Raw genomic sequence first — 138563 nt, forward strand, 5'->3', positions numbered from 1 at the left:
GTACATTAGATTGAATAATATATGTGATGGGAATGTATATAGTACCTAACCCCAATTATCTTTCTCTTCCAAAAGTAAAGTAACCGATTGTTAGCCAGGGAATACCTTTTGCAGAGATTTAAGCAAATGTATTGCTTTGCAAGCCTTTAAATGTGACTGGGGAGACGTGGGTTTGGTCAGAGAGGCAGAACGGCTGTGTGAGGGGATAATGGATTTATTACAGGCATTCTGTCTCACACAATTGGGGCAGGAGTCCAGGAACTGAAGGTCTGGAAGGAGGTGTTGGAGACTTAGATCAAAGGTCACAAACTAGTTTCTCTGAGAATTCTAGAAGCCAAGTAGGGCTTGGAGCCCACTGCAAGTGGGCCCATGAAGGGGGTCTTCAGGATTTACTGTTTCTGTGAAGCCAGCTACTACTTTGTGAGCCCCCCACCAAGCAATTGGTGGTGGGCCTGGGCTCTGTCGGTCAAGAAGAAGAGCTGGTAAAGAGTGGAGAGGGACAGAAACTTCTAGAAACTAGCCTTTCCATGTCACTGTATCTGATTGTCAGAAGGTAACAGCCACTGCCTTGCTCTGTCTCCCAGGTCTCCTAGAAAGTCCTCTCTGTGCTAATTTTAAACTGGAACCACAAAGGAACCGGGACACTTGGTTCAGCTCCCACCTTAACCAGCACACATGTAAGTTCTTATAACTAATTTTACAGATGAAAAAACTAAGGGCCATATAGGTAAATCGCCTATACTCACATTACTACCTGGAAGCAGAGGCAAGCTCAGAATTCAGGTCAGAGGGGTCATCTTCTACTCCACTATCATGTCTCTCATCTTTTGTAGTAGTTAAACACTCCAAAGGATTTCAAGAAAATAGGAGAAAAAATTCATGCATCACTTCTGAGTTCCTTTCCTAGGTTAAAGGTCTCTGAGTAGCCTGTGTACCATCACGAGGCCTAAATCAGTCTATCTTGCCCAGACTGTCTCTGGGCACCTGGGTTACTGGGGCTCTTTGATAAGAAGTTATGGCTATGACCACCAGACCTCAAAATCATTAAGTAATGAGATATGAGCTATTAGGCATGTGATGGATCATCTTATTTGGGGTGTAGGATTATGTGAGAACTTGCCCAAAGAGCACTGTTGTTTATCGCAGAGAACATCAATACATACTCTCCAAAGTGATGGGAATACCAGACCACCTGACTTGTCTCTTGAGAAACCTGTATGCAGGTCAGAAAGTAACAGTTAGAACTGGACATGAAACAACAGACTGGTTCCAAATAGGAAAAGGAGTACATCAACACTGTATATTGTCACCCTGCTTATTTAACTTCTATGCAGAGTACATCACGAGAAATGCTGGGCTGGAGGAAGCACAAGCTGGAATCAAGATTGCCGGGAGAAATATCAATAACCTCAGATATGCAGATGACACCACCCTTATGGCAGATAGTGAAGAGGAACTCAAAAGCCTCTTGATAAAAGTGAAAGAGGAGAGTGAAAAAGTTGGCTTAAAGCTCAACAATCAGAAAACTAATCATGGCATCTGGTCCCATCACTTCATGGGAAATAGATGGGGAAAAGTGGAAACAGTGTCAGACTTTATTTTGGGGGGCTCCAAAATCACTGCAGATAGTGATTGCAGCCATGAAATTAAAAGATGCTAACTCCTTGGAAGGAAAGTTATGACCAACCTAGATAGCATATTGAAAAGCAGAGCCATTACTTTGCCAACAAAGGTCCGTCTAGTCAAGGCTATGGTTTTTCCAGTGGTCATGTATGGATGTGAGAGTTGGACTGTGAAGAAAGCTGAGTGCCGAAGAATTGATGCTTTTGAACTGTGGTGTTGGAGAAGACTCTTGAGAGTCCCTTGGACTGCAAGGAGATCCAACCAGTCCATTTTAAACGAGATCAGTCCTGGGTGTTCTTTGGAAGGAATGATGCTAAAGCTGAAACTCCAATACTTTGGCCACCTCATGCGAAGAGCTGACTCATTGGAAAAGACCCTGATGCTGGGAGGGATTAGGGGCAGGAGGAGAAGGGGATGACAGAGGATGAGATGGCTGGATGGCATCACCGACTCAATGGACGTGAGTTTGAGTGAACTCTGGGAGTTGGTGATGGACAGGGAGGCCTGGTGTGCTGTGATTCATGGGGTGGCAAAGAGTCAGACATGACTGAGCGACTGAACTGAACTGACCTAATACTTGGGTTTCCCTGATAGCTCATTTGGTAAAGAATCCACTTGCAATGCAGGAGACCCCAGTTGGATTCCTGGGTTGGGAAGATCCCCTGGAGAAGGGATACCCACTTCAGTATTCTTGGGCTTCGCTTGTGGCTCAGCTGGTAAAGAGTCTGCCTGAAATGCAGGAGACCTGGGTTCGATCCCTGGGTTGGGAAGATTTCCCTGGAGAAGGGAAAAGCTACCCATTCCAGTATTCTGGCCTGGAGAATTCCATGGACTAGTCCATGGGGTCACAAAGAGTCGGACATGACTGAGCGACTTTCACTTTCAACTAATACTTAGATACATGATGGATATAAATTCAGTTACAAGTAAACATCTTAGGTTTAACCATTGTGGTGTGCGTTCAGTCAACATGTAAAAATAAACTCTTACGTACAGTCTTCCTGTTTTCTTCCTTAACGTGGTGCTATACAAGTGATGGGAGTCTATGTGCTTTCTCTCTGAGTGTAAAGAGGTGTACTTGTTGGCCTAGTGCTCCTGGAAAGCATGAAGCTCCACCAGCTTGTGTGAACCAAAATCCAGGAATCAACTCTGCGATTAACTGATTTTTGAACAGAACACATCTTCAAGTTGTTGGCTTTTGCAACCTATATGTTTAATAACTGCCGTGTCACTTGTCTCACTCATCATCTTTGTTGTGACCTTCTCATGATTAGGATCCAGGGGCAGTAGATTTCCATCGTCTCTTCCTCTGCTCACCAGACCCCATTCCAAAGGACTGGAGCTCTTCAGAAATTCTGCAGGGACCAGTTTCTAGTGCAAACAAAAGCACACATGTGCAGAGCAAAGCCAACTCACACTTTTCAGCCTGCTGCTCTGAGCGCCTCCACCCCAGACAACTGCTGTACCGCAGACCCCATCAAATATGTGCTCTTGTGGACAGATGGAAAACCCATTAGGAAGTACAGCCAACTCTGTGTTCCCACATTTCCGGGAGAGAAACCACATTCGGTGCAGGAGCAGTGCAAAATCACTAGGGTCAGTGCCTTTAAATCAACTGAACATCTCATCTCTTCCAAGATATTACACAAGCAAAGCTCATATGGTTATTAGCCAGAGGCTCTGCCCTACAGGAAAGTACATGGGCTAGGGCTAGACCAAAGACCCAAGCCCACTTTGTATTTTTTTCTACAGCTCTAATTTTTCTTATCTGGGAAATTATTATACAAATGACTTGTTTTTTAAAAATAGTAACAAATAGATATTACAAAGCAACTTAGCAGAACAATTATAGGTGAATACGGTGGCAGAGGGAAGTACAATTATAAGGCTTAAGCTGTCTTATGGCTTCCCTTGTAGCTCAGTTGGTAAAGAATCCACCTGCAATGCAGGAGACCCCGGTTCAATTCCTGGGTCAGGAAAATCCTCTGGAGAAGGGATAGGCTACACACTCCAGTATTCTTGGCCTTCCCCTGTGGCTCAGCTGGTAAAGAATCCACCTGCAATGTGGGAGACCTGGGTTCCATCCCTGGGTTGGAAGATCCCTTGAAGAAGGGAAAGGATGCCCACTCCAGTATTCTGGCCTGGAGAATTCAATGGACTATATAACAGGGTCACAAAGAGTTGGACATGACTGAGCAACTTTCACTTTCTTTTCAAGCCATCTTATGAGGGATTATTAGTTAGCCATACTTTTTGTAAGTTAATTCAGCATGTCTTATTTTGGGGTGGTGTGAGCCAGAAAAAAGTTCATAACTTTCTCTTGACTTTTTTCCTGGGATCACAGATGGCAGGGTCAAGAGCTTCCTCATGAAGAAGAGAAGCACTTCCTACTCCATATCCCACCTGAGCCCACATGGGCCCCTCCCTCAGCCTGCCTGGTGGACCACCGTCCACCCACGGCAGGAGGAGAGAGGACCAGAAATCATCTGGAGACGTCATTGCTGCCGTGGCGTGCTTTGCTTTCGTTCTGCCTTTTAGGATCATTTTGGCCATTATTTCCCCACTGAGGCTTGTAACCTATTTGGTTTTCCACAAATTAAGATCCCTCAGCTCTTCTTAAATTGACCCTGAGGGGGAACTTAAGGTAATTTTTTATCTACATGTTTCACACAAAATTTGCTTCCCGATTGTCCACATGGGGATGTGTGCAAGCTGGACACTCACCAGTGGCTTTGGCGAGTCCATCAGCTCTTCAGACAAAGCCCACACATGCTTCCCTCCATGGGTCCCAACGGGGCTCAGATTTCAGGGCCCAACCACCACTGGATCAGCTCTGACCTTTTCCCCCATAATTATTTTTGTGAAAATTTCAGACTCAAGTGTGTTTGCCTGTGGGCAAAGTGCCAGTGATTTTAGGACTATGAATAGCGGTAGAAACATATGTACTTCTCGACATGGAGAGAAGTGATGTTGATGACTGTAAATCCATAGATTAAAGCATATGCTGATTTCCAAAGCCACACCACACCCCTTAGGAGTTACTTGAATGAATTTCGCAATTGCCTACCTGCATTACTCACGCCCCGGAGGATATCTTCCGATGTCTTGCTGGGGCGGATGGCTGTGCTGTTGGGAAGGTCCTACCTCAGCATCACACCTGGAGGGTGAAGACCTCACGCCAAGCAGTGATGGGGTCTCACTGGCCATCTTCTCTCGGAGCCTGCAGCTGGGAAGGTCACTCTGGCCGTTGGAAGTCAGGCTTTTTAACCCAATAATGAAGTAGCTTTGATCCAGAAGTGATTCAAACCCCCAATTCCTTCCAGATAAAGGAAGGCCCAGTAACCCCCATAGGAGCTAATTAATTAATAGCTCCTTCTTATCTTGCATAACTGCTGAGGAAGTTTGTTTCCCACTGTCTCAGTTCATTTATTCTTCACAGTATGTACTATGGAATGCACTTCATCACTTGTATTTTTCTTCTCATATTTTGATATTGATGGTGATCTCAATGTCTTGGGGGAAAAAACGATTAAATTCAATGCTTCTGTTTTTGCCATCATCAAACAGGGGTAAATTGCTCTACTTATACTAAGGGATGCTGCAGTCCTGTAGGTATAGATGCTGGTCCCTCTTATCTTCTAATCACTCCCTTAACCTCAGACTTCGCTAGCACAGAGCAGGGTTGCTTATCCTTCCCTGGACACTGCACTTGCTCTCCCACCAGAATCAATGCTTCTTTCTACCTGCGTGCCCCTATCTCTGCCTCTGCTTGACTCTACTCTTTCTTCAAAGTCCCTCTTCACCTCAGGCCTTCTTGACCACCCCCCGCAACTTCCTATGTCACAGAGGACCACACTACACATTGGACACCTACTCGCATGCTGTCTTGGATTATTTGCAACTATGTATCATTAAAGGGTTAACATTCAACTATTTTTGATCTACAACACAGCAGTTAAATATGGTTCCATCTAATATATACATTTACTCACCCCAAATACAAATTCTCTTTGCATTTCTAAGGTCTTCAATAAATCCTTACACAGTGTAGGCATTTGCTATTAAAAAGAAATAGACTTTGACTATTCTTAAATTGGCAAAATAGAGAATAAGCTTCTGTTTTAATTGGAAAATGTATCTTAGCCCATTAATACACTCACCATGGGTGATCTGGGATGATTCCACCTTGCAAAAATGTCCCACCATCGCCTAAAATGTAAAAATGAAACTTCACGGCCCTAGGAATTATGGTTAGAGACAGTGCTTTATAAATATAATAGGGCTTTAATAGATTCTACACTTCAAAAAATCATTCACAGAACTTTTTCACCAACAAATTGTACACTCACTAGAATATATTCCTATTTATTATAGAATTAGTTACACAACACAGTTAGAAAAGAACATTAGAATATCACACTTTATCTGATTACATTGATTCCTCTGTCCCTCTCCCTTATTGCAATATTAATTCTGTGTATAATTCTATTCGTTATCACGATGAACTGAAACTGGATAAGGAAAAATCTAGTGAAAAAGTATACATCATTTTAAAGCTAAGATATTTGATATTGAGTGAAGGGTCCCCTTGGTTTCCAAAATAAAAATATCCAAAATAGCGTCATGACTGTTGAACTGAACTCAGTATACTAAGGACAGAACGCATCTACAACTGTGGAGAAACAGCACCGGGCAGCTTATTACTTTGAGTACATCCATATTGGTAGGCTCAGAGTTACATAAGAAAACAAATTGGTGTTTCATCACCTCCTTGTTCTGATGCTTTGGACGGATCAGTGAAGTCCAGATTTCTTTTTCAATGATTCCATTTCTTAGAGCCACAGCTGATGAGTCATGTCTTCAGATCTTAACCCCAAATGCATTTGTAGTGTTTTAGATTAGGTCTTTCAGTCACGCAATATCAGAACATATAAAAGGCTTCATGAAGCCAGGACAATATATATTTTAGGGGAAGAAAAAAGAAGGAGGTTTGTACTAATTGATTCAGATTCGCCATTTGTCATTTATAAGTCATTAAAAACAAACTGTATATCTTGAGATAAACAGAGTTCTGAAGTAGTCTTGATGAATATGGTCCATCCAGGAAAAAAATGGGAAGGCTCACATTTCTTCCATTGGTGGTAGGAAGCCCACTTTCAACTTCCAAGCCCTTTCATGGTCAAGATCACCTTTAAGACCATTTTAAGAAGTTAGATTTTGTCTTCAAAGATCTTCCTTTATGGTCCCAAAACCACAGTCAACTTCAGCTATCTTAATCTTGCTTTTTCTTGGCAGAAAACTAGAATAGTCTTTCTGTTACAAAGTAAACAGAGAGGTCAGAAATACATATGAGAGGAAGTAATTTCCATAACAACAATAATAGTTAAAAAGCCAAAGATTAATATTAAAAAGGCAACAGAAAGCTTGTATCTGTTTAGCAATGATTGTTTTAAATGGCTTTACCCTGGATTTCCCTGGTGGTAGAGTGGATAGGAATTCATTTGCCAATGCAGCGGATACCTGTTCGACCCCTGATCCAGGAAGATTCCACCGTGTCCCAGAGCACCGAAGCTCCTGAACCACAATTACTGAGCTTGTGTTCTCCAGCTGGCGCCCAGCGGAAACTACTGAGGCCCACGCGCCTAGAGCCTGTACTCCGCAACAAGAGAAGCCACCACACCGAGAAGCCCCTGCACCGCAACGAAGAGTAGCCCCCCTCACCACAACCAGAGAAAGCCCCCGTGCATCAATGAAGACACTGCGCAACCAAGTAAATAAATAATTTTTTAAAATGGTTTTATCCTGTAGCAGCTGTGTTTCAGGGGTAGGTATACATCAATGGCACCCCACTCCAGTACTCTTGCCTGGAAAATCCCATGGACGGGGGAGCCTGGTAGGCTGCAGTCCATGGGGTCGCTAAGACTCGGACACGACTGAGTGACTTCACTTTCTCTTTTCACTTTCATGAATTGGAGAAGGAAATGGCAACCCACTCCAGTGTTCTTGCCTGGAGAATCCCAGGGACGGGGGAGCCTGGTGGGCTGCCGTCTATGGGGTCGCACAGAGTCGGACACGACTCAAGCGACTTAGCAGCAGCAGCAGCAGCATACATCTGTTACTGCTGAGGGTGCCCCCTACTGGTATGAAGAGGCATGTCCAGAGCACCTTTGCAGGCACTGGGGTGTCTCCAGGTAACACTTGAACCCTGCCTCTCTTGTCTTTTTCTCATCTCTTAAAGACATATGACTTTCTGTTTTTACCTTCACCAAAATCTTCAGTGCACATCCCTCACAAAGTTTTACAAAAAAGTATTATAGACATTTTAACATACTTTAAGAGGTTACGGTTGCTGCAGACCTTCAGTGAGTGAATAGTCGACTTTCAGTGTTTATAAAATCTCTAAGACAGAGTCACAGAGACTGGGTTTTGGCCCTGGTGAAATAAATGTATGGCAGCTAACCAGACAGAGCAGCTAAACTTTTTTTTTTTCCTATGAGGAATTTGTCTTGATAGAGAGGCCTCATGGCAGAGTAGTTAAAGGAACAACAGCAACAAAATTTTATTTGTTAAATAACAAAGAGTGTTTGGGCATGGATACTAACTCCGTCATTTACCAGCTGGGTGACCTTGGGCAAGTTACTTAACCTTTCTTCTGTTTTCAGTTCCCTTGGCTGCAAACCAAGGATAATAATAATATCTGGCTTGCTGTGAGTTATATGTGGAAAGCAATTATAACAGGGCCTAGCTCAGGATAAGCTCTCTATAAAGGTTGGCTAAACTAAGTTGGAATTCAATACAGTTGGGCACCAGGCTCCCTTCCAACCTGCTGGCCCTGCTGAGAGCATCACAGAGGTTCACCTCCTTTAGCATTGCTGTTCATCCATGCTGACTGGCATCTCTGTCATTCTAGGACAGTGGCTCTCGAACTCAAATGTGCATCAGACTCATTTGGAGGGCTTGCCCAATATGATTGCTGGGCCCCAGCCCCAGAGCTTCTGGTTCAATACGGTTGGGGCCTGAGAATTTAGATTTCTAGTAAGTTCCCAAGGGATGCTGACCCTGACGGTCTAGGGACCCCACTCTGAGAACCACTCTTTTAGAGTAATGGTTTCAATCCTGGCTGTACTTTAGATCATCTGGGCAGCTAAAAAATCCCACTGCCAGGCCCCTCAGAAAAATTTGTTAATAAATCAGAATCTTTGAGAATGGGGCTCAGCCATCATGTTTCTTGAGCTCTTCAGGTGATAACATTATACAGCCAAGTTTGAGAACCACAGCTCTATGCCATACTATGCTGCTGACATGGATGAATTTAAGTGATGAAGTTATCTTAAAGATAAAGAAGAAATCTGGTGCAGTGTTTCCCATTGGCATTCTTGCTATAAATGCTGATCTACTGGATTCATCTTTTGGGGTGGGAATTTGAATTTTAATAAGCACCCCAAGCATCCCTTATACACATCCAGTTTTTTGATCTGCCTGAAGACACATAGCCAGTAATTGGTGGAGTTCTCACTGTCTGTCTCTGATGTAAGCAGCCAGAAATGCTGTTATTATGTAAGAGAGAGAAGTCTGCTTTTAGTCTGTGTTTAAAATTTTTCTCTGAGCTTATCCACTCAAGGAAGGACTGTATATATTTATAAATACTGTACTTACATACTAACTACCTTTATATACACAGCAGGCTCTGTGACAGGAGCTGAACCAATAATGAATCCCATTCAGTACTACTTAGAGGCCACCTTTATTTCATTCACCCCCACTAAGATCCGAACCTCGAAAGGAAGAGTTAGTTAAGGACACAGCTGTGGAATCAGACTGCCTGCTTCCTTCTACCACTGATAACTGTGCAACCTGGAGCAAGTCACCTAACCTCTCTGTGTCCCATTTTCCTCAAATGATTTGAGGAATGGTGATACAGTACCAATGATACAGGATCATGGTGAGGATAAATGTGTTAATCCACAGAAAAGTACTTTGAATGGTGTCTGGCCATTAGTATTTATTAATGCTTTCTATTATGATATTTACTGCTATTGTTATCTGCACAGCAGACCTAAATGCTTGAAAAAGCAGTTTATCAACTTAAAGGCTGTTTTATACAGAATACACTGCAGAAAGTCTATGAAACCAAAACATACAAACTAGAAAGAACATTTTCAAAAAAAAAAAACTGCACGGAGTAGAGAAGAAAATCACTAGAGTTTTGTGTTCTTCTTGGAACTTTTGTATATATAAATTCAGGAAAGCATTTCTCCTAGCCCAACTGGGTTCTACAGTAAAAACACTATGTTTCTGTGATGGTCGTCCAATTGGACCAGTCTGCATGGAGGAGCTTCTGAGAAAGAGAATTCTGGCTTAATCTTAAAAGTAGAATGACTTTGGTTACTTAAAAGGGGAAAAACAGGCAGATTTATCAAAATTATAATATACCCATTACATAATTTTACTCACAGACCTGGTTTTGTTGAATGTGGTATTTTTTACTTTTGCCTTGTTCTGGAACTTCAATCTGCTAAATAGATTAGTGAAATGTCAGTCAGCACAGCCAGAGAAGCGAGCACACAAATAATCTATTTAACCAGCACATTTCTCCTTCCACAATAATCCTCTTAATGGTCCCGAAGGCTGCCAGTCAGCAGGACACCTGCTCGTCATCTGCACAGTCCCCCTTCGTTTGCAAGTACCTCAGCGTTTCAGAAATTGAGTCCCCGAAAGTGAAGTGAAGCTTAATGTTTAACGTTCGTGGCTGCCTATGGATTTTGTGATTTAACACAGCTTTTAAAAGGACTTCACACAAAACGAACTCCTAAATCCAGAAATAATCCACAGAGCTCCAATCCATATGCTGAACCAAAGCCAAATGGGGCTCTGATTAATCAAAAGGCATCATTAATCAAGAGAAGAATCAAACTGAAGTTTAAGGCACTTGAATATACCTCATGCACATAAAGTAACCTTAATATAACAGTCAGGGGCCCAGCAGAAAGCAGATGGCTTACTCCCGAGGTAACTGAAGGAGTTTTCTACAAGGAACTGCTTAATGGAGGTGAGGGAAGGATTAAAGTGCACCAGTGAATGGTTGTAGCGAGTGGCGAGGAGCTGGGGTGGGTGTGGGTTCTCACCACTTCTGGGTCTGAAGGGGTGAGGGGAGCAGCTGGTACTGGAACCAGAGTGGCCGAAGCAGCAGGTAGGAGAGGTCGCTTCAGGAGCTGTGGCACTCAGTCGAGGACTGGGCCAACCGCAGAGACCCGGCAGGGACGGAGTCGGAGAAATAAATACCCTGGTCTCCACTTCCTCCCACCTCACTGGGTTTCCCCATGGGTGACCCCAGCTGGAAGCTGGAGGTCAGAGGGTAAGATCATAGCACACCAAGGTCAGCCTCCTAGCCAGGGTTTAGGGGAAAGGACTCTTAGACTTTTCTTATATTGGGTTGGCCAAAAAGGTCATTCAGGTTTTTCCAAGCATACTGAAAAACCTGAAAGAATTTTTTAGCCAGCCCAACAGAAAAAGAAAAGAACTACTATTAAAGAACTATGCTTTCAGTGTGTATCTCAGCTTATCACTCTCTCATCCTAAATGTCTCTTTACTAATTGCTTTTCTTTTCCAACAAATAAACTCCTTGACTCTGGATTCTCAGTTTCTAGCCACTATATATGGTAAATATAGGCATTGGTAAATGATAGAATGAGGGGGTGAATTAACTAAGTTGCTTGTTATTCATGAGATCATGTCCCCTATATAAAGCAGGACATTACAAAATAAGTGGGCTAAATAACATGGTACTGCACAAGAGGATTAATTTTTAACTATGATTAACTTAATTTTTCTGTAAAATATATCACTTTGAAGGATACATAGGACTTCCTTTGGGTTAGTATTCTCAATAGAGATGTCCATATATTTGCAGCCTATCTCAATAGTTTTAAAAAATCATTATTAGCGTTTTGATAAATGAGAAAGTAATGTTCCGAGGCCTTGTGTTTTGTTATTTTATCATTTTACAGCATTACATGATAGTCTGTAAGTAGTCTTGTGCAGTGAAATACAGAAGTTGGGGGAAACTTCTTGGAATTTTTCTCTCTCCTAGTCTCCTTCCCCTCCTTCTCCCTATGTAAAAATAAAACTCACTAGAATTGTTCAGCAATTTCTGATATAGTTTGGTTCCTTGACTTATTTCAGTAGGCTTTTTATATTTTATATACCAGGGTGATAAAATTGGGAGGGGGGAGTTAATCCTTTTTTCATAATGCAGGATTCCTGCACACTCTCTCTCAACAGAGAGTTTCTGTTGATAGCATAACTCTTCATTCCTTCCCCTCTGGCTCTCTGAAATCGTCCTCCTGCTATGCTCGGACCATTCTTGTGACGGCTGTAACGTCAGTACCTTTTCTGTTTTCTGAACTGGACAAGCTGTGCAGAGGCTGCGATCCTGGGACATCAGATAGCACTGGCCTTGGTGTTTCCCCTTCTCATCACATAACAGGAACACACTTCAAAGCACCCAATGGCCTTTTACACTGTCTGATCTCGCCCCAAATGAAAGAGAAGTGCAGAGAGAAATATATATGGTTATGGTAACTGGGGAGAGGAGGGGAGGTATGAGGCAAGCTGGAGTCAGAAGGCCACCTTGTTCTTTGCCATTTTTCAGAAGACCAGTTTAGAGATTCAGACCCACTGTTAAGTAAGCCTAAGGAAAAGTTATACCAACTAGTAAAAACAAACTAGGTATAGACTATTTTAAAAATAGTTTTTCAATTCAGAAAATATTTACTGGCATATTTCTGATAACTCTCATGTATTCAGATTATGGTTCAATATATAAATAATGGTAATTATAATGATGATAATACACTTTCAGAAGCTCCTTAGGAATGAAAGTGAAAATCACTCAGTTCTGTCCGACTCTTTGCAACCCCATGGACTATACAGTTCATAGAAGTCTCCAGGCCAGAATACTGGAGTGTGTAGTCTTTCCCTTCTCCATGGGATCTTCCCAATCCAGGAATTGAACCAGGGTCTCCTGCATTGCAGGCGATTCTTTACCAACTGAGCTATCAGGGAAGCCCTTATATCCTGTATGCAGGGAATACACGTACTACATAAAATCCACCTGCTTTCTTTTCTTGGTGTCTTTTAGATTTCTTTACATAGCAGAGATTGCTGTTAGCCTACTCCATTATTCATTCTGTTGTTTCTTAGTAGTAACACCCACATTTATTTGGAAAGACAACATACTCTGCAAAAAGACTACATTTACCAGACTTCCTTACAGCTGGGTGGGGGCCTGTGATATGACTAACTCTTGGACAATGAGCTATAAGTAGAAATTCTATGTGAGACTTCTGAGACGCCTCATTAAAGAAAAAGGGTGAGTACTTCTGCATACTTTCCTTATACTTGTTATCTGGAATGTGCATGTAATGGCTGGATCTCCAGCAGTCATCCTGGGCATGAGGTAAAAGCCACACACTGAAGTTGGCAGAGCAGAAAGATCTCTGGTGACACCATGAACTCACTATCACAGCCCCATTCTGCCTACTTCTGGGCTTTTAGATGAGATAGAAACAGACTTTTATCTTGTCCAAAACAAGATTTTGTCTTGTTTTGTTTTTTGTCATTGGCAGTCAAAACTACTCCTAACTAATATAGTTTATTTTCAAATAAAATAATCCTTTAATTTTGTTCTAGTTAAAAGTAGCAACTATTTTAAAAAATCAATTTAGGTTTTTGTATAAGAGCACAGCTCTAAGAATAATGTTACACATTTTTCTCCTTTCTGGTTTTTCAATTAATACTGTCTTAAGAATTTAACACTTTTTTGGCTGCATGTTTACATTTTTCTTTAGTGCATTCATTTGACTTCAAATCTTAATCATCTCTTCCTAAGTGGTTCAAGTCTTAACCTTTGAAACCATTGCCTAAAGCTAACTAAGCTAATTAACTCTAAGTTAGCACTAAATTTCTTCTTTCACTTCTTCCTTCTTACCAGGATAAAACAGTACTATTTAATCTCTCAAGGGACCATCTGCTTTATTTATGGGGTTCAGTTGGCTACAGTTTTCTCAGCTTTTCTTTCCCTCCCCAGATTCTTCACAATTATAAAATCTTAGAATTTATTCTGCCTTGTAAATTTTGGTCTATGAGACTTCTATAAGTGATAGGTGTCAATTCAGGCTTTGCCTAGAAAATGAGTTTTGCCTAGAAAATGAGTAAATGTCACAGTCTGACATTTATATGGTTACTTTAAGCTCCATAAAATGACTTGGTCTTATCAACTGTACTTTGCGAGGAGATCCAAAGTTCAGAGAGATGATCTGTCTTTTCTATCTCCTTTCCAGGGTCCCATTCTACCCAAGGGTTTGTATTAATAGATGAAAGTCCAGACTAAAATGTGGACTATTCTTACAACATTCTCTTGAAATGTGAACTATTCCAACACCATTAATTTTCAGAGGAAAAATCTTAACTTCTTTCTAAGAACCAACATAGGGAAAGAAATAAAGAGTTTGTGAAAATAAAACTTGATGAGTATTTGGATAAGGCAATACAAGTTTTATTGACTACCATGCTGATTTTGCTATCAGTCACCAGGATAAATTATAGATTTTAATTTGCATGCAAATCTATGGAATATGATGTTGTGGTTGTTTTTCTTGAAAACTTTAAATAGATTACTACCTCCTCCTACTGTAGAGAAAACTCTTTTAGATATTCATTGTACAAGTATTTCCTGCATCAAGTAGCTTACACTTTATCAAACCACATTTGAGAGCATGTCTCCCTTTTAATGGGGCTACATTAATTGCTTTTCTCTGTATATACACATACATATATAAAATGATACATGATATATTTATGTTTATACATATTTATCATATACATATGTTTAAATTGAGGCCTAAACAGGTCCATCCTTCTTAGGAGGTTAGATTTTACTATGCTTTTAAAAAAAAAGCATCCTTGATTGTTTTATTGGTGTGATTTGCTATTCTCTAGTATATTTTAAAGTGTTCAAATACCAAGGGGCAGTGAATTTTATCTTCCCTGGGAAAATATTTTGAGTTCTAGAAGAAAGAAAAGTAAGTATAAAATGCAACATTTTTCTGAGGAAAAAAGCTGCAAAGTCAAGTAAACATCAGTGTTAAACTAAAGGTATAATCCGCCCTCTTATAATACACTAAAATTAAAACATTAGGAAAAGTTTTCAAATATTTTCTGTTGTATTTTTAAAGCCCAGGGTGTTATCCTATAAGAGAATTATGTTTATAAATGTCATTTTAAAAAATCAAAGTGTACTGTCTTACTTGGGACAAGCTTGTATCCTGATGGTGACAAGGCAAGTAGAAAGTTTAGAATCTCAGGACTCTCTTTACAGCCCCAGCACCAACACTTACAGTGAGTAACTAGGCCTTTATTGAAGAGATGGAGACAAGACAAATAAATTTTACACTGAGGAAAAAGTATAGCCTTGAGAGCTTCTTTTACTTGATGGCTTCTCCCAACTGCTAAAGGCATTTTAATTTGGTACAGTGGAGGTATCAGGAGGCTGTGAGTTCTACCTAGAGACAAAACTTCAGAGCTTATTTAAGCTCTTACCTGCCGTGCTGATTCTGTCCATGTGGTTGCTTTTATGGTAAATCTGAAATCTTCCATTTGGGAGAAGGCAGAAATACAAGGATACGGAGTAGAGGGTTAGCGAGTTCTCAGCAATCCAAGGACAACTGACTTCTCCCTGGGAAATTGGCTTGAATTCTGAAGATTAAGCTCCCAGAGAGCTGAGAAGCTCACTTCTGGGCAGTTGGGTTCGTCCCTGGATTTGAAAGACCCTGACGCTGGGAAAGATTGAAAGTGGGAGGAGAAGGGGACGACAGAGGATGAGATGGTTGGATGGCATCACTCATTTGATGGACATGAGATTGAGCAAGCTCTGGGAGTTGGTGATGGACAGGGAAGCCTGGTGAGCTGCAGTCCATGGGGTCGCAAAGAGTCAGACACGAGTGAGCGACTGAACTGAACTGAACTGGAAGACCAGACTCGCTGTGTCCGGGGAAATTCATCAGTGTAGTTTAGTGCCAGCTGACGGTGGAAACAAACTGAAACACAGACACAGACAACAGCACTTACCATTTCTGGATTCTCTGCAGCTTGCTTTACCATCTTTTCTGAGATCATCTTTTTCAAGCAGCTACTCAGCAAAAAAGCCTAAGGAACCCAGAAATAAAGAACTCTCTCAGTTAAAGACTTCATTCTCTCCCTTCCCTCTTCATACTGAGAAGCAGGTTTTGTGCCCTGTCTTCCAAAAGTATGCTTTTAAGAATTTAGAGTTCTTTGACTTTCATTAATTTCATAAGATGTAACCAGCAAGTAACCATAAAGTTTCTCAATTACAGGGATATACTTGCAGTAAATTTTTTAAAAGATAGATTAAAAATGACCAGGATCTCATTACTAATCTTTTTCATAACTGCCCCCTTACATCCCATTTTTTTCCATTACTTTGTAAACAGCTCATGTTTTATGAGCAACAAATAATAAAAACCGCTTCTACTCACAATCAAATCAAATATTGATGGTCAATCTTCTATTTAACTGTATATGTAATGATTGAGAGACCTATAAGTAGGCATACATATTAACTTGTTTGAAAGGCTATATTAGCACCTTATGGCTCTTGCTGAACTGAAGATAAAATTAGTCATTTTTCTTTCTTTTTTAATTTTCCTGGTATTTTTAGTCATTCACTGTCGGGACTGACCATTGCCCCTAACACCACCTGTGGCTTATCAACGGCTCATCACTGCTAGTGGCAAGACACACGTCATGCACATCTTGCTGCACAAAAGCTGGGGCTTTCCTTTCTCTAGGAACTTTACCCTATGTGCCAAACTTAAGGTTCCCTTGTGATTTTCCCTTTTGCTCCTTTCCCACAGATTCTTTTATTCCCCCCTCTTTTTTCTGCTCTCGACTCTTGGACTGTTCATTTCTCATTCGGCCCCACTGAGGTTTCAGACAACAGAAGCTCAAAGCTTGAGGCTAGAGAACTTTAGTATAAATTGTGCTCGAGGATGGTCCCTGAACTTGGGGGTGAGGGGATGACAGAGAGGAGGAGAGGGGAGGGAGGGAAAGCTCGGGTTATGGCAGTCGATGCAGAGAGCTTTTGGAGGACAGGACATAGAAAGTGGAACTAGAGGGCGAAGGGGCCACGTAGAGGTGGTGTGTCAAGGTTTTACAGAGATGGGTTGCATTTTATTTACACGGAGAGAAAAGAGGGGAAAGAAAGGGCTGCCACCAATAAGGAAAAGAGTCACGGATGTGGGGTTTACACACAGACACAAAGCTTGCCTTCCTGCTTTGCTAAGAATGAACCCTGTTTATCTGTGCATATATGTTACCCATGAAACATCAAGGTATGAAACAGGTAAATGATAGCAAACCCTGAGCCGATGCAGCTAGGAGGGGTGTTTAATGGTGTCCCACAAGGTGTAGACCGATTCCATACGCCTATACAACGTACTGAAGCCCAGGTGCCTACAGTCTGTGCTCAGCAACAAGAGAAGCTGCCGCAGTGAGAAGCCAGAGCACCGCAACGAAGAACAGCCTCTGCTCCCTGCAATAAGAGAAAGCCCAAGTGCAGCAACAGAGACCCACCACAACCAAAAAATAAAATATAAGTAAATCAATAAATCTTATTATATATATGAAGACTAAGCTTCCGTTTAAAGGGCCCAGGAAAGAGTCAGGCCAAGCCCTCTTTTTGTATTTGCAAGGCACACAAACCTCATTTCTGCCTTTTGCAGAAGTAGCCCTTGGGTGCACATCGATAAATCCATACTCCAAAGGAAATAAGACCTTACTAGGACTCTTTTCAAAGGATGTTTATTGCACCTGTCCTTAGTGGCTTAAACTCATTCGTACAGACTAGATTAAAAGACCGTAATAAAATTTAACTACTGCACTTAGCATTCGGAGGGAAGGGGGTGGTTTTGCTGCCAAAATCTCTCTGTATGTTTCCAAGTGACTGCAGATTTTGCCTCAGCAAACCATCCTACCACTTCCCTAAGGATGTTTTATATTTAAAGTGAACCTGGGGGACCATTTCTTTAACCTGGGATTTTGATTTAGTACTTTGTTTTTCAGAGGACATGGATATCTATTATCTCTTGATCAGAACTGTACTAGTGGAGAGTTAAAACTGAGCTTTGGTTGCCTAAAACTGGAATGCTGCATGGAACACAGAACTGACTGTGATCACCAGGCACAGTGGTAAAGAATTCATCTGCCATTGCAGGAGACGTGGGTTCAATCCCTGGGTCAGGAAGATACCCTGGAGGAGGGCATGGCAACCTGTTCCAGTATTTTTACCTGGAAAATCCCATGGACAGAGGAGTCCGAGCAAGTGAGCCTGAGCACGCACATCAAGTACTCAAGTTGACTATAATGTTGATGCAAAGATTACTTTGCTATTTTGGTTTTGTTTTAGGACACTTGCAGTTTTGACTCCAAATTGAAATAGTTTAAGTTAGCTAAGTAAAAAGAATTTCCAATTGGATTTGGCATATTGAAAATTAGATTTTTAATGGATTTTTTATTTAAAGTAGTTCCCATTTACTTCAGATTTAACTATTGCTACCCAAAAGCCAGTGTCCCTCCTTCCCTAGTAACAGAACCCTGATTTGGGAATGACAAAGTACCCAGCTCATGCTTATGCTAAGTTGATTATGAATCCTGTTCCACCCTGATAAATGCTTGATTCCCAGATTCCCTTGAAGCCAGACTCCCTTGAAGCTAGGAGTGCTCATGTGACCCAGTTCTGGCCAGTAAGACAAAATGGAAAGTCTACTGGGGGGGGATGTGGGGGGGTTGATTCTGGGGTATGACTTTTGCTTTTATCTACTTGGAAAAGGCCAAAAGAATTATAGGGATGCCAACATCTTCCTCTAGTATTCTTACTAAGTGAGATGATAAAAAATTTGTATTGTATAAGCCAGGGGTTGGCAAACAAATCTTGCCCCATCCACTTGTGTTTATAAATAAAGTTTTATTGGAACACAGCTATACCCATTTGTTTATATATTGTCTGCGGCTTCTTTTGTGCTACAGAAATAGAGTTAAGTAGTTGCAACAGAGACCATATGAGCCTAAAAACCTAAAATGTTTACCATGGTTGATTCCTTGAGAAGTTAACTAATCCATGGTCTAAGTTACTGATAGTTGAGTCTTCTGTTACTTGGTAAATAAATTTGTTTCTAATTTATTTGAAAGCTTTGGTGACGAGTAAAACAAAACAAGTCTGAGAGCTGGCTCACTGGAAAATACCCCGATGCTGGGAAAGACTGAAGGCAAAAGGAGAAGAGGGCAGTAGAGGAAGAGTTGGTTGGATAGCATCACCGACTCAGTGGACACGAGTTTGAGCAAACTCTGGGAGATAGTGAAGTACAGGGAAGACTGGCATGCTGCAGTCTACGGGGCCACAAAGAGTAGGACCTGACGTAGCAACTGAACAACCACAAAATAAAACAAAACCAAAACAAATGGTATTACAGGCCTAAAAGTGCATGTGTGGCATACCCTAATACTCTGCTCCACTCGGGTTAGGGCAAGGTGCTTTGTCCACCCCAGCATGCAAGACAGCATTTAGCACTGAAGGTTTTCCTGCTCTGCCCTGAGAACCTACCTGTCTGGTGTAAAAAACAAACCACCGCCAGTGACTATCCTCGCAATACTGAAATCTGAGCTCTAAGTTCTGGTTGAGAGTTTGCTGTGGCCCATCCGTATCCAGCAGAGTCCCCTACAAAGGAAAAGATATTACTTGACATTCAGCAGGAATTTAAATGGCTATTATGTGCTGCACAAAATATCAAAACAAGTGAGAATATCCCTATTCCCAAGATGCCATCAGTGTTTTGGGGAGCCATGAATGTACAATAAATCATCATAGTTTGATATAAGTATTATAAGGGAAGCAAACACAGGTTATGGAAGTGAACAGGATGGACATCTAATCCAGACTAGGAGGTAAAGGAAGTTCTGGTGGGGTGGGAGTGGAGGGAGAGTGTTATCTGAGCAGCAGAAGAAATTATCCAAGTTTGTTGCGTGTTTTTTTGAGGGGGGGGGGTGTGGTGGTAACAAGTGTTTCCCAGTAGAAGACAAAATAAGCGCAGATGCACTGAGGCACGAGGGAGCTGGGCACCCTGGAGTGTGGCTGAACATTTTTCGTGACAGATAGGGCACTGAGAGAGGAAGGGCAGGGCCAGAGCCTGGAAGCCTGGTAGGAAGCACCTGTGATTTTTGCTTTACAGCATCGATCACTTTTTCTTCTGGTACTAGAGTTTCAAATTCCCTTGGGAAAAACTTTTCACTGTGGCTCTCAAGCTAGGACAGTCAGGAAATGCTGCCCTCCTGGAGGGTGGCACGTGCCCCAAGCTCAAGCCAACTGGATAGATACTCTGGGTCTCTCATTTGATTCTAGGGCAGAGGATCCAAAGAGCAGGTCCTGATAAAGAATCCCTGTTTTCTAGAAATCTTGAGCTCCTCTGGTTCCTGGTTATCCTGAGCCTCTATTTCAGTCTTTTTTTTTTTTTTTTTTTCCACCCTTTCCTTTAAATCAGTGCATTATCTCATACCCCTCTAATAAATCCTTTTTTTTTCCCCCCACTAGAGCCAGAAGTATCGGTTTCTACTATTTGCTACCAAAAGAGCCCTGGCTGTTACAGGTTTTACAAGCTAAGCAAAGGAGTCTGAACTTTATCTTAAGGGCAACAGGCCATTTTGTTAAAAGATTTTAAAAGCTGAATAATAACACAAATTTGTATTTTAGAACTATGGGTCTGGCAGCATCAATGTAAAAAACTGAACTGAGAAACAGCTGTTTTCAGACATAGAACAGCAGAGAAAGCAGAACTGTCAACCCTGAGAAGCAGAAAACAAGTAAGGTGAGCCCTGTAGTTACCCAGTTTACTGCCCGGAGGAGTTTCCAAGATTCAGTACACGGAGGGAAACCCAGAGTCCAGAGGTCTTGTTAAGTTGGTAAGAAAGAGACCAAAATCTGTGAAGTGATGGTTAGAATTTATGGGATAGAAGACTAAAGACAAAGGTTTCAAATCTCTTGGCTAAATAATGATTTGTGCATGCGTGGGAGATGCACAAATTTGCATCTGGGAAGTCTGGGGAAAGAACCACTGAAAAGCAGCAGGTTGAACGATTCCAAAAGCTCTTAAACCAGCCTGGAAATAGTTTCTATCAACCTGAGTAGAGATAGCGTAATAAACAAGACATGGAGAACTCTAAGAACAGTAGCTATTAAGTAAAGTACTAAATTAGTCCTCCAGACTTCTCTTGATCTGCCTTAAGAAAGTTTAAAAGCAAGTCTCAAAAAAATAAAACTAATTCCAAGTAATTTAATTGTGTGACAGAACAAAATTCAATCTTCTTTAAAGGAATACAATAAAATCCAGCATTCAACAATGTAAAATTCACAGTGTTTGGCATACCATAATAAATTACCTGGTGTGCAAAGTATGAGATAAGCGTACTCTGCAAATAGGAGAAAAATCAATCAATAGAAATGTCAGAGCTGATGGAATTAGTAGACCATAATATAAAAACAGTTATTTTAAATATGCTCCACACACTCAAAAATTTAGAAAAAATAGCATGATAAGGAGAGAAATGGAAGATATAGAAGAGACCTTAATGGCCTTCTAGAGATGAAAAATAAAGTATAATAGTAGAAATAAAATTATAACGAATGGGAAAACACATTATATGCTACAGAAGGTTGATAACCTTGAAATCATGACAACAGAAACTACCCAAAATTAAGCACAGAGAGAAAAAAGACTGAAATAAAACCACAATGAGATACTATTTAACATCCATTAGAATGGCCATATTAAAAAAAAAAAGATAATAACAAGTATAGGCAAGGATATGGGGAAGTTGGAATCCTCTTATGCTACTGGTGGGGATATAAAATGGAGAAGACACTGTAAATGACAGTCTGGACTTTCCTCAAAAAGTTAACCATAAAAGTTAACCACTATAGTAGAATTACCAGCAATTCCACTCCTCGGTATATAACCAAGAGAAACGAAAACCTATGTCCACATAAAAAAACATATGCACAAATGTTCATAGTAGCATAATTTAAAACAGTCAAAAGGTAGAAACAACCATCAATGTACAAGTGGATATATCTGTACAATGGAATATTATTTGACCATAAAAAGGAATAAATACAGATATATGCTATAACAAGAATGAACCCTGGAAACATAATGTTAAGTAAAAACATCAGTATGTTTTTTTTTTTAGTTGTTCAACCTGCTTTTGGAATTGTTCAACCTGCTGCTTTTCAGTGGTTCTTTCCCCAGACTTCCCAGATGCAGATTTGTCCATTGCCCACACATGCACAAATCATTATTTAGCCAAAAGATTTGAAAGATGCTCTCTGGAGCTCTTGCTCTATGTAAAACCCTTGTCTTTAGTCTTTTATCCCATAAATTCTAACCACCACTTCACAGATTTTTATCTCTTTCTCCTCAACTTAGCAAGACCTCTGGTCTCTGTTTGGGTTTCCCTCTCAAAAAAAAACAAACAAACATTCACAAGCACCATGTATGATTCCATTAATATGCTAAGTTCAGAACAGGCAAATCTATAGAGGCAGAAAGTAAAGTAGTGGTTTCCTAGGCCTGGTGACAAGGAAGTAACAAGTAAAGGGTATGGAGCTTCTTTTTGAGGTATTCTAAAATTGGCTGTGGTGATGGTTACACAACTCTGAATATACTGAGCTACTGAGTTGTACACTTTATATTGTGTGGAATGTGAATAATATCTTGATAAAGCTGTTGCAGAAGAAGAGAATGATGATGTGGTATTGGTAGAGGGATCTATGCCTCCCTCTGTGTGTCTACACAAAGATCGATGGAACAGAACTAGACCCACACAAATGTGCCCAACTGATTTTTTTTTTCCAACTGAGTTTTTACAAAGGTATGACAGCAATTCAACTGAAGAAAGATAGTCTTTGCAATAAATGGTCCTGGAGCAATTGTACTTCCATAAGCGAAAAACGGAACTTGGGCAAAGAATTTAGACTTGACACCAAAAACACAATAAAGAAAAACAACTTCATCACAATTAAAGTCTTTCGCTCTGCAAAAGACCCTGTGAAGAGAATGAAAAACTACAAAGTGAGAGAAAATACTAGCAAGCCACATATCCAAAAAAGGACTAATATCTAGAATGTACGTGCTCTCAGAACTCAATAGTAAACAAAAAATCCAATTGGAAAATGGAAGAAATTATGAAGACATATCACCTAAGAAGATACCCAGATGGTAAATAAGCACATGAAAAGATGTTCAACATCGTTAGCCATGAGGGAAAGGCAAATTAAAATCATAATTGAATACCAATACACACTTGTCAGGATGACTAAATAAAAAATAATGACAATACCAAATGCTGATGAGAAAGTAGAGAGACTGGCTTGCTCATACATTGCTGGTGGGAATGTATAATAAATTGGCTCAGCTCCCTTGAAAACAATTTGGCAGTTTCTTAAAAAATTAAACACGCAACTTCCAGCAACTACACTCCTAGGCATTTATCCCAGAGAAATGAAAACTTGTGCTCAGACAAAAACCTATGAATCAATATTTATAGAAGCTTTATTCATAATAGCTAATAACTGGAAACAACCAGATACCTTTCTTTGGGTGAGTGTTTTAAAAAATTGTGGCTGTTCTATACCATGGAACATTGCTCAGCTGCCAAAAGACACAAACTACTGAAATATACACACCAAGCTGAATGAGTTTCCAAAGAATTATGCTGAGTAAAAAAAATTCCCAAAGACTACATACTGTGTGGAGATCCAACCAGTCCATTCTGAAGGAGATCAGCCCTGGGATTTCTTTGGAAGGAATGATGCTAAAGCTGAAACTCCAGTACTTTGGCCATCTCATGCGAAGAGTTGGCTCATTGGAAAAGACTGATGCTGGGAGGGATTGGGGGCAGGAGGAGAAGGGGACGACAGAGGATGAAATGGCTGGATGGCATCACTGACTCGATGGACGTGAGTCTGAGTGAACTCCAGGAGTTGGTGATGGACAGGGAGGCCTGGCATGCTGCGATTCATGGGGTGGCAAAGAGTCAGACACGACTGAGCGACTGAACTGAACTGAACTGAACATTCTTTTATTTTTTAAGGTAACAAATTCCTTGCTTTTATTTTATGTTTACCTCCTAAACACAGTCAATTCTTGTTGTTCACACTAGCTATGTTCTATAGTTACCACAAACACTGCATTAGTGAGTTCTGATACACAGTCCAAGGGGAAATATAGGGTTAGGTCACAATATCTTCATCAACTGACTGGTGCATAACCTTGTTTTATGTGTGTGAGTGTTTGTTTTTTCTAACTGAGGTTATAATTGACGTGCAAAAAAACTGCACATATTTAATGTACACAATTTGAAGAGTTTGGACATATGCATGTATCCATGAAATGATCACCACAATCAAGTCATAAATAATCCATTACTTCCAAAAGCTTTATAAAATATTCTTGAAATGACACAATATGAAAATGGCAAACAGGTTAGGGTTGCCAGGGGTTCAAGAGGGATGAGAGTGGGAGTAAGTGGATGCAGCTATAAAAAGCTAACATGAAGGATCCTTGTGATGATGGAAATGTCTCAACTTTTCATCGTATCAACGTCAGCAGCATGGGTGGTGATAATGTACTCTAGTTTCGAAAGATGTAATAATTGAAGAAAAGTGGGTAAAGTGTATGCAAAATCTCTGTACCATTTCTTTTGACTACATATGAATCTATAATTATATCAAAATTAAAAGTTTACCTTTTAATTAAAAATAATTAACTATTGAAAGCAAAAATAATTATAATACAGTATGAGGTTTATAATATATGTAGGAATAATGTATGGCAACAAATACCACAAAGGACAGAAGGGGCAAGCCGAGGTTCAACTGTTGTAAAGTTTTTAAACTTTTTGTGAAATGATGTAATACTCAAAAGTAGACTGTAATAAGTTAAAAAGATGTATATTAAAGACTCAAGTAACCATAAATTTAAAAGGCGTGGATAAAAAAACAATGGAACAAATGAATGTCTAAATAATAAAATAATCTATAGAAGACAAGAAGGAAAAAACTGACAAAATTTAAAGAAATGGACAAATCTACAATTATATTTGAAGATTCTAACACTCCTCACAATAGCTGATAGAACAAGTAGAGAGAAATGTGTACGGATAGAGGAGACTTGAACGTCATTAACTACTTGACGAATTGATATTTATAGGGTTAGAGTTAGGGCAACATACGCATTGTCAACAGTGGCAGCATATACATTCTTCTCGAGTGCACACCGAACATTTCAAGATATACCAAACGTTGGCCACAAAACAAGTTCCCATAGTTTAAAGGGACTGAAATCATATGATGTGTTTTATTCTTCTGACCCCAAGAGGGTAAGAGTGGGGCAGTGAGAAGGGTTAGGAGGCTGTGGGATTTCATCCAGGCAGCAAATGTTGAGATCAAGACATGAGGGCAGAGAGAAAAGGAGAATCTTGAAGGACAGCAGTGCCATAGGGTGATGCAAAGAGCTGACTCACTGGAGAAGACCCTGATGCTGGAGAAGATTGAAGGCAAAAGGAGAAGGGGCCGGCAGAGGATGAGATGGTTGGATAGCATCATCGACTCAGTGGACATGAATGAGAGCAAACTCCAGGAGACAGTGAAGGACAGGGAAGCCTGGTGTGCTGCAGTCCATGGGGTTGCAAAGAGTCGGACACGACTTAGTGACTGAACACCACCACCACCACCCGTGTCATAGAACAGATAGGTCTGTCTGCATCAGCAATTAAAAATGTAAGATAAGATAAAAGTTAGGGGTAATTTCAAGATTGCTGATTTGGCAACTAGGGGTAGTGGTGGAAATCCTATTTATCAAGACAGGGAACACAGGAGGAAGAACCCTAGGTTGGGCATATGGGAAAGGATGAGTCTGGTTTGGGGAAAGGTTGACCTTGAGGTGTCTGAATCACTTGGCGAAGATGTCAAGAATGTGGTAGGAAATACTGGACCTTTGACAGTCATCTGGGAAACTGACTTTAGGAGATAAGTAGAGGAGAGATTCTAGAAATGGAACCCCAGGAAACACCAGCATTTCAGGAGTGGTCACAGGGAGAGGCAGCCCACAAAATTAGAGGAGGAAGCAGGGGCAGTTGTGAAAAGGAAGACATGATTGATGTATCAAATGCTGCAGACAGGCCTGTCTCTCTGCCCTCACAGTACTGAGCCAGCTAAAAAAATCCCCATGGGTTTCATGGATTTAGTAGCTGGATGTCATGGTTGCTTTAGTAGGGTTTGTTCTCTACTAGTTAATCTCCATTTCCTGTGTAAATGGGATAATGCCTCTTAGCTCACTGGGTTATATTTAAGAACTTAATTAAGAAATGCTAATTACTTTTTATAAATATTGACCTTTGTTTTCCTCTTAATGAAAAAAAAAAAAAGAATTAAATAGCATATGTGTCATTGCCTAGCATAGCTGGTACAAAGTAAGCACTCAGTAAGTCTGGTCAGAAAGCTCTCTCTTAGAAGGACATGGCAATGCAGGTGTGATGCCAGAGATCCTTACGAGTAGCTCTGCTGGACTATTTACAATAGCTAGGACATGGAAGCAACCTAGATGTCCATTGGCAGATGAATGGATAAGAAAGTTGTGTTACATATACACAATGAAATATCACTCAGCTATAAATAAAAAAAGAACACATTTGAGTCAGTTCTAATGAGGTGGATGAAACCAGAGCTTATTATACACAGTGAAGTAAGTCAGAAAGAGAAAGACAAATACTGTATATTAATGCATATTTGTGGAATTTAGAAAGACGGTAACGACAATCCTACAGGCAGGAGAGCAAAAGAGACACAGGTGTAAAGAACAGAATTTTGGACTCTGTGGGAGAAGGCGAGGGTGGGATGATCTGAAAGAGTAGCATTGAAACATGTATATTACCATATGTAAAACACGTGACCAGTGCAAGCTTGATGCATGAAGCAGGGCACCCAAAGCTAGTGCTCTGGAACAACCTAGAGGGATAGGGTGGGGAGGGAGGTGGGAGGGGGGTTCAGGATGGGGGGACACATGTATACCCGTGGCTGATTAGTGTTGATGTATGGCAAAAAACATCACAATATTGTAAAGTATCCCCAATTAAAATAAATTAATTAATTTTTTTAATAAAAATTAAAAAAAAAGAATAGCTCTGCTGGGCAGCATCCAGTTCCCAAGCATAGAGATCTTGTTGGTACTGAGCACGTATTAAGTGTTCAGTAAATGGTAGCTGTTATTTCTACATGTTGTTACTACTTTAGATACCCTTCAAGCAGTAGAGAAGTCTGCTGTTGCAAGGTGAGAAGAGGAGGGTCTCTACAGCAAGAGTGAGGAACTTGTACCAGATAACAGGTAGGTTTTATTAGTAGGTGATGCTTTGTGCGTGCTCAGTGGTGTCCGACTCTCTGCAACCCCATGGACTGTGGCCCACCAGGCTTCTCTGTTCATGGGATTTTATGATGCTTACTGTGGCTTAGATGCCAGTCCACTCAAGGTACTGATTCAAATGGCAAACCTGTCTCCCTGATACCAACACTGTCATCCAAACACACTAGGATTTTTAAAATCATGGATGAAGGCTTTAAATGGTGGGAAAGGCAAGGTGCCAAGATACTCACAAGGAAAGTGACCTGCCAGCACTTCACTCTGTCCATCTGGAAAATGACGTCCTGGGTCTGGTTATCAGGCAGGGTTATGCAGCAGCTGATCTCATTATTGCCGATGGAAAGAAGGGCCTGGCAGCCGGGTTCTGGGTGGTCACAGGTGCAGGGTTCCAGCTGCACGTATCCATAGTGCCGGACCTCCCGGGCGAGCTCCAAAAACTGCTCCAAAGCGGGGTGGGGATGGAGGAAGCAAAAGACTGCTTGAAGCGGATGAAAAATCTCATGTCAGAAGCTACTGCCATTCTAACACAACACCTGGAATGGAGTCACAGTGAAAGCGCCTTTTTCTTCCGGATGACGCAGATGAAGACCACGCCTTGTGTGCTGACAGGGCTGCCCGAGTTCCTGGCATGTGCCTCCTTGTTGACCATCATGTCCCTGCTCTTTTTACAGGGTTCAGACATAGTGGAAATAAAATATTCAGTGTGTGAACGATGAAGGAAGAAAAGAGTAGGATGTCATCGAATGAGTAGTTATGATTCTCTCAGTAGATTAGAGCAGCAGAATAAACAAAAAGTGAATGTTTAAGATGCTGTGTTTAACAAGAAAAACAACTAAGCTGAGATCAAATTTTTACAGGCTGCTTTATATGCTGGTGGTATTCACTGTCAGAGACAAAGGTGTTGGAAATGGCAATGAAGTGAGGGCAAGAGTGAGTCTGCTAAGTCGAGTTTCACAGCCCCAAAGTGCCAATGGAATGTTGGTGATGTTTAAGGTTTAGCTTTTCCCTCTGCTTCTGTTGTTACTGAAGAACAGAGGACAGCTGCAGGTCACACCTGTGGTCCTGGCATCCTGTCCTGCTAATGTCTATTGAGGACCTTTTGACAAAGTGATCATTGGCGACTGCCTTCAAGTAACCTGCTATCAGTTCAGTGACCTCCACTTTGTTCTTCCAGCCTACACCATGGTCTGATCTGACGCGGTGGAAGATGTGTGTTCAGAGAAGGTAGTTGACACCTCACCACATGGTTAAATCAGAAATAAGGCCACTCAGCAACAACCTGGCTCTTTCCCAATCCTTTCCTGAAGCAAGGTAACTTACACCTCCCTTTGAGGGCTACGTGAACGCTCTTTGATAAAGGGAAACGCCGTGAGGGACGGGCGACTCTTGGTACCAGGTGGCGGAAGGATTCCAGGCTCCTGTCCCTCCTAGCCACGTGTCGGACCAGCTCATTGCACTGAGGCCCATGCATTCAACTTAGGAGGTGCGTTCAGCTGCCAGACCTCCCTTTGGGTCAGTGGGAGACATCAGAAATGACAGGAGGTGGGTAGATGTTACCTGTGTGGTGGGGACAGGGGCTGAGTAATCCTGCCACTAAGCATTTAGAGTAGTTTCATGGCTCTTGCTACAAAACTTCTTTTGTATTATATGGTATAAATCCTTAATTGTTTATTTTACTCTTTGGTAACACAAAAAATTTGTAATAAACTGTAATACACTCTTGGCTGCAGTGCTCTAAAAGAGGTGAAAGTGTTTTTCATTAAAAGTTAAGCTCCATTTCTCTAGGAAGTTGGTGATCAATAAGTAACTTGCTCAAAATGCTAGCTGGCACCTGCCATTCAAAATGAGGTGGGCGGGGAGTACTGATATTACTGCCTGTGTGAAAAGTAGAGGACAGAAATCTAAAAGGATTATCTACTTGAAAATGAGTTTTGTTTTCTTATTGGACACATCACACAACTTGCAGGATCTAAGTTCCCCAACCAGGGGTTGAACCCAGGCCATGGCAGTGAAAGTGCCAAGTCCTAACCATGGACCCACCATGGAATTTCTGAAATTTGTTCTTTTAAGAAGTACCTGAACAAGATAATTTAACACGTAGAACTGCAGAAGGTATATGAGCATTTGGCAAACTTACCTGCAGAGCCGTGTAGTAAATATCTTCAATTCTGTGGGCATATGAGCACTGTTGCCAGTACCCACCTCTAATGCTCTAGCACAAAATCCCCACTTGACAATACATACATGAGTGAGTGTGGCTATGTGCCAATAAAGCTTTATTTACACAAACAGTGGCCCAGGGACCATAGTTCAGTCTCTCTCTGATTTAGATCAAATGACTGCTCCTTTAAGTTAGTTTCACTCATTTTCAATTCCAAGTTTTCTTGTACATGTACATAAAGTAAACCAAAAGTTGTTAATGTGTTGACTCCATTAGCAGGAGAACTTTTACAAACACTTAAATAACATTGGTTTTAATAACAGTATTCTTAGATGCTTCAAGAGAAAAATCATTTGTTAACTTGAATAATGGTTCCGTTTTTTCCAAGTGAAAAAAAAAAACAAAACACCTTACCCATACCCTGTCCTGAAGCAGTACATGTGAGTCTGACAAATAAGACATATTTTAACAAAATAAATGGCCTCTCCTTAATTGTGTTATCTTTTTTATTCTTTATATTTAGCCATCTACTAAAGCATTGACTTCAAACAAAATGCAAAGAAAATTTAGAGGACTAAATTCATGCACTCAAAGTGAGAGTTTTTAAAGAGCACTATTAAAATAGTATGGTAAAATGATGTAAAACATTCAACCATAGAAAATATACTTTGTTCTATGGCAAAAACACAAATTTTGTTAGAGCATAGCAGCATGGTTAAAAACAACGTTCTTACTAAACTAAGAAGTTTATAGATCAGAAATGTCCTTAGAATTGGGAACTGTGTGCAAAGCAATAGCAACATGATATTCATCAAAATAAAAGCTGTAAGTATAAAAATTTGCAAACACTCAGAGAAACTGAACTCCAAAATTTCTGAGACAAAGCTGTAATGGAACACCAATGGGAAAGTGGGAAAGTGTTAGTCGCTCAGTCATGTCAGATTCTTTGCAACCCTGTGGACTGTAGCCCTCCAGGCTCCTCTGTCCATGGGAATCTCCAGGCAAGAATACTGGGATGGGTTTCCATTCCTTTCTCGAGGGAATCTTCCCAACCTAGGGAAGATTCTTTACCATCTGAGCCACCTGGGAAGATTTCTCAGTATGCTGCTGCTGCTGCTAAGTTGCTTCAGTCGTGTCCGACTCTGTGCGACCCCATAGACGGCAGCCCACCAGGCTCCTCTGTCCCTGGGATTCTCCAGGCAAGAATAGAATACTGGAGTGGGTTGCCATTTCCTTCTCCAAATTCTCAGTATACCAAGGGGGAAAATACTAAATCATGGCAGTATATGCTTTTTCCCTTTTTTTTTTTTTCTTTTTTTTTTTTTTGCAACTCATCAATAAAATTCTAAAAATATGGTGACTTTGAAGGATGGCTTTCTATATCAACCTAAGTATAAATGAGTTACCTAAATTTTATTTGCATTTTCTTCAAAATCAGTGCTTTGGTGAGGAGCATTGGTAAAGTATAAAGGTTTTTTTAAAAAAGATAATACAATGAAGCAAAGACCATTTCTTCTGTTAAAATATAACTTTTCAGACTCATATATTTCTTGGGGGTATGTCCGTTGGTACTGTACCATCTTTATGGAAGTTTTAAAAATGAACATTTAGAAATAATGTGAAGAATAATAGAACATGGATTCAAGACAGATGATGTTGGCTGCTGTGTTCAGGGACCTTCAGCCAGGAACCATACCAGGTGTTGGGAACACAGAGTATGTATTATATAAATTAGATAGACTCAGTCCTGGGCCTCGTGGTGCTTGCTGCCACAGTGATTTATAGAAGCAAATCCTGGAAACAATCTGACTTCCAATAATAGGAAATTGGTTAGCTAAATGATAACATAATCATAAAATGGAATACTCTGCATCATTAAAAATAATGTTGAGGGTCTATATTAATTAACTTGGCAAAGGACGCACACTATATTGTATTTTTAGAATCTTTAAACAATAAGACTTTATTAATTTTATAATAAGAAAAATCAATGAAGGTATTCTCATTTTTAAGCCCCATTTTTAGTGCTTGATGGGTTTATAAATTACAGAAATAGCTGAATTCCAATATGTTTCTCTAACTCCCTTCCAAGAGATTTCTCTTGGTGCAATATTTCATTCACCTTTGTTTGGTTGTCTTCTTTCTGGAGAGCCTCTAATTTCTGCCTCTGCACCTCTGTGGGTTTGGCCCATTGTTTTTCAATGTCCTGTATTGCCTTAAAACAATATAAGTTGTAAAATTAGCAAACTTAACAGAAATGAATTAACCTAACAAAAATATACTCGTGTATGAAACCCAAGTGGGCATATATAAGGATTTAGCAGGTTATAAAGGTTACATTTAAAATTAATTGGGTGTGGGTACAATGGTTTGGGTACAACTGGTAGCACTTGGAAAAGAAAATAAAATTTTCTCTTTCCCCACACCACCCAATCAAATAAACACAGATAGGTTAAAGATTCAAATGTAAAAACCATAAAAGAACCAGAAGAAAGTAAAAGTGAGTATTTTTATCTTATCAATAGGAAATACCTTTCTAAGCTACAAAGACAAATAACATACAGTGAATATATAATTACATAAAAATAATAAGCCTCCAAGAATAAAACTAAGAAGAAAATGGCAAACCAAGGCAAAACTGCATCATATGTGGCAAAGAGTTAATCTTATTTACGTAAAGCAATAGTAAAAATATAAATACCTCTAATAGGAAAATGAAGAAATGCTATGTATCAGCAATTAATAAAAAGGAATTCCAAATGACAAATACAGATTGAACCTCACTAGTAATCAAAGAATCTGTTTGCCTCTCAACTTGGTGAAGATCCATTAGTTCAGTTCAGTCACTCAGTCGTGTCCTACTCTTTGTGACCCCATGGACTGCAGCTCACCAGACTTCCCTGTCCATCACCAACTCCCGGAGCTTACTCAAACTCATGTCCATTGAATTGGTGATACCATCCAACCATCTCATCCTCTGTCGGCCCCTTCTCCTCCCACCTTCAATCTTTCCCAGCATCAGGGTCTTTTCCAATGAGTCAATTCTTTGCATCAGGTGGCCAAAGTATTGGAGTTTCAGCTTCAGCATCAGTCCTTCCAATGAATATTCAGGACTGATTTCCTTTAGGATGGACTGGTTGGATCTCTTTGCAGTCCAAGGGACTCTCAAGAGTCTTCTCCAACAACACAGTTCAAAAGCATCAATTCTTCGGCACTCAATTTTCTTTATAGTCCAACTCTCACATTCATACATGACTACTGGAAAGACCATAGCTTTGACTAGATGGGCCTTTGTTGGCAAAGTAATGTCTCTGCTTTTGAATATGCTCTCTAATTTGATCATAACTTTTCTTCCAAGGAGTAAGTGTCTTCTAATTTCATGACTGCAATTACCATCTGCAGTGATTTTGGAGCCCAAGAAAATAAAGTCTCTCACTGTTTCCATTGTTTCCCCATCTATTTGCCATGAAGTGATGTGACCAGATGCCATGATCTTAGTTTTCTGAATGCTGAGTTTTAAGCCAACTTTTTCATTCTCCTCTTTCACTTTCATCAAAAGGCTCTTTAGTTCTTCTTCACCTTCTGCCATAAGGGTGGAGTCATCTGCATATCTGAGGTTATTGATATTTCTCCTGGCAATCTTGATTCCAGCATGTGCTTCATCCAGTCCAGTGTTTCTCATGATGTACTCTTCAAATAAGTTGAATAAACAGGGTGACAGTAAACAGCCTTGACGTACTCCTTTTCCTATTTGGAACCAGTCTGTTGTTCCATGTCTAGTTCTAACTGTTGCTTCTTGACCTGCATACAGTTTTCTCAGGAGGCAGGTCAGGAGGTCTGGTATTCCCATCTCTTTAAGAGTTTTCCACAGTTTGTTGTGATCCACACAGTCAAAGGCTTTGGCATAGTCAATAAAGCAGAAGTAGATGTTTTTCTGGAACTCTCTTGCTTTTTCTATGATCCAGAAAATGTTGGAAATTTGATCTCTGGTTCCTCTGCCTTTTCTAAAACCAGCGAACATCTGGAAGTTCATGTTTTACATACTGTTGATGTCTGGCTTGGAGAATTTTGAGCATTACTTTGGTAGCATGTGAGATGAGTGCAATTATGCAATAATTAGAGCATTCTTTGGCTCAAAGAATGGTGTGATCAGATAACCACGATGGTATGATCTCTCACCTAGAACCAGACATCCTGGAATGTGGAGTCAAGTGGGTCTTAGGAAGCATCACTATGAACAAAGCTAGTGGAGGTGATGGAATTCCAGTTGATTTATTTCAAATCCTAAAAGATGATGCTGTGAAAGTGCTGCACTCAATATACCAGCAAATTTGGAAAACCCAGCAATGGCCACAGGACTGGAAAAACGTCAATTTTCATTCCAATCCCCAAAGAAAGGCAATGCCAAAGAATGGCAATGTGAAGACAAATATATATATAACATTCAGAGTTGGCAAGGGGTTGAAGAAATAGGAAGCTCATATAGATCTGATGCAATTTAACCTGGTACAACTTTATGGAGATAGTTTGGTATTTAAATCTAAAAGCATCTACAGGAATGATAAACACAGATAAAGAAAAATGTATTAATAAGGCTATTACTCAGATCAGATCAGATCAGATCAGTCGCTCAGTCGTGTCCGACTCTTTGTGACCCCATGAATCGCAGCACGCCAAACCTCCCTGTCCATCACCAGCTCCCGGAGTTCACTCAGGCTATTACTACTACCACTTTTAATATTGAAAAATTTTCAACTATAAATTGTGGCAAACATATGTATAATGCTTACTGTGTGTCAGGCAATGTTCTAATTGCTCTAAAACAAAAATCAACCCCAGCCCCTCCCCTCTCTGGTAGCTACTACTTTGTTCTCGGTATCTACTTGTTTGCTTCTGTTTGGTTTGGTTTGTTCATTAATTTTATTATACTATTTATTTATTATTTAATTTATATTTTGATGAAATCATACAGCATTTGTCTTTCTCCATCTAACTTATTTTAGCAAAATACCCTCAAGGTCCATTGGCGTTGTCACAAATGGCACAATTTCATCTTTTTCATGGCTGAGTAGTCTTCCACCCAAGGAATGCTTGAGGCCACCAGTAGATGAAAGAGACAAGGAACAGAAACCCCCCTAGCACCTTCAGAGGGAACATGGCCCTGCCAATACCTTGATTTCAGACTTCTGACCTATGGAACTGTAAGAAAATAAATTTTTATTATTTTAGAGCTCCTCCCCTATAAAGAAAAAGGTCAATCCTCACAGCACCTTATGAAGTAGGTACTATTAATAAATGCGCCAATATAGGTGACAGAGTTTAGGTACAATCAAATAATAGGTTATGCTACTATTTAAAATTATATAAAATATTTAACAACATGGGAAAAGTCTATGAGGCATTGGTACATGAAAACATGTCAAGTTACAAAATAAGGGCATAGTAATCAGGTCCTGATTTTTATAAAACAAAAAAACAAATATAAACCAAGCCCCAAAGACCTTGTATATACACTTAGCAGTCAAGAAAAATGGATGTGCACATGAGTGCAATGAATTAATAGTCTATGAAGTAAAAACACTGAAAAAGTTAAGAGTTTATATGTATGGTTGATATAAGATTTGGGATGATGTTTACTTTTGTTTTTGAGTCCTTCCATATCTGCACATTTTTATAAAATGAAAACAAATTTTATAACTGAAAAACAATGAGAAGTGAATACACTATTAGGCCCTGTTGGCTGGGCTTTGAGCAACTGCCACCAGCAAATGTTCTCAAACTCTGACTCCCTGACGGGCTGCTCAGTCCCCTGTCCTAATCTGCACTGCAGGTTCAAGCCGAACAACACTGGTCTCCATGCCAGAACTCACTGAAGACAGACGCCCCCTGGATTTCCTGAAGCCCTCAGCAGCTCTTCCTGTGCTCTTCCCCTCTTCTCCTGGCATGCAGCCTCCCCTTCCCCTTTATCCTTCCTGGCCCCAGGACAGGCTCTGAGATCAGCTTTCCATCTCATCAGCTGCCTGTGCTATGCTGACCGTGTGTGCTGTGCTACGTCGCTTAAGTTGTGTCCAGCTCTTTGCGACCTTGTGGTCTGTAGCCTCCCAGTCTCCTCTGTCCATGGGCTTCTCCAGGCGAGAATACTGGAGTGGGTTACCATGCCCTCCTCCAGGGGATCTTCCCGAGCCAGGGATCAGATCTACATCTCTTATGTCTCCTGCATTGGCAGGTGGGTTCTTTATCACTAGCTGACATCATGCTTTATTTAATGGAGTTTTCCACTGGCCCTCAAACTGCTAACCCTTCTAGAGAAGAACCAGAGTCCTTACCCCAGTGTATCTTGTGCAACGTCTTACATACAGCAAACCCACAAACAATTCTTTGCTATCAGGTACTTTATGCCTTAGTATATGATAGTCTGAATATAGCATGAATATACTGAATATAGTATATGAATATAATATAGTATATGATAGTATATACCTTAGTCTGAATGTACGTCTATATGTTATGTCCCTCGTATCACTGAGGGACAGGGTATGCCTTAGCTCCAAGAGGAGAAAGAAAAGCTGAATACATTTTGATATTACTATTGAAGTTGGGGAAAAGGAGATGGATTTAAAGAGGAGAAGAAAAATAACTACTATTTGTTGAGACCTTTTTAAGATAAGTTTTCTCATTGACTTTTTCCAAATGGTTCTGTGGGTTAGGAACATTTACCCCCATTTTAGAGATGGATAAAATCAAGATCCAGAGATGTTATAACTTTCAAGACAATCCAGTAAGTAAGCGGCAACGGTTGGATTAAAACTCGGATCTGACTACTCTACCAAGCCCTCCTCCTATTGCCCGAGACACTGAATTTTGACCACATAGGCAGCTACACACCGCAAGACTTTCTCCTTATTGTCAACTGTTCTCAAAACTGAACTTAGATACCATACCTAAGCTAAGAATGGAATTAGCATGGGTGTGAAGAAAGGAACACCTTTTCTTTCCTGAATTCACTTGATCTTAGAGCCCTGTAAGGACTGTTAGAACCTGGCAACGATGTCAGAGAGAAACCTGACTAAATATACAAGGTAAACAGCATTCGTGGTGGTAAGTAGGTAAGTACTAACTAAAGATACATCATTCATCATTAGAGGACCTGGGACTCTCAAATGTAGAGCTTTAAATATCCAACAGGAGAGGTAAGATAAATGTTTTTGTTTTACTACCCTTGAAAACCTTTGACCCTGATTATGATTTCACAAGTCATCACTCAAATATATTATATACATGCCTCACTCCGGATAGTGAGAGAGTCAAGTTTAGATAAATGTCTCTACTCAGTTATATGGTTCCCCAAAGACTGGCTGACGGAGACTCATGTGGAACCTAATTTTTAAAATTGCGTGAAATCACATAAGTCACGGTTTTCATGAGCTTCAATCACACACACTCTAGTGCTCTCTGCAGAGTCTACAGCAGTGAGACATGGAGAGCGTGTGCCTTTTTAAACAAGGCAGCAGCCACTCAGCTCCGGGTGGCTGAGGCAGAACAGATCAAGGCTAGGGAGCACGTTGGGTCATGGGGGTATTAGGAGGGTAGTGGGCAGCCCACACTCCCCTCAGCACACCACACGCCCTGATGCAGGGCTTGACCTGCCTAGCGGAAGGGGCACCTTTTTCTAATTTGCACAAATTGTAACCAGGCCAGTGGTGGCCCTGCTGAAATGTAGGCCCAGACTGGAAAGAGCCTTCGGTATTTTTCAGAAAATCCAGAAACTTCTATTTTTATAGGCAATCTTCCACTTTGTTTGTGGTTTAGATGCTCTGTCGTATCCAACTCTTGCGATCCCATGGACTATAGCCAGCCAGGCTCCTCTGTCCATGGGATTCTCCAGGCAAGAATACTGGAATGGGTTGCCATTTCCTTCTCGAGGGGATCTTCCCAACCCAGGAATTGAACCAGGTCTCCTGCATTACAGGCAGATTCTTTACCAACTGAGCTACGAGGGAAGCCCCCACTTTGTTTAATGTCACTCAAAGTTTTGAAAAGAAGGAAGTAAACACCTTGTGGGAATCCACTTGGCTCCTGGGACATCGCTAGACACACTAGCTTTAAAAAAATTGAGAGTATTTCTTAATGGTTAATTATGATGGCACCATTATTTATCAGAGGAACTCCCCAGACTTCTTCCATTCACTTTTTAAAAGGATGGTTGCTTCTCACTCATTCATGTCTCCTAAGCGCCCAGGACACAGTCTGTGCCCTTGGCCATTCAGAGTCTAATTAGAGAGACGCAGATGTGAACCCGCATTCACAACACTGGGTGGGAGTGCCACGATGGAGGGCAGAACAAAATGCCAAGGGGGCAGAGAGGGAGGGGACAGAGAGGACTTCCCAAAGGAGGCAGCAGTTGTGGTTCCCTCCCTCCTGCTGGCCTTGGGCCCCCTTTCCATTTCTCAGGAGCTTCACTCGAATTTGAGAAATGATAAAGGCAGAGGTTGTTATGACATCAGCTATATAGTTTCTTGAAAACTTTGCCAGGCAAAGAGCTAAGGTTTGAATACCAGTCTGTTAAAGCTGGAAGAACACTTAGAGACTGTTAGTTCAGTCTCGTCACTTCACAGGGAGACATTGTAGTTCCAGTTCCAGAAGGAATAAGTGACCAGTCCAAGGTCACCCAGAGGAGAGAGCCACTGACAGAGCAGGGACAGAAGGCATTTTTGAAACTACCGTTCAGTGTGCTTTTCAAGAAACCATCTTTTCCCAAGCCATAAGAAGAGGAAACACCATCAGTTTCTCTCTGGTTTACAACTCCTTAATGAAGATTGATAAACATCATATGATTCTGCTGTTGCTGCTAAGTATGATGCTAGTAGTTCCTAATTCTTGTTACCCTGTATCCCTGGAAACCATCCCACAGAAACAATACTAGAATTAGGTGATGCATTGGCAAACAAACCGGGCATAACTAACAAGGTATTGTAACAGCAAGGATACCGTGGTGCTAAGCCTCAGGGAACATTTAAAATGGTAAATTACATTCCAACTCATGTAACAGGGGTAAAAGTACATTGAACATGATTATGCATGGGTCAAAGCAGGACGTGAAATGAGCTGAAAACTATATTCTAGCCATAAAAGCACAATAGTGAACATTAAACATTTAATAAGTGATATTTTGATTTGCCTTCTTAGAGTTTCATGGAAATTGTTTACTAGATGGTCTTAGTCTCTTAAAAGTCACCTAAGGAGAAATGGGTGTGAAGGTTGCGACTCCTTAAGTGACATTCTGGCTGCTGGGTCCGCTGTGACTGCTCAGTCACACACCCAGCTTCTCTGCCCTGTGCCGAAAAAGCCAAGGTCCCTGCATGGGGCTGGTGGTCTACTGGGGGAGATCTCTACACAAATGATGCTCTATTTTGTCAAACTGAAAACTCCTGATTTTATGATACCATGATCTTGTGTGACACTAAGAAAAAAGACTGCCAAATAAATTATGACACAGAACCACGAGGCAGTTCTGTGCAGCGTATCCCTCCCAGCGGGTAATTGCTTTCATTTCTTCTGAGGCATCTGGCGATTTCTCTTGCCTGCAGAGGCACTGCTCAGCCTGTGCTAGGCAGCCCTTTAGCTTAATCTTAGTATAAAACACAGCAGTTTCCTCTCTGTGTGAACATAAAGCATTTGGTTGTCACTTTGCAAGAAAATGTGAAACATGGAACTGTGGTCATGTCTTCAAAGATGAACATTTGCTTTCCTGGTACAAAAGGGAACCCTGCCACCCTGCCTTTGCCTCTCTGCGTAAGCAGTAACTCCCCTTCCATCCAGAATCATACTTTCTGAAGTGATTTTAAATGACAATTAGACTCAACACATATATCAACAACACACCTAATCCTACTAAAGGGAACCGCTCTTCATCAGTTGTTACATAACAAACCACTCCAAAAATAAAGACTTGCTAAAAATAATCTAATTAAAGCAATTGAATTGCTGAAAACAAGACCAAAAGTCACCTAAGGAAGTATGTGTTTTTCCTCTTCTATGCTCTTTAGCAAACCAGAGCATCAAAATCCATCCTTTTACCTTTTTTTGCTATAACCAAACTACTGCAGGAGGTTCTTTTAATGTTTTCTTGTCTCCTGAAAGAAAGTGAAACTGTCACTTATTTGTGTCCAACTCTTTGTGACCCCCATGGACTGTGGCCCTCCAAGCTCTTCTGTCCGTGGGATTCTCCAGGCAAGACTACTGGAGTGGGTTATCATTCCCTCCCCCAGGGGATCTTCCTGACCCAGGGATCGAACCCTTGTCTCTTTTGTCTCCTGCACTGGCAGGCGGGTTCTTTACCACTAGCCCATCTGGGAAGCCCTCCTTGTGTCCTAGCAAACCTCATTAAAAGCAATGTCTGGGACTTCCCTGGTGGTCCAGTGGATAAGAATCCACCTGCCAGTGCAGGGGACACATGTTCCGTCCCTGATTCGGGAAGATTCCTAATGCCGACAGGCAACTAAGCCCATGCATCACAACTACTGAGCCCACGCTCTAGAGCCTGCGATCTGAGACTGCTGAGCACACGAACTGTAACCACTGAAGCCCCAACTACTGTTGCCTAGGGCCGGTGCTCTGCAACAAGAAAAGCCACTACAACGAGAAGTCCACGCACCACAACTACAGAGTAACTCTGCTGCTGCTGCTGCTAAGTCGCTTCAGTTGTGTCCGACTCTGTGCGACCCCATAGACAGCAGCCCACCAGGCTCTGCCGTCCCTGGGATTCTCCAGGCAAGAACACTGGAGTGGGTTGCCATTTCCTTCTCCATTGGGTGAAAGTGAAAAGTGAAAGTGAAGTCGCTCAGTTGCGTCGGACTCATAGCGACTCCATGGACTGCAGCCCACCAGGCTCCTCCATCCATGGGATTTTCTAGGCAAGAGTACTGGAGTGGCTTGCCATTGCCTTCTCCGAGAGAGTAACTCTGCTTGCCACAATTAAGAGAAAGCCTGCACGCAGCAATGAAGATTCAGCAACCAAGAACAAATAAATAAATAAAAGTTAAAATTAAAAAAGGATTATACCTGTTTTTTTTTTTTTTTAAAGTAACATCTGAAACTTCTCCCCTCTCTTCAATTCTGCCTTAGCTTATGAAAAGCTACAGAGTACAGCAGTTTAGAACCACGCTACATAAAAGCCACCTGCAAATGTGTTTTTAAATCCCTTTTCCTAATCTTCCATGTCTAAGCCTACTCAATCCTTTGTCATCAAACTTTATTTCTTCTTCTTAAAAACAAAGATGGCCAGGATGGAGGGGACACATGTATACCTATGGCCGATTCACACTGATGTATGACAAAAACCATCACAATACTGTAAGGCAATTAACCTCCAATTAAAACAAATAAATAAACTTAATTTAAAAAATGTAGATAGCACCAACTGCCTGACAGAGTTACTATGAGGCTTAAATGAAAATGTATTTCATACAATTAGTACAATGTAGGATCCCCCAAAAGGCTTAAGGTTAAGGTCATGTCAGGAATAGTTCTAGTTTCTGGAGATAATAGCAGTAAACAAATAAATCCCCAATATCATGGAGAAATCATTCTAGCAGGGAGAGACAGAGTAACTCAAAATTTTTATATAGTGAAATGGGAGAAATGCTAAGGAGAAAATAAAACAAGTGTCAGGATGTGGGATTTATTCTGAGGTGGGATTTATTTATTTATTAAATAATAAATAATTTATTTATTATTCAAACCTTGGGAGGGTTTGAATAGGCCAGGAATTCGACCCACCATTCTGGGCTTGAGAATAAACTGTTGGGTAATTGCAAGGAAATCCTTAAAAGAAGCTTCCAAACTTCCCTCCAGAACTGTCTAAACCATGCCTGGGAAAGGATGGGCCTCCAAAGATGCAGCCCCGTGAAGCTGAACAGTGGCAGGGAGCTGAGGAAGAAGTGGGAGCTGAGGTGGGGGGCTGAGGTGGGCGGCTGAGGTGCTGAGGTGGGGGGGCTAAGATGAGGGGACTGAGGTGGGGGCTGAGGTGGGCGGCTGAGGTGAGGGGGCTGAAGTGGGGGGCTGAGGTGGGGGTGCTGAGGTGGGTGGCTGAGGTGCTGAGGTGGGGGGGCTAAGATGAGGGGACTGAGGTGGGGGGCTGAGCTGGGTGGCTGGGGGGCTGAGGTGGGCAGTTTAGGTGCTGAGGTAGGGGGGCTGAGGTGAGGGGGCTGAGGTGGGGGTGGCCAGTGATACATCACAGGGGCAGCATCTGCTGACCTCCAGACAGAGAAGCAGAACCTTCACCGCATGAATCGGAAAAAGAAAGGAGGCCAAACTCTAAACGTGCTTCTCTGTGCATTGAGGGGCAGGGGTAAGGCAAGACCAAGTACATCATTTGCAGGACTTAGTACAAAATGAAAATGTGGTCCTTTTATAAAACTTTAAGAATTTTAAGATGTGACAGCAGAGAGTGAGACAAACCTGGGGCCCCTCTGAGCGCGGAGGGAAGGGGCAGTGCAGCCTCACAGGCCACTTCCTACGAAGCTGGCCCTGGAGACAGGTACGCTACTTGTTGGTTTAGGAAAAAAAGATTATGCTAAAGTGAGATTTAGGGACCATGTGTGACTTTAAATTGGCTTCCCCGGTGGTTCAAATGGTAAAGAATCCACCTACAATGTAGGAGACCTGGGTTTGATCCCTGAGTTGGGAAGATCACCTGGAGAAGAGAAAGGCTACCCACTCCAGTAGTCCTGCCTGGAGAATCCCATGGACAGAGGAGCCTAATGGGTTACAGTCCATGGGGTCGCAAAGAGTCAGACACGACTGAGTGCCTTTCACTTTCAGTTTTTCTGTGACTTTAGATTAGCAGGGCTGTCCTTTCCTGGCTATTAAATTAGCCTAGATGATGGAGTGTCAGCTGCCAGTGTGGAGAGATGGTTAGAATGGAGGTAGAATTCTTTTCCCTCAAACCCTACTTCTCTTAAAATATTTGTTTATTTACTGTGATTAAAATATGCATAACATTTTAACCATCTAGAGGTGTACAATTCACTGGCACTAAAAACACTGACAGTGTTATATAACCACCACCTCTGTTTATACCTAAAGCTTTTTCATTATCCCGAGCAAAACATCTATCCCCATTAAACAATAACTCCCCCCACCCCAGCCCCTGGTAACCTTTGTTCCAGCTTCAGTTTATAGGGATTTGCCTCTAGCAGCAGCAGCAGGTGTCGCCATAGAATTCTGAACTGCCACACACATGTTCTCTGTTTCAAACTCAAAAGGCCTACAATATCCGGTGTTCTGATAGCCCTTGGTTCCCCTCACCTGCATGTAGATCAGATCTACAGCCGTTCTGCAGTCCATCAGCCTGGCATCCAGGGATGGGTCCAGGTACCTGCATGATTCAGGAGTGTTCAGTTAATTTATGACACAGTTGACGGGCATATCTGGGTGGGCATGCTCTCTCAATTGGTGGTCCTATATGCCTTGAACCAAGGCCCCTTTTCCAGCACGGCCACAGTCTTCTGCCTGCTTAGTCTTCCGGTGACCTCTGACCTTTTCTGTTTCCCATTGTCTTTATGCTGCTGCTGCTGCTGCTGCTAATTCGCTTCAGTCGTGTCCGACTCTGTGCGACCCCATAGACGGCAGCCCACCAGGCTCCCCCGTCCCTGGGATTCTCCAGGCAAGAACGCTGGAGTGGGTTGCCAGTTCCTTCTCCAATGCATGAAAGTGAAAAGTCAAAGTGAAGTTGCTCAGTCGTGTCTGACTCCTAGCAACCCCCTGGACTGCAGCCTTCCAGGCTCCTCCATCCATGGGATTTTCCAGGCAAGAGTACTGGAGTGGGGTGTCATTGCCTTCTCCAACATCTGCTTATTTAACCAATATTTATTGAGCAACTATTATATTCCAAATCCTGAAACACATCAGTAGACAGAGCAAAGTCCATGCTCAACTTATATTTTATTTGAGGGGAAAACGAGAGAGGTATGCACTAAATGGGTAGACAAATGAGACCATTTAAATAGCTGGTAAATTAAAGCAAGAAAACAAGACCCAGAATAATAAGGTGCTCAAATAATGTTGATACATACTCAGTTCTGCTCAATGTTTCATTATCTCTGTTCTTGGTGAATTATAAAAGTCAGCCATAATATATTTACACTCACTTATTCTTGACAATAAACAGAATGAACAACAACAAAATTAAGGTTGATTTCATCTGAATAAAAATAACCCAACCCTGGAGATACAAGGATTTTGCAGCTGTTACAACAGAAGCCTGTGAAAACATACTGCCTGATTCTTAGGATTTGACTCATATTTAAGCCTATTTTGTGCCCTCTGTGAGTAGACATGCACAAAAAACAAGGCTTTAAGGAAATGGTCCACATCCCATTTACATCAAGGCCCAAGTCTCAACGCCCCCTTCCCACCTGCAATTCCCTGCATAGCCATCTGCCCTGTACCCACATCCATATCACTGTCCTATGCCCCGGCCACCTCACCTCTTGCCTGAGCTGCTCAGGTGACCTTCTCACCAGACATTCCGCCTCAGTTGTGTCCCTCAGTCCCACACCCCACATTCGAACTGGAGTAGTTTTTCCCAAGGAACCTTTCAGATGTTTATAGTCCCAGGGGTTGGAGCACTTATCCTGTTGACTCCCAAGGCCCTTCACAGGAGATCCCACTTTCATTTCCAGTGCTCTCTCTGACCTCTCTCCCCTGGCCCATACTCTATACATTCCAACCTTATCTTCTCTCTTCTCCCTCCATTCAAAAGACCACTCCCCTTACCTGCCTTCTTCCTGGACTTATCAGCCTCTCCCACAAGCCTCACCCTCATGTCTCCTCTTCTGGTCCCTACTCCCCAAGGCTGTATTAGCAACCCATCCCCTGGGCTTCCTCAGCTCCCTGAATTTACCCTGATCTCTGCTCTGATCAAGCTGATATTACACCAGGTATGAAGATCCCTGAGCCCAGGGGCTGGGCCCTTTTCAGACCTCTTGCCCCTCTGGACCTTGGCAAAGGGACTTGCAAATAGCAGAGCTTCATGTTTGTCTAGCAGATCCAGGATTGCCAGGATGAAGTGAAGTTACACGTACTATGTGAGTGCAGTAGCCAGCCAAGACCAGACCGAAACCGTCAGGAGAGGGTACGCCAGGGTTGGTCTATCACCAGTCTGAAGGCAGAGTAAGCAGAATCACGGAGCTCAGCAGAGGAGGGGGAGGAGATGATGGGATTGTCATAGACCAGGAAAAGGATGAAAATACAGATGCTCGAAGATCAACTTCATTCTAGCGGCTGGGGAGAAGCAACTGAAGCGTTCCTATGTATATTCCATTTAGCTATTTCACCCCTGCACCCCAGGCACCCTATGTGGCAGAGATAACAACTGTTACACCAGAGATGTAGAGTCCCCAGACTCACCCCAGACCGGAGCTCTGAGAGGCCAGGGCAGGCCACCCTCTGGTCTAGAAGGAACTATATCATCTTTGGAAAGAAGCGTCAGGGAATTGACAGAAAAATCCCTAAAACTCGACTTGTTCTCACCGCCAGGCCTCACCTGCTGGGGATTCCACAGCGAGTGGTAGTTGACCTAGCCTCTCTGCTCCCACCTAGTGAGGGCTCCCTCAGGACAGAGGGCCAGGACCTGCAGGATCCTACCCCCAGACTCTCCCCTTCCAGTAACCTCGTCCTCAGCTCTAAGAGCTGAAGTAGGCCCTCCTTTCCTCTCGGTCCCCACGAGCAAAGGCAATCTGCCTGGATCTGAAATGCAGGCTGATGTTGGGGTAGACATTTTATCTTGTACTTATGATCTAGAGTTTATCTATTTGATGTAGACACAGGCAAAGCCCAATTTCTAATTCAAGTTTAAGATGAGGGACAGAATCCTCATCTCTTAGAGAGTTTGTGGACAAAACAGTCTAATCCAGAGGGTTTGTTTTTTAATTACGATTTTCATCATGATTATTATCACTATAACAATAAAAAACATGACCAAAATTTATTGAGCACATAGGATTACTTCATTTAATTCTCACTATAATTCTGAGATAGACTCTATCATTAATATTCTCATTTTACAGATAAAGAAATTGAGGCTTAGAGAGCTTCAATAACATGGCTAGAATTATTGAGTTAAACCCTGAGACGCACATATTCAGATCCCAGGAACAACTGTGCTTAGCCACCTGTTACTCACTAAAATCTCAGACAAAACTGCAACCTTTTTGCCTTCTCAGGGCTCTCTGCCACATATTTCAACTATTTCTCAGAATACTTTCGAATAGCAGTACATGAACTTCTAGCCTTGCTGGGAATCCCTTTCCAAAATTTGAAGCCACAGCCTGGAGCTCTAACAAGGCACCACAAGGTCAAGATTATTACTATTCCTGGATTTCAAATGCCTTTCTTTACAGCTTCTGTGTTCAGATTACAGAATAACTGGGCCAGGAGAGAGTAAACCAAAGAAGCAATCCAATACAGCCACAGTGATATATACTGGGAAATACAGACTAATCCGCCCCGCATGCCAATGGAGCGTGTCCTGCTTCTCATTGTTATTTTGTCACTTGTTCTCCATAGGATCCCTTGTGTCTGGGGGAAATAAAAGTGTTTTCTGCAAAAATACAGTAGATTTTTCCCCCCTGGATTTCATCTTCTCAATCTAGGAAAATATGTCTGGCTCTGGTAAATAAGCATGTATAATTGGAATCCATTAGGAAGGTAAGCTGAATACATAGAGTTCAAGTTCACTGCAAATTAGCTGAGTCCACTCTTTGCCTTCAGAAAATACCACAGTTCAACAGATAAATCAGACTTGCTTGTAATCATCAATAAACTCCTTCAATTAAGTAGTCAGTCATATATTCCAAAGCAAACCCTGCAATTCCTTGCCATTACCTGCTTCAGTCCCCAGACCCCCTGCTACTGCTAAGTCACTTCAGTCCCCAGACCCCCTGCTACTGCTAAGTCACTTCAGTCATGTCTGACTCTGTGCAACCCCATAGACGGCAGCCCACCAGGCTCCCCTGTCCCTGGGATTCTCCAGGCAAGAACACTGGAGTGGGTTGCCATTTCCTTCTCCAATGCATGAAAGTGAAAAGTGAAAGCGAAGTTGCTCAGTCGTGTCTGACTCGTAGCGACCCCATGGACTGCAGCCTACCAGGCTCCTCCATCCATGGGATTTTCCAGGCAAGAGTACTGGAGTGGGGTGCCATTGCCTTCTCCGCCAGTCCCCCTACCCCCAGCCTAATCTTCATGGTTGCCATCCTTAAGATAATATCCCTCAGGTTTTTAATCTGAGTCATCCTCAACAGCCTATTCTTTAGGACAAATGTTCTGGTTCATTTCCTCGCCTCGCCCTCCTTTGCTGCTTTCCTCTTGACCTTCCCCAAGGCCCTGAGCTCTGTCCAGCTGTTAGACCATAAGCCAGATGTGGTGATATTCAGACAAGTTCTTATTAACAAAGCTAAGATATTCCGAAACACTCTGTCATAATAAATGCTTACTCACCACTTCCTGAGTCCAACCTTGCAGTTTTCCACTTCAGAACTTCGAAGGCTAACACATGGGAGTTCAAAGTCTGCCAATTTTTTCATGACTAGAGAAAGAAGAAAGAGTCTTCCTGGTTGAAATACACACATATTCACACAGTGTTTACATACAGTGCCTTAAAGTGATAAAATAGAGCATTAATATTGGAAGGAATAAAATCACATTAATAATATTCTCTTGCATTTGTATACAATTTTTAACTTTCTAAAATTCATTCAAAAAATGAGTAGCCTTTGATCCTCATAAAAAACCAGTGCCTTGGGCTTCCCTGGTGGCTCAGTGGTTAAGAATCTGCCTGCCAGTGCAGGACACACGGGTTCAAATCCTGGTCCAGGAAGATCCCACATGCTGCAAACAAAGCAACTAAGCCTGTGTGCTACAACTATTGAGCCTGTGCTCGAGAGCCTGGGAACTGCAACTACTGAGCCCTCCCGCCACAGCTACTGAAGCCCACATGCCCTGGAGCCTGTGCTCAGCGACAAGAGAAGCCACCGCAATAAGCCCATACATCACAACTACAGGGTAGCCTCCGCTCGCTGCAACTAAAGAAAAGCCCGTGCAGCAACAAAGATTCAGTGCAGCTAACGAACAAATTTTTTAAAAAAACTTCACAGGTATTAAAAAAAAAAAAAAAAAAAGGACCAGTGCTTTGAGTAGGGGACATTTTCATTGTGATATGGATGAAGAAACTGAGGTCCACAGAGATCCAATGCCTTCACCAGCACACCACAGCTCCTGGTGGCCAAGTTAAGAGGTTTTCCTAACTTCCACCTCCAAATCACCTCCCCAAAGCACCTGAGAACATATATAAACTGCTCAGAGGTAACATACCATTTCACAACAACAACAACAACTTGTAATTTCTAAAAACGCACTGCAGAGAAAAGCGAAACGTATGGGAAAAGACCCTGATGCTGGGAAAGATTGAAGACAGGAGGAGGGGATGACAGAGGATGAGAGGGTTGGATGGTATCACCGACGCAATGGACGTGAGTTTGAGTAACTCTGGGAGTTGCTGATGGACAGGGAAGCCTGGTGTGCTGCAGTCCATGGGGTCGCAAAGAATCCGACAAGACTGAGCACCTGAACTGACTGAACTGACTGATATGAAACATAATGTCATCGGTCACTATCTCACTGCAAGTATAGTTTTTTAAAGGATCTAAGAACTGAATTATACCATCCACACTTTAAAGCAAATATTCCTTAACAAGGAGACATGATGGTCTGATGGGATCTGCTGATGCCCAGAGTCCCGCACTCCAGCACAAGGGGGCTGTGGCATGGCTGGCGGCCAGCAGCCAGGGCAGAGATGAAGGTGCGCCTAGACAGCAGGACTGGAGTCAAGAGCCCCCAGAGGAAGTGTAGTTACTGGAAAGAACTGACGTCTTGCTCCTGACTGCACACCCTCTCTGGAGCTTCTCACCCCAGCTCACCCCCAGGTCCAAGGCATAGTGAAAGTGAAAGTGTTAGTCCCTTAGACATGTCCAGCTCTCTGCAACCCCATGGACTGGAGCCCATCAGACTCCTCTGTCCATGGGATTCTCCAGGCAAGAATACTGGAGTGGGTTGCCATTGCCTTCTCCAGGGGATCTTCCCAACCCAGGAATCGAACCCAAGTCTCCTGCATTGCAGGCAGATTCTTTACCATCTGAGCCACCAGGGAAGCCCAAAGGCACAACCTCAACCCCCCAAAACAGATGTCCAGTCCAGGAGCCAAGAGTCATAGTAGGGACCACACACTGGGGAGTTCCCCTTGAGGGGAGTGTAACCTGCCCCTCAGTGGCAATCCTTCGTCTCCTGGCTGAGCACTTGCCCACACCAGCCCATACCATCTCAGGCTGCCTGCACCTCCTTCCGTCCTTCTTACCAGACAGCCTGCCTTCTTTGCAAAACTGAATGAGAAATAGGCTGAAGTATCCCAGCAGCTCCTGACACAGTCCAATGTTGTGTGACACCACCTTTAACCAAAGACAAGAAAAAGGGAAAAGTTAGGAGCGGCCACCTGTAAATGCCAATAAAAAAGAGCTTTAAGGGTGCAGTAGACACTAAGAGAACTCTTTCCCGAATCTAAAAATGGTTCATACTCATTTTAGAAAATTTAGAAATTAAAAAAAAAATTACAGTAAAGAAAATAAAAATCGGTCCCCCTGCAATGGACATGAACTGGTCCCAGCTGAGACTGGTTTGTCCCATCTCACATGCGGGCGCGTCTTCCCAGATGGTTTTGGTCTTTATTGTCCCCTGGGGGCAGTAGCCATTTACCACGATCATTGGTCCAACTTGCCTGCCCCAGGGGATGGATTACCAGATCCTGGGAAAAGGGATGTTCCCCACCACTTGGCTGGCATACGAAAGTATACAGGATAATGTCCACCTGTGATACCCCAGGCTTCCTTCTCTCTGCTGTCTGCTGTGATGGTCAAGTCTAATTCATGTGGCTTTTGCTCAGTGAAACCTCAGATCCTGGGCACAGGCTGCCTTCATTTCATATTCCTCTTTGACCTTTACCTCAAACAGCTTTCATTTCAACACAGATGATTTCATTCGAGGCCGTAACCTTGTAACATTTCACGTCCATTCACCCTCCCTCAGCAGGAACGTTCCTGTTCCATTGGCCCTTTCCCTCTCCACTTAGCCAGCCCACCCCTCTTCAAGGCAGGGTTCCTGGGTGATTTCTTTGCACACCTAGTCTGAATTCGCTGGACCACCTCTGCAACATGTGAGAGTCCACCTATACAGCTCTGTGCATGAGCTGACCTTTTAACCAGGGCTCCAAGTTCTCAAGGTGGCAGTTGTATAAATGCTAGACTCAAAGTGGTACTTTTCCTGTCTGAGGTGTGTAAATTACCTTGAGAGACAGTCTAAAGAGGTGGATGGTATGAGTGAGTGTTCTTAATATAGCTCTGAAAATAAAGATGAGCTTGGGAACTTTTCACATCTTTTACTCAATGTTTATCCCCATTTTCCTTCTTTCTACCTTACTCTTTTCCCTAGGCCCTTGCAAAAATAAGCAAACAAACAAAAAGTCCAAACCAAACCACAGGGCACCTCTGTGTGTGGGGCTGAGTGAGCACCAGTAGTAATAGATTGCAAAGTCATCCTTTCCCAAAGTAAATATGACCCACATCCGCTCAAATTAGATTCCTCTCTTCTCTGACTCATTCAGTGAAAACAGGAAGCTTACATGCCAAGGAAGATAGTGGAGTGAGAAGAAAGAGAACAGAGATGCTTTCTACAATTTATAAAGACATAGATAAACACCTTCTTTCAAGAGGAGAAATCAGCACAAAAAGAGACACTATAGTATTTCCTTCTTAGCAAACATTAATGATGCTTCAAAACTCAAATACCACTAGTACAACTACATTAACACAAATGCATACAAAATTAAAAAAGAGATTTTACTTTGTTGCTGGTCCTTAAAAGAACCCAGCAGGATAGCTGGAGAAGTGAAATGAGAGTGGTGACGTGAGAGTGGTAACAAGTACGCTTGAAAAGATACAGACAATACTTTTTAATTACAAAATGCAAATTAAATTTTATACCAGCTATTGAACTTCCCTGGAAGAGAATTCACATCAGTGCCTGGCCAAGTATTTGCTTTTGGACTTCTCTGGTGGCTCAGATGGTAAAGAATCTGCCTGCAATGTGGGAGACCTGGGTTCGATCCCTGGGTTGGGAAGATCCCCTGGAGGAGAGTGTGGCAACCCACTCCAGTATTCTTGCCTGGAGAATCGCCTGGCAGGCTCTCTGTCTGTGAGGTCGCAAAGAGCCAGACATGACCGAGTGACTAAGCACAACACAGCACAAGCGTTTGATTTACCTTTTAGGGAAACTCCTTTACTTTGTTTTACTTCCAGTGCCAAGGATGTCCATGTCGTGGGTTTGAATTTCTTACCGGCCAATGTGATGGAAGAAGGGAAGTTCATTTTTCTGAGGTTAAAGTACCTCATTCAACTTATGCTATTAGTTACAAAGGGAAACTGGCCAAAACAGGTGGCATCGTGGAACCCTAGGCTTACTCCCTGTGTGTGTGCTTAGTCGCTCAGTCGTGTCTGACTCTTGCAGCCCCGTGGACTGTAGCGTGCCAGGCTCCTCTGTCCATGGGATTCTCCGGGCAAGAATACTGGAGTGGGTAGCCATTTCCTTCTCCAGGGGATCTTCCCCACCCAGGAACTGAACCCAGGTCTCTGGCATTGCAGACAGACTCTTTACCATCTGAGCTACAAGGGGAAGCCCTCCAGACTTACTGCCCTACTCAATATTTATTCAGCACTCCCTCTAATATCAGTACCAATACCAATATTGATGAAGAACGATAACCACCACTGCTGATGGATCACAAGCTATTCCTATAATTACTTAGACATCAATTCAAAAAATTAAATAACTTACCCAGACTCAAACAGCTAGGATGGGGCAGCTCTGTAATTTGAACCTGGGACTTGACCTAACCCCAGAAGATAGGAGACCCCATATTCCCAGCAGCAGCCGACTTCAGCTACAGTTTTGTCTAATTTGGCCAGTGAGCCCAGTGTGTGGAAAACATGTCAATAATGGTGTCTTCAGGAGGGTGGCTGCTCTCCAGGTCTCTATAGGTCCAACCATTTGCAAATTAGCTTGCACCCTGCAGCTGCATCCCTGTCTTGGGTGCCTGGCCCCCGAAGTCTCTGAGTTTGTGTTCCTTACACCAACTATTACTATCTTCTTCTGTTGTGTCTTTCTCCCACTTTGTTAGTCCTGGGAGGGCAATTTAGGGACCTGTGATTTGTGTTCTGGGGTCTCTCGGTATAAAACCCCTCAAGTATTAAGCATCAAGAGCCCTTGATGCATTTTAGAAAGATCATTCTATAAATCAGTACAGATTAGCCAGACTGGAAGCAGGGAAACTAGTTTGGGGGGCTGCTAGGGGCATGCAGATGGAAAGGAGCAAACAGGGAGGTTGAATGAATAGCAGAGAGATGGGATGTAGTGGAAGTAGGATTTGGGGGGCTAAGGAGGAGGTGGAGGAGGAACCATAGTAACTTCTCAATGAATGGCTTCAGCAGCTAGGTGGCTGCTGATACCATGCAAACGGGTCACAATCCCGCAGCCAAGAAAAGGCTGTATGTGGTGACTTCAGTTAGGAAGAAAGTTATAAAATTATCATTCTTGAGCAGAGCAAGACCTAGAGAAGGGGTATTTCCTAATCTGATGGTGCAAACAAAAGGGCGCAGGTGAGCTCAAATCTCCAGGCTGGGAAGGGGAGCCAGGATGCAACAGGAAGCGCCCAGGGTCTCAGGGCGAGGCAGGCTCAAGGGCTGGGAGCCCAGCAGGGAGCACGTCCTGCACCGGCTCAGAAGCCAGCCGAGACCAGGACCCCAGCACAGGGAATTCCCGTCCTTGGAAAGGTCCTAGAAACTTTCTGACCCCCTCCTGTTCATAGCTTCTTATTCTCCATTGAATGTTTCTCTGGAAGGTTAGAATTGGTGAAAGCATTGCAAATGCAACTGGAGGATATAAAATGGAAAATCCCACAAGTGTGCCCTCAAGAAGACAAGCCCTAAGGACGGAGAGGCTGATTTCTCATAAATGCCTGATTCACAGAAAACTGATAATATTGGAATTATTTTTAAATGCTAGGGAGCTGGTCCAGGGTTGCCTCACATCAACCTTGGGAAATTTTGCTCATGGTTTCCAGAGACCCAAACAAGATATGACCCAGGTCAGGCTGGTCTCATGAAATAAGTGGAATGGAGCTTTGTTTGTGTGACTGGACTGGTTTTGTCTGCTCAGGGAATTTTCAAATCCGGTCTCTGTTTGTTTTGGTTTCAGCAGTCTAACTGAACTCTCCCCTCTTTACGTTCCCAGCCTGAAAATACAGTCTCTTCCAAGCCCTCAGCGGACACGCCAGCAACCTCTCCGGTTTGTATGTGCCCAATTGCCAATTCCTCTGCTATTTCCTGATTACATGCATCTTCTTGACAATTTTGAGATGCCTGATCTTACCTTCCTATTTAAGTTGACAAGCTAAAACTCTCCACAGGAGAGGGACCTGGGAGCCAACCCAGGAGTCCTCTCCACAGCCCAGTTGAGGGAGGAGAGGCCACAGGGGCCAGGCTAGTTACGGCTGCATCTGGAGAAGGAAGAATACTTTCTGGGTCCCATCCTCTGGGTCCTTAGAGAACTGACTGGGACACAGGTCTGGCCCTGTGGACCCATGATTAGACACGCTGGGCATTGTTTTCAGGGGCTTTCCCTGTGTCAGAGAAGGGAGCAGTCTTTCTGCATTGACAACCCCACTGTCATTCTTTGCCAGAACCTGACATCAGCCCCCATGGATAGACTCATCTGGGCTCCATCCTCCATCCTCCTCCCAACCATGGACATCCCATAATAAAGGACTTTGAGTTTTTGCAGGAGGCACATCCCTGGCTGAGTTCCAGGGAACCAACACCAGCCCATGGGCGGTGGGGAAAACCGAAGAGATCCCAGAGAATGGCTGTAGCTGAGATTCCTCCATCAGTCGCTCAGATAATTTCCCCATCAGTCTCTTATCTCTACAAACGAGTCATCCAGAATAAAATGACAGGTAGGAAGCTTCTAGAAGGTAACTGTATCCTAGTCCCTGCCTTCAAACAGAATGATTCCTAAATTCAGGTCTGGGGCTGGAACTTAGATTGAATTTACCTCCAGGACTCTTTCGGCAGTATCTGATGTTAGAATTTCGATTTTAATGCTCCTTCCATCGGGCAGAAATATATCCAGAGACACTTTCTCGGTGGCCATGCTGAATGTGTCCTGTAAGCAAAAGGAACACAATAAGCTTCGGCGCCCTTCTGTGGGGGCAGTGGGCTCCCACTCCAGGCCCTCAGGGCACACAGTGTCCAAAGCACATTAAAGCCGAATGCAGAGACTGAGGGGATCGGTTTAAGGGGGTAAGGTGGGAGTGAAGAGGGGGTGGAGAGGAGTCCAGGCAAAGCATTGACATGCAACTTGAATAATTTCCAGATAAACAAGGCATCCATTCTCAGAAAAAAGCTTTTGATAAAAGTCATCCACGTGACTCTTGGTCATCCCAGATTTTAACTCTCATTTTGAATATTTCCAGGCATCCATATAAGTTTGTGATAGGTGGTAATTTAAGCTCCTGCTAAACAAAACTCTGAAGTTGCAAATCATGAGGCCCGTGTGGGGAAGCAAGTCTCCATCGGGTTGAATGGCACCAGCTGAGGGCCCACACCCCAGCTCAGTGCAGCCGTGCCTGCACACACGCATTCCAGCCTTCTTCAGGGGACCTGTGTGTGCCAGAGGTGACTGGGAATCCAGGGACCTGTGAACCTCTCGGATAGAGTGTTCTAGAAGGTCAGAGACATGCCAGTGACATGGGAAGCCCATCAGAGCTGAGGGAAGCGTGAGGCTGAGGTTGGTGCTCAGCGAGAGGGACCCCAGGCAGGGCAGGGACAAGGGTCAGTGGCTGACCATGCAGGCCTCCCAGCGCAGCTGTGTCTGGGGGTGGCTGTTCTCAGCACCTCCCAAACCGGTTCCTGTCAGTTCACAGAATTGCTTCCTCTCTGGGAGGCTGATCCTGGTCACAGCCCTTCTCATCCCAGGTTCCACAATGGACTCATGCAGCCATTGTGTGCAATGCGTTCACTTCCCTCCTAGGCATTTAGAATGGCATCGGTGATGTGACATCTGTGGGAGAACTGAGAAAAGAGCCACTCAAATCATCTTCTGTGTTCTGAGCCTACTATATAAGCCGGAATATTAGTAGTTAGCAATACAGTGGGTGGGGATGGAGGTGGGACGGGGAAGGCAAGAGGAGGTACCTCTTTTGAGTGACCAGAAAATTTCCAGCCAGGTCACCTCCTTCCTGGAATCAGTTTGGGGAAAGGAAGATCCAAATGACCGATCAGCAGATTGTTGGGGATCATGGGGTTGGGGCTCAGGTCAGCTGACCACTGAGACCCCTTCCCCTCAACAGGTAGCCCCTTCCCTTCCTTAGTCTTCCTGACCATCCCCTGCAGTTCACAGACATAGCGGATTAGGCACCAGGCTTTGTAGGGAACAGGGAAATCTTGTGACCCCAAGGACTGTAGCCTGTCAGGCTCCTCTGTCCATAGGATTTCCCAGGCGAGAATACTGGAGCAGGTTGTCATTTCCTTCTCCAGAGGATCTTGCCAACCCAGGGACTGAACCCGTCTCTTATGTCTCCTGCACGGGCAGGTGGGTTCTTCATCAGCGGAGCTGCCAGGGAGGCCCAATCACCCTGCCAGGCACCTCAAAAGGCCCATCACTTTAGTGACTGGCTCATTTTTTCCTAATTTTATTATCCAAGGGCAAGCCTTGAATAATGGTTAAATTTTAACTACCCCCACCCTGAGTCCACCTACTTACAATGACTCAATGGCTTTGATTCTGAACCTGAGTACTTTAGAAGAGAAAGACTGCTGTTTTCCAAATTCTAAGGGTTGGTCCACAAAACAGTATATGTTTGTGAATGTGTTTTATTTATATATACAGTCAGCATGCAGAGATAGCATCTTATTTATGAGTAAATATAATATCTGTGTATTTATTACATATAAACCTATTGTTAGATCACAATGTTGATAACTGTGCTCTGTGCTGCTTCACATATAGTAGCTAATGCAATTCTCATACAATTCCATGAAGAATATACACTTATTAAGCCCCCTTTTTAGAGATACTTAAACCCTTATATTCACTGCAGCACTACCTACAATAGCCAAGACATGGAAGCAACCTACATGTTCATCAACAGATGAATGGATAAAGATATGGTGCATACATATAATGCAACACTACTCAGCCTTTTATGGAATGAAATATGCCATTTGCAGCAACATAGAAGAACCTGGAGATTATAAAAAGAGACATAAATCACACAGAGAAAGACAAATACTATAGGATATCACTTACATGTGGAATCTAAAACACAACACAAATGACCATGTCTGTGAAACAGAAACAGACTCACAGACATGTGGTTGCCAAGGGAGAGGGTAGCAGAGAGAAGGTGGAAGGAAGGATTAGGAGTTGGGGACTAGCGGTAAATGGAGAATGGATAAACAGCAATGTCCTACTGTACAGCACAAGGAAGTATACTCAATATTCTGTGATAAACCACAATGGAGAAGAATATGAAAAAGATATATATATATATGTATAACTAAGTCACTTTGCTATCTAGTCTACTTCAGTCATTCAGTCATGTTCCACTCCTTGCAACCCCCTGGACTGCAGCACGCCAGGCTTCCCTGTCCATCACCAGCTCCCGGAGCTTGCTCAAACTCATGTCCATCGAGTCAGTGATACCATCCAACCATCTCATCCTCTGTCAGCCCCTTCTCTTCCTGCCTTCAATCTTTCTCAGCATCACGGTCTTTTCCAATGGGTCAGTTCTTCACATCAGTATTGGAGTTTCAGCTTCAGCATCAGTCCTTCCAATGAATATTCAGGACTAATTTCTTTTAGGATGGACTGGTTGCATCTCCTGGCAGTCCAAGGGACTCTCAAGAGTCTTCTTCAACACCACAGTTCAAAAGCATCAATTCTTCGGTGCTCAGCTTTCTCTACAGTCCAACTCTCACATCCATACATGACCACAGGAAAAACCATAGCTTTCACTAGGTGGACCATTGTTGGCAAAGTAATGTCTCTGCTTTTTAATATGCTGTCTAGGTTGGTCATAGCTTTTCTTCCAAAGAGCAAGCATCTTTTAATTTCATGGCTGCAGTCACCATCTGCAGTGATTTTGGAGCCCAAGAAAATAAAGTCTGTCACTATTTCCTTTGTTTCCCCACCTATTTGCATGAAGTGATGGGACCAGATGCCTTGATCTTAGTTTTCTTAATGTTGAGTTTTAAGCCAGCTTTTTCACACTCCTCTCACTTTCATCAAGAGGCTCTGTAGTTCCTCTTTGCTTTCTGCCATAAGGGTGGTGTCATCTGCATATCTGAGGTTATCGATATTTCTCCCGGCAATCTTGATTCCAGCTTGTACTTCATCCAGCCCAGGATTTTTCATGATGTACTCTGCATATAAGTTAAATAAGCAGGGTGACAATATACAGCCTTGACATACTCCTTTCCCAATTTGGAAACAGTCTGTTGTTCCATGTCTGGTTCTAACTGTTGCTTCTTGACCTGCATACAGATTCCTCAGGAGGCAGGTCAGGTGGTCTGGTATTCCCACCTCTTTAAGTATTTTTTACAGTTTGTTGTGATCCACACAGTCAAAGTCTTTGGCATAGTCAATAAAGTAGAAGTAGATGTTTTTCTGGAACTCTCTTGCTTTTTCCATGATCCAACAGATGTTGGCAATTTGATCTCTGGTTTCTCTGCCTTTTCTAAATCCAGCTTGAACATCTGGAAGTTCACAGTTCACATACTGTTGAAGCCTGGCTTGGAGAATTTTGAGCATTACTTTGCTAGTGTGTGAGATGAGTGCAATTGTACAGTAATTTGGACATTTTTTGGCATTGCCTTTCTTTGGGATTGGAATGAAAACAACTGACCTTTTCCAGTCCTGTGGCCCCTGCTGAGTTTTCCAAATTTGCTGGCATATTGAGTGCAGCATTTTCACAGCATCATCTTTCAGGATTTGAAATAGCTCAACTGGAATTCCATCACCTCCACTAGCTTTGTTCGTAGTGATGCTTTCTAAGGCCCACTTGGCTTCACATTGCAGGATGTCTGGCTCTAGGTCAGTGATCACACCATCGTGGTTATCTGGGTCATGAAGATCTTTTTTGTATAGTTCTTCTGTGTATTCTTGCCACCTCTTCTTAATATCTTCTGCTTCTGTTAGGTCCATACCATTTCTGTCCTTTATTGTGCCCATCTTTGCATAAAATGTTCCCTTTTTTGGCCTTGAGAACCCCATGAACAGTATGAAAAGGCAAAAGATATGACACTGAAAGATGAACTCCCCAGGTCGGTAGGTGCCCAATATGCTACTGGAGAAGAGTGGAGAAATAACTCAGAAAGAATGAAGAGACGGAGCCCAAGCAAAAACAAAGCCCAGTTGTGGATGTGACTGATGATGAAAGTAAAGTCTGATGCTATAAAAGCAATATTGCATAGGAACCTGGGATGTTAGGTCCATGAATCAAGGCAAATTGGAATTGGTCAAATAGGAGATGGCAAGAGTGAACATTGACATTTTAGGAATCAGTGAACTAAAATGGACTGGAATGGGTGAATTTAATTCAGATGACCATTATATCTACTACTGTAGGCAAGAATCCCTTAGAAGAAATGGACTAGTCCTTATCAGAGAAGGCAATGGCACCCCACTCCAGTACTCTTGCCTGGAAAATCCCATGGACAGAGGAGCCTGGGAGGCTGCAGTCCATGGGGTCACTGAGGGTCGGACACGACTGAGCGACTTCACTTTCACTTTTCACTTTCATGCATTAAAGAAGGAAATGGCAACCCACTCCAGTGTTCTTGCCCGGAGAATCCCAGGGATGGTGGAGCCTGGTGGGCTGCAGTCTATGGGGTCGCACAGAGTCGGACACGACTGAAGTGACTTAGCAGCAGCAGCCCTCATAGTCAACAAAAGAGTCCAAAATGCAGTACTTGGGTGCAATCTCAAAAACCACGGAATGATCTCTGTATAACAGGCAAGTTTGGCCTTGGAGTACAAAATGAAGCAGGGCAAACGCTAACAGTTTTGCCAAGAGAATGCACTGGTCATAGCAAACACCCTCTTCCAACAACACAAGAGATGACTCTACACGTGGACATCACCAGATGGTCAATACTGAAATCACATTGATTATATTCTTTGCAGCCAAAGATGGAGAAGCTCTATACAGTCAGCAAAAACAAGACCAGGAGCTGACTGTGGCTCAGATCATGAACTCCGTATTGCCAAATTCAGACTTAAATTGGAGAAAGTAGGGAAAAGCACTAGACCATTCAGGTACAACCTAAATAAAATCTCTTACGATTATACAGTGGAAGTGACAAATAGATTCAAGGGATTAGATCTGATAGACAGAGTGCCTGAAGAACTATGGACGGACGTTCATGACATTGTACAAAAGGCAGTGATCAAGACCATCTCCAAGAAAAAGAAATGCAAAAAGGCAAAATGGTTGTCTGAGGAGGGCTTACAAATAGCTGAGAAAAGAAGAGAAGTGAAAGGCAAAGGAGAAAAAGAAAGATATACCCATATGAATGCAGAGTTCCAAAGAATAGCAAGGAGAGATAAGAAAGCCTTCCTCAGTGATCAATGCAAAGAAATAGAGGAAAACAATGGAAAGGGAAAGACTAGAGATCTCTTCAAGAAAATTAGAGATACCAAGGGAACATTTCATGCGAAGATGGGCACTTTGATATGCAACAGAAATTAATACAAAGCTGTCAATCAGCTATAATTCAATAAAATAAAAATTTTAAGCCCCCTTTTCTCAGATGTAGTAAAAGTTCACAAAGGTTAAGTAACTCCCCTCTAGAACATACTGCCATTTGGTAGCAGAGGCAGGACTCAAGGCCAGCTCTGCATGATCCAGGGCCTGGGCTCAAATGGGGTGGACTTTTCTCCTGGCTGGCCCAGGAAGGTTGCTCCTGCATTGCTCTGGAGTGAATATTTGTGTCTCTGGTGCCCCACACCCCCATTCATATGGAGCCCTAACCTCTAGTGTGATGCTGTTACAGATGGGGCCTTTAGGAAGTGACTAGGGTTAAGCGCAGAGAAGGCAATGGCACCCCACTCCAGTACGCTTGCCTGGAGAATCCCATGGACAGAGGAGCCTGGTAGGCTCAAGTCCATGGGGTCAGTACGAGTCGGACATGACTGAGCGACTTCACTTTCACTTTCATACATTGGAGAAGGAAATGGCAACCCACTCCAGTATTCTTGCCTGGAGAATCCCAGGGACGGGGGAGCCTGGTGGGCTGCCGTCTATGGGATTGCACAGTTGGACACAACTGAAGCGACTTAGCAGCAACAGCAGCAGGGTTAAGTGAGATCCTGTCCTCATGATGGGATTAGTGTTCTTGTAAGAAGAGACACCAGAGAGCTTGCTCTCTGCACATGTGCACAAAGAAGAAATTTATTTCTCACAGTTTTTGGAATTTCAGTTCTTTAAGCTACCGGTTACAGCAGCCTGAGCAGACAAATATAAGCATAACAATTATTGCTCTCCTTTCTAAGTGTCTAAGGGGACTTCCCTGGTGGCCCAGTGGTTAAGAATCTGCCTGCCAGTGCAGGGGACATAGACTTGATCCCCAGTCTGGGAAGATTCCACATGCCTCACGGCAAGCCCATGTGCCAGGAGCCAGCGTGAGGAACTCCGCCTGTGGCAAAGGTCATGAGGAAGGAGGCTCGGCATACGCAAAGGCGCGATCGAGCCTCAGGAGTCCCCCTGGAAATTCTTGAGCATCTACCTCCAAAACCAGAATCTGCCTACTTTACTGCTTTGTGCTCTCACCTACACCTCTGACTTTACGGGGGGTGTCCCCCACTACCTCTCTTGGAGAAGAAGTTAACTTACAGCTCCAGTTAGTAATAATTCCTGGGCGTGACAGGAGTGTTTCAACCTACAAACTCCTCTGAAGGTTCTCTAGCCTGCCTGACAGGCTTGTCCGGCCACATGTGATTGTTCACAGCCCCCCAACCATGAGAGGCACGAGATGCTTTAAACCTTCTAAAAACAGATTCTTTTGAAAAGTTAGGGAATTATTAGTGTAGTATAGTGGGCTGATTAGAAATTGTATTGGTGAAGGGTTTTCATTTGTTGAGTCAATGTTTGCTGCTAAGTCTCCACATCCCCTGCTCTTATACACATTAATGAATATATAGAAGAAATAAGTATTAACCTTTGATATTAATCACGTTAGACCTTAGGCTAAGCAAATTCTTTTCTTAATTAAAACCCACTACACCCTCACCCTATAGGAATGTAACTTTATTTGGTGCCTTCGGAAGGTGGCGTCTGTTTTAAGAATAATCACCCCTGGAGAAATAAGGGTTCTGGTTGACTGACCGCTGTCACAAGGAGAGGGTCATAAATTGTTAGCAGGCCCCTGGCCAGAAGATGATGTAACACTCCTAAGACCTTCGTATACATTTGTATGAAGCACCTGATTTTGATAAAAGTCAGGACTGCTGACCCCGCGTGACTTTTGTATTACATCTCTGTGTATAAAAGTGGACCCTGGAAAATAAAGAATGGGATCAGTTCCTAGAAAGACTGGTCTCCCCATGTCGTTCTTTTTCTCACCTTCTGGCTGAATTCCCATCTGGAACGTGGAGGCTCGTCAAGCCTACTAATTATGCCTGGGCTTCTAAGATCTGACCGGGAGGCCTTAGTGTCTCCTCTCCTTCGGGAGAATGGAAGGACACCTGCGGCCTACGTAGGTGATGCAAATTTCTTGTCTTGAAGTTTTATTGGCTTTCCACGTACACCAAGTTATTCAGCCTCTTTTCTCCACTGAATTTTCCTACTGAGCTATCCCTATTTAACCACTCTTTATATCTTTAATTAACGCTTAATTGATCTATTGTTTCCTGATCGCCAAAGCCGTCTCCCCTTCGAATTCCCTGGATCCACCGGGGCTGGACCCCGGCACCCATGCAGTGCAATTACTGAGCCTGTGCTCTAGAGCCAGAGAACCTCAACTACTGAAGCCCGCATGCCTAGATCCCGTGCTCTGCAACAAGAGAAACCACTGTAATGAGAAGCCCACACATTGTAACTAGGGCTGCAACTAGAGAAAGCCCATGTGCAGCAACGAAGACCCAGGGCAGCCAAAAATACACAACTAAATATTGAAAAATAAAAGATCATCATAGTTTTTTTTTTTTTTTTTTTTTTTTTTAGTGTCTAAGTTTGGATAAATTGGGCTTCCCTGGTAGCTCAGCTGGTAAAGAATCTGCCTGCAGTGCAGGAGACCCTGGTTCGATTCCTGGGTCGGGAAGATCCACTGGAGAAGGGATAGGCTATCTACTCCAGAATTCTGGCCTGGAGAATTCCATGGACTGTACAGTCCATGGGGTCACAAGAGTCAGACACGACTGAGCAACTTTCACTTCATTTCACTTGGATAAATGATGTGACCAACATGTCACCACTGGAATACCTGCATAAGGTGCCATGTCATGTTGCCCCTCCACAGACAACAAGTGTCCATCTGCCTGAGTGAATTTGCACACTTATCAATCACCACGTTGGTCACTTTTCAAACAGTCCTGTGGCTTCCCTTTCTCAATACTGGCCTCCACATCAGCAAATGCTGACCCAACCATCTGCCAGGTTTTCCCTTTAAGTGTCCAGCGCTGGGACAACCCAGCTCCCGGGAAGCTTTGAGAATCACTCCAAGCCCTTCCTCAGCAGGTCAGGGCCACTGGTTTCCCTCCTCCCCAGGACACGCCCTGAGCTCCTCACATACAACCTCAGCCACATTTTCTTCACTTCTAACTTCGCAGGGGAATTCTGACTGATTTCCCAAGTTCCCCTGCAGTCATGATAACTGCTAACAGTGGGGCCTCTGAGACCCCATATTTAGCTGAGTAGTCAAGGGTCAGGGGCTTCTCCAGAGCAACTGTTGCAAATAGTCCCTTTCCAGGTACACACCTCTGCTTAGGGCTTGGGTTCTTAAAGGTATTTGGCCTAGACTCACAAACATCAGGTGGGTCAGACGGTAAAGCATCTGCCTGCAATGCGGGGGACCTGGGTTCAATTCCTGGGTCAGGAAGATCCCTGGAGAAGGAAATGGCAATCCACTCCAGCACTCTTGCCTGGAAAATCCCATGGATGGAGAAGCCTGATAGGCGACAGTCCATGGGGTTGCAAAGAATCGGACACGACTGAGTGACTTCACTTTCACTTTCAAACATCTCTTACCTCAGAGGAAAAACACTCTTAAAATGAATGGAAAGATGCCATTGTCTTTTGATATGGTTAAGGGAAAGCCTACCATTAATCTGTTACTTCAGTGCAACTCTCGACTCAAACTATGCTGCAGACCAATGAGATATCTAAATTATATAAACAGTTAAAATGAAATAAATGCATGCCCATATTAAATTCTTCTGCAAAAGAAAAGTGAGGAAGTAGATTGTATTGGTAGAATGGGTCAGATCATAGATGGCCCTAAAATCAGACACTTGAGGGTTTTATTAAAAACCTGGTTCTGGATCAGGGACATGGAAGGGTGGAAATGGAGTTAGGGAAAGATGTGTCTGGCACTGTAAGTGAAAATGAACTAGAGGGAAGACTGAAGGATATGGGAGACTTGAGAGAAGTGGGTGGTGGTCATTCATGCAAAAGGTACCAAGGGACTGGGCTAGACTGTGGGATTGAGAAATGCATGATCCACAGAGCAGACTGCCTGGTCCCAAGCCTCGTTCTGCCCTCACTGCGTGGGACCCTGTGGAAATCTGGACAGGCGACTCCCCTCTGTGCTCTGCATTCCTTCAGCTCTAAAGTGAGGATGGCAGCTCCGGGAGGGCACCCCCTGCAAACACTCAAGCGGCAGCTTTCTTGGTTCATTCTTGTTAGCACAGGAATGAGGAGGTCATTACATACCTTTGATTTGACTTAGTGGCAACAGGTGAGAAATAAAGGGGTCCAGAAAAGATTCAGGAAGATGTTTTCCACACTCATATCCAATCAAGTGCCGAGTCTTGTATATTCACATCTTAGACAATCTCTTCAATCCATCTACTTCTTTTCATCTTCACCACCTGCCCTTGAGTCCCACCTGATACGTTCTCCCCTCCTTGACGCCTGCCATGGCCTCCTCACTGGTTACTTTGCTTCCATTCTTGCTCCCCTTGCAAGACACTCTCCACACAGTAGCCAGAGAATACTTTTTTTTCATGCAAAGCTGAAAATGTACTCCTCTAGCTTAAAACTCGCTAATGCCCTTACACTGTTCAAGGGACACTAAAAGAAAAGCACTGTTTTTCTCCACTCCACTCACATCAACACTTCTGACACTAATTATCTGGAGTTAGCACACACCACACAGATTAAGGACCCAGTCCCACAGGACGGCCCCTCCCCAACTTCAGAAGCCAACTGCGAGTCCAGGCCTCCCATACTTATGATCAACTCACTATAAATCTGGGATTCCCATGACCCGTTACTGGAGTTTGATGATTTCCTAGAATAGCTCATAGAACTCAGGAAAGCTCTTTTCTTACTATAACCCATTTATTACTAAGGATACAACTCAGGAAGAGCTAAACAGAAGGGATGCGGCACCTCTACATGTTCGTCCACACAGAAGCTCTCCAAACCCCACAGTTCAGGGATTTCTATGGAGGTTTCAGCATGTAGGCATGACCAATGATTAACTCAGTCCCCAGCCCCTCTACCAAACCCGGAGGCCAGCGGGTGGGACTCAAAGTTGCAACCCTCCAATCATATGTTTAAAAACAACTAAGCATCTTTTTTTTTTTCTTTTAAATGATATCATTTTAAAATGACATCATTTTTAACTCTAGGAAAAACAAAAGTTGTTCATGAAAGTAAAGGTAATCGTACTCATAAACATTTGTTCAGTAGTAAGAAATATTTACCTGTTATAAAGATCAAAGTATTGACTAGGAACTTAATGTTTTTAATGGTGAGATAAAACTGGGGAGAAGAATGGAATGAAAGAAGGTGATACAGAAAGCTGAATCCACATCCCTCATGTGTGTGCATGTGTGTGTATAAGTCACTCAGTCATGTCCAGCTCTCTATGACCCTATGGACTGTGGCTTGCCAGGCTCCTCTGTCCATGGGATTCTCCAGGCAAGGATACTGGTGTGGGTTGTCATGCCCTCCTCCAGGGGATCTTCCTGACCCAGGGATTGAACCCAGGTCTCTCTCATTGAGGGCAGATCCTTTACTGTCTGAGCCATCAGGGAATCCCCTCATCCCTCATACAGGGAGTCAATAGATAATACCTACAAACTGAAGAACAGGAGAAAGAGATGAATATTATTAATCTCCAGATATTGAAATATCTGAAGAAAAAGCTAAAAGATTTGAAAGCCATTGCCTCTGGAAAGCAGGAGATGGTTATATTATAATACTTTTTAACACTATTTTACTTTTAAAATTATCAGCACATTTTGTTTGGTTTAAAAAAATGAAAAATTTTAGGACAATATGGTGAAGAGAGGGAATGATAGAACTGAAAAACTTTAATGAGATAAAAGCAAATGCACAACAGATGAAACATTCTGTGTTAGGAGTTGTGATCAAGGAGGAATTTGGCTCTATTTGTGATATTTGAATTTTACTTGTATATATATATAATTTATAAAATATAAAAGACATAATAATGCAATTAGAGGAAAAAAGCCAACATGGTGGGTCCAGATTGTACAAAAACAAAACTTAACTAAGCCCTCTTGATTTAGGGGGGACCAGGAATTAAAACACACAATTCACACTAGTAAACCAAATGCATTTATCTTTAAGAAACCTCTAAATCCTCCATTACCATGGGCTGCCTTTGGAGAAGAGAATGGCAACCCACTCCAATATTCTTGCCTGGGAAATCCCATGGACAGAGAAGCCTGGCGGGCTACAGTCCATGGGGTCACAAAGAGTGGGACACACCTTAGTGACTGAGTGCACATGGGCTGCCTTAACACATTTTCAAACATTTAAAATGTTTTAATTTTAACACATTTTCAAATCAAATTTAATACCCTGAGAAATTGTGTGATATTTCAAAGAAGCTCCATCAGTGGGCTTTATTGATATTCTCCTCTGAGGCCAAAGAATGTCTGGTAGCCATAGCACTTAGCCTGATCTTTATTATCCAGAAAATCCATATTTGGATGTGCCAACCTCTAAATTTCCATCACACTTACTAATCAGTCCTAATCATTTCACTACAAGAGAAACAGGAAACATTCTTAAGAGGATACGGGGAAAGAGTCACTTCCTAGGGCCCCTAGACCCATGGTGGGCAACACTCCCCAAATATGTACATTGCCCCTAACTCCCCAAGTACACAAAGCCACAACAAATACCTCTTTCTCCTCAAACATGCTGTTCACACTATATAGATTAAGAACAAGGAACATACAGGCCTTAGTTTAAAGACTGGTTTTGCCTTTCAAAAACCCCTTTATCTCAGAGGCAATCGCAGGCCAAAGTTTGGGAGCATGGTAAGTGGGTGGGCAGGAGGGGTCTGGATACAAAACCAGAGGAACCTGGTGAGGGATGGGGCTAGAGGGGGCTGCCACCGCTCTAGAAATACTTCATGACATCAGTAGATCCAGGCTCCCCGGGCTTCCACTTATTAAGATGTGTATCCGTGAACAAATTACTTAACTGAAAAAGAGGAGCACCACTCTCAACAAGTTGCGAGGGTGAATGAGATACTGCCCAGAAAGTGTCGGGTCCAGCCCAGATCGAATATCCCGTAGAAGCAGCCCCCTCTGATGACTGTTGCTCCCCCTGAGGAGAGGCTCCTTGGAAGGCTCCTACATGGTCACACGTATTCACATTTCTAACATGTTGTGTCCTTGTCCAGAGACAGGAAGGTGTGCCTGTACCTGCTGAGTCCTGGAGAGCCAGGCCTGCGAGTGTGTAACTATTGGGTAATAACCACCAGGAAACGGCAAGCCAAGCTTATTAAAAGCTGTGAAAATATTCAGAAGGGGGGGAATGTCTGTATAATATTGAGGTGGGGAGACTTCCCAACCCTTGCTCCCTGGGCTCCTTTGCTGGTCTGGCAGACCCACACATCCCCTGTGCTCATCCCAGTCCTCCCGGCACTCACCAGTCCTCCACGAGCCATCTCACTGCAGGCTTGGCTGGTGGAGTCTCCCCTGCACTGACCACATCTAGTCACTGCTGAGCAATAACCCCAGCCCTGGAAGGTGGTCAGGGGAATGGCTACTCACCCACAATAATAAACGGCTACTGCTTCCCTTTTACCAATACCTGTCCTGAGTCTCCCAGACCACTGGATATTAACATGATTTCCTAGCATTTCCCTGAATGGGAAGAAAAAGCTAGAGTATAATCTTACCTCCCCGCTTACCCCAGAAATCACCCGATACTGACTTCGAGGTCCTTCTTCAGGTCATTAACCAAGGTGCCCTCTATCATGTCCCTTGGACACTCATTCACCCTGTGGCAGTGCTTCTGAGCCCTTTTCTCACCAAGTCACATGGAGAAAATAATACTGTTCGTACCGCACACAGGGAAAGTGGGCACGGAGCCGCTGGAGGTGGGTGGGCCCACAAATGCTTCATCAGGGCTGAGAGGATGGAGATCTGGACATATCCCTAATCCGCTCCAGATCATGACCCTGTATCACAGCACTCGGTCCTGTATAAGAGCACTCAGCCCTGTACCATAGCGTGTAGTCCTGTATCACAGTCTCATTCCTGTGTCACTGGGCTCATTACATCATGGTCTTACATGGTGACTTTTCTGTCTCCACAACAAGACTGGAAACTCCATGATCTGGACTAGGTGTGATTTCCTGGTGCCTCCCTCTCCTCTAGAGCATTATCAAGTCCCAGCAACCATTCAACACATATTTGTTCTACTATGAACAGTCACGGGGCTTCCCAGGTGGCACTAGTGGTCAAGAACCTGCCTGCCAATGCAGGAGACTTAAGAGATGTGAGTTTGATCCCTGAGTTGGGAAGATCCCCCTAGAGGAGGGCATGGCAACCCACTCCAGTATTCTTGCCTGGAGAATCCCATGGACAGAGGAGCCTGGTGGGCTACAGACAATAGGTTCACAAAGAGTCAGACGCGACCAAGTCGGATGCGACCAAGGGACTAAACAGCAACATGAAAAGCCAAGGACGGCAGCAGGCAGGGCAGGGGCCTGATGAACACAGAACCACCCTCCTGACTTAGACTCAGTATCCTTTTCAAAATCATACTGTAGCCTCTTTTATAAACATCTTCAGGAGTTGTCCTCATTTTGTTTTGGAGGCAAACAGAAAACAAGTGGAAGGAACATCCTCTTTGAAGAAGTTGAAAATGGTCCCAGGCCTGAAATGCTGGGTTTGCAGAGGAGCTGCCGAGCCTGGTGAACACTGGACCTGTGCGGGGAGGAGGGAAGCAGAGGGACAAAGGGGCAGCGGGCAGGACTTAGGCCACGTTGACGCTGTCTTAATGCAGCTCCTCAGGAGGCACCAGGAGGGTCTGGGAGCACAAGTCTGGGCCCCTCTGATGGCCCCAGGTGTCTGGGGAGAGATGCACAGGCCTGCCATCTTTGTGCAAAGCAATCTCAGCAGGTGGGGAAGAGGCAAAAGGATTGGTGTTGGTGATGGCAGGAGGACCTCCTAGGTGTCAACATTGGCCAGGTGACATTTATGTGCCTTAGGAGCACCGGCTCACTTCATCCTCCCAACAACCCTCAGAGAAGAGCTACTCCGCTTATTCTAGAGATGGGGAGACTGAGATACAAAGAGACCAAGTAAATGGCCTCAAGCCATGCAAGTTGAAAGTGGGGCAGCCGCCAAACTATGAATCTTGGGCATCTCACTCCGAGCCAGCACTCCCAACTACTGAGTCAGTCCTGGGGCTGATTCATCAGCAGGAGGGTGGAAGACATGATCTTGAGAAGAGGAACTGTGTGGTTTGGGCTTCACGGCAGACATGCCACTCTACCCTGGGGCACAGTGTTACTGAGAAAGTGCCCAGAAATGCAAGATCCAGCAGACAGGTTCCACCAACTCAGCTCTGGCAACTCCCAGCATCGTGGGTCAGCAAACAATTGGCTCCGGGAACATAAACTCTTTCAAAATTGAGGGTCTCCTGGGAAGAGCCAGAGGCAAAAATCCCTCAGAAAAGGAGGAAAGAAATGTGACCAAATGTGGGTGAAAAATATATGCCCCCAAAATGATGCCACTGGGCTTCTCTGGTGGCTCAGTGGTAAAGAATCCAATGTGGGAGACATGGGTTTGCTCCCTTGTCTGGAAAGATCTCAATTAAAAAAGAAAAAAAGGCAAAATGATGCAACTAAGGAAATGAGGATGATGACTGTGTTAACCAAAGCAAGACTTCTCTGAACTCAGACCTCAAAGAACAAATAAAGACCTCAACAAGGAGATAAGCAAACAAAAGAGCATAAAAGGAAGCTGGCCAAATTCACAGAAGCAAGGGAATAGAAAAATAAAGCCACTGCAAAAGTGAAAACTCCATCACATGAAGAAAGAAGAGATGCTGCAAAATGTAGCTGGGGCAAAAGGCTTCCGCGCAGTTATACAGATAAAAAAAACACTAAGAGCACTAAAACACTCAAAACAAAGACACTCAAAACAAAGCTCCAAAACGCTGCCACCCTCTGAATGACTTTTAGAAAGCATTGAAAACAAAAACCACGATGCACACAAAGACCACAGAACCAAGGCTGATTTACCTCTGTGCATTCACATAGAATGATTTGCAAGATGCAAATTGTGAAAAACAAGGTTCAGAAAGTGGGTAGAGTAAGTGCTTATTCATGAGACAGAAAAGGATATGCATATGTATGAATGCTCGTATCTGCACAAAAGTGCGTAGAGGGGGCACGTGTTAAACTGTAAACAAGTGTCTCTACGGTGGGAGTGAGGTTGCATGGGTGTGGGCTCAGTCGCATCCAACTCTTTGTGACCGCTGGACTGTAGCCCACCCGGCTCCTCTGTCCACATGGAATTTTCCAGGAGTGCGTTGCCATTTCCTCCTCCAGGGGATCTTCCCACCCCAGGGATTGAACCCATGACTCTTGTGTCTCCTGCACTGGCAGGCAGATTCGCCACCACTTTGAGGTTACTTTTATCATGTACCGTTTTGTGCTGTTTGAATGTTACCACCATCACCACTGCAACAACAAACTTTTCAAATAAAAGGAAAATATACATGTATGTGTACATACATGCACAAACACACACACACACACACACACACCTAACATTAAGTATACGTGAAAGTACGGGCAGTCATACAATGGGAGGCTCCAGTGGCATTTCTCAGTTGGGTGGACCAGTAAGTTTATCAACACTCTTGAACCACTGAATAAATGCACTTTGTTCCCTTTTTTTTTTTTTTTTTTAACAAATCTGATCAAGGTATCGCTCCTCCCTGAACCAGGGAACCAGTTCAGTAATATCATATCATTGGATAACTTCGGTCCTTTCAAAGCTCTTTCATTCAGTTGAGAACGTACAAGGAGGCATAAAGATGTTCCTAGTGTACCAGCCGAATGGATCCTGCACTAAACAAATGTATTTGGCCAAGTTCCAGCCTCTGGGGGCAAGTGGCCAATGGTTCTTTAGACCACCAAAGGACAGGGAGTTCCTGTCTGTCCTTCTGTGGAGATTGAATTTCCTCCTTTTCTGAGGGATTTTTGCCTCTGGCTCTTCCCAGGAGACCCTCAATTTTGAAAGAGTTTATGTTCCTGGAACCAGTTGTTTGCTGACCCATGATGCTGGGAGTTGCCAGAGCTGAGTTGGTGGTACCTGTCTGCTGGATCTTGCATTTCTGGGCACTTTCTCAGTAACACTGTGCCCCAGGGTGGAGTGGCGTGTCTGCCATTAAGTCCAAACCACCTGTGGACTGAGCCCATACCCATGCAACCTCACTCCCACCGTAGAGACACTTGTTTACAGTTTAACACGTGTCCCCTCTATGCACTTTTGTGCAGATACGAGCATTCATACATATGCATATCCTTTTCTGTCTCATGAATAAGCACTTACTCTACCCACTTTCTGAACCTTGTTTTTCACAATTTACAATAAAGTTCTAAGCAGAGAATGCACAAATATAATCTGGCATGGCTATTACTGCTGTCCTGAGGTCTTCACTGTGGCAAACTTGGAAGTCCCAGCTACAGAAGCAGGGTCCCAGAGTTGTCATGGGGGCCCTAATAATAATGTATTCTCTTTTCTACGGCTAGTTTTGAGATGGCAGTGCTTATGCAACAGATAAAAGGTATCAACTTAATTAAAATGGGCAAAAGGCCAAGTGATACACTTAATGTTCCATCTAGAATCTAAGCCTCCAAAAGAAGAAAATATTAATAGGAACCATCTTCCTGTGTCCTCCAAACGAATGTAGTTTATCTGAATCCAGGCTCCGTAGGGCTGATGGTCAGAAACGCACCCATGGAGACATGTTCCGTAGTGAAATCATGACCTTAGTCAAGAAAAGTAAGCTTACCAGCTGCACCAGTTTTAAAAAATCAACGAAGACATCACTTCTCAACATGTTTGGGTCCATGGTTACTGAAAAACAGGGACAGCAAGCCAGGTTAGCACAGGGCCGGGTTGACTGTTCTGTTAAACTGCCCTGTCCTCCAGGGAGACCTCCAGGCCTTGACAGAGCACCGCTGCCTTCTTAAAGTCAATGGAGCCTGTGACTTCTGAAACCCATGAAAACCTACAAAGCCCTCCTCCTCCAGGCAGCCTGGACTGACACCATGAACCCATCACACCAGTCCCAGGTGACTCTTTCCAGGAGTCCTTTTTTATTCATGCACATCCATCACTCGATAGCCATCTTGCTGCCCCTACTAGAAAGACGATGAAGTTGATATGAAGAAAAAATAAGATCTAAAACTGTGGATCTAGACTCCCACTTTAGCGAGATGCTTGGTCATTTGAAAATTTTAAATCAGCCAAGAAACAAGGATGGAGAGGACTTCTTTTCACAATGGGAGCTCTCAAGAGGTTATCCAAAAAAAAAAAAAAAAAAAAGCAACAATAAGGCTGCCACAGAAGTTTCTTCTGTACTTATAAGACATTTACCCCCTTAGATTTAAAGCTCCAGATACCAACACACAGAGCTGTAGCCAGAGTACATGGGGCCGGGACTTGCCCCGCAAGGACCCCACAGTCACACGTGAGGGGCTTCCCTGCAGCTTTCTCAGTTCTTATCTTCCTCCCCATGAGTCCTCTCCCACACTCGAGCTGAACTTATCCACCTTCTAAATCTATATCAAATGTCTTTCTTTTTGTTGCTCTTTTACTGATCTTGTCAAATCACTTCTACCAGCATTCCAAACTGGCACTGACTGAGGTTGTTTCGGGTTCTGCTTCCCAAATGATGCCAGGTTTTTCAAAATAATATAACTAAGAGAGAGAGTCTCTGTAAGAACAAAAACTTTTTTCCCTCTCTTTTAAAGAGGTAATTTCACTGTGGGGGTGGGGGTGGGGGGGCAAGCTCTTGTCTTATTTTCTGGAATATATGTGACATGTGTGCTAAGTCGCTTCAGTCATGTTCTGTGCGACCCTATCCACTGTAGCCTGCCAGGCTCCTCTGTTCATGGGAGTCTCTAGGCAAGAATACTGGAGTAGGTTGTCAATCCTTTCTCCAGAGGATCTTCCTGACCCAGGGATCGAGCCCACGTGGCATATGTCTCCCGCATTGGCAGGCAGGTCCTTTACCTCTAGTGTTACCTGGGAAGCCCATATGTGGCATGTATGCAAACTAATCATGACAATCAGTACCATGGATCCTTGGGATGGGGAACGCTGTTGAAGAAGTGTTCAATAAATTAGTATCTACTGTACAACCGTTAAGTACAGAGTACTATGCAAAGCATTTGCATCTTTTAGCTCACTTAATCTTCATAACAAACTCTGAAGTAAAGAGCATTTCCAGTTTACAGATAAAGACACTGAAGCTCAGAGAAGGTAAGTGTCTTTCCCCAGGTCACACAGCCAGTGAGGTGCAAACCAGGGGCTTGGCTCTGGGTCTGAGCAGAGCCTGTGCCCTCAGTCACATGCCACACTGCACTGTCTCCTTCCTCTACCTTCCAAGGGGATGTACGGGGCATCCTGATTATGGATAAAGGCCAGGTCTAGAGAAGTGACCCCTGAAGCACAGTAAGCATTTGTGAAAAGGCCAGCTGTTAAAGGAGTATTTCATGAAGATCTGAGAAAGCAAACCAAGAGAGAATGAAATTTCAAAAGATATTACATTTTGAACTTGAAAAACTTTATTTAATATGTCTAAAAAGGGGTACATTCTCCATTACAAAAGATGAATGGAAAATACATGACTTCTAGAATTTCTATTTGCTATGTTTAAAAAAAAATATGTGCAACTCTGAAAAATAATGAGGTAAATTTATAATTGCTTCAGATGACCATTATATCTACTACTGTGGGCAAGAATCCCTTAGAAGAAATGGAGTAGCCCTCATAGTCAACTAAAGAGTCTGAAAGGCAGTACTTGGGGGCAATCTCAAAAACAACAGAATGATCTCTGTTTGTTTCCAAGGCAAACCCTTCAACTCTAAGTAATTCAAGTCTATGCCCCAATCACTAATGTCAAAGAAGCAGAAGTTGAATGGTTCTATGAAGACCTACACAACCCTTTAGAGCGAACACCAAAACAAGATGTCTTTTTTACCATAGGGGACTGGAATACAAAAGTAGGAAGTCAAGAGATACCTGGAGTAATAGGCAAGTTTGGCCTTGGAGTACAAAATGAAGCAGGGCAAAGGCTAACAGAGTTTTGCCAAGAGAACATGCTGCTCATAGCAAATACCTTCTTCCAACAACACAAGAGATGACTCTAACACATGGACATCACCAGATAGTCAACACTGAAATCAGATTGATTATATTATTTGTAGCCAAAGATGGAGAAACTCTATACAGTCAGCAAAAACAAGACCGGGAGCTGACTGTGGCTCAGATCATGAACTCCTTATTGCCAAATTCAGACTTAAATAGAAGAAAGTAGGGAAAACCACTAGATCATTCAGCTATGACCTAAATCAAATCCCTTACAATTATACAGTGGAAGTGAGAAATAGATTCAAAGGACTAGATCTGATAGAGTGCCTGATGAACTATGGACAGAGGTTCATAACAGGTACAGGAGGCTGTGATTAAAACTACCTCCAAGAAAAAGAAATGCAAAAAGGCAAAATGGTTATCTGAGGAGGCCTTACAAATAGGCCTTCTCAGGTTGTCTGAAAAAATGAGAGACGTGAAAGGCAAAAGAGAAAAGGAAAGATATACCCATCTGAATGCACAGTTCCAAAGAATAGCAAGGAGAGATAAGAAAGCCTTCCTCAGCGATCAATGCAAAGAAATAGAGGAAAACAATAAAAGGGGAAAGACTAGAGATCTCTTCAAGAAAATTAGAGATACCAAGGGAACATTTCATGCAAAGATGTGCACAATAAAGGACAGAAATGGTATGGACCTAACAGAAGCAGAAGATATTAAGAAGAGGTGGCAAGAATACACAGAAGAACTGTACAAAAAAGATCTTCATCACCCAGATAACCACAATGGTGTGATCACTCACCTAGAGCCAGACATCCTGGAATGCGAAGTCAAGTGGGCCTTAGGAAGCATCACTAAGAACAAAGCTAGTGGAGGTGATGGAATTCCAGTTGAGCTTTTTCAAATCCTAAAAGATGATGCTGAGAAAGTGCTGCACTCAATATGCCAGCACATTTGGAAAACTCAGCAGCGGCCACAGGACTGGAAAAGGTCAGTTTTCATTCCAATCCCAAAGAAAGACAATGTCAAAGAATGTGCAAACTAGCGCACAATTGCACTCATCTCACACTAGCAAAGTAATGCTCAAAATTCTCCAAGCGAGGTTTCAACAGCATGTGAACCGTGAACTTCCAGATGTACAGCTGGATTTAGAAAAGGCAGAGGAACCAAAGATCAAATTGCCAACATCCACTGTATCATAGAAAAAGCAAGAGAGTTACAGAAAAACATCTGCTTCATTGACTAAGCTAAAGCCTTTGACTTTAGCATATCATAATAAACTGTAGAAAATTCTGAAAGAGATGGGAATACCAGACCACCTTACCTGCCTTCTGAGAAACCTGTATGCAGGTCAAGAAGCAACAGTAAGAACTGGACATGGAGCAACAGAGTGGTTCCAAATTGGGAAAGGAGTACATCAAGGCTGTATATTGTCACCCTGCCTGTTTAACTTGTTTAACTTGTATGCAGAGTACATCATGTGAAATGCCAGGCTGAATGAAGCACAAACTAAAATCAAGATTCCTGGGAGAAATATCAATAACCTCAGATATTCAGATGACATCACCCTTATGGCAGAAAGTGAAGAGGAACTAAAGAGCCTCTTGATGAAGGTGAAAGAGGAGAGTGAAAAAGCTGGCTTAAAACTCAACATTCAAAAAACTAAGATGAAGGCATACAGTCCCATCACTTCAAGGCAAATAGATGGGGAAACAATGAAAACAGTGACAGATTTTATTTTCTTGGGCTCCAAAATCACTGCAGATTGTGACTGCAGCCATGAAATCAAAAGATGCTTGCTCCTTGGAAGAAAAGCTATAAGAAACCTAGGCAGCATATAAAAATTAGAGACATTACTTTGCCAATAAAGATCCATCTAGTCAAAGATATGGTTTTTCCAGTAGTCATGTATGGATGTGAGAGCTGGACCATAAAGAAGGCTGAGTGAGTGAGTAAAGTCACTCAGTCGTGTCCGACATTTTGCGACCCCATGGACTGTAGCCCACCAGGCTCCTCTGTCCATGGGATTCTCCAGGCAAGAATACTGGAGTGGGTTGCCATTTTCTTCTCCAGGGGATTTTCCCGACCCAGGGATTGAACCCAGGTCTCCTGCATTGCAGGCAGATGCTTTAACCTCTGAGCCACCAGGGAAGCCCTGGTATAAGAAGGCTGAGTGTTGAACCATTGATGCTTTTGAACTGCAGTGTTGAAGAAGACTCTTGAGAGTCCCTTGGACTACAAGGAGATCAAACCAGTCAATCTTAAAGGAAATCAGTCCTGTTTATTCATTGGAAGGACTGATGCTGAAGATGAAGCTCCAATACTTTGGCTACCTGATATGAAGAGCCGACTCATTAAAAAAGACCCTGATGCTGGGAAAGATTGAGGGCAGGAGGAGAAGGAGACAACAGAAGACAAGATGGTTGGATGGCATCACCAACTCAATTGACATGAGTCTGAGCAAGCTCTGGGAGATGGTGATGGACAGGGAAGCCTGGCGTGCTGCAGTCAATGGGGTCGCAAAGAGTCAGACACTACTGAGCAACTGAACAACAATAAGAAAGATCTGTAAGATTGATATTTTAAGAGGAGCAAAATCAACATACAGAAGAAAAAGGTTTTTTTCTTTTGTAATGAAGGACATTAGTGGGGTATTTGGCGATGTTTGAATAAAGTCTCTATACTAGATAGCATTACTATATCAGTGTTAATTGCCTGATTTTTATAACTACACTTTAGTTACTGAAGAGAATGTCCTTGATCTCAGGAAATACACATAGATATACTTAACAATAAAGTGGTTTATATATGCAAAACAAGTGTCTCAAAAATTATATACAATATATATTATGCATAGATTCATAACACCAACACAGACATGGGAAAGTGAGAGAGAGTAATAAAGTAATAAAGGAAGTAATAAAGTAAAGTGTTAACATCTGGGAAATCTGTGTAGAATATACAGAAATTTTTGCATTAATTTTGCAACTTCTCTGTAAGTCAGAAATTCTTTCAGACTAAAAAGTTTTAAAAACTCAGATTCAGGACATCCCTGGCAGCGCAGCCAATAGAAATCTGCCTGCCAATACAGGGGACATGGGTTCGGGCCCTGGCCAGGGGGGATTCCACATGCCGTGGAGCCACTGGGCCCTTGGGCCACAACTACTGAGCCAAGAGCAGCAGCTCCTGAACCCACGTGTTCTAGAGCCCGTGCTCTGCAACAAGAGACCCGCTCATGGTGAGACGCCAGTGCACCGCAATGAACAGCAGCCCCCACTAAAGAAAGCCCAAGTGCGGCAATGAAGACCCAGAGCAGCCAAAACAAGCTAATTAATTAATTTAAAACAAAACTCATATACAGAAAAATGCATAGAGTAAGCTTCGATTTGTCTTTAACCAACAAAGATATACTCACACACTAGAATACACAGGATGGTTTCTGAGAAATACACAAGCCTCTTGTATTAATAATAGTATTTTATTTTAAAGGCATGGGAATCTGAGGTGGAAGGGAACATGTCTTTCATTTTAAACTCTTTGGCCAGGTTTTATTTTTAAAACATTTTATGTCTATACCATTTTCCCCCTTTTAAACCTTTAACTGTTTGAATGCCAATGATTCTATTTCTCCCCACCGTCCTCTCTTATGAGAGCTCATCTTGCTGTGCATATAGGACTTTTTAGAAGCCCAGCAATGCGCCAAGACTCTGTATCACTAGCTTCATGGGTCCAGAGCAGACCTCCAAGCGTTCCTGGTGCCTCAGCTCTGCTCCTAGGGAAGCCAGAGAGGAAACTGCCATCTCCAGCGCTGCCAGTAAACATTTCTGATATCTCCTGAAAGCTTTCACATAAAAACAGATCATTTTATCCTTTTGTTCGGTCTTAATCCAAATGACATTTCTTTGACTTCTACAATCAAAACCAACACAGAGCACGTGGGGAAGGGGTAACTCTAAACAAAGCATTTTTATACCAAATACAAAGACCACATATTGTATGATTCCATTTATGTGAAATATCCAGAGCAGGCAAATTTATAAAGGCATAAATTAGTGCATAAAGACAAGGGCTGGGAAGGGAGAGAAATAGGAAGTGGCTGATAATAGGTATAAAATTTCTTTTGGGGTGGTAACAATGCTCTCCGATTGGATGACGGTGGTGGTTACACAATTCTGTAAATATACTAAGAGCCATTGAGGGCAGATATACACCTTCACATTCCCACAGAGCTGTTTTAAAAAATCCAAATACATACCATTTTGTAAATACTGTTCTAACTGGTCCCTTCTCTCATCAGCCATAGATGTGGTCATTGCAAGATAGTACTTGGGTGGAAAGGGTGGCAGGCAATTTCCAAACACCTGCTTCAGCTGAAAGATCCAGAAAACACAAGGTTAAGGCAAAGCACCTACCGTTCAAGGTTGGTGAGACACCTAAGCCTCCGCTTGGGGCAAGTCTCTCTCCAGCATGTTATCTAAAATTAACACTTCCTGATGGTCACAAAGAGTCAGACACGACTGAGCGACTGAACTGCACTGACGGTCAAAAGGAGGAAGAGGTGATACCTCGATTTTCTTAAAGAGGATTTTATTTTAGTATAGGTTTCTAGAACACTGTTAGACGTATCTCAGACTGACAACTCCAGTCTGAGTTTGGTAGATTTGGGGTATATTTTAATCTTTCATTTGTTTTTACACAACTGCCCATCAGTCACATCATACAATATTCCTTTAATTCATTCCCCAATAGTATTCATGAAATCAATGATGAGAGTTAGGAATTTAATTCCCCTTCCCCACACCCACCCAATTTGAACAGAGCAGCAGATGCTCAGAGTTGTGCAGTCTAATTTGGTAGCCTCTGATAACACAGCTAGTCCAAACTGAGATGGGAGGTTAAGTGTAAAATACACTCTAGTTTTAAGGGAAGACTTCGTACAAAGGGAAGACAACGTAAAACATTTTGCTAATAACTTTTTAGGAATGTGTATGCTAAGTAGCTTCAGTCGTGTCCGACTCTTTGGACTGTAGACTGCCAGGCTCCTGTCTGTGGGATTCTCCAAGCAAGAATACAGGCATGAGTTGCCATACCCTCCTCAATAACTTTTTATATTTATTGCCTACTGAAATCATAATATTTTAGATGTATCAGATTAAATAAAATATATCATTAAAATTATTCCACCTGCTTTTAAAATCTTTTTTAACATGGTAAAATTTTAACACAAAATTTTGCAGTGTTACATATGTGGCTCACATTCTACTGCTAGTGGACAATGTTGGTTTCTAAAAGTCCTGCAAGGCTGACATATGATCCCAATAGAAACCCTGCCAGACCCCTCCCTCTTCCCCACCCATATATGACCCAAGACCATGACCAGGTTGGAAACCATCTTCATGCAAACTCATAGAGGATGCATCAAAAATAATTTTTAAATTAGGTAATCAAAAATGACCTTCATTCCAGACTCACATTTACAGTGAAAGCTTGAAAATAAGACATCATATTATTCTTTTTAAAGTAGAAGAAAGGAAACCAGTAAGATTTTAACATGGTACCTCTGGAACAGGAAATTTCACTGGCTTAAAGAAAATGAGAGCAGATCTAAGAGAAATGAGACTGCAAATAAGAACGAACTAAAATTCCATTACCTTTGTCAAAAATAGTGTGTGTTGGCAAATATTTACCTTGCACCAGCCCTAACTTCAAAATAGATCTCAAATCTGGCCACTTCTTCCTCCCCCACTGCCATCACTCTTGTCCACACCCCTGTCATCCCTTGTTCCAGGTTATTGCAGTAACTTTCTAACAGATCTCTCTGCCTCCGTGCTTGCTCCCCTTCCGTCTATTCCTAATACAGAATCTACAGTTACTTAAAAGTGTAAGTCAGATCATTCCTCTGCCCTGCACAAAATCCTTCACAGCAGCCCATCTCACTCAAATACGAGCCAAAATCCCAATTCTGGCCCACCGGATAAGATGTCCATAGCCACCCATGACTACTTAAATTTAAACTTAAAATTTAAAATTCAACTCCTCCATCTCACTAACCACATTTCAAATACTCAGTAGCCCCTGGAAACATGGCAAGTTCCTAGTAAACTGGACAAAAAAGATACAGAGCATTTCCACCAGCACAAAAATTTCTATTGGATAGTGTTGATCTAACACTTAGAAAGGTTATTACCTGCCTACCTGAAGGGAAGATACAGCTCCCTTATGTTTTGTTTGGTCTGCTAGGTTGTTTGTTTGATTTCTAGGGAATCTAAATTTGATGCCAACATTTATTTTTGCAATTTAAAAATATTCAAGTTATATTCTGGAGAGAATATAAAATGGCACAGCCACTTTGGAAGAACTTTTGGCAATTTCTTACAAGGTAAACATAGTTTTACCACATAATTCAGCAACTACACTCCTAGTTATTCACCCAACAGATTTGAAAACTGTGGCCACAAAAAAAACAGCATACAAACATTTAGAGGTGCTTTACTCATCATCACCAAAATCTGAAAGCAACCGAGATATCCTTCAATAGGTGAATGGATAAACAAACTCTGGTCTATCCCTACCATGGAATATTCCCCAGCAATAAAAAGAAATGAGTTGTCAAGCCACAAAAAGACATAGAGGAAACTGAGATACACATTGATAAATAAAAAGTCAATCTGAAAAAACACACTATATGACTTCAATGATATGATATTCTTGGGGGAAAAGCAAAATGATAGAGAGAGTGAAAATATCCATGGTCACCAGGAGCTTGGAAAAGGGCTGTGTTGAACTGGTGAAGCCCATGGAACCTTTCAGGGTGAAACTGATCTGTATGATACTATGGTACAGGATACTAGGCATTTGCTAAACCTACTGAACTTTACAACACAACTTCAATGTGTGCAAATATTTAAAGAATCATTTAGGAAGTGGGGGGAAACCCAGAATGGAATGCAGAATGTGAGCAAACAATTTAACTATATTATAAATACATGAAACAACTGGTGTGAAGGGAATGAGGGAAAAGGTGCTGATGCAAGTCACTCTGCAAATGAGTGGTGTCTGTAAAATTAAAGGCAAGAGCAGCTGTACAGAAGCGCTGAGCTCAGCTGATAAAATTGTTTCCTACGTGGATACAGGTTAACCATTCTGGTACCTCTATATGTGCCCACAGAATGGAACAATCAAGTCAACGGGTGGCAGGTGGTGTGAGTGGTTTCTCACTGTTGTAATGAGACTTTTCAGATAAAGGAACAGGCTAGAGCGAGCCATGTGGTGATGGGTTACCATTGAAGACATCGGTATGAACTCAGGTTTAATTTAATTTAGACACAGATGGCTACATGCAGAGGTATTTATTTATAGACATGCATATATGCACATATGTTTTCTTGCTCTTTAAGCTGAGAGGGTCTAAAAGCAATGACACTACGGCAGTGGAGAACACATCTAGTGCCAGATATTGGTTTCTAATGTTATTCTCTAATAAAAGCAACTAGGACTCCATGAAGAAATGGTTGGTTCTAGGAATGAGGCAGGAAATACACAAGACGAGTCTGGGACTGGGACTTCCCTAAGGTGCAGTGGTTAAGACTCTACGCCTCCAATGCAGAGGGTACGGGTTCGATCCCTGGTTGAGGAACAAAAATCCCACCTGCCACACAGTGGGGCCAAAGAAAAAGAAAAGATGAATCTGGGGAATCTTGTAGTGCCAGAAAATAAGAAAGTGTGCAAAGCAAACAAAAGTCAACAATAGGGGTATGTCAAAGAAACAGGAACAAACTGAAAGAGCTCCCACAGGCCAAGCTGAAACAATTTGAACAATAAAATAAAGTCTAATTGAAGTACAGCCCAAAGTATAAAGTAAATATCCAGGAGTCCACTCCAGGAGTATTATATCCAGGAGTCTATAATAATTTATAGTCCAGATATAAATTATTGACTAAATAAATAAATCAGAGAGAATAGACAAATCCTGGTGCAGAAGAATCCCAAATAATGTATGTAGATACTTCATGCCACAAGGAGATGGAACATAAATCCTCAGTCTTTAAGTGTGGTCTGTGCATGGTGACCTCCCTCCTAGGAGCACAGTGTGGAAAGGCCAGGAAAGAAGTAACTTTATATGGAGAAACCTGACCAATACTCCCTCAGCCAGGTGACCAAGGGTAATATCAAGAATGTTAGATTGATAGCAACTGCCCCAGACAAGATGTGATTAGAAGCACTTGTCCCCCAGGGTCTTTCTCTCAAAACCATAAACCCAGTCTGGTCATCTGAAACATCAGACCAAGTCCAATAGAGGGACATTCCACAAACTACCTGCCTGATACTCCTCAAAATTGTCAAAATCATGAACAAGAGGAAAGCCTGAGAAATGGTCACAGTCAAGAGGAGCCTAAAGCGACACGACAGTTTAATGTGGGGCCTGGATGTGGCCTTGGAACAGAAGGACATTAAGTAAAGACCAAAGAAGTTGGAATAAACGATAGACTATAGTTTGTAATTCTGCATCAATACGGGTTCATTGTATTAAGTCACTTTTAGTCGTCTCCAACTCTGTGGGACCCCATGGACTGTAGCCCACCCAGGCTTCTCTGTCCATGGGATTTTCCAGGCAAGATGACTGGAGTGGGTTGCCATTTCCTCCTCCAGGGGACCTTCCCGACCCAGGGACTGAACCGGCATCTCTTAGTTCTCCTGCATTGGCAGGTGGGTTCTTTACCACTAGCACCGCCTGGGAAGCCCCTGTAATCCAAGTACCATACCTACGGAAAACAGGGTGCAAGGGAGATGAGAACTCTGTTCCACCTTTGCACTTAAAAAATAATAATAAATCTGAGATTGGTCCACAAAAATAATGTTTATTTTTTTAAAAAAGGAAAACCGATGCTCTGGCCTCTCTTAATAAAACAAGAAGGTCTAGAATCACTTGAGTTTATATTCTCTCAGGCTGTTTCTACTACCCCTGCTGCTGCTGCTGCTGTTGCTAAGTCACTTCAGTCCTGTTCGACTGTGTGAGACCCCAGAGACGGCAGCCCACCAGGCTCCCCTGTCCCTGGGATTCTCCAGGCAAGAAACTGGAGTGGGTTGCCATTTCCTTCTCCAATGCATGAAAGTGAAAAGTGAAAGTGAAGTTGCTCAGTCATGTCTGACTCTTAGCGACCCCATGGACTGCAGCGCACCAGGCTCCTTGGTCCAAGGGATTTTCCAGGCAAGAGTATGGAAGTGGGGTGCCATTGCCTTCTCCGACCACCCCTACTGCCTCTCATTTATTTTTTTAATATAAATTTATTTATTTTAATTGGAGGCTAATTACTTTACAATATTGTATTGGTTTTGCCATACATCAACATGAATCCGCCACGGGTATACACGTGTTCCCCATCCTGAACCCCTTTCCCACCTCCCTCCCCGTACCATCCCTCTGGAAGCAAAAATAAACAAATGGGACAAAATTAAAATTAAAAGCTTCTGCACAACAAAGGAAACTATAAGCAAGGTGAAAAGACAGTCTTCAGAATGGGAGAAAATAATAGCAAATGAAGCAACTGCCTCTTATTTAAATTACCTGCCCGATAGAGATGCAGACACAGAGAAGAGCCGTGTGGACACAGTGGGGGGTGGGTGGAAGGAGAGGGTGGGATGAACTGAGAGAGTAGCGCTGAAACATACCCAGTACCATACATAAAACAGATCACTACTGGGAAGTTGCTGCATAAACAGGGAGCTCAACCTAGTGCTCGGTGACAACCTAGAGGGGCGGGATGGCGTGGGAGGTTCAAGAGGGAGGAGACACATATATACTTATGACTGATTCACGCTGTTTTATGGCAGAAACCAACACGACATTGTAAAGCAATTATCCTCCAATTGAAAATAAATTTTATAAAATGGAAACAATAAATTACCCGCCAGATTCCAGTAGTTATTTGTCATTTTTTCTTTAAATCTAGCAGTATAAAATATTAGAGCAACAATTCTGTTTCTTTTAAATTTGAGGAAATCTTCCTGCCATGCCAGAGAGGATCCACAGGCCCCTCAGTCATTGCATCATCCCAGGCAAGGGATTCATGCACCCCTCTCTGCTAATTCCATTAAGTAGAAGCAGGAATTGGTCTTCTTTGCATGCACTTATTTCCTGATTAACTGATTGAGTGATCTTTAAAAGGCAATCTTCTTCTTGTCAAGTGTTCATAAACATCACTGCTGCTGCTGCTGCTAAGTCGCTTCAGTTGTGTCCAACTCTGTGCAATCCCATCGACAGCAGCCCACCAGGCTGCCCCATCCCTGGGATTCTCCAGGCAAGAACACTGGAGTGGGTTGCCATTTCCTTCTCCAATGAATGAAAGTGAAAAGTGAAATTGAAGTCACTCAGTCATGTCCGACTCTTAGCGACCCCATGGACTGCAGCCTACCAGGCTCCTCCGCCCATGGGATTTTCCAGGCAAGAGTACTGGAGTGGGTTGCCACTGCCTTCTCCGCATAAACATCACAGATGCTCCCAAATGGGTGGGAACCACAGTATCCTTGAACCAGCAGGGCTATCTGGGTTATCCAGGGGAGATCTGGGAGGAGCCCTACAGCCAAGAGCTGGATGAAAAGTCAACAAGGATTAAGGTCCTAATACCCACCCCAGAGCCAAAACTCTCCCGGCAGGTTTTACAACCACAGCTGACTTCTCAAGGAATCTTTCCCCTCCTTTCTCAAGCACTGGTCTAAGGGGGAAAATAAACACAACAAACTGAGCAGTAAAGTCCACCAAAGGTCAATCACAACCACACAAATTCTTCAACTCTACCAAAATATAGTCTTTTCTATTGGTCTCAAATAGTACATAGTTTACCTATTAAAAGCACTCACATACTGAGAATTATCTGTTATTAGAGTTAGCCCCTGGAGACGGCAATGGCAACCCACTCCAGTACTCTTGCCTGGAAAATCCCATGGGCAGAGGAGCCTGGTGGGCTGCAGTCCATGGGGTCGCTAAGAGTTGGACACAACTGAAGCAACTTAGCAGCAGCAGAGTTAGCCCCAACACTCAAAAACTGTTTCAAGAGATCAGAAGGAAAATGCACCTCTTGTGTTCTTTTAGTAAGAGGTGTTTTTGTTTGCTTGCTTTGAAAAATCATGTTCAGGTAACATTATTTTTTTTAATTCCAGCACAGTCTCCTGCTCCAATTTCTCCATTGCACAATTCTGCCTCTTAACATGAACAGAACTCTACTGGCCAAATGAACCTTGATGTCAAGGTGGGAGGATGTGGTCAGATTGCCTTCGTTATCAAGGTGGGAGGATGACCGGGTTCATGGCCATGATGATCATCTACTTCACAGGACTGTACTGAGGAAGAAATGGGAAAATACACAAGACTGATGTTCTTTGGTACAACATCCCACAGTCCAGGTTGATTTGAGCTGTGACCTTTTATCTGGAGATGCCATATGCACTTGCAGCCCCTATTTCTATCCTTGGTGGTGACCTGGGACAAGTGGAATCAAAGTCACCACACTGTCCTCTTGATAGCCTCTGTTTCTGATGTTGACTCAGTCATCCCACCTTCCAAGGCCCCTTGTATTAAAAATCTCAGATTGTCCAGATAAAGGGTCACAAGCTCAAATCAACCTGGACTGTGGGATTTTGTACCAAAGAACATCAGTCTTGTGTGTTTTCCCATTTCTTCCTCAGTACAGTCCTGTGAAGTAGGCGATCATCATGGCCATGAACCCTGTCACCCTCCCACCTTGATCATGAGGGCAATCTGACCACATCCTCCCACCTGGACAACAAGGTTAGTTGACAATGAGTAACTCAGGCAGCTGAAGTGACTTAAACCAAGATCAATGAGCAGCAGAACTTGGACACAGTCTTTTCACCACTTTTTCTTTCTCCTTGCCCTCTTTCCCTCCCATCCTCCTCCTCCATCAAATCTCTATTGGGCCTCTCCTAAGACAGGATTCTGTGCTGGATACGCTATGCCTACAGCCTTCATTCATTCCTTCATTTAAGCATGTGGGCTTCTTAACTAAATAAAGAGGGGAAACAAAATCTTCATACAAAGAAGGGGAAAGCGACAAGGTCTAAACACAAAGTGGCACAGGAATCAGAGAAAGGCGTCTTGTGCAATTAAGGGGGACTTCCCAGAGGAGGTGGAGCTCAAGGTGACCCTTGAGAAAGGCTGGTCTCTAACCCATGGCCCAGCAGGCAGAGGCCTTCTCAGGAGGGGGAAGTGAGCCAGGGAGTGGCAACCGGCCAGCTCGTGAGAACAGACGGTCTGAGTCAGGGAGAAGAAATATCAGGTAGGAGCCAGACTGAGTCAGCACCTGGCAGGGAAGAAGACTGAACCAGTGCGGAGCCCTCCTCTCGCACGGAGGATCCTTTGCAAGGCTCGTCAGCATTGTTATGACTGATGCCAGCAGGGCATTTCCAAAGAGGCAAGCATCCTTGCCACAGAGTCCAGCCTCATTTACACAGGATGGCCAAAATGAGCCAGTTAAAGGTTTCTTTCACAGATTTAACTCCTCTTGAGGGAGGTGGTACAGGCAAGGGCATAGATCAAACCGATTTTATTCATTTAGAGGCACAGAAAGCAGTCAGGTCAGGGAGTTCCCGTGGCAGAGAGATGAATAACACTCAGCAGTGGAAGGGAAGCTGCCAGAACTTGAGAGCCTCCGTGGGAACTGGGCTGCCGGCCATGACTTCAGAGAGCACGGGTCACAGCTGACCTCTGGGAAACACAACCATCTTTCCTCAGGTCAGTCTTATACGCATTAGCCTCCCATAGAAGGGGCAGGGGCCACATCACCTCAGTCAGGTTCTCCTTCTCAATTGCAGAGGGCTTCCCTGGTGGCTCAGATGATAAGGAATCTGCCTGCAATGCAGGAGACCTGGGTTTGATCCCTGGGTTGGGAAGATCCCCTGGAGAAGGGAATGGTTACCCACTCCAGTATTCTTGCTGGAGAATTCCACAGACAAAGGAGCCTGGAGGGCTACCATCCATGGTGTCACAAAGAGTCTGACATAACTGAAAGACTTCCACTCCATCAATATACAAAATAGAAATCCAATTCGTAAATCCAAAAAACACATGTGCTAAAAGTCAGAGTCTTCACTTAATTTAACATAGGCTTGCCATTTAATAGATACATAGTAAATATTCTTAAGTAAATGAGTAATCAGTTAAGCCTATTAAGATGAAATTTCTGTTCTATTGTGATGCAGAACTTCCAAATCAATTGGAAATAAACTTCTACTCACCAAACAGACACAGGACACACACATTCATAAACACAGATGGGGACTTACTTTATATTGTCTCCTTTTTTATTGTGCTCAGTATTAATATTAAATCAGATTAAGAATTCTTAGCCATTTCACATCTTCCATGGAGTAGGAAGAATAAAAACTGCTGAGAAGAGGCTGGGGGAAGTCAGCCAACCTTTTGGTCTCTGACTTAGGGTTGCCAGATAAAATAGAGGATGCCCAGTTAAGAGTATCTCAAATATTGCAGGAAATAGTCTAGTACTTTGCCAACAAATGTCCGTCTAGTCAAGGCTATGGTTTTTCCAGTGGTCATGTATGGATGTGAGAGTTGGACTATAAAGAAAGCTGAGCGCCAAAGAATTGATGCTTTTGAACTGTGGTGTTGGAGAAGACTCTTGAGAGTCCCTTGGACTGCAAGGAGATCCAACCAGTCCATCCTAAAGATCAGTCCTGGGTGTTCATTGGAAGGACTGATGCTGAAGCTGAAACTCCAATACTTTGGCCACCTGATGCGAAGAGCTGACTTATTTGAAAAGACCCTGATGCTGGGAAAGATTGAGGGCAGGAGGAGAAGGGGATGACAGAGGATGAGATAGTTGGATGGCATCACCGACTCGATGGACATGGGTTTGGGTTGACTCCGGGAGTTGGTGATGGACAGGGAGGCCCGGTGTGCTGTGGTTCATGGGGTCGCAAAGAGTCGGACATGACTGGGCGATGGAACTGACTGATACTAGACAAGTATTTGTTATTTTTATGAAATTCACATTTAACTGAGGATCCTATATTTTTATTTGCTAAATCTAGCAAACTTACTTGGACTTTTCATCTATAAAACAGGAGTAATGATAACGATTGCAATGCCAACCTTATAGGGGCTTCTTGGGCAGGTGGAATAAAATCTTATGCCAGGAACTCTAAGGACAGAAAGCAGATCTTGTTGTCTGGGACTTGAGGTAAAGGGAAGGGATCAAGGGCAAAGGGGACAAGGAAACATTATGAGTGTGGAAATTGTTCTCTGTCTTGATTATGGTGGCAGTAGATTAAATATATTTATAGTTCATCACACTAGACACATACAATTGGGGAATTTTATTATACTATGCTTAAATAAAGTAAAAAAAAAGTTAGCTTAGGATGCAGTTGTTTTTCTGATAGTCTGTTTTTCTGATATTTTGCCAACTTTGATAAGGAACCACAAAATGGTTAGAGCAGGTTCCAAAGATCAAATCTAGGATCCAACACTTGGAGTGGTATGACCCTGGGCAAGGTGTACCTCAGTTTTCTCATCTGTTAAATGGGGCTAATTATAATCCTAGCTCATAAGACTGTTATAAAAATTAAACACAATATTACATATAAAGCTCTTGGCACCAACCTTAGCACAGAGTAACTGTTATTGTTCTAAATTAATAAAACCAATAGCCACCTCCTAATATCTAAGTAGTTTATTTAAAAGGAACTGTTCCTACAGAAAAGGGAAACAATGATACATGTAAGATGGTTGGAAATGGCTAAAGAAATCCTCACTTTAGAATTTTGGAAAACAAACACAAAATATTCATCAGTATCCATTGTATACTCTACAAAAGGCAGATCTTTGTGGAGATCAGAAGAACTGGCTTTATGTTTCTGCTTCAGGGCCTGCTAGGATTTGATAGGTCTGAATTTTTCTGAAAACAAGCATTTTTCTGAGTCGGTTAAGGAAGGCTTGACAAGCCTCTGCGTCAGTAAATATTTACGGAGCACATAAACTATGCGCCAGGTTCCCTGAGAACCTGGATTCTAATCTTCACAAGAGCCTTGTGAAGCTGACACCCACAACCACCTACCTGATCATTTCTGAGGACAAAATTGAAGGTCAGAGAAGAGGTGAGGTGTCCAGCCAGGAAGTGGTCAGTCCATCTCTCCCTTCTCCTCTCTGCCGACTCCTGCTTTTACCTGTGATGGCCACCTCCCCATCACAACCTCACACGCAGGGAGGCAGATGAGGGTGGGAGTTCATCCTCATGTTCATCCTACAACTGCCTAAACCAACCATACTGTCTCTTCCTTTGAGTTCCCCATCTGTAGTCCTCCCAACTCCCCAGGCAGGTTTCAGTCACAAGTATCTTGTCATCCTTCAAAAGTCTGAATCCATGCCCTTTTTATTCAGACACTGACAGTCATTCCTGAGGACCCACTGGGTCACAGGCACTGTGTTAGGTGCTAGCAATTCAAAAATGACCACAAAAAGTCACAACCATATTACACCTGTTTTCCCTGAATCCAGAGAAACTTAGTCATACCTTGAAAATGGACTTTTCCAACACACTGGAATGTATGAGGGAGAAGGCTCACTTCAGTGACTATTTTATAATAGTATAATAATGGAACTGAGCTGTACATCAACAGAAAACGGTCTTAAAGAAATACGATCTATTTACTCACTAGAAACCAGAGATTATCTGAAAGGACTCTCCCCAAAATGTTAATATCTATTGCCGAGGCAAGCTTTTTTCTTTTTCCTTTTTTCTTTCTAACTTTAGGTATGTGTTCTTTATAATTGGGATACAAAATCTTAAAAAAAAAAAAAACAAACAAAAACTGCATGAAGGTGGGGGAAAGATGAAGTTCATTTCCAAACTTCCATGTAATTCTCTAACCCACTTTGATGATTTGCAACACTTCCTTGTTAGGATAACAAAACCCATTAGGCCTGGTTAATAAATCAGTCTGCATGCTGGAAGAAAGTGTCATTAGGACATCAGAGTGAGAAACTAGAGTGGAAAATGGCCTTCTAATTTAATGATTCCTCTGTTTCCTGGCTTTCCAATCTGCCCATATTTGAAGCCTATGAATACTTTCCCTTGAAAACAAAAATAGAGACACACCTTTTCAAAGGGGGGAAAATTAAACTCTGGGAGAAAGAAAGTGTTAGTCACTCAGTTGTGTCCAACTCTTTGCAACCCCATGGATTGTAGCCCGCCAGGATCCTCTGTCCATGGAAATCTCCAGGCAAGAATAGTGGTATGGGTTGCCATTCCCTTCTCCATGGGATCTTCTCAACCCAGGGATTGAACCTGGGTCTCCTGCATCACAGGCAGATTCTTTGCCATCTGAGCCACCAGCGAAACCCAATACTCACATACGAGAGACTGAAGACTACACCTCGATCTAGACTTGGTTTGCTCATTTTGCACAAGGATATTGTCTTGGGAAAACAACTGGCATTGAAATGGAGCCCAGGTTGGGCTGGTGGGGATCACCAGGCTGGGGTGGGTTGGATAATTAATTACCTATGGCACCCCACCTCACCTCACAGCACTAGGTGATTAGACCAGGTAACATGTATTCATTGAGCTATATGCGAAGCAATTCACGATTAACCAGTTACCACGACTCGGATTAGGAGCCCAAAGCCCTCAGGAAGTGCGGTGTCTTGTCAGGGTCAAGCACCCAGAGCCCACGGGCCACACTGGAGTCGGGTGGGTGGGCTTGGACCCGCCTTGGTCCTCTCACCTGTTCGTTCCAACGATGCAGCTGGCTGTAACGCACCTTGCAGAACAGAAACCCGTCCAGGTACACGGAATACAGCTGCAAACAGAGACATCAGAGTCCGAGTTAGCCGAGTGAGGTGAACCCCCATCTTGTCCCTGCCCAGTCTCACCCCGAGCCCCCTGACGCACTACGTAGCGGCCCCCCAGCGCGTCGGGCCGCTGCTGGGACACCGGGATGCAGAAATGCATCTTCATGGCTCTGGCGGCGGCCCGGGGCGGCGCTGGGAACCCGGCCCGCGGCTGCGGCGGCGGCGCGGTCCTCGGCTCTGAGTCCCGCGGCGGTGGGTGCAGCGGCGGGTCCCGCGGTCCGCTCGCCTCGGGTGTCCTCAGGTGCGGCCCGCCTCCTGGTCCCCGCCCCGCTCCGACTGGACCACTCGGGGCCCCCGAACGGAAGGAGGCGAAGTGAGGCCACCGTCCACGCCCCACAGCCAGTCTGCGCCCCAGGCGGGGCTTCAGGTGCTCCGCGGGGCCAGGGACGGAATTCAATATAGACGCTAGAAAGTGCCAGTGCCCGCCTTGGGCCAGAGGCTTCACCGTGGGGTCTGTGGACTCCCGGGGGCTCTTTAGGGGAAAATGTGCATGGATGGGTGGGGCGATGGAATTCTTCTGAGAAGGTCCTGGGTTTCATCAGACTTTCAGAGGGTTCCTTGGACCCACGAAAGTTACAAATAGTTGCTCCGGCAGCATGGATGTCGTGTGCACCTGTCAACTGTGTAACTCACTAACTACTCCCCACCCCGCCGGGCATCTCAGGCTCCTTGCTGGGCGTTAGGCGGTGGGGGGTGCACAGCCCAGGAGAACCCCGTCTTCTCCAAGTGTGGGCTCCAGGGCCGCATTCTGATCTCTGTGGCCAGCAGAATGTCCAGGATCCCTTCCATTGGGTCCATCATGACAGAGACAGATCACGCTCAGACCCACCTTCAGACTCCAAATGTTGACATTTTTTTTTTTGCAAGTCAGTGTCCTGATAGGATTGAAAAACATTGTGTCCCATTGCGAGCCAACATTGCCTGCAGTACACTGTGAATTAAGACTTTCAACATATGCCTGCTGCTGCTGCTGCTGCTGTAAGTTGCTTCAGTCGTGTCCGACTCTGTACGACCCCATAGACAGCAGCCCACCAGGCTCCACCGTCCCTGGGATTCTCCAGGCAAGAACACTGGAGTGGGTTGCCATTTGCTTCTCCAATGCATGAAAGTGAAAAGTGAAAGTGAAGATGCTCAGTCGTGTCCGACTCTTCACGACCCCATGGACTGCAGCCTACCAGGCTCCTCCGTCCATGGGATTTTCCAGGCAAGAGTACTAGAGTGGGGTGCCATTGCCTTCTCCTACATCTAGTAATTATCCTGGGCTTCCCAGGTGACTCAGTGGTAAAGAATCTGCCTGCCAACACAGGAAACTCAAGAGAAGTGGGTTTGATCCCTGGGTGGGGAAGGTCCCCTGGAGGAGGAAATAGCCACCCATTCCAGTACTCTTGCGAGAGTACAAAAATTCCATGGGCAGAGGAGCCTGGTGGGCTACAATCCATGGAGTCACAAAAGAGTAGGATATGACTTAGTGACTAAACAACAAGTAATTACCCTATGACTAGAACATTTGTATTACATTCAGTATTTTGTATTAACATTTGTTAAAGGCAATACTTAAGATATGCCATAGTATTTGCAATACAACTTTAGGATTTTCTAAAATACTAAATATCTTTCCTTAAAAAGAAAAAAAGAAAACCAAAAACTTTTTTCCCTTTAATACACCAGAAACCTCATCAAATGGAAGTGGTTTGGGCTACTCTTGATCCTCAAGAAGCCCTGATTTCAAACAGGTGCCAGCACCCAGTTAGCCGGGTTCCCCTAAACTCCTTGGTCTCTGGACTAACCATCTTCAGTTCTTTCAGCAGTCTCTCATTTTAATTGGAAAGTAATCCTCCTAATTCTCTTATTTTAGTTAAGCCAAAATAGCATTCCTGCTGCCTGGTCATCAGGGTGGAGGGTGGAGGGAGGTAGAAGTCCCACGCGCGTCTGTCATAGGTGGGCCCTGGGCTCTCTCCTCACTTCCTGTCCTTTGTGTGTGGTGTGTTAAGTCACTTTTAGTCGTGTCCGACTTTTGGGGACCCCAGAAACTGTAGCCTGCCCAGGCTTCTCTGTTCATGGGATTTTCCAGGCAAGAATACTGGAGTGGGTTGCCATTTCCTCCTCCAGGGGACCTTCCCGACCCAGGGATTGTACCAGCATCTCTTAGTTCTCCTGCATTGGCAGTCAGGTTCTTTACCACTAGCACCACCTGGGAAGCCCAAGGTGGACATTGGGCTTTATCCTGTCCTTTATCCTCCCATTAAGTCTTCCAGGTAAACATGAAGAGTAACATCCTACCCACGACAGGCCAGAGAATGAGGTAGCTTTTCCAAGTCACAGATCACTTTTTCATAGGTCCAAATAGTTTATTCTAGAACTTCAGCAGAACCACGGAAAGCCCTTTAAGATGCTTATCACTGGGTGAGAACTGAGGGCCTGACGTGAGAAGCCGAGACAGGGAAGGAGCACAGCACTGCTAAACCCCATTGGTTCCCACCAGCTTGCTGGATGCTGGGCTGTGATGTACATCATGCTGTTCAATAGCCCCAGTAACTTGGAGCTAGGAACCTGTTCTGCTTTTTCAGAAAAGGGAATTGAGATTTAGAACCCTGGAGTTAGGGAGACTGTAGAAGGCAGTGTGGCTGAGTGTGGCAGTAGGAATTTATATCCCGGCTCAGCAGCCTCTTACTCAGAGGTCTTTGCATGTGAGTGGATTCTTTTTAAAAAATATTTATTTATTCATTTTTGGCTGTGTCAGGTCTTAGTTGTCATATGTGGGATCTTGCCTTGTGGCATGTGGGCTTCTCTCTAGTTGTGACATGGGGGCTCATCAGTTGCCCCACATGTGGGATCTTATTTCCCAACCAGGAATCAAACACATGTCCCCAGGGATCAAACCCAGCGAGGGCTCAAATCCAGTGTTGGAAGGCAGGTTCTTAATCACTGGACTGCCAGAGAAGTCCCTGGATTCTTAAAGTGTGTACTTTCAGTCTCTGAAATCATGTTAATTACGCTACCCACTTCAAGAGGACTTTCCTTCCAGGACAGATGGGGCTCAGGGTTTTTCCTTTGCCTATGGGCCCTGTCTAATGTGGAGGGGCACTCTACAGCAAGGCCAGAGGTGTCCCTGAGCGTCCCCTTGACTAGAGGCTAAGCATACGCTCTGGGATCTGGTCCAGTCTTCAGGCAGCAATGTGGAGCGCCCCGGTCAGGTACCTCCTCCTGGGGATTTACTTCTACCTGTGAGGGGCTTGGGTCCTGGCTCAACCCCCAGCAAAGTCCAAACAAGCCACTTCCTCCCTTTAACTTATGTCACACCTGAATCTGAGAACAGGACTGGCCTCTCTGTAAATCCCTGCCCTCCTTCATCCCTGATCTCTGCCCCTGACAGGTCTTTCTTTTACTTGAAGGATAATTGCTTTATGATATTGTGTTGGTTTCTACCATACATCGAATGAATCAGCCGTAGGTACACATACATCCCCTCCCTCTTGAACCTCCTTCCCACTTCCCACCTCATCCCACCCCTCTAAGTTGACAATCAGGTCTTAATCACTCATTGTCAATGAACTTTTTTTTGCTTGAGTATTTTATTCCCAACTTTATTGAGATATAATTGACATCTAACATTGTGTAAGTTTAAGGTGTACAATGTGATGACCTGATACACGTATATATTGTAAAATATTACCATGATAAAGTTAATATATCTATCACTTCACATAGTTTTTTTTTTTAGTGAGAACATTCACGATTTACTGTTAGCAATGTTAAGGTACATAGTATAGTATTATTAACTATAGCCACCATACTGTACATTAGATCACCAGAAATTTTTCATCTTATAAACTGGAAATTTGTACCGTTGACCACCATCACCCATTCCTCCACCCCCAACCCATGGCGACCATCAGTCTATTTGCTCTGCAGCATGCGGAATCTTCCTGGACCAGGGATCGAACCCATGTCACCTACACTGGCAGACAGACTTCTAATCACTGGACCAACAGGAAAGTCCCTTTTGCCCATTTTTAAATCATAGTGCTTTTTTTTTTTTTTTTTTGGCTAATGAGTTGTGTAAGTCCTTTATATATTTGGGGTATTAAGCCATTATCAGATATAAGACTTGCAAATATTTTCTTCCATTTGGTGGGCTGCCTTTTCATTTTATTGATGCTTTGCTTTGCTCTGCAGGAGCTTTTAGTGTGATGCACCCCCTCATTTATTTCTGCTTTTGGTGTCACATCCCAAAATTCATCGCCAGTACTGGTGTCAAGGAGCTTACCACTGATGTTTTCTTCTAGAACGTTTAAGGTTTTGGGTCTTACATTCAAGTCTTTAATCCATATTTAATTGGGAGGGATATTGTGTTAGACAGTGGTCAAGCTATCCCAGCACAATTTATTGAAGAGACCAGATGGCTACTTTTCAAGGGTGCCTTGTGAAATCTATGCCATTTCTTTACCCCCATGACCTTTATAGTTTTTAACTCAATGCAGTTTTTTAAGTAAAGAAATTTTATGCTGCTCATTCTGAATAATTCTATATTGTTTCTAAGGGGTATTTTAATTTACTCTGTGCCTGGCATTTCATGCAAAGATGAGCTTGATAAAGGACAGAAATGGTATGGACCTAACAGAAGCAGAAGATATTAAGAAGAGATGGCAAGAATGCACAGAAGAACTGTACAAAAAAGATCTTCACGACCCAGATAATCACGATGGTGTGATCATTGACCTAGAGCCAGACATCCTAGAATGTGAAGTCAAGTGGGCCTTAGAAAGCATCACTATGAACAAAGCTAGTGGAGGTGATGGAATTTCAGTTGAGCTATTCCAAATCCTGAAAGATGATGCAGTGAAAGTGCTGCACTCAATATGCCAGCAAATTTGGAAAACTCAGCAGTGGCCACAGGACTGGAAAAGGTCAGTTTTCATTCCAATCCCAAAGAAAGACAATGCCAAAGAATGTTCAAACTACCGAACAATTGCACACATCTCACACGCTAGCAAAGTAATGCTCAAAATTCTCCAAGCCAGGCTTTAACAGTACATGAACCGTGAACTTACAGATGTTCAAGCTGGATTTAGAAAAGGCAGAGGAACCAGAGATCAAATTGCCAACATCCGCTGGATCATAGAAAAAGGCAAGAGAGTTCCAGAAAACATCTATTTTTGCTTTATTGACTATGCCAAAGCCTTTGACTGTGTGGATCACAATCAACTGTGGAAAATTCTGAAAGAGATGGGAATACCAGACCACCTGATCTGCCTCTTGAGAAATTTGTATGCAGGTCAGGAAGCAACAGTTAGAACTGGACATGGAACAACAGACTGGTTCCAAATAGGAAAAGGAGTACATCAAGGCTGTATATTGTCACTCTGTTTATTTAACTTCTATGCAGAGTACATCATGAGAAACGCTGGACTGGAAGAAACACAAGCTGGAATCAAGATTGCCAGGAGAAATATCAATAACCTCAGATATGCAGATGACACCACCCTTATGGCAGAAAGTGAAGAGAAACTCAAAAGCCTCTTGATGAAAGTGAAAGTGGAGAGTGAAAAAGTGGGCTTAAAGCTCAACATTCAGAAAATGAAGATCATGGCATCTAGTCCCACCACTTCATGGGAAATAGATGGAGAAACAGTGGAAACAGTGTCAGACTTTATTTTGGGGGGCTCCAAAATCACTGCAGATGGTGACTGCAGCCATGAAATTAAAAGACGCTTACTCCTTGGAAGGAAAGTTATGACCAACCTAGATAGCATATTCAAAAGCAGAGACATTACTTTGCCAACAAAGGTCTGTCTAGTCAAGGCTATGGTTTTTCCTGTGGTCATGTATGGATATGAGAGTTGGACTGTGAAGAAGGCTGAGCGCCGAAGAATTGATGCTTTTGAAGTGTGGTGTTGGAGAAGACTCTTGAGAGTCCCTTGGACTGCAAGGAGATCCAACCAGTCCATTCTGAAAGAGATCAGCCCTGGGATTTCTTTGGAAGAAGTGATGCTAAAGCTGAAACTCCAGTACTTTGGCCACCTCATGCGAAGAGTTGACTCATTGGAAAAGACTCTGATGCTGGGAGGGATTGGGGGCAGGAGGAGAAGGGGACGACAGAGGATGAGATGGCTGGATGGCATCACCAACTCCATGGACGTGAGTTTGAGTGAACTACAGGAGTTGGTGATGGACAGGGAGGCCTAGCGTGCTGCAATTCATGGGGTCACAAAGAGTCGGACACGAATGAGCAACTGATCTGATCTGATCTGGCACGTGGTAGGCATTTAACAAAAGCTTAACGTTCATTCGGTCAAGGATGATTTATTGAATGCCTCCTATGGGCTGGGCATTGCAGTGACAGATTTCAGTATCCTGACCTCACAGAGACTACAGGCTAGTTTTTAGATTTTGTTTTTAAGGTAACTTCTATAATATTACCAAACAAGTACACATTTACTGCTTTTAAAGCCTTTAAAATGCTATTTGCTTATAGTTCCTTATCCTGTTTGTAATCTTTCTGGTCCTTTTATATATGGTACTCACACTCTTTCTGAGGGTATGAATAATGAGATTAAGTTTCCTGCCTCTCCTGAGTCCACACCCTCGGGCCTCTGAGATGGGCAGTGTAGTGGGGTCCATCAGAGAGCCAGCTGGGTGGTTCATGATGATTGATGCTCTGACGTACACTGCGGGAACCCATCTGTACATATGTGCTCTTTCCTCTTTTCTTATAGCTCAGTCTTTGGGCACCAGTGGTCAAAGCCATGGGCCATATGAACAAAAGCACTTGAGCAAGCATGCAAAGAGTTTCTGGGTTGATGGGCAGCGTTTTTGAGCAAATATACTAAGGTATAAGAGGCATAAGATGAGGGGTGTAAAATTAAATCTTCCCATCGTATTTTTCTTCATTTGTCAGCATTCTCTTTAGCTCCTTGAGGTTCAAACAGGTGAGTTATAAAGGAGAACTGGAGAGCTTGGGCTGTGTGTCTCTTTCTGTCTTGACTCTGCCCGTATTGGGCTGTGTTGAGAACTTGAGAGGACAACAGAACTATAGAAAACATAAAAGCTGCAAAGTTATGCTAATGGGTCGTTATGAAACATCCAGAGTTCCTAGGTGATTTTCTGATCTGGAACCCCTAAACCCAGAGACTGATTGTAATCAGTTGAATAGTGTCCTCGCAAAATTCATGTATACCTGGAACCTCAGATGGGACCTTGTTTGGAAATAGGATCCGTGCAGATGCATTTAAGGTAAGAGTCGAGATGAGAGCCTGCTGGATTAAGATGGCTTATCCAATTGAAGTGTCCTTACAAGGCATGGAAAAGGCCACGTAGACATGCACACAGAAAGTCTTGTGGGCAGACAGGCAGAGAAGAGAGTTTTGCTGCCACAGATCAAAGAATGCCTGGGGTCATTGGAAACTGGAAGAAGCAAGGAAGTATTTCCCCATGAAAATAACAAGACAGGCTAAAGTTATGCAGTGCTCACTCTGGGCCAGGCGTGACTCTACATGTTTACACATGCAAACCCACTTAACCCCTGTTACAACTGTATGAGCTGGGTGCACTTGCCATTCCTGTTTACAGGAGACCAAACTGAGGTGCATGGAGTGGAACTCTTGTCAGGAGTTACATGGCATGTAAGAGGAGAGTCAGGATGAAACCCCTGTCTCTGGAGCCCTTGCTCCCCATCACTTCTCCAAACAAAAATAACTTTTCAGGTGGTGCTTGCTCATGGAAGGAACTCTAGAAAGTCAAGGGCCTTCAGATTTGGGGCACTGACATTAGGATTACACTGTGGATATGAAACTGCTGGGAATAGGGCATTGCGGAAGCAAGCCCATCAAGGGGGCCTGTGAACAGGCTGCCAACAAGTTTAGCTCTGCCCCAGTGCCTCCCAACGCCACAGCAGGGGCTGGGAAGGAAGTAAGGGTCAAGGACTGACTGCAGGGGGGGCCTTGATGCCTGGTCGGGGGAGGCAGGCATGCAGACTCTGAAATACCAGCATGCAGTGAGTTCAAGGACAGAGAGATGCCTGGTGCACAGCAACAGCACAAAGAGGGGACCCTGACCCAACCAGCACAGAGAGAGGCGGGAGGCAGAGGAGACTTCCTAGAGGAGGGGAGCTTTGCCTCTTTTGGAGATCCTTTCAGGACAAAGTCAAAGTCAAAGTGTCACTTGTGTCCAACTCTTTGCGACCCCATGGGATGCTGGAGTGGGTAGCCATTCCCTTCTGTAGGGGATCTTCCTGACCCAGGGATTGAATCCGGGTCTCCCGCATTGCAGGCAGATTACTTACCGCCTGAACCACCAGGGGAGCCCCCTTTCAGGACAAGGAGAAGTTAACTGGTGAGAACATTCCAGGACAGAGGCAGCAAAGACCCAGGATGGTTGGGGAAAACAAACAAATCAAGCAACTAAACCAAACCAAAACAAGAAGTTTATTATTACAAGGAGGCTCAAAGAGGGACATGTTGAGACTGGCGAGGGAGGCAGGCAGGACTTGAAAGGCATGGCCGCTGGGCCAAGGAGCTTGGAGTCTGTCCCGTAGATGAAGAGCCACTGAAGTTTTGTAAACAGAGAGAGGGTGTGGTGGCCGCGTTTCAGATGGGTCACTGGCGACTGCACCACCAGAGGCTGTCAGACCAGCAAGGAAGTCTTTGGCCAAAAGAGATTCTAGATTCCTGTAAAGCGCTCCTCAAAACCTGCTCTAAGAGCTGGGGGTGAACCTGCTTCTGACAGTCCCCTCCTGGGCTGTCCACAGTTTAAGAAGTCTGCAGCAGAGGAGCCTGGAGCTGTTTGAGGTCTTCCTGTTCACACTCTGAGAAGTGGCGTCCCAGGAAATGCTGTTCTTGTGCCAGAGAAGACAGGGCAGTGTTCTCAGGGATAGATTTAAAATCTGAAGGAGTACAGAACAAACTGGGCTTCCCTGGTGGCTCAGACAGTGAAGAATCTGCCTGCAATGCGGGACACCCAGGTTTGATCCCTGGGTCGGGAAGATCCCCTGGAGAAAGGAATGGCAACCCACTCTAGTATTCTTGCCTGGTGAATCCCATGGACAGAAGAGCCTGGCGCACTACAGTCCATACGGTCGCAAAGAGTCAGACACGACTGAAGCAACTGAGCACACACACACAGCACAAACTAGATAATTAGCAATGGTTCTTGTTCTCAAGCAGCCAACGGATATTAATTGAAGGCACTGATAACTTTTATTTGACTCTAAGCTGCTCTGTAATCCTTGCACAATATGTTGCAAAGTTTGACTAGTTATTCCTGATCCAGACTTTAGAGTAATTTGTGGGCTCTATTTCCTTTCTCTCAGCTCCTCTCTCCATGTGTAATGGTTGCTCCTAACAACTCCTGTGTTCTGGTCTGGTAGCCAGGTGTATGGGAAGCAATGAACTAGGGATTGACTTTTGAAGAAATAAGGGTGCAAGAGCAAACATCAAACATCTACATCTAGCTTTATTATTAATGATGACTACTGGACAGACCCCAGTTCAATTCCTGGGTAGGGAAGATCTGCTGGAGAAGGGAAAGGCTACCCACTCCAGTATTCTGGCCTGGAGAATTCCATGGACTATGTAAGTCCATGGAGTCACAAAGAGTTGGACACGACTGAGCTACTTTCACTTTCAGCAGACAAAAGGATGGCATGGCACTGTATATCATTGTTGTTGTTCAGTCGCTCAGTCGTGTCCCACTCTTTGCAACCCCACAGACCGCAGCATGCCAGCCTTCCCTGTCTTTCATATCATCATATCTTGCAGTAAATTCAATGTACTTAAATTGTTGGGGGGGGAGAATAGAAAGTTGCAGGCCTCAAAATGATGGGCATGGGAGGTAAAGAAAGAAGATAAAGAAGACCCACGGCTGCCTCAGGGTTTGGGTTGGAGAGGCTCAATGGACACTGGGGCCTCCATCTGGGGAGACAGCAGGTAGGGGATGGAAGAAGCCCAAGACGAGTTTGGATGGGCTGAGTTGGATGTGATGGAGAGAAAGTCAGTTGGAGGATTCAATTCAGGCTGGAGAGGAAGGATGAGACCATGAATGGGAATACAACGGGAGGCCAACATCACAGGAGAGGATTCGGTCACCTGGCAAAGGCACAGAGGGTGTGATGTGGGCTCATGTTGTGGAAACTTGGTAAAAGCCTCTGAAGTGCAGTTAAGATAACTAGAAGACTTCCTCTGAATGAATGAAATCAATTTTACTGAAGTGAGTGTCCAAGAAAGGATATAGAACCCTAAGGTCTCTGGTTGGTGGAAGGGCAGCCAATCAGCCCAGGCTCCTCCTTCTGCCCCTCCCCAAGTTCTGTCCAGAGGAGGAAGTGACTTATCCATCCTGTACCTACAGCCATGGAGCTGTGAGACAGAGGATGAGCTTCAGGCTTCTGCACAGCCAGGACGAGGTACCACTCAAGACCATCCAGTGTCTGCCACTTTGACTTGATGCTCACCACACAAACTCCTGACTAGTAATTGAATTTCTGGGAAGACTGGCAAAGGAGTCATGTCCTGGAGACCCAGCCAGCAATACCCTGTCATGGAGAATTGCCCTCCCCACTGGTAGTTCAATAAATCAGAGGCTGGCCAGTACATCAGCCTCCTGTAAGCCTAGATCACATGTGCTTTGTGAGCCTGACCAATTCTAGGTACCCAGGTTAGACCATGGAGACCACAGGAGACGATTGTCATAACACTGTGTGAAGCCCAGTGGGCCACAAGCGCCCACTTTGGCAACTGTCTCTAAGGGCAGCATAGCTTTGGGGGAAAGATAGATAGTTTTCATGAGAGGGATGAAGAACAAATGACCTTTTGTAGAGAAATGGGATATAGAGTGAAAAGTGAAAATGAAGTCACTCAGGTGCATTGATCCTTTGCGACCCCATGGACTGTAGCCTACCAGGCTCCCTGTCCATGGGATTTCCCAGGCAAGAATACTGGAGTGGGTAGCCATTTCCTTCTCTTCCTGACCCAGGGATCGAACCCAGGTCTCCCGCATTACAGGCAGATGCTTTACCATCTGAGCCACTAGGGAAGCCTCCTGAAGTGTAAGCGTGTTATTAAATTATTACAGATAGTGTAGATGCAACCATGATTTTAACAGCAGCACAGACCTTGAACATGAGAATTCAAAAACCACCCAAAGCATTGCCCAAAAACTACAATGGAAAGGAGTCTATCACCTCTCAAAAGTGATGTGCACATTATTGAGGAAAGCTTAATCTGGGTTGTAGAAGAGTCTAAATAACCATTGCTGCTTAATACTGATGGTGATGAAGATGAAAACACACCTACCCCGTAAGGGTTTTCTCAGCACCAAGCACTATCTAAGTGGTACTAACTCAGTCTTTACAGTGACCCTGAGATAGGTACTATTATCCTCATTTGACGTTTGAAGGACAGGCACTGTGAGGGTGAGAAACTCTCTTAGGGACACATAGCCCGTGTCCCTCCCTTGTGGCGTCCTCCGACTGCCTCTCATCTCTTCAGAGACTCTTCATAGCCCCCTTCTCTATGATCCCAGGCTCGGCTCCCATCACACCTTCAGCATATGTAGAAGGGCTGGTCATTTCCCCTTTATCCCTCAACTCTCCTCCGTGAGACCCCAAGTGCCTCCATTCCAGAAGTGTGGGGCTCAAATGTGCTTTTGCCCAGCCCTGCCTTTGGGTTCTCATGGGAAGTTCTGAGCGTGGGACAGGTGTTAGCCAACAAGAGGGAGCTGTTCCCCTAAAGCTCTGTACATTACAAGAACACAAGCAGTACTACCTGAGGATCCCTTCAAAGTCAAGCATCTTTTGTCAAGATCAAGTACCATGGAGCTTGAACATCTTAATGTTACTGACCCACGTTCTTGGACTCTTTGATCAGTAAAAATTGATAAGGGGCCAGGCGTGGAATTCAGGCAAAACTTCACTGGGACATCCGCTGCTGCACAAGGAAGTGAAAACCAGTAACAGGTGCCCCCGCTAGCTCCCCAAGGTGATGCAAGATGGTCCCTAAAATGGGGTGAGGATGGGAGGCACTTCAGAAGTAGAAGTTGCAGTTTGGGCCTTTTTGTATCTTCTTGTTCATAATTTGCCCCCAACCGCGCATGCACACAGTCACTTTTGGGCCCTTATAGTTTCTTTTATTTTGTTACTGGAGGAGACATTTGTCCAGATGTGAGCACTGCAGCAAAGGGTCCCAAGTCCCAGCCTGTCTCATGAAGGGCCCCATTCCTGACCCTTTTCTGCCTCCAATCTTGCCAGTTCATCAGTATCTTATATCTTTAAATAGCATTAGCCACCACCTGTCACCCATTCCTACTGTGAAAACATTCACCCACTCGTGACCTTCGACTTAGGCCCAGGCAACGCTTCTCAGCCGTGACTGCTTGTTGGAATCATCTGGGGAGCTTGCAATACCGAAGCCTGGGTCCCGCCTTCAGGGATTCTGATTTCATTGGTGTGGGGATACATCCTGGGCATCAGGCTCTTAAAACTTGCCAGGTGTGAGGGATATGGGAAGGTAATAAAAACCATTATGGTCAGAGCCCTTCCTAGCTCTTTCGGATTCTGAAGTTTGGAGTTTGGCTCCACCTTGCTCTGTGTGAGACAGCGTCTAATCTCAGAGAGATGGCTCCCTGGGAAGCTGGCTGCATTTAGAACTTCATCCAAGCTGCTTTCTGGGATAAAATGAAGTCTGTGAAGCATCGCCTGGGATTTTATTCCAAGTTTTACATTCGTTTGCAGAATGAAGATTTGTTTCGCACGCTGCTGGGGACCCACTGAGGTGAGTGCAGCTCAAAAGCTGAGCAGAGGCGTTGGGCAGGAATAAAAATTGTTCACATGTATAAGTAGGTACCATCAGGTGCTACTTGGAGTAACTTTGCCATATCAATCACTTCATTCTCACACCAGTTCTAAGAAAGAGATTTTACTGAGCTCACTTTACTGATAAGGAAACTGAAATACAGAGAAGTTGTCTCATCCAAGATTACCCAGCTGGTAAACCCCAAGATTTGAAATTTGGCTGTTTGGGCGTTGCAGGAAAGTCTAAGACAAAAAGACAGTTGTGGAGCATGGCCGAAATGGATACATGAGATGTTCCTGGGGTCACTGTACATTTTAAAAGGTTTCTTGCAGTAGCTCCTGGTTTCAATATGAGCCGCGATGGACATGAACCAGTGATGGCTGTTTCGTGGCTCTTGGTGGGATCCAGTGACTGATAGGCTTGGGGGGAGCTCAGGGTATGATTAGTCTCAAGCTAAGTCATACAGACAGAAAACATGTTGATTCAAGAAGAATTGAGATGTGTGGATTCCAGAACAAGATCTAGCATTACGGGACTTGAGGCTTGGGGCCAGCACGATCATTTTTATTTCAGGGTCAAGGGGCAGAGCAAGCTCTTCCTGAAACTATCCAGTGCCACAGCCCTCAGAGATGGATGCCTGAGCTGACAGATCATACTTAAAGGCATTTAAATTCTGTTCCTGTTTACAGCTGATGGTCATCTTTATTGGTTAGAGGTAATAAGAATGTCTTTGCCTTTCTGGGCAAAGGTAGCAATTCTATGCCAGACATACCTTGGTTATTTTGTTTTTTTTTTTTTACGTTTCTTATTGTAAAAGTGATATCCACTCATAGAAAACTTAGAAAATGCAGGAAAGCTAAGAGAAAAGTAAAAATCTTCACCCTAAGTCTAAAGGTAATCACTGTCGTATGTGCTAAGGTGCTTCCGTTGTGCCTTTGCAGCCCTACGTACTACAGCCTGCCAGGCTCTGACCATGGGATTCTCCAGACAAGAATACGGGCGTGGGTTGCTGTTTCCTACTCCAGGGGATCTTCCCAACCCAGGGATCGAACCCGCAGTCTCTTACATCTCCTGTGTTGGCGGGTGAGTTCTTTACCGCTTGCGTCACCTGGGAAGTCCGAGCCACTGTTACTGTTTCGGTTTATACCTCTCAACACCTATTTAGTACACTTTTAGTTGTGTCTTTCTAGTGGGTTTTTTTTTTTTTTTTTTTTTTTTTTTGAGCTTATAAACTCCCTCTCACCACTAAAATGAGGTCTTCTAACAAGCGCTGTTTTCAGCAAACAGCCTGGCAGGTTCTCTGGAGTGATATTAAACGACTGTTTTTGTTTTGTTTTTTAATGACAAGAGATCAAACCTAGGCCCCGCTATGCTAATCAGCAGCAGGCTTTAACTCATCAAAGGGCAGAGGCTCCGGGCCAGAAGGAACCAGCTTTGACAGGTGGTGGCATCTCCACCTGGAAAATTCCTGTATAAGGTCATCCCGCCAACACTGGCATGCCTCTCAGAGTGGCCTCGCCTGGGTCCCTCAGACTCTTGACATCTCTGGACCTCTGCTCAGCACAGCCTGATGAGTAACCATAAAAATGAGCTAAAAAAGGTGTTCATACAAAAACCATAAACCTAAGTAGTATTTGTAAAGGGCTCTTTTAAGAGGTGCTTGGTATCAAGTTCTGCTGGCAGACCAGGTCTTGGCAAACACAGTACGTGTTCAGAGGAACGCAGCACATGTCCCTCCCTTGTGTACACCTAACACCGTACAGTATTTTGGAGCACTTTGAACGTTTCCACATTCTATCTTCACAACCATCCAGAAAGGCAGATAGATAAAATTTCCATGTGTTATTGATGGAAAACATGGAGGCTCAGAGGGCTTGTGACTTGTCTAAGGTCAGAGGACTAGTAAGTTACAGCATCATAAATTCTCAAAAGTGGGAGAAAATCAGAAAAGTTTATTTAAACCAGGCATAACCAATAGGACTAGACTTGAATGAGTCTGATCCAGTAATGACCACCTGGGACATTGTTAACAAGGGTGGATTAGTGGGAAATTGGTAATGGCTGACATTTCTTAAGCAGTTTTATTGAGATATAATTGACATATAACAAATGATATACTTAAAATGTGTAATAAGTTTGACATATGCATATATTCATGAGACCATCACCCCAGTCAAGATAGCAAACATATTCATCACCATCAAAAGTTTCTTTGTGCCTTTTTTCTTCCCTCCTGCCTCTCCCTGCACCCCCAATTCCCAAGCAACCTCTAATGTGCTGTTACTAAAAATTTATTTTGTTTTTTCACAGGTTCTGTGTAAATTGAATCATATAGTGTTTCCGGCCTGGGTTCTTTCCTTCAGGGTAGTTATCTGGAGATTCACCAAGGTTCTTGTGGGTGTTAGTTGATAGCTTTTCTTTTCATTGTTGAGTGGTATTCCAGTGTACAGATATACCACAGTTTATCCATTGGCTTGTTGTGGTTACTTGGGTTGTGTCTACTTTTTGACTTAAGAGCTTAATATGTTTTTTGAGTACTTTGGGCTAAACCCCCTTCTAAGTGGAGCTGGTAGTAAAGGATCTGCCTGCAATGTAGGTGACATAAACAGAAGCAGGTTCGATCTTTGGGTTGGGAAGATCCCCTGGAGGAGGGCATGGCAACCCACTCCAGTAATCTTGCCTGGAAAATCCCACGGACAGAGGAGGCTGGGGGCTACAGCCCATGGGGTCACAAAGAGTCGGACACGACTGAGTGACTGAGTACGCATGCACGAGGCAGGCACTCCCCCTCCATGTTGATGAGTAACTGAAGCACCGTGTGGCCGAGTAAACTGCCCACGGTCACGCAGCTGTTAAAAGAAAGAACTAGGATTCAAACCTAGACAGCATGATTCTAGAGACCACATTCTACACTGCCCCACTTAACTGTTACCAAAACTTAGCCACTTCTGTCATAGGTGGCGTGGGGAGATGGCAGTTACATCTTGTATTTGCAGTACCCAGGCTCCATCATTTGCCGTCTGAACGATCCTACCCCTTGCTGAAGTCCCCTTGCAACATCCATTTCAGGTGTTTATTCATTGAATGGAAAACATTTCTAGGTATGAATTTGTTTAGCACTAGAAATTTCTGTTCCAGCGATAAAGTATCCTAACACAGTTGGCCTTACTGTTTTTAAAGAATACTTTTGGCTTTTGAAAGTCAATAGAAATGGGTGACATAAGATTGCCACTGAACAAAAACCTTTGTATTGAAAGTTTAAAAAGAGAACTCTTTCCCAGCAGTATGTCTGGAGATGACCCAAGGTGTGCTTTTCTGAGGTCACAGGGAATGCCTTTTGGGAAAATCTTGCTTTCTCCTTTTGGTTCCTCTTCCTCGCTTGTGAGGATACTGTGGATACCATGTAAATTGCAGTGATGCCCCACAGTTCAGGAATAGAGCAGGATGCTCCCTGTCACTTGAAACTCTTATTTAAGGGTTCGTATAAAGATCTGGGGACATCCCAGGCGGTCCGTGGTTAAGACTCCAGGCTTCCAATACAGGGCACTCGGGTCTGATCCTGGTTGGAGAACTAAAATCCCACATGCCATGTAACACAGGCAGGAAAAAAAAAAAGAGAGAAGTTTAATAAAAATATTTTCAAAATAAAAACTGAGACAGGTTAAAATTTTTTTTAAGAAAAAAATGTGTTTGTTTAACAGAAACGACAGCCACAACTTCAAGGCTGGCAATGAAGACAGAACATTACCAGCCAAGCCAGGACACTCTGTCAACAATAACATGCCTGAGTATGCCCCACCTGCTGAGCCCGTTGTACTGTTCAGCTGTCAGACTTTGATATTGTGAACTTGAGGACAACCAGATTCTTTGCTTCTCTAGTCAGGGAGTTGTAGGAGCAAGGTGGAGCTGGTGGTTCCAGCAGTGAGCCGGGCCAGCAAGATGGACTGATACTCAGCTAAGAGAAGAGAATGTTTACTGGAGATCTACCATGTGTCTTCCTGGTGGCTCAGAGGGTAAAGAATAGGCCTGCAATGCAAGGAGACCTGGGTTCAGTCCCTGGATTGGGAAGATCCCCTGGAGGAGGGCTCCTGCCTGTAGAATCCCATGGACAGAGGAGCCTGGTGGGCTATGGTCACTGGGTCACAAAGAGACACGATTGAGGGACTGACACTTCCATGGAAGTGTCAGCCCTGTGCCTGGGCTGTGGGTGCTGCAGTGACTGTACAGAAGGGGCTTCTGCACTCACACTGGCTCATGGGGAAGCCAGACATTCAGCAAGAAAAAACACAACAGTCTCCAAGCACAATCTGTGCCATGCAGGGACAAGCAGAGAGCATGGCACATGCATGGGGCTGGAGTGGGAGTGTGTCAACCCTGAGTCAGGGGCAGAGGTAAGGCTTCTCTGGACAAGGCACAGTTAACTGAGACCTTAAGTATGTCAGGATTAGTCTGATGAAGAGATGAAAGTGAGAAGTGATTAAGGTAGAGAAATGGGAAAGGGTGAGGAAGCCCTTAGCTCTCTTAGAAAAATAGGACTAAGGCCACTGAATTGGAATGGAGGAGGAAGAGGTAAGATGGGGTTGGGTGAGGCCCACTGTACTGATGAGGAAAATGGGACTCTGGGAAGCTCACTGATATGCCTATGCTGTTGTAGCTGGAACTCTCAGTCATCACACATCTTCATACAGCATTTGACCCCCTTTATTCCTATAAGGCCTTTAAAATGTGCCCATTTTATAGATTAAGAAACTGAGGTTCAGAAAAGGTTTTCTCAAGGTGACATAGCCAGAAGTATCAGAGTCAAGACTTCTGAAGTTGAAGTCTTGCTGAAGTTCTGTCTCCAAAGCTCTCACTGCCTTGGCAGTGGCTCTCAAACTTGCGTGAGTCTGAGAAAACGCTGAGAAGCTTTAAAAAAAAAAAAAAAAATACAAAACTCTGACCTCACCCCCAGATTATCTGAGTGAGGCCTTGGGAAAGTCACTGATCTTGAATCACTTCAGCTTCCTGATCTGCAAAATAAGGGAGCAGATCCTCACTTTCTATTGTGAGAGGTCAATAGATGAGGCCTGATCCCGAAAAATAAGTGGCATTTCAAGGGTGACATTTGGTGACGTGGAGGTTATCATCAGTCAGATACAGGGAGAGATTGCCTCTCTGTAGGGTGAGATGGGGGTGAGGTCTACAGAACTGCTGCTTGTCTTCATAAACTTTATAGACTTAGTTGACTCTTTAACCTATATGCAACTCTATAAACTTTTAAAAATTTAAAAAAGGGGCTTTCCTGGTGGCTCAGTGGTAAAGAACCTGCCTGCCAATATAGGAGACACGAGTTCGATCCCTGATCTGAAAGGGTCCCACATGCCTCGGACCAATGAAGCCCCCGTGGGCCACAGCTGTTAACCCTGAGCTCTAGAGTCCGGAGCCATGACGGCTGGAACCGGAGCGCCCTAGAGACCGTGCTCTGCAACGAGAGAGTAGCCCCACGCACCGCGACTAGAGAAAAGCCTGCACAGCAACGAAGACCCAGCACAGTCAAAGATAAATGGAATTATTTTTTAATTGTTTTAAAAATAAAGAGGGGCGGGGAGGTTGGACCAGATAAACTTGAAGACCCAATCCTCCTCTATCGTTCTGTGCTTTGTCAGAATTTCAGATTAAAATTCAAGTGCAAGAGAGGCATTACTTGTGTGGATACTGAGGGACTGGTTAGCCACTAAGAGCAAGGTGGCAAAGAGGACAGGGGAGAAGGTAGGAAAAATATTTATTGAGCCCAGATGACTGCGCTGAGCACATTTCTGTCTTCATCTCACTGAGCAACTCAGGGAAATGGGTTATTATTATTGTCTTAAGTTTAGAGATCAGGGGAGTTAAGTAACTTACCAAAGAGACACAGCTGATGAGGCTCAGAGCCTGGATTTCCGGATTTGGTTGTGAAAGCCTGTGGTTGGTTGTATTTTTTTTTTTTTAATATAAATTTATTTATTTTAATTGGAGGCTAATTACTTTACAATATTGTATTGGTTTTGCCATACATTGAGTTGATGTTTGATTAAAGCTAAGGGCACCACTTAAACCTCCCCATCAGCTCTCCCAACCCCCTCCCCCGTTCTGCAGGGATGACCCACCCCCTTACCCTCACCACACAGTGTGGCTTCCTAGTGATCTGATTTGATGTGAGGAGAGAACTTAGAATACCTAGAGGAATAAAGTGTTAGAATTCTTTAGGGACAATAATAGAAACTCACTGGAGATGTAAATAAAGGGTGGAAATTCATTTAAAGATATAAGGCTTCTGGAAGAGCCCATGAGCAGAATACAGTTGAATCTTGGGAAGGGATGGGTCTTGGAACTAGAATGCTTCTGAAACTGTTTCTTTTCTTTCTGCACCTCTGCTAGTCAGTTTCCCTCTTTAAAATCATCTGGCAGAATAAAAGCACCTTACAGCTCTCCTTTTCCCCCTCCCTAGCGTTCATGTTACCTGTAACATGTTTCCAGCCCTAGGAAGAGAGCTTCAGTCCAGGCAAAGAGAATTTGAGTGGGCCACCGTGGTCCAGAGGATGAGATGGTTAGATAGCATCACCGACTCAATGAACATGAACTTGTGCAAACTCTGGGAGATAGTGGAGGACAGGGAAGCCTGGTGTGCTGCAGTTCATGGGGTCGCAAAGAGTCGGACATGACTTAATGACTGAACAGCGATGAACATCCATGGTCCAATCAGGCATACCCAGAGAGCATGACCAAAGTATACGAATATGCCTTCTAGAATGTGTGTGTGTGTGTGTCTAGGTGTAGATAAATTCCATGAGAAAAAGAGAAGAGTCAGTTTGCTCACAGGCATTAATAAGTCTGACCTATTGGAACATAACACCTTAGAGTTCATGACATGTTAGAATAGACTTCCCTTATATTCCTACTTTGCAGAAGAAAAAAAAAGTGATGATAAAATATCATTGAATAAGCAAAAAAGAAAATAAGTTATGTCTACAGCTGCCTCTTAAAGCATGTATTGGACCAAATTTTTCTAGTTGCACATGTCAGAAATCAAACTCAACAAAAAGGAAATTTTATGCTCATGTAAAGAGGGAAGTACAGATGTTAGATCTAACGTCAGGCATATCAGGATCCAGGAGCTCAAAAGATATCCTGGACTCTGCCTTTCTCTCTCCAGTTCTACCATCCTCTCCACGTTGGCTTCATATGTATCTTCCACAAATGACTGCGTCCGTGAAGCTGTGTGAAATGACTGCAAGCAGCCCCAGCATGAAGCTCACCATCCTGGAATTGTGCTCCTCAAAGAGAGGAGTGGGAGGGGGTACCCCCTAGAAAGCATCTTGGAAATTTGTGGGGATGGTTGGGGTTGTCATGGTGATGGTGGGGAGCTACTGTTTGAATTTCATGCTAGACATCCTATGGAGCATAGGGCACTCCTATACAAAGAAGAGTTCTTATGTTCTATGCCAGTTTCTAATGTCCCACTGGACATTCATGTAGGTAGAACGCCTATTTATAATGAACTGAGCCTAGACTTAACCCCATTTTATATATAAAGCCATTTGCACACTCATCTTTAATTGAGATATACATAACATAATGACATAACTTTAGTGTCAGGCATACAGTATAATGTTTCAATACCTATATACATTGTGAAACGATCACCACAATGTCTAGTTAAGTTCTATCACCACACCAAGTTATATATTTTTTCCTTGTAATGAGAACTTTTAAGATCTATGCTCTTAGCCACTTTCAAGTATACAATATAGTATTAATAACTGTAGTCACCATTGTATTACATTCCTATGATTTATTTTATAACTGGAAGATTTTATCTTTTGATCTCTTTCACCCATTTTGTCCACTGTCCAACCCCTACCTCTGACAACCACCACCTGTTCTGTATCTATGCACTTGCTGTGCTGTGCTTAGTTGCTCAGTCGGGTCCTACTCCTTGCAACCCCATGGACTATAGCCCGCCAACCTCCTCTGTCCATGGGAACTCTCCAGGCAAAAACACTGCAATGGGTTGCCATTCCCTTCTCCAGAGGAGCTTCCCAATCCAGGGATCAAACAGGTTTCCCTCATTGCAGGTGGATTCTTTACCATCTGAGCCACCAGGCAAGCCCATCTATGTGCTTAGTGTTGTTTTTTTTTTTTTCTTTAAATTTCATAAATAAGTGAAAGCATATGGTATTTGTTTCTCTGACTTATCTCATTGAGGGCACACTGCCTTCAAGGTCCATCCATGTTGCCACAATGACAAGATACCCTTCCTTTTTTAAGGCTGAATATTATTGGTCTTGTTGGGAAGATCCCCTGGAGAAGGGAAAGACTACCCACTCCAGTATTCTGGCCTGGAGAATTCCATGGACTGTACAGTCCATGAGGTCATGAAGAGTCGGGCACAACTGAGTGACTTTCACTTTCACATTATTGCTCTCTGTGTACCACATCTTTTTATCTGCACATCCACCGAAGGACACTTCAATATTTTGGCTATTGTAAATAATGCTGCAGTGAGTATGGGGGTGCATATCTTTTCAAGTTAGTTTTTTGTTTCCTTTGGATAAATGCCCAGAAGTAGAATTGCCACATTTATAAGGTAGCTCTGTTTTTAATTTTTGAGGAACTTCATACTATTTTCCATAGTGGCTTAACAAGTTTACAACCCCACCAACAGTTCATAATGCTTCTCTTCTCCACATCATCATGGACACTATCGTCTCTCCAATAATAAGCATCCTAACAGAAGTGAGGCGATCTCTCATTGTGGGTTTGCTTTTCCCTGGTTAGTGATATTGAAGATGTCTTCATGTACCTGTTGACCATCTGTGTGTCTTCTTTGGAAAAGAAGGTCCTCTGCCCATTTTTAAAATCAGATTACGTTTTGCTCTTAAGTTGTATGAGTTCTTTATATAATTGCAGTGTGAACCCCTTAGCAGACATGTGATTTGCAATTATTTTCTCCCATTTGGTAAGTTGCCTTTTCATTTTATTGACACTTTCCTCTGCTGAGCAGAAGCTTTTCAGTTTGATGCAGTCCCACTTCCTTACCTGCTTTGGGTGTCACATCCAGAAATTAATTGCCAAGATCAATGTCAGGGAGCTTACAGCCTATGTTTTCTTCTAGGAGTTTTATGGTTTCAGGTCTTTTAAGTTTTTAATCCATTTTTGGTTAATTTGGAGTGTGGTGTAAATCAGTGGTCCAGTTTCATTCTTTTGCACATGGCTGTCCAGTTCTCCTAGCCTGATGTATTGAAGAGACTATCCTTTCCCCATTGGATGTTCTTGGATTCTTTGCCATAATTAATTGACCATATAAATGTGGGTTTATTTAGGGCCTCGCTCTTCTGTTCCATTGATCTATGTGTCTGTTTTTATGCCAATGCCATACTATTTTGATTACTATAACTTTATAATATGGTTTGAAGTCAGAGTACATGATGCCTCCGGCTTTGTTGCTCTTTCTAAGATAGCACTGGCTATTTGCAGTTTGTGGGAAAGAAGTAAATTTTAGAGGTTTTTCTATTTCTATGAAAAATGCCATTGGAATTTTGATAGGGGTCGGACACGAATGAACGACTGAACTGAACTGATGTTGAATCTTTAGATTACTGTGTATATGGGGACATTTTCACAATATATTTATTCGAAAAAGTTGGCTTAAAGCTCAATATTCAGAAAACGAAGATCATGGCATCTGGGCCCATCACTTTATGGGAAATAGATGGGGAAACAGTGGAAACAGTGTCAGACTTTATTTTGGGGGGCTCTAAAATCACTGCAGATGGTGACTGCAGCCATGAAATTAAAAGACGCTTACTCCTTGGACGGAAAGTTATGACCAACCTAGATAGCATATTCAAAAGCAGAGACATTACTTTGCCAACAAAGGTCTGTCTAGTCAAGGCTATGGTTTTTCCTGTGGTCATGTATGGATGTGAGAGTTGAACTATGAAGAAGGCTGAATGCTGAAGAATTGATGCTTTTGAACTGTGGTGTTGGAGAAGACTCTTGAGAGTCCCTTGGACTGCCAGGAGATCCAACCAGTCCATTCTGAAGGAGATCAGCCCTGGGATTTCTTTGGAAGGAATGATGCTAAAGCTGAAACTCCATTACTTTGGCCACCTCATGAGAAGAGTTGACTCATTGGAAAAGACTCTGATGCTGGGAGGGATTGGGGGCAGGAGAAGGGGACGGCAGAGGATGAGATGGCTGGATGGCATCACTGACTCGATGGACATGAGTCTGGGTGAACTCCGGGAGTTGGTGATGGACAGGGAGGCCTGGCGTGCTGCGATTCATGGGGTCGCAAGGAGTCGGGCACGACTGAGCGACTGCACTGAATCCACTCTTATGGAATATCTTTGCAACTAGTTGTGTCTTCAGCTTCTTTCATCAATATCTGATAGTTTTCAGTATATCAGTCTTTCACTTCATTAGTTTAATTTATTCCTATTCTTTTTGATGTTATTTTAAATGGGATTTTTCCTAATTTCTCTCTCTTACAATTCATTATTAGTGTGTAGATCTTGCAACTTTACTGAATTTGTTTATTTAGTTCTAACAAGTTTTTGGATGGTACCTTTAAGATTTTCTATGCATAATATCATGTCATCTGCAAGTAACGACAGTTTACTTATTCCTTTCTGATTTGGATGACTTTTACTTCTTCTTGCCTAATTCCTCTAGCTAGGACTTCCAACATTATGTTGAATAGAAGTAGAAAGAGTGGGTGTTCTTGCTTTGTCCCTGATTTTAGGGGGAAAGTTCTGTTTTTAGGTGAAAAGTTTTCACTGTGGTTTTTTGTTAGTTTGTTTTACTGTTGAATATGATGTTAGCTATGGGCTTGTCATTTAGCTTTATTATTGTTGAGGTAGATTTCTTCTATAGCCTCTTCATTGAGACTTCTTATTGTAAATGGATGTTGAACTTTGTCAAATGTTTTTCTATATCTAGAGATGATTATATGAATTTATCCTTTATTTTATTAATGTGGTATCACATTGATTTGTGGATACTGAACTATCCTTACATTCCTAGAATAAATCCTACTTTATCATTGGATATGATCCTTTAATGTATTGTTAAGTTCAGTTTGCTAATATTTTGTTGAGGATTTTTACATCTATATTCTTGAGGGATATAGACCTGTAAATTTCTTTTCTTGTGGTATTCTTATCTCATTCTGGTATCAGTAATGCTAGTCTCATAGAATGAGTTTGGAAGTGTACCTTCTATTTTTTAGAATAAATGATAAGGTTTGGTATTCTCCCTTAAATATTTGGTTGAACTCATGTAAGTTAAGCCACCTGGTCCTGGACTTTTGTTAGGAAGTTTTTGATTACTGACTCAATCTCCTTACTATTAGTTGGTCTGGTTAGATTTTCCATTTCTTCTTCATTCACTCTTGGTAAGTTTCTGGGAATTTATTCTGGGATGCCCAATTTGGTATATGACTGTTCATAGTAATTATGATCCTTCATAATTTTTGGTATCAATAGTAACATCTCCTCTTTCATTTCTGATATTGAGCCTTACTTTTCTTGATGAATATAGTGAATGTTTTGTCAATTTTATCTTTTCATAACACTTAGTTTTTTAAAAAAATCTTTCCTATCATCTTTTTAGGTTTTAGTTCATTTATTTCCACTCTGATTCTTGCTTTTTCCTTAGTTTTACTAACTTTGGGCTTCATTTGTTCCTTTTCCAGTTCCTTAAGATGAAACATTTTTATTGTTTCTTTATGTAGATGTTTATTGCCATGAACTTCCCTATTAGAACTGCTTTTGCTGCATTCCATAGTTTTGGTATGTTGTATTTCCATTTGCATTTATCTCAAGGTAATTTTTTTATTTCTTTGACCATTGGTTGCCCAGTAGTATCTTGTAAATCTCCACATATTAGTGAATTTTTCAGTTTTTTCTTATAATTGACTTCTGGTTTCATACCATTGTGGTTGGAAAAGATGCTGACATGATTTCAGTCTTTAAATTTATTAAGGCTTGTTTGTGGCCTAACATATATGATCTATCCTGGAGAATGTTCCACATATACTTGAGAAGAATGTTGATTCTGTTACTTGTTCTGAAGTGTTTCATTCTATCTAGTCTACCATGTTGTTTATGATCAGTGTTTCCTTATTGATTTTCTGTATGGATCTATCCATTGATGAAAGTGAAGTGTTGAAGTTCTCTACTATTATTATACTGTAAGTCCCCTACATACAAACCTTCAATGTGCAAACTTTCTAAGATGTGAACACGCATCTGGTTCCAGCAAGGGAGCAGAAAGTGTATCGTCAATATCATGCATGAGTGAAATTGCAGCTTCCCCTCTGTCTCCTATTGCTGATGATTCTTCAGCTCTACCATCTCCCACCTTCTCCCCTTCCTCCTCCCCTTCCTTCCAAGAAGGAAGCAGGAGAAGCAAGACTCCAAGTGACTCTTCTCGGTCGATTCCAGCCCCTGTATGCCAGATGTTGCACGGTACTGCTGTACTACTGCACTTTTCCAGATACTGGACTATAAGATTTAAATGTTTTCTTTACTTTTTGTGCTTGTTTTTTAGGTATTATTGGGTGAAAAGTATTATAAAACTATTAGAGTACTATACAGCCAATTGTGTTAGTTGAGTGCCTAGGTTAATTTCAGGCTTCCCTGGTGACACATGTGGTAAAGAGCCCACTGCCAATGCAGGAGGCATAAGAGACACAGGCTTCATCCCTGGCCCAGGAAGATCCCCTGGAGGAGAAAATGCCAGCCTACTCCAGTGTTCTTGCCTGGAGAATCCCATGCACAGAGGAGCCTGGTAGGCTACAGTCCAAAAGGTAGAAAAGAATAGGAGACAACTGAAGCAACTTCAGGAGAAATATCAATAACCTCAGATATGCAAACGATGACACACCCTTATGGCAGAAAGTGAAGAGGAACTCAAAAGCCTCTTGATGAAGGTGAAAGAGGAGAGTGAAAAAGTGGGCTTAAAGCTCAACATTCAGAAAACTAAATCATGGCATCTGGTCCCATCACTTCATGGGAAATAGATGGGGAACAGTGGAAACAGTGTCAGACTTAATTTTTGGGGGGCTATAAAATCACTGCAGATGGTGACTGCAGCCATGAAATTAAAAGACCCTTACTCCTTGGAAGACAAGTTATGACCAACCTAGATAGCATATTCAAAAGCAGAGACATTACTTTGCCAACAAAGGTCTGTCTAGTCAAGGCTATGGTTTTTCCAGTGGTTATGTATGGATACATACATGGTTATGTATGGATGGTGAGAGTTGGACTGTGAAGAAGGCTGAGCGCCAAAGAATTGATGCTTTTGAACTGTGGTGTTGGAGAAGACTCTTGAGAGTCCCTTGGACTGCAAGGAGATCCAACCAGTCCATTCTGAAGGCGATCAGCCCTGGGATTTCTTTGGAAGGAATGATGCTAAAGCTGAAACTCCAGTACTTTGGCCACCTCATGCGAAGAGTTGACTCATTGGAAAAGACTCTGATGCTGGGAGGGATTGGGGGCAGGAGGAAAAGGGGACGACAGAGGATGAGATGGCTGGATGGCATCACTGACTCGATGGACGTGAGTCTGAGTGGACTCCAGGAATTGGTGATGGACAAGGAGGCCTGGCGTGCTGCGATTCATGGGGTCGCAAAGAGTCGACATGACTGAGTAACTGAACTGAAGCGACTTAGCACCCCACATACAAATTGGACTTATGAATGTACTCTTTGAACAGAACTCATTCATATGTAGAGGATTTATATGTGGTTGTTTAGTAACTAAGTTGTGTCCGACTCTTTGCAGCTCCATGTAGCCTGCCAGGCTCCTCTGTCCATGGGATTTCCCAGGCAAGAATACTGGCGTGGGTAGCCATTTCCTTCTCCAGGGAATCTTCTCGACCCAGAGATTGAACCTGGGTCTCCTGCATTGCAGGCAAATTCTTTATTATCTGAACCACGAGGGAAGTTGATTTCTGTATATTAGATAAAACAACCACCTCTCCCAGTCTTAGGGCTTCCCAGGTGGCACAGTGGTAAAGAATCTGCCTGCCAATGTAGGAGACACAAGATATGCAGGTTTGATCACTGCATTGGGAAGATCCCCTGGAGTAGGAAATGGCAACCCACTCCAGTATTCTTGCCTGAAAAGAGTCCATGGACAGAGGAGCCTGGCAGACTACAGCCCATGGGGTCACAAGGAGTCAGTGGCAAAAAGTCCATTCTTAAAGGAGTAAACTCATGTTGGAGATGAGCCTTTTTGTTAAACCTTGCCTACCTCTCTCTTGTCGTCATATTAGTAGTTGTCTTCTAGAGTAGGCATGCTCATGCTTGTACATATTGATGCATCATTACTTCATTGTAAACTTTTTATAAGCTATTTTTATTATGTTATTTTTAATGTGTCTTTTAATTTTATTTTTAATTTTTCTCTTTCATATTAGAATTAGGGCAACATTGTTTTATTTTTAACAGTGTGTATTATCTATGAATTCTCTTTGGTATGTCAAAGGGATAATAACAATATTTGTTTTTAAAAAGGAAGTGTTGGCTTTAAGAACCACTGTCCTAGAGGAAAAGGACAAAGCCTTCCCCTGCCTAATGAGCGTCAATTTGCCAACTTTACAAGGAGGACCTTGATCATGTAGAATGGGTCAGATCCCACCCCTGAGCCCAGACTCAATGTGGCTAGAAGGAAGTGCTCTTCTTGGCTAGTCTGGGTAGCTGAACATGCTTGGAGCAGGGGCCAGGAAGGAGGCAGGAGAAGCAAGACTCCAAGTTAAACACCCCACTAGAGACATGTGGAGTTGAGGAGGGGTCCCCAAAATAAAACTTGAGTGCTGCTTCTGCATGAAAGCAGAAGCAAAGCTGGTTAGGCTAAGGTAACAGTTGTGCTCAAAAAACAGTTTACCCATGACTTAGAACCTAAGTGATGGAGAAACATTGATGGAACATTCTCTACCACAGCCTCTAGAGCTTACCACACCAACCCACAATGAACCAGATTCCTAAGGATAAAGAGAAACAGAGAGTTATCATTAAAATGCAAGAAAAACTGCAAGAGAAAGCCATGATCCCTGTCTAAACTGCACTGATGATGCAATAATAACAAAGCTTTCATCTAAAATTGGCAGGAATTCCAGCTATGCCATGCACACGCACAGTGGGAGATGGCGACCCCCTAAAGCCGGACCTGGCAGCTCAGCTCCTCCGTTGAATGTTAAAGCAGTCCCCAGGAAACACTAGCAAAGCACTAATTTTGGTAACCCTTGGCTGCACAGAAGCAACTGTGCATAATAATGGCCCTCTAGGGAATTGTATCCACTCACTTGTAAGTACCAAGGAAAGGACTGCATTGTTCTTATCAACTGGTGGCCCATCTGACATCCCTCCTCGTGGGCTGCTGACTCTATCTTTTATAAAAGAAGGCCTTGGGAGACCTATATATGTCACACCCCCAGATGGGTTTTGCATGGAACTTGGGAGTGAACAATTGAGCCTGGAATACTGATATTCTAATTTGCTGATGGAGGGGGCTTTATCTGGTTAATAATTGATTTTCCTTTATTTAGTAAACATGTATTGAGCATATTCCATGGCCTGGCACAGTATCTAGTGATACAAAGACTTGAGAATCACAGTCTAGTGGGGTGATCACGTCTACAGACGGATGTGCTGCCCAACACAATGGGCCCTTCCCCACTCCTGCTCCCACCTCCACTTCACTCCACCCCATAGTTTCCATTCCTTTTTTCCTTCTGGCCCCACCAGCTGTCTTCTGCCTCAGGGTCTTGTGTTTTGCTATTTTCTCAGCTCAGAATATTTGAGGGATCCCATCCTCTTTATTGGTGGGTCAGACCTCAGAGAGTAAAGAATCTGCCTGCAATTGCAGGAGACCCAGGTTCAATCCCTGGGTCAGGAAAATCGCTGGAGAAGGGAATGGCTACCCACTCAAGTATTCTTGCCTGGAGAAACACAGAGGAGCCTAATGGGCTATCCAGTCCATGGGGTCACAAAGAGTAGGACACAACTGAGCCACTAACACTCTTTCTTTCACTCTTTCCTCTGTGCACTTCAGTTCAGTCGCTCAGTCATGTCCGACTCTTTGCGACCCCATGAATCGAAGCATGCCAGGCCTCCCTGTCCATCACCAACTCCTGGAGTTCAACCAAACTCATGTGCATCGAGTCAGTGATGCCATCCAGCCATCTCATCCTCTGTCGTCCCCTTCTCCTCCTGCCTTCAATCTTTCTCAGCATCAGGGTCTTTTCCAATGATTCAGCTCTTCACATCAGGTGGCCAAAGTATTGGAGTTTCAGTTTCAGCATCAGTCCTTCCAATGAACACCCAGGACTGATCTCCTTTAGGATGTACTGGTTGGCTCTCCTTGCAGTCCAGAGGACTCTCAAGAGTCTTCTCCAACACCACAGTTCAAAAGCATCAATTCTTCGGCGCTCAGCTTTCTTCACAGTCCAACTCTCACATCCATACATGACCACTAGAAAAACCATAGCCTTGACTAGATGGACCTTTGTTGGCAAAGTAATGTCTCTGTTTTTTAATATGCTGTCTAGGTTGGTCATAACTTTCCTTCCAAGGAGCAAGTGTCTTTTATTTCATGGCTGCAGTCACCATCTGCAGTGATTTTGGAGCCCCCAAAAATAAATTCTGACACTGTTTCTCTGCACTTAGGTCTCTGCATAAATGTCACCTCCTTGAGAGCCCTTTTCTGACCACCTTAGCTAAAATAACAATCCTTCTTTTCCTTCCCAGACTTTTGTTCTCTTACTCCCACCATTTTTATTCCCTAACTCACTTTGATTTGTTATTATAAAATTATCAGTTTCTGATGTTAAAATAATGGTTAATTTTCCCTGTTCTCTATTCATCTGAAATTAGTCTAAATATTTTACATATATTAACTCTTTTCATTCTTCTAACAACTTTATGAGTTGGTACTGACCTAGCTATTACAATTTTTTTAACATTAAAAAATATTCATTTATTTATTTGGCTGCACCAGGTCTTGGTGGCAGCATGCAGGAGCTTTGATCTTTTAGTTCTGCCACACAGAATCTTTAGTTGCGGCATACGAGTTCTTAGTTGCAGAGTGTGGGATATACTTCCCTGAGCAGGAATTGAACCCAGGCCACTTGCATTGGGAGTGTGGAGTCTTAGTCACTGAGCCACCAGAGAAGTCCTACAATTCCTTTTCACACATGAGGAAACAGAAGCAAGAGAGGGTAAGTAACTTGTCCATGTGAGTGTGTGCTAAGTCGTTCAGTCATGACTGATTCTTTGTGATCCCATGGACTATAGCCCACTACGCTCCTCTGTCCATGGGATTCTCCAGGCAAGAATATTGGAGTGGGTTGCCATGCCCTCCTCCAGGGGATCTTCACAACCCAGGGATCTGTCTCTTATGTCTCCTGCATTGGCAGGCGGGCTCTCTACCACTGGCACCACCTGGGAACTTGTCCAAGGTCACACCAAACTGGGACTTAGATTCCAGCTAGTTCAAGCCCATGTTCTTAACCACTAGGCCATATAGCTGCTCTTCACACTGTTGTTGACTGAGTTTCTTCCTTATTTGGCTGTCAACTGTCTCCCTTCTGGACTGTTAAGTGCCAGTAGGGCAAAGAGGTGTCTGAGCCACCACCGTGTACCTACCTCCAGGGCCTAAGGAATGACTTATGCAGGAAAAGCACTCAACAAACACTGGAGGAAAAAACTGCTGCTCCTGAGTATTCCCACCCTGGCCCCTGAGTACTCTAAGACTTAAAAAGAATTTCTGAATCACCACAAGAATAGAAAGACTTGGGAGATTTTAGCCTGTACCCACATTTGATGAGCATCAGCAACGGCTCTCAACCCTGGCTGCACAGTGCAGACACCTGCGAGCTGTCAAAATTCCAAGACCTGGGTCTTATCCCGGGTCCATTACATCAGAGTCTCTGCATGGGACCCTGGACTCACTGTTGATAAAGCCCCACAGAGGAATCCATTGGGCAGCCAAGTTTGAGAGCCACACCCAAGATTGAGTCTGATCAAGTGGTGAAATAATCGGAGGGAAAGTTATTGTCCCATCAAATCTGGAGATAAAATAGAAGGAAATCACAAAAGACTTAGGCACTGCGTAATTTGAGTCCAGAGGAGGCGGGCCATTAAATTCCCACCCCTCCAAAACCTCTGGGGAGGGCAAGGAGTCCTTCCCATCTAAGTTCCACTTGCCCCTTCTTATTAAAAAAAGAAACACACATCTCTCCCTGGATCTCTGCATCTTCAGAACTTATTTCCTGGCCAATACTATCTGATTCACCACTAATCTCAGACTAATCAGTGAGGAGATATCACCCCAGGTAAACTGAGGGGAAACTGTTTGCTTACTGAGTGTGTGCAAATTTACCCCCGTCAAGTCTTAGACTTTATATCATCTTTACTTTCATCATCTTAGAGATGATGAAGTTAAAGCAATTGTATGAATATCTTTGTATTAAATTGAAAATGGTCTGTGTAACATTTATCAGTTGGTGCCTGTAGTGTTTGTAATGTTTAAAGGGATTGTAACATATTAGCCCTGTGGTTCCAATGTAAAATGTGTAATTGAGTAATCAATTGTGGACTTTAGATTTTAAGTTAAAATATAATAGAATTTATCCAAATATGTTAACAATAGTCTAGTGTTCAAGATAACTAGCAAATTCCTTTCATCAGTCATCTAGTTCGTTAGATTTGTCTATGGTTGTTTAAGTACTGGATGGTTATCCTTGTTAATCTAGCATTTGAGATGCTTTAAACTGAAAATGTGAAATGTATAAACACAGCTTAAGATGTTTACAGAACTTGAACTAAGTTTCAGAAGGGGCTTGTGTTTACTATAGAAACAGTAATTTACTTTGATTCCTTTCTCTCACATCCCATTCTGATCAGCAAAGCCTGTTTGCGCTTCCTTTAAAAAATATCCAGAGTCCTCCTCCCTACTTAGCTTCACTCCTACACCCACCGTGATCTAGCCACCATTGTCTCTCTCCTGGGCTAAAAAAAAAAAAAAAATACAGGCTCCAAAGTGGTCCCTTACTTCTACCCCCATCCTCTGTTAGCCAGGTCATGACACTTTTCCAACTTTTGGCACTTCCTATCTCACTCAAGATGCTAACTCCCACCCACTGCTCCAACTTTCCCGACTCATCTCCTACCACTCTCTCCTTTGCTTACTTCAGGTTCATGGCTGAGACAAGCATTCCAGCTCTGGGGCCTTTGCACGTCTTTGTTTCTTCTGCCAGAAATGCTCTTTTCCCTGGTGGCAACATGGGTCATCCCTTGCCTTCTTGCACTCAGATGTCAGCTTCTCAGAGATGTCTTCCTTGACCATCCCTGTGCAAAATCCTCCATGACCTCTGCTCACCCCTTCACCCTCTATCCCCCTTGTCCTGCTTCATTATCTGTCTTCATAGCACTAACCACCACCATCCGGCAGATTATATGCTGGATATTACAGTGATTTTTTTTTTTTAAATTTGCACACAAAAGTCTGCCTTCAAGAATACCAAAAAACAAAACAAAACAAAACAAAACAAAAACCCTCATGCTGACATGTCAAAAACATTCATTACTGTATTCATTTGTTTAAAAATATAGAGCAATACTGTGTAAATAACAAATATGAAAAAATGACATGTTTACCCCCTGCTAGGATCATTCAAAGCATGTTAACCTCTTAATTCTTACCATGTGAGTTGATTGTTATTACTACCCCCATTTTTCAGATGAGGAAGTTGAAGCACAAAATGGTTAAAAATCTCTAAAATTGTACAACCAGAGGTGGCAGAGCAGGAATTCCAAGCCAGGCCACCTGGCTCCAAGGCCAGTGCTCTTGGCCGTTTTGCTAGAACATTTTTGCAAAGCCTCTTTCTCCGTGAGGCCCTGAGGGAAGGTCTAGAGTTGTCTCTGCCACCAGCGAACAGTGTCCTTGGACAAATGGCTCAACCTCCTCCCTGTTTGCACCATGGCTTCTTCTCGGTTCTGTCTTGATTGGCATCAGATAACAGAATTTTCTGCTTATGAAGAGATACCACAGAAAACTGAATAGGAGGAAAAATAGGTTAGAAGATCTAAAGGATTTGGATCATGAACACACTTAGAAATGACACTTTTTCCAGAAAAAATTGACATGCACACACTTTAAAAATAATAATAATTGCTGCTTTATATAGTTTTTGCTGTACAGTATCATGAATCAGCCATATGTGTGTGTATTTCTTTGTTTGTATCCCCTCCTCTAGGTCCTCAGAGTGCAGAGCTGCGCTCTCTGTGCTCTACAGCAGCTTCCCACTAGCTAGCTATTTTGTTTTTTTGTTTTTAGCTAGCTATTTTGATATGTCAGTGCTACTCTCTCAGTCTGGGGGCTTCCCTGGTGGCTCAGAGGGTAAAGCGTCTGCCCGCAATGCGGGAGACCTGGGTTTGATCCCTGGGTCGGGAAGATCCCCTGGAGAAGTAAAAAGCAGCGCACTCCAGTACTCTTGCCTGGAAAATCCCATGGACGGAGGAGCCAGGTAGGCTACAGTCCATAGGGTTACAAAGAGTCGGACGCGACTGAGCGACTTCACTTTCACTCTCTCTGTTTGCCCCCCTCTTTCCCCCACTGTGTTGGTTTTGTAAACCATTTCAGGCGGCTCATAAATTCCCTATAGCTCTGGATCCTGGGATAAGAACCTCTAATATAAACTAAATCTCAGACTCGGGGAAGAATTCTGAGAGAATATGGGTCCCTTTTCTTTGAAGATGTTTTGGGAAAGGCTGAGTTGTGGAAGTTTGAAACTATCCAGACATGGTTCAGTTGGGAAAAGGGAGAAGACGGAACCCCAGCACTCCACTTCCCAAATGTCCTCCACGTCCTCCGTTAAGTCCCTCAGGCAAGGCTTCTCCACCTTGGAACTGCTGACACTTTGATAGGAAATTCCTGTGTTGTGGGGCTGCTCTGTGCCTTTTAGGATGTTTAGCAACATCTCTGATCTCTCCCACTCCATGTTCCTCCAGGCATGACAACCAGAAATACCTCCCCACATTGCCAAATGCGCCCTGGTGTGCATCTTTTCAGATTCCACATACAAGTGATCTCATAAGATATTTGTTTTTCTTTGTCTGACTTACTTCACTTAATATGATCATCTTAGGTCCCTCCATGTTCCTGCCAATGTCATTTTTTATAGCTGAGTAATATTCTTGTGTGTGTGTATACCACATGTTCTTTATCCGTTTATCTGTTCATGGACATTTAGCTTGCTTCCATGTCTTGGCTATTGTAAATAGTGCAGCTGTGAACATTGGGGTGAATATATCTTTTCAAATTAGAGTTTTCATCTTTTCCAGATTTATGCCCAGGAGTGGGATTGCAGGATCATATGGTAACTCTATTTTTAGTTTTTTTAAGGAACCTCATACTGTTCTCCATAGTGGTTGCAAAAATTTGCATTTCCACCAGGGTTCCCTTTTCTCCATACCCTTTCCAGCATTTATGATTTGTGGTAGGTTCTTGTTTTGTTATCCAATCTGCCATTCTATGTCTTTTACTTAGCGCGCTTAGTCTATTGACATTTAAAGTAATTATAAGTACATGTTTATTGCCACTTCAATTCTTGCTTTCCGGTTGATTTTGTAGTTCTTTTTTCCTTTCTTCTTCTTGTTTTTCCTTTTGTGATTTGATGGATTTCTTTTGTGTTATGCTTGAGTTCCTTTCCTCTGGATTTTTGTGAATCCGCAACATACTCTTGCTTTGGGGTCACCCTGGTTTTCAAGTATGCTAACCTAATAACTCTATCTACTTACTTTTAGACTGATAGTCATGTAAGTCCGAACACATTTTATATGATCTACATTTTCTTACTCCCCATCCTCACATTTTGTGATTTAGATGTTCTATTTTATATCTTCATATCTGTTATTTTGCTGTTCATTGTAATTATGATCGCTTTCAGGAAAACTTTTTTAATCTATATACTGGCTTATTTAAGTGATCTTCAATCTTTTTATATATTTGCCTTTCCTTTGCTGTTTTTCCCTTTCCTATAGATTCTTGTTTCTCTTCTATTTAGAGAAGACTTTTTAATTTCTTATAGTTTAGGTTTAATATTGCTGTATTGTTTTAGTTTTTGCTTGTCTGAGAAATTCTTTATCTCCTTCTATTCTAAATGATGATCTTACTGGGTAGAGTATCCTAGGTTGAATATTTTTCCCTTTCAGGACTTAAAATATGTCTTGCCACTCCCTTCTGGCCTACCAAGTTCTGTAGAGAAATCAGCTGATAGCATTATGGGGGTTCCCTAGAAACTGACTCTCTTGTTTTTCTCTTGCTGCCTTAGAATCCTCTCTTTAACTTTTGCCATTTTACTTACAATATGCCTTGGTGCGGGTCTCTGTGGGTTCATCTTGTTTCAGGCTCTCTGTGTTTTCTTTACCTGAATGTTTCCTTTTTAAAGTTTGGAAAGTCTACAGCCATAAAGTCTTCAGATATATTTCCCATCCCCTTTTCTCTTTCTCCCCTTTCTGGAACCCCTATTATGTGTAGGTTGGCACGCTTTTTATTAATATTATCCCAGAGATCTCATCTGTTGCTTTGATTTTTTTTTTTCATTTGTCTATCTACTGCTCTGATTGGGTGATTTCCATTATTCTGTTTTCCATATGACTTATTCATTCTTCTGTATTATTTCGTCTGCTAGTCATTGCCTTTACCTCAGTTTTTTCTTGGCAACTGAGTTGTCTAATTTTGATTGCTTCCTCTTTCTAGTTTCTAATTCCTTGTTACAGTCATCTGCATTTCTGCCAACAGTCTTTCTTAATTCCTTTAGCTGTCCACCAGGAGGTGTGACTCTGTGGCAACCCCCACCACCTGGTGTGCGTGTCCACCAAGTTTGCTGCTGCTGGAGCTGCCCCCAGACCCAACCCCTCCGGAGGAGCCCTAGTAATCAGCTCAGACATCAGTCTCACCTCTGGCCAACCTGAGGTCCTCAAGTCCACTGAAGCCTGCCTGCTGTGGGAGTACCTCTAATGGGCCCTGAGGTCAGCTGCCCCTCGGGCACAAGCCCCCTCAAAGCCCCAGGTGGCTGGAACCCAGCTGGGCCATGAACATGCTGATGGTGAGGCGTGTAATGGCAGACCTGTGCCCCGCCCTTCATGTAGGCATAAAGGTGCTTCTCTGGTGGACCCTTGCTCTGTCCTGCTTGTACTCATGGTGACAGCCCAGACCACACCCCAGGCACAGCCAGAGTCCTCTCCCCAGTTCTGCTAGCTGTAGCCCAAGCTTCAGCACCCAGCTGCTGCAAAGGAGCTTCCTGGGGCCATGGAAACTTTCCTCTTTCACTGCTTCCTCCCAGGGGCTTAGGTGCCATCCTGATTTTTCTTTTTTCTTTTCTTTTTCTTCCTACCCGGTTATGTAGGGATCTTTCTTGCCGCTTTGGTTGTATAGGAGATCTTCTGCCAGCTTTCAACTGGTACTCTGTGAGAATTGTCCCACACGTTAGATGCATTTTTGATGTGTTCGTTGAGGGAAGGCAAGCTCCACATTCTTCTACTCTGCCATCTTGATCTCTCCCCCATCTTTTCTGTTTCCAAAGTTGATACATATTTTTATATCAAGATTTAACTGACGCAGAGCCTTCATTAGTTTCGGGTATGGACATAACGATTCAGTAAACGTAGGTGCTGTGAAAGCATCACCATAAGGCTAGTGAACATCCATCACCACACATAGTTACAATGTTTTTTTTTTGTAAAGAGAACTTTTAAGATCTACTCATTTAGCAAGTTTCAGATATAGGATGCAGTCATTAATTATGGGGGCTTCCCAGGTGGCACAGCAGTAAAAAAAAAAAATCTGCCTGTCAATGCAGGAGACACAAGAGATGTGGGTACAGTCCCTGGGTCGGGAAGATCTTCTGGAGGAAGAAATGGCACCCCACTCCTATATTCTTGCCTGGAAAATTCTATGGACAGAGGAGGCTGGCAGGCTACAGTCCAAGGGGTCACAAAGAATCAGACATGACTGAGCACACACACACACATTATTAACTATAATCACTGTGCTGTATATCACATGCCTGAGATTCATTTGTTTTAGAATAGTTTGTACTTTTTAACTCCCTTCACCCATTTTCCCCACTCACTATTCCCCTACTTCTGTTAACTACCAATTTGTTCTCTGTACCCGTGAGCTCAATTTTTTAATTAGTGTGCTTTGTGTGTTTTTTAGAAATTCTACAAAATCTAAGTTGTGATTGTCCACTGGGAACCTGGTTGTGACTGGAACTTCACTGTGGTTTTGATTTGCATTTCCCTGTCAGTTAGTGATGTTGATTACCTTCTCATGTACCTGTTAGCCATCTGTATGTCTTCTTTGGGAAAATGTTTATTCAAATCCTCTGCCTATTAAAAAAATCAGATTGTTTATTGAGTTGTATGGGAGTGAAAGTGAAAGTCACTCAGTGGTGTCTGACTCTTTGCGACCCCATGAACTATACAGTCCATGAAATTCTCCAGGCCAGAATATTGGAGTGGGTAGCCTTTTCCTTCTCCAGGGGATCTTCCCAACCCAGATATCAAACCATTTTCCCACATTACAGGTGGATTCTTTACTAGCGGAGCCACAAAAGTAGCCCAAGAATACTGGAGTGGGTAGCCTATCACTTCTCCAGGGGATCTTCCCAACCCAGGAATTGAACCAGGGTCTCCTGAATTGCAGGCTAATTCTTTACCAACTGAGCTATCAGGAAAGCATTGAGTTGTATGAGTTCTTTCTATATTTTGAATATTAACCCCTTATCAGATATATGATTTGCAAATATTTTCTCCCATGGTCAGGTTGCCTTTTTCACTTTGTTGATGGTTTTCCTATGCTGTGCAGAAGCGTTTTAGTTTAATGTAGTCCCACCTTTTTTTTTTTTTTTTTTGCTTTTTCCTTTGACCTTTTATTGAAAAAAATCAACCCTTCCCATCAGAAGAAGAGTTGAGTTAATAAAGACAAGAGAGAATCAATTCCCACTGAGAGAATAACAGAGTTGTCATTTGTTTGTGTGTAGGACTTTGTGATCTTCAGGTGTCTAGTGGTGGAATAGAAAATTCCATAAATTATGATTTGTCATGCAATGCCCCCCTGTGGACTATTGCAACAAGAAGTCTCAGTGTTTACTTTCAGATCTTTTAGCCGGCACTATCTTATTATCAGTTCCCCTGTCTTAAAATAGTACATATGGAGCACATTTTAGTCCTTAGAAATACAAGAAGAGAGAACACACCTTAAAAGGTGGCATTTACAGAACTAGTGGAATATCAGGAACAGATTTTCTCAAGGCCAGAGAGATCTGGTAATGATCTTGTCTTTCCTGTTGCCATCACAAAAGGATCCAGGTGCATCAGCCTTTCCTCATCCCATCACTGACCATTTTCAGTTGGTGGTAACAAATGTTGGTGAGGATATAGAGGGAAGGGAACCCTTATAACGTCACTGATGAGAATGTCAGTTGGTCAAGTCATTATAGAAAAATTATGAAGGTTCCTCAAAAGCTAGAACTATCATATGATCCAGCAATCTCACTCCTGGGCCTGTATCCAGGGAAAATAGTTGGTGAAGCCATGCTCTGTGGTCGTATTACTACGGCATCGTAAGTGCTCTGGCCACAGATGAACTTGAGTGCTCCCTCCTCCCCTTTTGCTGTCTCTCTTCTTACACAAGACCGGGAGCTGACTGTGGCTCAGATCATGAACTCCTTATTGCCAAATTCAGACTTAAATTGAAGAAAGTAGGGGAAACCACTAGACCATTCAGGTATGACCTAAATCAAATTCCTTATGATTATACAGTGGAAGTGAGAAATAGATTTAAGGGCCTAGATCTGATAGATAGAGTGCCTGATGAACTATGGAATGAGGTTCGTGACATTGTACAGGAGACAGGGATCAAGACCATCCCCATGGAAAAGAAATGCAAAAAAGCAAAATGGCTATCTGGGGAGGCCTTACAAATAGCTGTGAAAAGAAGAGAAGCGAAAAGCAAAGGAGAAAAGGAAAGATATAAGCATCTGAATGCAGAGTTCCAAAGAATAGCAAGAAGAGATGCCTTCCTCAGTGATCAGTGCAAAGAAATAGAGGAAAACAACAGAATGGGAAAGACTAGAGATCTCTTCAGAAAAATAAGAGATACCAAGGGAACATTTCATGCAAAGACGGGCTTGATAAAGGACAGAAATGGTATGGACCTAACAGAAGCAGAAGATATTAAGAAGAGGTGACAAGAATACACAGAAGAACTGCACAAAAAAGATCTTCATGACCAAGATAACCACAATGGTGTGATCACTCACCTAGAGCCAGACATCCTGGAATGTGAAGTCAAGTGGGCCTTAGAAAGCATCACTACGAAGAAAGCTAGTGGAGATGATGGAATTCCAGTTGAGCTATTCCAAATCCTGAAAGATGATGCTGTGAAAGTGCTGCCCTCAATATGCCAGCAAATTTGGAAAACTCAGCAGTGGCCACAGGACTGGAAAAGGTCAGTTTTCATTCCAATCCCAAAGAAAGGCAATGCCAAAGAATGCCCAAACGACTGCACAATTGCACTCATCTCACACACTAGTAAAGTAATGCTCAAAAGTCTCCAAGCCAGGCTTCAGCAATACGTGAACCATGAACTTCCAGATGTTCCAACTGGTTTTAGAAAAGGCAGAGGAACCAGAGATCAAATTGCCAACATCCGCTGGATCATGGAAAAAGCAAGAGACTTCCAGAAACACATGTATTTCTGCTTTATTGACTATGCCAAAGCCTTTGACTGTGTGGATCACCATAAACTGTGGAAAATTCTGAAAGAGATGGGAATACCAGAGCACCTGACCTGCCTCTTGAGAAATTTGTATGCAGGTCAGGAAGCAACAGTTAGAACTGGACATGGAACAACAGACTGGTTCCAAATAGGAAAAGGAGTATGTCAAGGCTGTATATTGTCACCCTGCTTATTTAACTCCTATGCAGAGTACATCATGAGAAACGCTGGACTGGAAGAAACACAAGCTGGAATTAAGATTGCTGGGAGAAATATCAATAACCTCAGATATGCAGATGACACCACCCTTATGGCAGAAAGTGAAGAGGAACTAAAAAGCCTCTTGATGAAAGTGAAAGAGGAGAGTGAAAAAGTGGGCTTAAAGCTCAACATTCAGAAAACTAAGATCATGGCATCCGGTCCCATCACTTCATGGGAAATAGGTGGGGAAACAGTGGAAACAGTGTCAGACTTTATTTTTCTGGCCTCCAAAATCACTGCAGATGGTGATTGCAGCCATGAAATTAAAAGACGTTTACTCCTTGGAAGGAAAGTTATGACCAACCTAGATAGCATATTGAAAAGCAGAGACATTACTTTGCCAACAAAGGTCCGTCTAGCCAAGACTATGGTTTTTCCTGTGGTCATGTATGGATGTGAGAGTTGGACTGTAAAGAAAGCTGAGCACCGAAGAATTGATGCTCTTGAACTGTGGTGTTGGAGAAGACTCTTGAGAGTCCCTTGGACTGCAAGGAGATCCAACCAGTCCATTCTAAAGGAGATCAGTCCTGGGTGTTCCTTGGAAGGACTGATGCTAAAGCTGAAACTCTAATACTTTGGCTACCTCATGCAAAGACTTGACTCATTGGAAAAGACTCTGATGCTGGGAGGGATTGGGGCAGAAGGAGAAGGGGACAACAGAGGATGAGATGGCTGGATGGCATCACCGACTCGATGGACATGAATTCGGGTGAACTCCGGGAGTTGGTGATGGACAGGGAGGCCTGGCATGCTGCAATTCATGGGGTCACGAAGAGTCGGACACGACTGAGAGACTGAACTGAACTGAACTTCCTACCTGATGGACTCTGGGTCCACATGCTTCCTAACCATTCAGACAGGCTTGGGCCCCCAGTTTTGGTGTGTCCAGGCATGGTGGCTGTGCTTTTCCTGTAGTATCTTAATTACCTCTCAAAACAATCCTATGAGAGAGATGCCGTTATTGTTAGGGTCTTCAGATGAGGACACTGAGCCACCAGGAGCTTAGGTCAATTATCCGAGGGAAATTGGGTGTGAAAAACACAGGCTGCACAGTGCCTGCATGTAGCTGGGTCATAGTATGCTTTGCCTTATTCTCCAGTTCTAGCGTGTTCTTTGCTGACTTAATTCATCCCTTCCATTGACTCATTGTGTTAGCACTTTCAAGCAATACATATGCATTTTCACAGGGACCTTATAGCAATCAAACCATAAACTCAAAACCCGAATCCCTCATGCTAGGATTTCAGGTGTTCTGGCTGATGCATGGAGGGGTAATTTGGGCAAGGGCTCTTCCCTGGTGACATCTGGACACATAACAACATTAACTCCAATTTGCTGAAAGCCTTTCAGCTTGGCGCTTCTTATTTTCTGTTTTAATCCTCCTTATAACCTGCAGCGGTATTATTATCCCTATTAACAGCAGGGGAAGCTAAGTGAGGCTCTGTGTCAGTGAGCAGAAGAGCCAAAATCCATAGCCTGGGCTTTCTGACTCTAACCGGCATGCTGCTGCCCCACCCGTCATGCCGCCTGTCGGAAGCTGGCTACGTGACCATAGTTCTGAGAACTTTCTATCCTGTCCACATCCGTGCCCCACCCCATAACAGACCACACTGTAAGTCTCTCAAGAAGGCTGGATCCTATCCATCCTGTGTTCCCTGCCAAATCTCTGGTGCGCATAGTAGGTACGCAACACATGTGTGTTGCAGGAACGGATGGCTGGTTAGATTGGCTGCTCACTTGCTGCAGAGACGGACTCAGCTTTTGGATGAAATACTTGAACCACTCCCCAAAAGCTTGCCGGCAGGTTAGGGCCACCTTCCCTATGGCAGATGACTGTGAGGATTCAGGCCGTCTAACTGTAGCAGGCAAAATTTGCCATGTCGAATACAATTTTAACTTGCCTTTAGGCTGATTGTTAAAATCCTAATTTAATGTCTCTCCAGTCTCTTGGCTCACGCCAGCAGGTTAACTTGCCTGAGCCAAAGATCTTTCTGTTGCAAGTCACAAAACCCCAACCAGCTTTTACAACCTGGGGTTTTACTGGCTCTCACTGCTGGGAATGACTTGGGGAGGCTTGAAGAACTAGGGGGAGAGTTCCTGAGCTTGGGGCCTGAGGATGGAGCGAGGGACGCCATGCTGGCAGGACCGTGTCTCCTCTCCACTTGCCAAGTTTCATCTTGCAGACAGATAAGGCAGGGAAGATGGTCATCTGCAACCTAGAGCCTGCCTCCTGGTAACTCCTGAGCCCAAAATAAAAGAGAACCATTCTCCTCCACCTTTGACTTGGGAATGCTAGGGAAAAGCTCCAGTCAGCCCAGCCTATCCTAGTTGCTCACCACTTGGACCAATTTATTATCAGTCATTTAATAAATATGAATAAAATGACACCATAGTCATGAAGCTCAAGATCAGTCAGTCACTTCAGTCACTCAGTTGTGTCCAACTCCTTGCAACCCCAAGGACTGCAGCATGCCGGGCCTCCCTGTCCATCACCAACTCCCGGAGTTCACTCAAACTCATATCCATAGAGTCGGTGATGCCATCCAATCATCTCATCCTCTGTCGTCCCCTTTCTCCTCCTGCCTTCAATCTTTCCCAGCATCAGGGTCTTTTCCAGTGAGTCAGTTCCTCACATCAGGTTGCCAAAGTATTGGAGTTTCAGCTTTAGCATCAGTTCTTCCAATGAATATTCAGGACTGATTTCCTTTAGGATGGACTGGTTGGATCTCTTTGCAGTCCAAGAGACTCTCAAGAGTCTTCTCCAACACCAGTAGGAGGAGACAAATATAAATCAACGGCCACAAGGGCAAGATGGCACTGTGGCCAGTGAGTTGAGGAAGAGATAGGTGGTATTATGAGATTGTACGAGAGGCCTTGACCCCAATTGGAGGTCAGGGAAAACTTTCCTAAGTAAATGATGTTTGAGCTAAGATCAAAAGGATGAGTAGCCTAGGTGAAGAGTTAGGTTGCAGGGTATGTAGGGTAGAAGGAGCAGCTTGTTAATACTGCTGTTAATACAAAGCAGCGTTTTAATACGAAGGCCTGGGGCTGCAGGAAGTCCTGAGTGGCTGGAACAATACCCTGCAGAGAGCAGTTCAAGACAGACCGGAAAAACGGGGAGGGAGCGGTCTGTGGAGTACCTTGTGGGTGACATTAGGAAAATTTTGTCAGAACTTCCCTAGTGGTCCAGTGGTTAAGAATCTGCTTTGCAATGCAGAGGACTCAGGTTCAGCCCTTGCGAGGGGAAGATCTCACGTGCTGCGGAGCAACTAAGCTTGCACACGGCTACTACTGGAGCCCGTAAGGTCTGGAGCCCCCGCTCCATAACTAGAGAGCCTGTGTGCTGCGGCAAAAAAAATCACTCATGGTCCAAGAAAGACCCCGCATGCTACAACTAAGACCTGATGTAGCCAAATAAATATAAAAAAAAAAAATTTTTTTATCTCTGTCCTAAAGCCATGGAAAGCCAGGATAGACACAGGATATGGGTGGAGTGACACAATCATATTTGTCCTTTTCTTTGTTTACATATTTTATTTTTGTTTTGCGGGGTCTTCCTTGCTGAGCATGGGCTTTCTCGAGTTGTCATGAGCAGGGGCTACTCTCCAGCTGTGGTGTGTGGCCTTCTCATTACGGTGGCTCCTCTTGTTGTGGGGCTCTACAGCACCTGGGCTCGGTAGTTGTGGTGCCCAAGCTTACTTGCCCGGCAGCATGTGGCATCTTCCTGGACCATGGATCAAACCCATGTCCCTGAATCGGCAGGCGAGTTCTTAACCTCTGGACCACCTGGGAAGTCCCGTATTTGACCTTTGAAAGAAAGACTCTAGCTGCCGTAGACTAGATGGAGGTGGCCCAGATGGATGTGGGAACTTCAGTTAGAAGCCAGACAGTGGTTTGGGAGAGAGACAGTGACAGCTGGGATTAGGATGACCAGAGAGATGGGCAAGAAAGAAATGTGGGCGGTGAGATTGGCAGGCCTTGACAGCTTTGATATAGCTGGTGAGCGGGTGGTTGGTATCATGGATGACATACAGATTTCCAGCTTGCTCAACCGTGTCCAAAGGGAGGCAGATCCAAGATTGCCCTGGCTGGGTCATAACCTACCCTGTGGACAGGGTGTCAAACCCGCTAGATTCATCTGCAGTGGAGGAGGAGGGAACGGGGAAGAGGAGGGGGAAAACTGGCTGGAAAGACCCCAGCTGTAGCTGCCACAGCCCACCACAGAGACGGCATAGAGCGCCCCGTCTCCCAGCTCCTGGAGACGCCGGCAATCAGTACCACACTGACTGTCACCATTCATCACCAGTTCGCACTTGCCATTAAGCCAGATACCAGGGGACAGAACCCTGTTGCTTCAAGGGGCCCTAGGAGAGGTTTCTAGTTCACTGTCACGGAGAAGGAAATGGCAACCCACTCCAGCATTCTCGCCTGGAGAATCCCAGGGACAGAGGAGCCTGGTGGGCTGCCGTTTACGGGGTCGCAGAGTCGGACACGGCTGAAGCGACTTAGCAGCAGCAGCAGTTCTCTGTCACGGGCACACACCTGTAGGGGGCGCTGTTACTCTTCTCACTTCTCTGGTCCATGAGGTGGCCAACCAGGTGTCATTTAGGTCTCAGTTTAAATAAATCATAGGTGAAAGAGGCAAAGGGATTACTTGCAACTGTTTCTGCCAAACTGGGAAGCTGCCAAAAGGGCTCCACAGAGGCTGCCGGGGACATTGAGTCCTAGCTTTGCATAAACACCTGCTCACAAAACTTGTTGACATTCTTCAACTCCCTATTATGGAGACACAGATCTCAGAAAAGAAAAGGAAAAAAAAAAATGCTCTTTGTTTATCTTAGGAATTTCTTTCAATGATACCTGGAAGCCATTGGCAAATATGTTAGAATGACAAATCCAAATGATAAGCTAGTGAGGAGGTTGAAATAATAACTGGTCATTCAAGGTCCCCTAAGGCCCTCAGCAAAACCGGTTGTTAATGACAAAGTAAAAGAAACCAGATTGCCCAGGATGTTTGTCTAAGAAAATGATAGTGTCCCTTTTCATGTATCCAGTGACAAATGTGGATTTGCCAGCGTTCGCTAAGTCCTTGTGAAGGGACAGTGGCGGCTGCAGGCTTTGCTGTGGAAAAGATGAGTGTAAGGCCAAACGCTCTATCTAGCACGTTGGTTTTTTGTTTGCTTAAGTGTTGTTCCAAAAAAAAAAAAAAAAAAATGCAGTTCTAATAGTCAAGAAGGGAAACCAAGCTCATGGAAAGAAAAGATACTGCGCCATAAAATAACAACAGGCAGGAAAGTCCTGGGGATTTGTCACAAGGGTGTTAAATAGTCAGTGAAGCTGGTTGCCTTCTCTAAGCTGGTGGGAATATTGGATGACAGTATTAAGTAAATAACTAGCAGTTCCAAGTTGGTGGTTTTCTTACTTCCTGTGCGGCGGGCCTCTGGACCCAAATCCACCGTCAGACTTGGCAGCTGTCTTCAGGAAGGTCATGTCTTTGCTCGTGGTAGTTCTGCTCAGTAATAATAACTTTTGTTCGTCTAGAGTTCATGTGAGCCAGGCACTCCAAGAGCTGTGCATTATTATTATCATTATTGTTATTATGGGTTTTTCCATTACATTGTTACAAGAACCTGTGAGGTTGGTCTGTGCTCATTCTTTTTAAGAGGAGGCCATTGAGGTCTAGCAAGGAGATGTAACTTACTGAAAGCCCAACAGCTGGTAAGTGCTGTTGCCGGGGTTTGAATCTACGGGGTTTGGTTTCTAGAGTCTCCCAGCTAAGACTCTGTGCTAAACTCTGCAGCTCATGCTTTCTGGTTTACCTTGCTGGTCCCTGAAATCTGCCCCTCACTCCATCCTGGGGCCGGGCAGAAGGTGAGGTGGACAGACGTGATGGTTACTATTGTTACTGTTTAGTCACTAAGTCATGTTTGACTCTTAGAACCCCCTGGACTGTAGCCCGCCAGGCTCCTCTGTCCATGGGATTTCCCAGGCAGGAATACTTGAATGGGTTGCCATTTCCTTCTCCAGGGGATCTTCCCGACCCAGAGATCAAACCTGTGCCTCCTGTATTGCAGGCAGATACTTTACCACTGAGCCACTGGGGAAGCCGAGCCTAAATAAAGACTCGGCTTCCCCAGTGGCTCAGTGGTAAATAAAAGACTGATTTTACCTTTGCGCTTTGTCTCTGAGTTGGCCGTGATGACCTCCTTGCTGTCCACAAGTGGGTGATGAGCAGCTGTGCCCAGTGTCAACTCCCACTACCAACGCCTTCCCCTCATGCTGAGAGCACACAGAGAGATAAACAAATCAGCCAGAGGGGCAGGTTCCTGTAACCTCCCCAGTACCCATCGTTCATCTTTCATCCCTAGAAACAGATCACTAGTTTTATCCCAGGTGACGCTGGGCCCAATTGAAAAACTAGATTTTCCTGCTCCCTTGCATGCAACCATGTGACTAAGTTCTAAGCAAGATGTTAGCAGCATTGCCATGAGGGTTTTCTGGGATTAAAGGAAAGTGAGGCAACAGGGGGTGAGTCCTTCTGCCTCCTTCCTCCTTCCTGATGCCTTAGATGGAGCTGTGACAGCTGGCACGCCAACAGCTGGTTAGGACACGGCAGTCATTACTCGGTAGGTGGGCAGTGCTCCTGAAACTTTAATGCATGCATGAATCAGCCAGGGGTTTTGTTAAAAATGCATACTCTAATTCATAGGCCTTCGGTATATTCCCTTGCACTTTTCACTGAGACAGCTTAAGAGCAGAAGCCCTCTTAAAATATACAAGCATATATATAATATATACACCCAAGTCTCGGTTTATAAATGCTGTTTTCTAAAAGAAACCAGGGTTCTTTAGAGAAAAAGGCTCAATTTAGGGCTGGAACAGAAGATAAGAAAACCTTCCCCAACCAAGAAACTGCTCAAAAAATAACGGGAACAAAAGGATACATAAGCCAGCTTGAAGGGACTGCCACTGGTCACGTGATGGACAGTTGGCATATAATAATTAATAATGAGACTAACAGATTACAACCTGTTGAATAAAGTAGGGAACCATGTCTGCACACAGATATGAATGAGTCAGTGAATAAATGGAACGTGTGAGGAGAAATTGGGTATGTACATTGTTTCAAAATACTTCTTACAAAATATTATTAAATACAAAAGGGAAAATAGCAACTTTAGAGAGTCAGATACCAACTTAGGTGTTGAAACTGCGCATCATCTGTCATGGGACAAATGGAAATTGGGGCCAAGTGGCAGGATGTGATGGGAAGAAAGCAGCACCAGTTCTGTGACATTCCCACCAAAAATATATACACTCTCAATCTCACAGAAAGGAGACATCAGATACATCTGATTTGAGGGATATGCTGTCAGGTCCCAAAGCATCCAGGTCAGGAAAGCTAAGAACAGACTGAGAAACTGCCCCAAGTTGAAGAAGACAAAAGGGCATGACAACTCAATGTAACACATGCTTTTAAACTAGATCCTCTGCTATAAAGGACATCAATGAAACAGTTGGAGAAACTTACATAGGATCTGAGGGCTGGATGTCCATAATGCATCAATACTACAGATAGTGATATTACAGTTCTGTAGGAAAATGTCCTTTCATAGAAAACAGGAACTGCTTCACAGAATGGAGAAGGCGATGGCACCGCACTCCAGTACTCTTGTCTGGAAAATCCCATGGACGGAGGAGCCTGGTAGGCTGCAGTGCATGGGGTCGCTAAGAGTCGGACACGACTGAGCGACTTCACTTTCACTTTTCACTTTCATGCATTGGAGAAGGAAATGGCAACCCACTCCAGTGTTCTTGCCTGGAGAATCCCAGGGACAGGGGAGCCTGGTGGGCTGCCGTCTATGGGGTCACACAGAGTCGGACACGACTGAAGCGACTTAGCAGTAGCAGCAGCAGCTTTACAGAAAGGGGCAATCAGGTTGGCAACCAACTCACACATGGTTTAGAAAAATGTTTTCTTCATATTACATTTCTAACTTTCCTTTAACTTGTGATTGTTTCCAAGTAAAAAGCTTAAAAACCAGTACACTCAGCAGAGTAACAGGACATTTAAATCTAGGTGCTCCACGGTAGGGCGTATTTTGATTTGGGGCCTTGAACATGGGCGTGATTGTTTTGATTTGATCAGGTCAAGATTTTTTGCTTAAAAGTGTAAAAAATCATTCGTCTAGGATGTAATAGATATTTCTAAGTTTTACTTCATAGCTCCTCATCCCCAATACCACACCCCCCCCCACACACACACCCAGTAATGAAAGGCTTTTACTTTCTGCTTTATTTTGAATCATTTTTAAGAGGAGTTGTTATTTTTAGAATAAGTGAGAGGACAAAATAATACAGAAATTTTTTGAAAACATGCCACAGGCAAGATGAGTGAACAGAATCGAAAGGTACAAATTTCTAGTTATAAAATAAGTCATGGAGATGTATACAATAGTGACTACAGTTAACAACAGTGTATTATATACTTGAAAGTTGCTAAGAGA

General features: G+C 43.4%; 1 protein-coding gene and 1 long non-coding RNA gene across 5 annotated transcripts; one reads left to right on the forward strand and one right to left on the reverse strand.

Annotated features, from left to right (window-relative positions):
- Positions 1 to 5888: 5888 nt before the first annotated feature.
- Positions 5889 to 90976, reverse strand: SNX31 (sorting nexin 31). Of its 4 annotated transcripts, none has more exons than XM_025265087.3 (14): positions 90238 to 90976; positions 90071 to 90145; positions 77568 to 77682; positions 71010 to 71074; positions 53540 to 53650; positions 48738 to 48828; positions 46826 to 46913; positions 42635 to 42704; positions 31449 to 31541; positions 27399 to 27602; positions 19302 to 19415; positions 15752 to 15829; positions 10082 to 10135; positions 5889 to 6936 (listed from the first exon to the last, which is right to left on the reverse strand). In XM_025265087.3, exons 1-14 carry the CDS (start codon positions 90301 to 90303, stop codon positions 6847 to 6849), a joined length of 1314 nt encoding a protein of 437 aa, XP_025120872.3. In that variant the 5' UTR covers positions 90304 to 90976; the 3' UTR covers positions 5889 to 6846. The 4 variants fall into 4 exon arrangements, with proteins under 4 accessions (XP_025120872.3, XP_006055295.4, XP_025120873.3 ...); XM_006055233.4 differs by having other exon boundaries at positions 10082 to 10138; positions 90238 to 90974; XM_025265088.3 differs by lacking the exon at positions 10082 to 10135 and having other exon boundaries at positions 90238 to 90975.
- Positions 90977 to 104001: 13025 nt separating this feature from the next.
- Positions 104002 to 110982, forward strand: LOC123329433. The gene is made up of 2 exons (XR_006544848.2): positions 104002 to 104062; positions 110151 to 110982. It is a non-coding gene; the product is annotated as an uncharacterized LOC123329433 (long non-coding RNA).
- Positions 110983 to 138563: the final 27581 nt, after the last annotated feature.

Source organism: Bubalus bubalis, chromosome 15, assembly GCF_019923935.1.
Source record: "Bubalus bubalis isolate 160015118507 breed Murrah chromosome 15, NDDB_SH_1, whole genome shotgun sequence".
Taxonomy (NCBI): Eukaryota; Metazoa; Chordata; class Mammalia; order Artiodactyla; family Bovidae; genus Bubalus; species Bubalus bubalis.

Coding starts and splice junctions, on each gene's coding strand:
- SNX31 (XM_006055233.4), bottom strand. CDS start 90,303: ATGAAGATGCATTTCTGCATCCCGGTGTCCCAGCAGCGGCCCGACGCG. Junction 42,705..46,825: donor AAGGTTGGACTCAGGAAGTG/GTGAGTAAGCAT, acceptor TGAATCATGCAG/GTACCTGGACCCATCCCTGG. Junction 19,416..27,398: donor GCTGGCAGGTCACTTTCCTT/GTGAGTATCTTG, acceptor TTTCCTTTGTAG/GGGACTCTGCTGGATACGGA.